The 127416-nt window shown below is 39.7% G+C and overlaps 5 protein-coding genes across 10 annotated transcripts in view; all 5 read left to right on the top strand.

Annotated features, from left to right (window-relative positions):
* The first annotated feature begins 28791 nt into the window (after positions 1-28791).
* itk (IL2 inducible T cell kinase) lies at positions 28792-39374 on the top strand. The gene is made up of 17 exons (XM_056258570.1): positions 28792-29013; positions 29168-29272; positions 29457-29538; positions 29653-29775; positions 29925-29956; positions 30434-30585; positions 30990-31055; positions 31169-31223; positions 31741-31820; positions 31944-32089; positions 32305-32376; positions 32986-33154; positions 33260-33476; positions 33570-33634; positions 33713-33831; positions 33989-34146; positions 39033-39374. The coding sequence occupies exons 1-17, from the start codon at positions 28876-28878 to the stop codon at positions 39099-39101; spliced, it is 1848 nt and encodes a 615-aa protein (XP_056114545.1). The 5' UTR covers positions 28792-28875; the 3' UTR covers positions 39102-39374.
* Positions 39375-41433: 2059 nt separating this feature from the next.
* On the top strand, positions 41434-94719 carry cyfip2 (cytoplasmic FMR1 interacting protein 2). 4 transcript variants are annotated; one of them, XM_056258568.1, is made up of 29 exons: positions 41435-41594; positions 56371-56520; positions 56644-56733; positions 66570-66647; positions 67090-67191; positions 67517-67698; positions 67907-68003; positions 68598-68726; positions 68810-68914; positions 69002-69084; positions 70933-71170; positions 71253-71545; positions 71615-71762; positions 71870-72023; positions 72146-72302; positions 74245-74341; positions 74439-74515; positions 74644-74752; positions 74956-75075; positions 76241-76440; positions 76521-76608; positions 76725-76868; positions 78302-78392; positions 79747-79880; positions 86149-86221; positions 86340-86434; positions 87211-87449; positions 87546-87693; positions 93022-94719. In XM_056258568.1, the coding sequence occupies exons 2-29, from the start codon at positions 56404-56406 to the stop codon at positions 93187-93189; spliced, it is 3756 nt and encodes a 1251-aa protein (XP_056114543.1). In that variant the 5' UTR covers positions 41435-41594; positions 56371-56403; the 3' UTR covers positions 93190-94719. The 4 variants fall into 4 exon arrangements, with proteins under 4 accessions (XP_056114544.1, XP_056114543.1, XP_056114542.1 ...); XM_056258567.1 differs by having other exon boundaries at positions 68996-69084; positions 79747-79877; XM_056258566.1 differs by having other exon boundaries at positions 68996-69084.
* A 3652-nt stretch (positions 94720-98371) lies between these two features.
* Positions 98372-101841, top strand: foxa (forkhead box A sequence). The gene is made up of 2 exons (XM_056258565.1): positions 98372-98578; positions 100286-101841. Exons 1-2 carry the CDS (start codon positions 98519-98521, stop codon positions 101351-101353), a joined length of 1128 nt encoding a protein of 375 aa, XP_056114540.1. The 5' UTR covers positions 98372-98518; the 3' UTR covers positions 101354-101841.
* An 8643-nt stretch (positions 101842-110484) lies between these two features.
* zdhhc24 (zinc finger DHHC-type containing 24) lies at positions 110485-111234 on the top strand. Its single transcript, XM_056258535.1, has 2 exons — positions 110485-110777; positions 110916-111234. Exons 1-2 carry the CDS (start codon positions 110485-110487, stop codon positions 111232-111234), a joined length of 612 nt encoding a protein of 203 aa, XP_056114510.1.
* Positions 111235-111992: 758 nt separating this feature from the next.
* slc24a6a (solute carrier family 24 member 6a) overlaps positions 111993-127416 on the top strand; it is a 19064-nt gene continuing 3640 nt past the window's right edge. Inside the window, exons 1-11 of one of the 3 annotated variants that reach the window (XM_056258563.1) lie at positions 111993-112216; positions 117246-117341; positions 122316-122392; positions 125660-125734; positions 125822-125906; positions 125987-126090; positions 126183-126257; positions 126342-126367; positions 126467-126520; positions 126709-126851; positions 126937-127103. In XM_056258563.1, coding sequence (XP_056114538.1) covers positions 112135-112216; positions 117246-117341; positions 122316-122392; positions 125660-125734; positions 125822-125906; positions 125987-126090; positions 126183-126257; positions 126342-126367; positions 126467-126520; positions 126709-126851; positions 126937-127103 — 984 coding nt within the window. In that variant the 5' untranslated portion in view covers positions 111993-112134. Of the gene's footprint in view, positions 112217-113308; positions 113853-117245; positions 117342-122315; positions 122393-125659; positions 125735-125821; positions 125907-125986; positions 126091-126182; positions 126258-126341; positions 126368-126466; positions 126521-126708; positions 126852-126936; positions 127104-127416 lie in introns of those variants that run through there. The other 2 variants (XM_056258562.1, XM_056258564.1) reach the window with 2 other exon arrangements.

The following is a 127416-nucleotide window of genomic DNA, read 5'->3' as shown; positions in this document are numbered from 1 at the left end:
CACACACATCACTCACCACCACTTCCACTCACTCACACACGTCCACTCACTCACTACCACCACTCACTCACATCTCACCTACACACTCACTCACTCACTCAGCTCACTCACTCACACACTCACTCACTCACTCACTACACGTCACTCACTCTCACTCAGCTCACTCACTCACTCACACACACACCGTCACTCGAATCAGTCAGTCTCAACTCACACACTCACTAGTCACTCACTCACTACACTCACAATGCAACTCACTCACTCACTCACTCACTCACTACACACACACACCATCACTCACATTCACAAATCACTCACTCACACTCACCACTCACTCACTCAGCACTCACACACTCACTCACACTCACTCACTCACACACAACACTCCATCACTCACTGCAACTCACTCACACACTCACAGTCATCACTCACTTCACTCACCATCACTCACTCAGCACACTCACTCACACTCACTCCACTCCACTCACTCACTCACACACCACTCACTCACTCACACACCACTCACTCACACTCACTCACTCACCACTCACTCACTCACTCACTCACTCACTCACTCACTCACTCACTCACTCACTCACTCACTCACTCACACTCACTCACTCACACACTCACTCACTCACTCACTCACTCACTCACTCACTCACTCACTCACTCACACACTCACTCACTCACTCACTCACTCACACACTCACTCACTCACTCAGTCACTCACTCACTCACTCACACACTCACTCACACACTCACTCACTCACTCACTCACTCACTCACTCACTCACTCACTCACTCACTCACACACTCACTCACTCACTCACTCACTCACTCACTCACTCACACACTCAGTCACTCACTCAGTCGCTCACTCACTCACTCACTCACTCACTCACTCACTCACTCACTCACTCACTCACTCACTCACACACTCACTCACTCACTCACACACTCACTCACTCACTCACTCACTCACACACACTCAGTCACTCACTCAGTCACTCACTCACACACTCACTCACTCACTCACTCACTCACTCACTCACTCACTCACTCACTCACTCACTCACTCACACACACACTCACTCACTCACTCAGTCACTCACACACTCACTCACTCACTCACTCAGTCACTCACTCACTCACACACTCACTCAGTCACTCACTCACACACTCACTCAGTCACTCACTCACACACTCACTCACTCACTCACTCACACACTCACTCACTCACTCACACACTCACTCACTCACTCACTCACTAACTCACTCACTCACTCACTCACTCACTCACTCACTCACTCACTCACTCACTCACTCACTCACTCACACACTCACTCACTCACTCACTCACTCACTCACTCACTCACTCAGTCACTCACTCACTCACTCACTCACTCACTCACTCACTCACTCACTCACTCACTCACTCACACACTCACTCACTCACTCACTCACTCACTCACTCACTCACTCACACACTCACTCACTCACTCACTCACTCAGTCACTCACTCACTCACTCACTCGCTCACACACTCGCTCGCTCGCTCGCTCGCTCGCTCACTCACTCACTCACTCACTCACTCACTCACTCACTCACTCACACACTCACTCACTCACTCACTCACTCACTCACTCACTCACTCACTCACTCACTCACACACTCACTCACTCACTCACTCACACACTCACTCACTCACTCACTCACTCACTCACTCACTCACTCACACACTCACTCACTCACTCACTAATGACTAACTAACTAACTAAAATATTTCTGTTTTTAGTTTTCCTTGTTGAACTGTCAATTTTTATTTTTTATTTATTTAATTCAATTACAAGCACAATGCAAAAAATACAAGACAAAAACAAGGCATTGTAATACAGTTCAGAGTGCGTAAAACAAAGAATAACAACAACTAAAATATAAAATCAATATGTAGAAATAAAAATTCTAACTAATAATAAAAGAAAAAATATATATTTAAAAAAAATACTGTGATAAAAGTGCTATATAATATTAGGGCAGATACATGATTTTGAAAAATTGTTTTTAGAAGCTGTTTTTTTTGTGATCTCATGTTTGAAAGAGTTTCAGAGTATATTGTGATATCTGTGTTATAAAAGGTATACATATATGAGGGTTTCTTTTGAGTTTTTTTTGTCTTATGAATATAAAACTTTGTCAAAATAATTAAGATTAAAAATATCATTTTGTTTTTCAGAAAAAAAATGTTTTAAAAACAAAGTAAAATGTCACGAAGTTCTAAATTAAGAGTTCTGTTGAATTTTTTTTGTCATGTCTATTTCAAAGTCAGTCCAAATAGAAATAGAAAAAGGGCAATACAAAAATAAATGTTCAAAATCTTCAAATGACTTTTTATGGTTATATTACATCCAGTGTTTCTCATCTTCATCACTCTTTGCCATGTTTGATATTTAGTACCTGTATCTTGAATGTAGGTAGTCGTGGGCTAATCGTGCATGCAAATATACAAGAGAAAAAACATTATGAGTTAATACAAATATAAAGTATATATTTAAAATAATATTAATAAAAGCAGAATACGATTTCTTGCAGCTAAAAAACCCAATTCAGTTTATTTGACATTGGTAATTTTAGACTGTGCCTTCGAGGGTTGATATTTGAAAGTATAAAGCATAGATGAGTATGAGTATGGACACATCTAAAAGGGTTTTCTGTTAGTAAAGCCTGCTGGTCCTGACGTGTGTGTGTGTGTGTGTGTGTGTGTGTTTGTTTATGTCCCTTTTGGGTACATTCACCAGGATACACACCAGTAAACTGAGGACCACCTCAAAAATTGAGGACATTTTGTATGTCCTCATTTGTTTGACTATATAATGGCATTCAGCATACTCTAAAATGGTGTCCAGACTTAAAATCTCACTTGTCCCAAAAAATCACTTTTAAGTGATTTGTGTATGTGAAGTGTGTATGCCCCCCCACTAAAGTGTGTATAACACAGCGCCCTCTAGGAGTACTGCACTTCCGGAAAAGATACACACTTCGGGGATTCTGACCAATCAGAGCGCAGGAAGCCACTATGAGAGCGGGACTTGATGATCTGACCAATCAGAGGCCATTACGTCATCAACAAAGATGGCGGAGGCAAAAAAAAATCATTATTATAAATAAATAAACAGATAATCCACATTCAATTATAGATAAATTGCCAATAATTATTATTTAAATAAAAAATTACTAATTTGCCCTGAGCAGCAGGAGCTCTCATGATGTATATGAGCATGTGTTTCAACTTTAATCCTCGCAGTTTTGCTCTCGCATCAGAGTCTGCTCTGTGTGTGTGTGAAGATCGCGCTGCTGCGCGTCACCGAGACTATACAGCACGTACAGTAACTTACATAGGAGTTTATTAATCATGTAGGAACGAGTTTGAAGCGGGGAAGGGACAGACACATTACGTCATGTGAATTTAAAAAGTACGTTACATATTTCCTTCCAAAAGCAGAGGAACAACTGATTAAATCTGTCAATATGGGTGTGATGATTTATTCATCCGAGTTTGTTTAATAAAAACAGACAAGCCACAAAAAGATGTGAAAACATGCTTAATCGCTTGCTTTTATGAGTAATCTTTTTTTAAAAAGTGTTTTCTCCTACTTTGCGTTCTGCCGTTCCCTCTCATATATCAGTGAGCGGGCGCCGCCCCGCCCCCACCCACCGCACAAGCGGGAGTCCGTTACCACAGCAACACATTCACTTAAAGCAAACAAGCAAACATTTCTCTTAATATTATATTATATTATATTATATTATATTATATTATATTATATTATATTATATTATATTATATTATATTATATAGAGGAGAGCAGTTACAGCAAACATTCTCTTTAAATTGTATTATATTATATATTGTATTGTATTATTTTATATTATATATCTAGGAGAGCAGTTACAGCAAACATTATCTTTATATTATATATTATATTGTATTATTTTATATATTATTTTATATTATATATCTAGGAGAGCACTTACATGCAACATTCTCTTTATATTATATTATATAGAGGAAAGCAGTTACAACATTCTAATTATATATTATATTATTATAATAATTATATTGAAGTTTTTTTCAGTCGCTTTGGTGCATTTCCCAGATCACAACTAAAATTCTTGTTTTAGACATCATCATCTAGTCACTGTTTAATCAACAGAAACATTTGAATAACCTGTTAAACATAAGTATTTCTATTTAAATATAAATAAAATGCACATCATAAAAGCAGTTTATCATTCTTTTGAACAAATTGCAAATGCTTTGGTACATTCATGCAATTTATATACAAGTGTCTGCTGTTTCTTACATTATTAATTGCTTATGTCATGTTTATCAAAATGTATTATACTGGTTCTCTGTTGAATAGTCTCAAAACATATAGGCAATAGACCCCTCAAAACATATAGGCATTAGTTCCATAAGTCATTAAATGCAGAATGGTTGAACTAGTTGTCATAAACTGTCAAACATATTTTCTATACAATTCTATTAGACTTTTTTTGTCCTGAATTGTTGAATTGCAGATGTGAATTCTGAATTTCACTAATGAAGGGGAATGTAAAGCATTAGATCAATCAATGATCACCAGTTCTCTATAATCGCTCAGAGTGCATCTCATGATCTTCCTCTGGCATATAGACAGAGCACAACACATACACACTCTGAGAACGGAAGAACAACAGGGTGAACAGCCGAGGAGGAGAAGAGGAGTAAGCATGTGTGGTGATACAGAGGTAAAACAGAGGAAGAGATAGAACAGGCCAAGAATGTAGGTTTCTGAAGAAATAAGGGCCACTATGTAGATCATGTTCAGTCATGACCTCATGGCCGAGGCGGGTTGAAAGGTGAGCCATGAGAACAAACGTGTGTGTCCTCAATCATTCAAGCGTTTGTAGACAGAACAGGTGTGTGATCAGACAGTGTTCACTAGGCTACTGTTCACCATAAGTTCATTATACAGTAAATATACGTGATAGAGACATAATGTAACACACACACACACACGTACATATGTGTGTAATAGTCTTTTTCTTTATTGCAATGACATTGTACTGTAATTTTTTAACAGACCAACAGTATATATGTGAGTCCAGTCTCAACTAGAGTAATGGGCCATGTGTGTTTATGGCTACGTTCACACTGCAGGCTAAAACGACCCAATTCCGATTTTTTTTGCCTCTATGCGACCTGTATCTGATCTTTTCATGACAGTCTGAACGACACAGATCCGATCTTTTCAAATGCGACCCAGGCCACTTGGGTATGTGGTCCAAATCCGATCTGTATTCGATCTTTTCAAATGCGACCTCAATCTGAACGGCCAAGTCACATGTATCCGACCCGCACGCCATTGATATGCGACAAACGTCATAATTCTGCGTTGAAGTAGGCGGGAATGAGAAGATAAACAAGTTAGCTATCGTACGATAGCACGCACCTGTAGCTAGCCACTACACTCCAACGCGTTGCACTGTTTGGTCCGCCGCAGACGTGTCTCTTCCCGTGACAGAGTTAATCGAAGGTGCTCAAACATAATCGAAGGTGGATCTGGTCATTCGGAAGTTACTGATGAATTCTGTATTAGTGAAGCCACTCACATCAGTATCCCACCACTCCTGGCTGCGACTCCGCATCCACACAAATAACTTTAATATTGCTAAACGAGCTCCACTGTTGACATTCATGTTTAGCTACTTCCGCAAACAAGTGACGTTGTTGACCGTTGAGTACTCTTCTGCGCATGCATATGTGTCATACAGATAAAGTGCAGTCTTTTGTATTTTCAATCATTGTCATCAAAATCGTAGCCATTGTTTACTTCTAAAAGTACTGATACAGTTATATTGACAACATGACTAAGCATTTTGACATTCTTGTTTGTGACACAAGGCACAGTCAAAGGCAGAGCTAGGGTTAGGGCTAGGGTTAGGGTTAGGGCTAGGGTTAGTGCAGATCCAATGGCTTTTAAAATCAAAGAAAGAACAAAATAATTCTGAAAACAAACATTTAAACATGTTAGCTTGATTCATGATTCTTTTAAACACTTTTTTTTCTTATATGACTATATGTAACTGCTCTGTCTCTCTCTCTCTCTCTCTATATATATATATATATATATAGAGAGAGAGAGAGAGAGATGTTTGCTGTAACTGCTCTCCTCTATAAACAGTTCTTATCAGTCGCTTTAGTACATTTCTTGAATCATTCTTAAGATTTGCAAATAAGGAAAGCGCATTTCGTACAAACAGCAGAACACAATAGATTACCATCAAAAGCCTGTAACTTGCTCAAAATCCTTAGTACATTATATATCAATGAACATCAGAGAAAGAACAAAATAATTCTGTAAACAAACATTTAAACGTGTCAGCTTGATTCTTTTAAACACTTTTTTTTCTTTTGTATGACTATGTAACTGCTCTGTATCTCTCTCTCTCTCTCTCTCTCTCTCTCTCTCTCTCTATCTATCTATCTCTCTATAGATATAGATAGATAGATAGATAGACAGAGCAGTTACATGTAGTCATACAAAAGAAATAGATAGATAGATAGATAGATAGACAGAGCAGTTACATGTAGTCATACAAAAGATAGATAGATAGATAGATAGATAGATAGATAGATAGATAGATAGATAGATAGATAGATAGATAGACAGACAGAGCAGTTACATGTAGTCATACAAAAGAAAACAAATTGTTTAAAAGAATCATGAATCAAGCTGACACGTTTAAATGTTTGTTTACAGAATTATTTTGTTCTTTCTTTGATTTGAAAAGCCATTGGATCTCCACTAACCCTAACCCTAACCCTGCCTGTGACTGTCAGTCTGACTGAGATCTGCTCACACTGTGATCAGCCGCCCTTCCCCCACAGCACTGAGACTGATCGCGCGCGCGCCCTTCCCCCACAGCACTGAGACTGACTGCAGACACAGCTGAACTAACAGGCAGACAGTGACAGACAGGTAGATAGCTAAGCAGAACAAGTGCTGCTCAAAAGATGACAATCTGTTGTGGCTATGCGTTTTTAAAGCACTTTTACCAGGTCTAGCTTCTCCGCCCTTTAATGTAAAGTACCATTAATTTATGAAAGAAATAAAAAGAAGATATGCTGTTAAAGTACTGGTTAAAGTTTAATTTAGAGCCTCGAAATAATCCACATCCCTCCCCCATCTTAACTCAAATAAATTGACAACAACACAGACTCGTGCAAAACTGGATACATATATACCAGCTTGAATATCAGCCCTGCTGTGTATTTGCAGACATCAATTTACTATTTTGATTAATAAATGCTATTAGTAGAAAATAAGATGTCTGTTCAAGAGATCTAGGTTGCTCATTTAGGCATTATATGCTCTTTTAAACTTGTGCTTGTACGGACATGCGCACTGGTTCCTAGTTCGAGTCCTCTGGGTTCGTTTAAAAGTGATCATGTGCTCTGTCCACTAGAAAGACTTACTACTTACTCCACCAGTTTTTTTTTTTTTTGTGTGTGTGTGTGTGTGTGTGTTTGAAGAAACACTATTGTGATTAAAACAAAGATTCTTGTCATCAGAGAGTTTTTTATTCGGTCAAATAAATATAATCACAATTTCAACGTGAAATCCAAATACGTAACTACGTCATTGACGCAAGTCTGCGACAGTCGATGTATTTTCCCGGGAAATGCAGACACGTGACAATGGGACGCGAAACAGATGACAACCCCCCACCACGCAGGAAAGGTGAGATCAAGTCTTGTCCTGAAAATGCATGATAACTAAATACATTGTGAAATATGAAAGTAAGTAAGTGGTTTATTTGAGTGGTTTAATTATTTTTTGCGTAAGGTTTTATTTACTTCTTGATTGTATTGAATTTGCTTCTAATTTGATGATTTGTTGCAATAAGGAAAAAAGTTTATTGCCTACTGTAGGCATTGCCCAGTAAATATAATTTTGTTATTTTTATATAATAGTACTTTAGATTCTACAAATTAATCAAAACAACCGAGTCAGTGATAGCCTACTATATCATTGTTTTTCTCAAAAGTGTTGTCAAATAGCAACTGTAATTTGAAATAATTAAATTATATATTTTTTATATCATTATTATTTGATATATTTATTATTTTATGTAATACATTATTACATTATTTGCCCAAAAATATTTTTTTCAGTGGAATGTTTTATTTATTTATTTATTATTATTTATCTTCACAAAGCTTTTTTTGCCCAATGATGGTACATAGACACTTATAGTATTTTTATTGTGTGTTTCAAAGTCCAAAGCAGACAAAAAGCACATTAAAAATAGTCCCTATGAATCTAGCTGGTTATTGACTGAAAATCTCCTGTATGCTGTAGCTCTTAATTCAGATATGAATATACAGTAGATTGATGTCAATTATATCTATATCACAAGACACACAAGAACCAATGTTTTTTGGCACGTTGCCTTTTTAATTTAAATTCCTGTTGTACGTGGAATTGTACAACTGTTGTGACTGGTCACACATGCTGTCATTGAATAGAGCTCTGTGATGTGATATAGGCTAATATAAATATATACTTTAGTGTTGAACAGAAAAAACACAACACAGGTTTGGAACAACATGAGGCTCAATTGGAACAACAATTAACATAATTGTATGTTAATTACATATGTTTTTGGGTGAACAATTCCAGTAAGATCAACAAGATTTTTTAAATATGCTTGTTTATTTCATTCACATTATATTTAATTTAATTTTTCCACTCATTTCAAGAAAGAAAGTCGCCATGCTGGGAAATAAAAGACGTATAAAACCTCTGCAGGACGCTGAGCATCACATCACTGTGAAACCGACAAGCCTGAGCTTCAAGAGCAGTTCATCAGCAAATATAAAGGCAAGTATTTATGACTAAGCAGTTTAGTAATAACGTTAACCTACAAAACTGAGAATTTAATGTGAGGCGAGTCATATGGTTGTTAGGCCAACTAATATCCATGTTTCACAAGTTAAACAGTACTTTATATTTTATTTTTTTGTGCAGTCAAGATTCCTGAATAGAGGCATTCTGCAGGCATTAGCCCGAAAACAAAAACAGTTGCATTTCTGCACTTCTGGTTCCATCAACCCAAAGTCAATGTTTACTTGCACATTCTTAACCCAATTATGCACAAGAAGCAGACAGTGCGTGTGGTCATGTAAACGCAGACTAAGGTCATCATAAACGGCATAAGCATAAACCAATTGACACAGCTAGATTTTTGCCCCTTATTCCATATTTGCCCGGCATGTAAACACATTAACCTGCGTTCTGTGGCTTATTGAAGTGAGCATGTGTGATGTGTGACAGGAAAGTGTCCTTATTGTGGATTTAAGCACATCCAGTCAGAGCGAGCGTTTTCTTGACCCAAGAACATCTTAAAAAGTGTTCTCATCTCATGCAGAAGTGGTACAGTCGAAATCCTGCATCCGATACTGCATGAGAGGAGAATATGAGTCTGTAAGTTTCCCGCTGAAATTCTGGAATACTCTTGGACTTTATTTAACATCACAACTGACATGACATGAAATACACAGTCAGATACTCGCAGTGTTGGGCATGTTACTTAAAAAAAGTAATTAGTTATAGTTACTAGTTACTTCTCACAAATAGTAACTGAGTTAAATCAATATATAAGAGACTAATTACCAACTAATTACCAGGGAAAGTAACTATTACGTTACTTTTGAAAAAAAAAAGTCAAATAACTTGCCCTCAATATTAAATATGTTAAATTAATGAAATGGACACTATAGAATAAATTATTATTATAAAACATTGTAAACTAATCTACACTATTGTAATGTTGCTGTGGGACAATGCAATATATTGTTTAAAATATTATCATTACTATAGAACAATAAAACATAATAGATGGTTTAGAACTTTTAATATTTAATATTGCACAGACCACAGCTGGCCAAAAAATAAGTCTAAAAATAAATTATGCTTCTTAAGAAATGTACCAAAAATGAATAAATAATAATACTTTGTAGTGCAAGTTAAAATGATAAACAGTTTAACAAGAAGTGCTCCCAGAACCTTCCCAGAACATTACCTGCCAGCTATTTTTTAGATTTTATTTCTATAACCATGTAAATTAATTAAAACGTTGCAGATGATACCAATAGGCTACAGAGATTATTCTAATGCTGAAATTTGTAATTTATTTATAAACAAACTATATAATGCTCGGACACCCTCGGCCTTTCTCGCGCACTGTCGAGCGCGCTCGTGGACACACTCGGTCTCTCTCGCACTGTCGAGCGCGCTCGCGGACACACTCGGTCTCTCTCGCACTGTCGAGCGCGCTCGCGGACACACTCGGTCTCTCTCGCGCAGTCGAGCGCGCGCTCGCGGACACACTCGGTCTCTCTCGCGCAGTCGAGCGCGCGCTCGCGGACACACTCGGTCTCTCTCGCGCAGTCGAGCGCGCGCTCGCGGACACACTCGGTCTCTCTCGCACTGTCGAGCGCGCTCGCGGACACACTCGGTCTCTCTCGCACTGTCGAGCGCGCTCGCGGACACACTCGGTCTCTCTCGCGCAGTCGAGCGCGCGCTCGGACACACTCGGTCTCTCTCGCACTGTCGAGCGCGCTCGCGGACACACTCGGTCTCTCTCGCGCAGTCGAGCGCGCGCTCGCGGACACACTCGGTCTCTCTCGCGCAGTCGAGCGCGCGCTCGCGGACACACTCGGTCTCTCTCGCGCAGTCGAGCGCGCGCTCGGACACACTCGGTCTCTCTCGCACTGTCGAGCGCGCGCTCGGACACACTCGGTCTCTCGCACTGTCAAGCGCGCTCGCGGACACACTCGTCTCGCGCAGTCGAGCGCGCTCGCGGACACACTCGGTCTCTCTCGCACTGTCGAGCGCGCGCTCGGACACACTCGGTCTCTCTCGCACTGTCGAGCGCGCGCTCGGACACACTCGGTGTCTCTCGCACTGTCGAGCGCGCGCTCGGACACACTCGGTCTCTCTCGCACTGTCGAGCGCGCGCTCGGACACACTCGGTCTGTCGAGCGCGCGCTCGGACACACTCGGTCTCTCTCGCACTGTCGAGCGCGCTCGCGGACACACTCGTCTCGCGCAGTCGAGCGCGCTCGCGGACACACTCGGTCTCTCTCGCACTGTCGAGCGCGCGCTCGGACACACTCGGTCTCTCTCGCACTGTCGAGCGCGCGCTCGGGCACACTCGGTCTCTCTCGCACTGTCGAGCGCGCTCGGACACACTCGGTCTCTCTCGCACTGTCGAGCGCGCGCTCGGACACACTCGGTCTCTCTCGCACTGTCGGGCGCGCGCTCGGGCACACTCGGTCTCTCTCGCACTGTCGAGCGCGCGCTCGGACACACTCGGTCTGTCGAGCGCGCGCTCGGACACACTCGGTCTCTCTCGCACTGTCGAGCGCGCTCGCGGACACACTCGTCTCGCACTGTCCAGCGCGCGCTCGGACACACTCGGTCTGTCGAGCGCGCGCTCGGACACACTCGATCTCTCTCGCGCAGTCGAGCGCGCGCTCGGACACACTCGGTCTCTCTCGCACTGTCGAGCGCGCTCGCGGACACACTCGGTCTCTCTCGCGCAGTCGAGCGCGCGCTCGGACACACTCGGTCTTTCTCGCGCACTGTCGAGCGCGCTCGCGGCGTTCGCTTCGCTTTTGTCCAGTCCGGCGCCTCATAAACACACACACACACCAGAGAAAAAACTTTGCAGGTCCTATGGCGGAGAGAGAGCCTACTCGGATGAAAACCGCTTCAGTGGTACCATAGCTTAATTAGGCTATGGTAACGCCGCATTTTATTGTCAGTAACGGTAACGGCGTTGTAACGGGGGAAACAGTAATTTGTTTGATTACGAAGCGAAGCGAGCCGAACCGGATCGAGTCGTACCACGCAGTGGAAAAGCGAAGCGAGCCGAACCGTATCGAGTCGTACCACGCAGTGGAAAAGCGAAGCGAGCCGAACCGTATTGAGTCGTACCACGCAGTGGAAAAGTGAAGCGAGCCGAACCGGATCGAGTCGTAACACACAGTGGAAAAGCGAAGCGAGCCGAACCGGATCGAGTCGTACCACGCAGTGGAAAAGCGAAGCGAGCCGAACCGGATCGAGTCGTACCACGCAGTGGAAAAGCGAAGCGAGCCGAACCGGATCGAGTCGTACCACGCAGTGGAAAAGCGAAGCGAGCCGAACCGGATCGAGTCGTACCACGCAGTGGAAAAGCGAAGCGAGCCGAACCGGATCGAGTCGTACCACGCAGTGTAAAAGCGAAGCGAGCCGAACCGGATCGAGTCGTACCACGCAGTGGAAAAGCGAAGCGAGCCGAACCGGATCGAGTCGTACCACGCAGTGGAAAAGCGAAGCGAGCCGAACCGTATCGAGTCGTACCACGCAGTGGAAAAGCGAAGCGAGCCGAACCGGATCGAGTCGTACCACGCAGTGGAAAAGCGAAGCGAGCCGAACCGGATCGAGTCGTACCACGCAGTGGAAAAGCGAAGCGAGCCGAACCGTATCGAGTCGTACCACGCAGTGGAAAAGCGAAGCGAGCCGAACCGTATCGAGTCGTACCACGCAGTGGAAAAGCGAAGCGAGCCGAACCGGATCGAGTCGTACCACGCAGTGGAAAAGCGAAGCGAGCCGAACCGGATCGAGTCGTACCACGCAGTGGAAAAGCGAAGCGAGCCGAACCAGATCGAGTCGTACCACGCAGTGGAAAAGCGAAGCGAGCCGAACCGGATCGAGTCGTACCACGCAGTGGAAAAGCGAAGCGAGCCGAACCGGATCGAGTCGTACCACGCAGTGGAAAAGCGAAGCGAGCCGAACCGGATCGAGTCGTACCACGCAGTGGAAAAGCGAAGCGAGCCGAACCGGATCGAGTCGTACCACGCAGTGGAAAAGCGAAGCGAGCTGAGCCGAACCGTGCTGCGCTGCGCAGCACTTTGTTCTTAACAATATATAGACATGATAATAATGTTGGTGTAAGAAAATGAATGAAATTTTAACTGTATAATTTTAAGACTTGAAAGTATAATGTAAAGTATAAGCAAAGCATACTTCGAGATTAGCCTGGCTATTGACTATTTTCCTACACTAATTTCCCTTTTACATCATATAATGTACATCGTATTGTTGAGAACTTTCAGTAATAATCAAAATAAAAGTGGACATTAAAGAAGCTGCAGCTAATATATTTCTCCTCTTCAGGGCGTGGAGTTTTCACCACTGGAGCTTTCTTCACAGGGGATTTTGTTCTTGAATACAGAGGTGAACTTCTGAGTTCAGAGGAGAGTCTTGACCGATCTGAACACTACACTGAAGCTGAGAACACGTTCCTGTTTGATTTTCAGTGGCATGGCAGAAATTGGTGGTGAGTAAAGAACTGTTGGATTGATGTAGTAGGGATGCTAAAATATCTGGACCTGTAAAATACTCAGGGTGTGTTCATGCCTGTAGTTCTGTTCGCTTGGTTCGTTTGGTCCGGGTCTGCTTATTGTTCAGGGGCCGTATTCACAAAGAATTTTAAGGCTAAAAGTAGCTCCTAACTGGCGAATTTAGGAGCAACTCCTAAAAATAATGGGCGTGTCACTCGTAACTTTAGGACTCCTAATTTTTTTCACTAAGAGTAATTCACGAAGCATTTTAGCCCTAAAAGTAGCACCTAAGTCTAGGACAGCTTAAAAGAAGTCGAGAGGACTCCTAACTCACTAAGACCAATTCACAAAGGATTGTAGCGCACACCACCGCCTCTCGCAGTCGTCCGGGGTCCGCGACACAAGCGGGAATGCTGCATTGATCTGCAAACACTCTCCCATTCTCACGCTTAGTTTTGCTTCATATCCCAGTGCCGAATTTCACTTTTTTTATGTTTTTTTTTTCTAGCACTAACTGGGCCAGCAGCAGTTACTGATCATGCGTCCAGTTTGGCTTTCTTTTCCGTTTTGGCGAGTTCATAATCCACCGTCATTCAAAGTTACATTACTTCAATAGGAGCAACATTTCCTTGTTTTAAGTTTATTTTTCTATTTAGGCTAATATGATGTCAATTAACCAAGCAAGTGTTAATGCAAGTGTCGTTTTTCATTATTAGGCAAGTGACGGTTTTCATTGGGGTATTAGGCTACATTGATTTAATTTAATTCACCACTTTTCTCTCTCTCTCTGCCTTTTTAGAATTGCACTTCACTGGAGCCTGCACAAACATGTCATTATATATGCATTTCGATGACATTACTATTATTATTTTGTGTAGGACACAGACATATTTAGATATCGTAATTCCATGATTTGTTGCGTCTGCGTTATGTTCCGCATGATGGCCCTGTCATCTAACAACCAATCACCGTGATCACTGCGAGGAAGCTCGTGCATGAGAAGTGACGTCATCTATAGCAACGATGACTCACTCTTAGTTTAGGAGTTGTCATTTTTCTTTACTAAGAGTAGGTCTGAAAGGCGTTGTGAATAACTTTTAAGAGAAAACTCCTAGCTAAAATATTTTAGTGCGATTTAGGAGTACTCCTAGTGGTAAGATAAAATTCTTTGTGAATACGGCCCCAGATTGGCATTTCTATCGTTGAACCTGTTATGCTTGACCAGTTTGCCCTTTTTAGGGTCACATCTTCGTGTTTTTGGTTCGTTTACATGTCTCTGGTCCATGTTACGTTCATATTTCATTCGAACCGCACCAGAGTTCGTTTGGAAGCCAACTGATACCCATTTTTTCAGCATCTCGGTCCGCTTGTTTGGTGGCACCAGGTTTCAGATGGCAGCGTTCACACTTATTCAAATAAACCGCACTAACAGTCTAAACAAACATCCCAGGTGTGAACACACCCTAATACTTAAAATTCACCATGAACTGACAAGAGTACTGAGTGCAGTTTCCTTGAGTCATCAGTATTTGTTTTCCCTGTATTCCCTAAAGAGAACAAAATGGTTAATTTGAGATGCCGTTATCTGAGAGCTGAGAGGATGTTGCAGTACACTATCATATAGATCAGTGGTTCTCAGACCCTCTCTGCAGATTCTGTATGTCTCCTTCACCTGACACACTCGGTTGAGTTCATAGAGTTGTGTTCTGATGATGATCAGGTGGATTAAAACACGAGACATACAGCATATGCAGAAACGTGGGTTCCCAGGACTGGGGTTCAGAACCACTTCTAGAAAATAACTGTACATTTCTAATATATATTCTAAGATTACAAGTATTGAGTGATAATTGTATGTCTTTATAGCATGGATGCATCTAAAGAAGACGGGTTCTCTTTGGGAAGACTTGTTAACGGTCAGACCAGAAATCCTACTTGCAAAATGAGAACCGTTGAAGTGAGCAGAAAACCTCACCTGTGTCTCTTTGCTGTACGAGACATTCTACCAGGAGAAGAAATCACTTACAATTATGGAGACTCAGATTGGCCATGGCGAGTCAAGGTACTATCAAGAAAATGCTAAAGAGATTGATCAGTAATTCATTCATGATAATCTTTTACTGTCATTCTGATTATTTACCATGTGATTGTGGTCTCATATTTCTGAAGCCTTTAAATCAAGCATCAGCAGAATCTACTGATAAAAAGCCAGCCAGCAGTTTGGGCCCGCAGAAATCGGTAAGTCCACTTTAAAACATCTGTATCATTATATTATTGACTATTTCAGCATAGAGATGTGTGTGAAAGAAATGATAGATAAAGTGTAGGATAGCTAGAGGAATTATCGTGAACACGTTTTTCTGTCCTTCACAAATATTTCTGATTTTGTTATTCCCTGGTTTCTTTTCTGACATCCAGCCCCATTGTGCAGCTTCTGTTCCCTCTCCTGGATTGGACAAGGTGAACAGCAACGGTCCACATAAGCACTCAGGCAAAGCAAGAACATCAATGAATAAAACGGTAACCATCTCATACATGCAGAGCTATCTACTGATGTTTACTGCCAGCTAGTTAAAGGTGCAGTAGGTGATTCCTCAGAAACACTGTTGATATTTGAAATCGACACCTAAACAAACACACGCCTCCCTTCATTGCTCCGCCCACAGTATAATGAACACGCAACACAGGCAACCACTAACAGCTGGTGCTCAGGTGTTCAACTAGAAAAGATTTTTATTGCTGGCAAACCATAGGATGCATTTGAAGGTTTGGTTTTAGTTGATTGTACGTGCATATCCACTTCATCCAGCACATGTGTGTAAACGCTTCAAATGATACAAAATAAAAAACAATTGTCATTAGAAATGCAATTAAAATGTACCCACAATTGACCCTTCGCTAAGCCTTGCCCGAAAACCGCCACTGGCCAATCGTGGCTTAGCAACCGTAACTAGGCACGGGAGGTCTGTCAAGCTTTCGAGCGAGGGAAACATGCCGACGCGTTGTGCGTATGGATTGTGCAAATCTGATACCCGGTATTATAAAAGTTTGGACGGTGGGGTGGCATTTTTTCTCTTCCCGAAACCTAAAAGCCAAAGGGGAGAAATCCCGGGCGTGGATCAAGCAGTGTGGAGACCCATTCACAACTAAATGACGACAGGATTAACAAAAAAAAAAAAACGCCTATTGCTTGGAAATAATGGCGGTTCTTTGTTCATAATGCATATATTTGAAAGTAAAATAAGACGATTAAAGGCAAGACGGAGGCTCACTGACATACTTTAAAATATATTTCAGCATTTTGTTAATCGACGGCCTACTAACGTTACCCCTGTAACTTTACCCCAATCCGATCGCGGCTCTCCCGGTGTTAGATTGATGGATAAGCAGTTTGATTTGTAATTATTAGATTATTTTCACATTGCACTTACTCTGCTGTGCATGAACATAGCTGTTCCGCCATTTGTGTGTTTCCCATGTGAATGGTCTGCTAAGGAGGCGACTGCTGCTTGCGCTGGGACCTAACATTATAGGCTTTAGCTTCAATTTTGATGAAATTATTCTCTAATCTGTTGCATATTATGTCGCGGATATATCCCTCGAATGCATACTGCTGTCCCTTTTGTCTTGCTCTCTCAGATATTTCACCTGTTCTCCAAAAATGACTAATTATCTCCTTGGGAATGTCTGACACCGGTGCATTCACACTGTAATAGACGTGGCAGCCGCGAAAGCTTGACAGGCGTAGCAACAGTAACTAAGGAGAGCGGGGCTTAGCGAAGGGTCAATTAAACCTACTCTAAAACAAACAAACTAACATAAATACTTAAATGGTATGGAGTAAATGTAGCACGTTACTACCCACCTCTGCTTGTAAAAGGATTAGTTCACTTCAGAAATAGTATTTCCTGATAATTTACTCTCCCCATGTCATCCAAGATGTTCATACATTTCTTTCTTCGGTCGAAAAGAAATTAAGGCTTTGAGGAAAACATTCCAGGATTTTTCTCATTATAATGACTTCAATAGGGTCCAACGGGTTAAGGTCCAAATGTCAGTTTCAGTATTCTAAAAAAAATTTTTTATATACTTTTTAACCACAAATGCTGGTCTTGCACTAGCTGTGATGATCCACACATTATGTAATCAGGTTGAAAGGTCACGCGTGTTCCGGTTCAGAAATGTAGGGTGAAAAACTCATTTACTCCTCCAACTTCAAAATCGTCCGACATCGTTGTTTTACCTTTTATTTACGTTGTCCTTGCACGTTCAACTTGTAAACTGGTTTTACTTCTGAAGTGAAACTAGTTATAGTTTATACGAGTTTTAATGTCTGAACCAATGTAACTATTATTGTGACTATTGTCACAATTTGTACGTAAAGTTTGTATAAATGTTTGGTTAGGGTGTCAAATGTTGATATAAAATAATTTTTATTAATGATCTTTACTTTGAAATGTACAAAACATGTTTGTTTATTTTTTGTTCACCCCTAGAGTGTGTTTGTGTTTGTTCTTGTCTTATTTTCTTTGGGTGCCACAGTTTTCAATATTGTCAATGTACATTTTATTCTTGTTTAAGCTAAATACCTCTTTATATATCTGCAGAAGCGGTTTCAATCAAGATTGGCAAAATTAAGACAACATCATGAAGATTGCTATGAACGTTTTAACAGAGCAGAAATTGAAAAGGAACACATGATTGCCAAACAGCAATCACAAAAAGTTTGTTTGGTGAGTAATTTGTGAACATCATCACACTATTCTGTGATCAACGCCCATTAACAGTTAATTATTTTATTATTAATTCATTTGATCAATTAACAGTTTGCTTGGTCCTTTTGCTTTTAATTTAGACCTAATATTTTTATTCAAATTATATTTCAAGCTGTCCTCATCATCCTCATCCTCGCCTGTGCAGCCTTCATCATGCTCATCCTCGCCTGTGCAGCCTTCATCATCCTCATCCTCGCCTGTGCAGCCTTCATCATCCTCATCCTCGCCTGTGCAGCCTTCATCATCCTCATCCTCACCTGTGCAGCCTTCATCATCCTCTTCCTCGCCTGTGTAGCCTTCATCATCCTCATCCTCGCCTGTGCAGCCTTCATCATCCTCATCCTCGCCCTCGCAGCCTTCATCATCCTCATCCTCGCCTGTGCAGCCTTCATCATCCTCATCCTCACCTGTGCAGCCTTCATCATCCTCATCCTCGCAGCCTTCATCATCCTCATCCTCACCTGTGTAGCCTTCATCATCCTCATCCTCGCCTGTGCAGCCTTCATCATCCTCATCCTCGCCTGTGCAGCCTTCATCATCCTCATCCTCGCCTGTGCAGCCTTCATCATCCTCATCCTCACCTGTGCAGCCTTCATCATCCTCTTCCTCGCCTGTGTAGCCTTCATCATCCTCATCCTCGCCTGTGCAGCCTTCATCATCCTCATCCTCGCCCTCGCAGCCTTCATCATCCTCATCCTCGCCTGTGCAGCCTTCATCATCCTCATCCTCACCTGTGCAGCCTTCATCATCCTCATCCTCACCTGTGTAGCCTTCATCATCCTCATCCTCGCCTGTGCAGCCTTCATCATCCTCATCCTCACCTGTGCAGCCTTAATCATCCTCATCCTCGCCTGTGCAGCCTTAATCATCCTCATCCTCGCCTGTGCAGCCTTCATCATCCTCATCCTCACCTGTGCAGCCTTAATCATCCTCATCCTCGCCTGTGCAGCCTTAATCATCCTCATCCTCACCTGTGCAGCCTTAATCATCCTCATCCTCGCCTGTGCAGCCTTAATCATCCTCATCCTCGCCTGTGCAGCCTTAATCATCCTCATCCTCGCCTGTGCAGCCTTCATCATCCTCATCCTCACCTGTGCAGCCTTAATCATCCTCATCCTCGCCTGTGCAGCCTTCATCATCCTCATCCTCACCTGTGCAGCCTTAATCATCCTCATCCTCGCCCTCGCAGCCTTCATCATCCTCACCTGTGCAGCCTTAATCATCCTCATCCTCGCAGCCTTCATCGCCTACACCTTCTCCTGCTCCACCCTTATCTTCGCCCTGTGCTGCATCCACACCTGTGGTTCACTCATCACAGGTGTCTGAGACACACTCATTAAGGGAGGTGGGTAGAATCATTGGCTGAATTATTGGGATGGTCGGAGTATATTGCACTGGTAGAACTAGCGATAGATTTAATGAAATTATATATTATTAATATTTGTTTGTATTTCTCCTCTTCCAGATACCCTCTTTAAGGCCATCAAGAAAAAGATAGGTATGTGACTTGCCATGTAATACTTTATATGCTAATTTTTTTTTGTTGCATAATTAGGACTTTGCTTGCCAGTATCCACAATACGATGAAATTTAATGTTACAGGAACCACTGCCATGTACACTATGCCCACATACTCCCTGTTTTGTTAGATTCTGGCAGTGGTGTACTCGTGTGATCACTAAAAAATATAATAGAAAAAAATATTTTGTACTATTTGAGTAAGTGTTAAATTCTCTCATTCAGTATTCAGGAAGTGCTGTATGTGACACAGACTACAGCGATGTTGACTACATACCAAAAATCAGCTCAGAGGAATCTGATACATCCAACATCTCCCAAAGAGGCAGGTGATTCATCGGATCAATTTATAACATCACCAAAAAAGATTAAATGCCAAACTAAAGAGACAAGCACCTTTTCTGGTGACAAGACTTTTATTCAGTCAATGCCATCACCAAAGCAGGAACGGAAGGCGTACAACAAGAAGCGGTGTTGCCTTTATTGCTCTAAGCCATATTAAAAAAATGACAAGACACCTTGAATTTGTCCATCGCATCGAAGTGGGGGTTATAAAGGCAGTAGCATTTCCAAAACATTTCAGTTAAACCTCCTTAGAAAAAGGGGCAACTTTGCCCACAACACAGATGTGGTGAGACAAGGACATGGGGAGATGATTGCCTGCTACCGTCCAAAAAATAGACAAAGAGCCAAAGAATGTATTCACTGCATTTACTGCCAAGGGCTTTATAACAAGCGTAGCCTTTGGAAACATATCAAAAACTGTCCCCTGAAACCTAAAGAGGATGATGCCCTGGGCCGGAAAAGAGTTCGATCTCTGTGTGCTTTAAACACACCAGTCGGCTTAGAAGTGAGCAAAGGTTTCAAGAAAATACTGTCCTTTATGAACTATGAAGTTTCGCGTGTAGTTCATTCTGACAGATCCATCATGCAGCTGGGGGAGCACATGTTCAACAGGATGGGGTCTGATGTGACCAAACAGAGTTATCTGGCTACGATGAAGAGAAAAACTCCTACCACATTCCTTCTTTAGCTCTCAAACTTGGGCATTCTTTAATCAAGATCTGTAGCATTGTTGAGAGCAATGCCATGATGTATGGAGATCATGATCGTGCTGAGTGTGCCCGAGACTTCAGGAGAATACACCAGGCAAGGTGGAATGAGTACATTTCTGCTGGTGCTATAACTACATCGAAAGAAGCCAAGTGGAACACACCACAGATCATTCCTTTCACTCAGGATGTCAAAGTCCTGCACACACATCTTGAAAAGAAACACGATGGGCTCCTAAGTAAGCTCAGAACTTGCCCTTCTGCTGACAGCTACTCTGCTCTAGTCCCAGGTCATCCCGAGGCTACATTGTATCAGTTTTATTTTGATAAACATGACAATATAACATTGCGACTACATGAAAAGAGCTTTCACTGTTATAAAAAACAGATTTGTGAGCATTAGTGGAACTGAAGCTGTGAGAATAAACACATGATCGTTGTCATGCGGAGAATCCAGCCAATCGTGGATCAGTTGTGTTGTCATCAGAGCTTGTGAGTCGCTCTGGAGAAACTGCTCTGGCTGAGTCTTCCTGCTCTCCAATCGCTCTCAGCGGACTCTGATGTCATACGGCAGTCACACGGCTTCGCTGTCTGAAGTCGGACACGAGTTCTAACCATCATGCACTGCTTCAAGTCAGCCGCCGATCAGTCTGTGCAACGCTGCATGAAGTCCAACAAGCCTTTTCTCTCCTCTCCTCCCTCTTTACATTCTCTCCCTCTTTCCATCCCCTTTACATTCACTTCCTCTTTCCATCCCTCTTTACATTCTCTCCCTCTTTCCATCCCCTTTACATTCACTCCCTCTTTCCATCCCCTTTACATTCACTCCCTCTTTCCATCCCTCTTTACATTCACTCCCTCTTTCCATCCCCTTTACATTCACTCCCTCTTTCCATCCCCTTTACATTCACTCCCTCTTTCCATCCCTCTTTACATTCACTCCCTCTTTCCATACCCTTTACATTCAAGGGATGGAAAGAGGGAGTGAATGTAAAGAGGGATGGAAAGAGGGAGTGAATGTAAAGAGGGAGTGAATGTAAAGAGGGATGGAAAGAGGAAGTGAATGTAAAGGGTATGGAAAGAGGGAGAGAATGTAAAGAGGATGGAAAGAGGGAGAGAATGTAAAGAGGGATGGAAAGAGGGAGTGAATGTAAAGGGGATGGAAAGAGGAAGTGAATGTAAAGGGGATGGAAAGAGGGAGAGAATGTAAAGAGGGATGGAAAGAGGGAGTGAATGTAAAGGGGATGGAAAGAGGGAGAGAATGTAAAGAGGGATGGAAAGAGGAAGTGAATGTAAAGGGGATGGAAAGAGGAAGTGAATGTAAAGGGGATGGAAAGAGGAAGTGAATGTAAAGGGGATGGAAAGAGGGAGAGAATGTAAAGAGGGAGGAGAGGAGAGAAAAGGCTTGTTGGACTTCATGCAGCGTTGCACAGACTGATCGGCGGCTGACTTGAAGCAGTGCATGATGGTTAGAACTCGTGTCCGACTTCAGACAGCGAAGCCGTGTGACTGCCGTATGACATCAGAGTCCGCTGAGAGCGATTGGAGAGCAGGAAGACTCAGCCAGAGCAGTTTCTCCAGAGCGACTCACAAGCTCTGATGACAACACAACTGATCCACGATTGGCTGGATTCTCCGCATGACAACGATCATGTGTTTATTCTCACAGCTTCAGTTCCACTAATGCTCACAAATCTGTTTTTTATAACAGTGAAAGCTCTTTTCATGTAGTCGCAATGTTATATTGTCATGTTTATCAAAATAAAACTGATACAATGTAGCCTCGGGATGACCTGGGACTAGAGCAGAGTAGCTGTCAGCAGAAGGGCAAGTTCTGAGCTTACTTAGGAGCCCATCGTGTTTCTTTTCAAGATGTGTGTGCAGGACTTTGACATCCTGAGTGAAAGGAATGATCTGTGGTGTGTTCCACATGGCTTCTTTCGATGTAGTTATAGCACCAGCAGAAATGTACTCATTCCACCTTGCCTGGTGTATTCTCCTGAAGTCTCGGGCACACACAGCACGATCATGATCTCCATACATCATGGCATTGCTCTCAACAATGCTACAGATCTTGATTAAAGAATGCCCAAGTTTGAGAGCTAAAGAAGGAATGTGGTAGGAGTTTTTCTCTTCATCGTAGCCAGATACAACTTCATTGGTATTTAGGCTTATGTTGAACTTTATTCTTGTACAAACAGACGCTGTATTAAGCAGTACATGTATTGAATCAAAATGTCTCTAAAAAATATCTGTGTATTTGGCAAATAATGCATTTATTCCACTTCAGCTGTGGTAAAGTATGCAAACACAGCGCAAGCGTCACTACGGGAAGCAGAAAGTGTCAAACTCACGTCTCAGTTTTCAGCTCCTCCCGCCTCCACACGGCAACTCTCACCGATCGGTTACATCCAGCCACAGCCCATGTCCAACACAGCTAATCACTCTTCACTTTATCGTCTTTACATTCTCTCCTCCCTCTATAACAGAAATATCAAAAAGTTTAACATGGCATTCCATCCAACTTCTTTGCAACTGAACAAAGAAAACTGAATAATGAAAATTGATTATCTTACTATCCTCTCCTTCTTCATTAGCTTTCTTATACTCTAACTTTTCACTTTATATTCTGTTTCATTCCATCCTCAAAATATTTCTACACCTTTATCCTCATTTCTTTAATTTAGCTCCATTTCTTACAAAAAGAGCATAATATGCAAAGTGTTGAAGTGTTTATGGCTCTCTACAAACCACCCTTTCTTTTAAGAGTCGTGATCCTGTTCCGCACATAATTTTTCACACCAGTCCATGTTCGCTGCTTCAAAGCTTCTGGCTCTGCGTGAATGCATCTTTCACAGTCTTGCTTACCAGGAACTTTGCATGTCTTGATGAACTTCATCATGTGTCTCTCTACTGCTTTTACCTCACTGTCCTCCCATTTCTTTTTTGGAGCATTTGAAGAACCTACGAAATAGTTAGTTATATTACAGTAACTTTAAAGTCTCATTACACATTCTCATTACAACTAAATCAGTGAGTAAAGACCAAATCAAGATTGTGTCCAAATGTGTTGATTATTTGAATTTGGCTGGATATTGCTGCATGGAGCTAATTCATGTTTATTTGATTATTGTTGTTTGTGTAGTTTAGATATATTTCTTACCTTGATCCTCCTGTGAAACAGATTGATCAGATTGAACAGGTTGATCAGTCTCTGCTGGTGCTGTTGTCTGAGATAGGTCACTGTAGTCCTCCTCATCACTTGACATGGAATCACCTTGGGCCTCAACTAATTCATTGACAAAAAAAATAACACTTTATTGCTTATACTTAGCATCTGTGACATGATCACATACATTGTTTTTCAAATATGTACAGCAAAGATACACAGACAGTCAAAAAATACTCATACCATTTGGGTCGATTTCAATGTCATCAAGTTTCTTTCCTTTGTAGTCAGACAGTGTTCCTTTCTCCATGGCCATTAGGACTTTACTCATTTTTGCCAGCTGCAGTGTTCCCTCTGGTAACCGGTAATACTGTCTGTGGATTCTGATATCGTGACCAAGGAAATCAGCCAGTTGGTCTGCTTCATTCTCATCAAGGTTAAGAATTTTAGACATGGTTGCTATGTGTTTCCTGAGCCTAGTTGATGACAGTGCTTCAGGGTTCTTTATGCCACATTCGCAAGCAGCTTTGTTGATGCACTCTCCACCTCTGTAGGCTGACATTGCTCCACATCTGGCAAACATAAAGGGATTCTCTGCTGGAACACCACAAAGCTCCCGCGTTTCAACGAGCAGCTCCATGGCAGAAACCATGGAAGGCTTGAGGAGCACAGGAACCTTTCTGCCTCGTTTACCCCGGATCTCAACTCTTGTGAAGTGCAGACACAGCTTCCTCTCAAACTCAGACAGACAGATGGCAATATCTTCATGTAGCTCAGAAGAATCCCTGCTTTTAAAAGCTGACAAAAGCACACGGGATACCTCACCTTCTCTCCTTCGGTTGAACAGGATGACCTGGGACAGTGTGACCTTGGCTAGAGCAGAGTAGCTGTCAGCAGAAGGGCAAGTTCTGAGCTTACTTAGGAGCCCATCGTGTTTCTTTTCAAGATGTGTGTGCAGGACTTTGACATCCTGAGTGAAAGGAATGATCTGTGGTGTGTTCCACTTGGCTTCTTTCGATGTAGTTATAGCACCAGCAGAAATGTACTCATTCCACCTTGCCTGGTGTATTCTCCTGAAGTCTCGGGCACACTCAGCACGATCATGATCTCCATACATCATGGCATTGCTCTCAACAATGCTACAGATCTTGATTAAAGAATGCCCAAGTTTGAGAGCTAAAGAAGGAATGTGGTAGGAGTTTTTCTCTTCATCGTAGCCAGATAACTCTGTTTGGTCACATCAGACCCCATCCTGTTGAACATGTGCTCCCCCAGCTGCATGATGGATCTGTCAGAATGAACTACACGCGAAACTTCATAGTTCATAAAGGACAGTATTTTCTTGAAACCTTTGCTCACTTCTAAGCCGACTGGTGTGTTTAAAGCACACAGAGATCGAACTCTTTTCCGGCCCAGGGCATCATCCTCTTTAGGTTTCAGGGGACAGTTTTTGATATGTTTCCAAAGGCTACGCTTGTTATAAAGCCCTTGGCAGTAAATGCAGTGAATACATTCTTTGGCTCTTTGTCTATTTTTTGGACGGTAGCAGGCAATCATCTCCCCATGTCCTTGTCTCACCACATCTGTGTTGTGGGCAAAGTTGCCCCTTTTTCTAAGGAGGTTTAAAGAACTTTGGAAAGAGGCTTTTCCAAAGAACTTTATTCTTGTTCAAACAGATGCTGTATTAAGCGGTTCATGTAGTGCATGAAAACGTCCCTGAAATATCTGTGTATTTGGCAAATAATGCATTTATTCCACTTCAGCTGTGCTAAAGTATGCAAACACATCGTGAGCGTCACTACGGGAAGCAGAAAGTGTCAGACTCACGTCTCAGTTTTCAGCTTCTCCCGGCTGCACACGGCAATGTCCAACACAGCTGATGTAAACGATGAAAAGAGGGAGTGAATGGAAAGAGGATGAAAAGGATGAGTAAATGTAAAGGAGATAGTAGAGAGATTTTGAAGAAGGGTGGATGGAGGAAGCACAGAGGATAGTTGGACACTGAGAATCATTCCCACCTCCAAGTTATTAGATTTGTCATTGTTCTTTTTTATTTTTTTATTTTATATCTTTTTGAATTTCTGTCATTAACTGCAATGTGTACTTTCAACACAATGTTTAATACTGTTAATATTAAAGAGTCATTAAATCGGAGTGTGTATCACTAGAGTCCCCAAAGAGTCATTTAATCGGAGTGTGTGTCATTAGAGTCCCCAAAGAGTCATTTAATCGGAGTGTGTGTGTCATTAGAGTCCCCAAAGAGTCATTTAATCGGAGTGTGTGTGTCATTAAAGTCCCCAAAGAGTCATTAAATCGGAGTGTGTATCACTAGAGTCCCCAAAGAGTCATTAAATCGGAGTGTGTGTGTGTCACTAGAGTCCCCAAAGAGTCATTTAATCGGAGTGTGTGTGTCATTAGAGTCCTCAAAGAGTCATTTAATCGGAGTGTGTGTGTCATTAGAGTCCTCAAAGAGTCATTTAATCGGAGTGTGTATCACTAGAGTCCCCAAAGAGTCATTAAATCGGAGTGTGTATCACTAGAGTCCCCAAAGAGTCATTAAATCGGAGTGTGTGTGTGTCACTAGAGTCCTCAAAGAGTCATTTAATCGGAGTGTGTATCACTAGAGTCCCCAAAGAGTCATTAAATCGGAGTGTGTATCACTAGAGTCCCCAAAGAGTCATTAAATCGGAGTGTGTGTGTGTCACTAGAGTCCTCAAAGAGTCATTTAATCGGAGTGTGTGTGTCATTAGAGTCCTTAAAGAGCCATTTAATCTGAGTGTGTGTGTCATTAGAGTCCTTAAAGAGCCATTTAATCTGAGTGTGTGTGTCACTAGAGTCCTTAAAGAGCCATTTAATCTGAGTGTGTGTGTCACTAGAGTCCCCAAAGAGTCATTTAATCGGAGTGTGTGTGTCATTAGAGTCCCCAAAGAGTCATTTAATCGGAGTGTGTGTGTCATTAGAGTCCCCAAAGAGTCATTTAATCGGAGTGTGTGTGTCATTAGAGTCCCCAAAGAGTCATTTAATCGGAGTGTGTGTGTCATTAGAGTCCCCAAAGAGTCATTTAATCGGAGTGTGTGTGTCATTAGAGTCCCCAAAGAGTCATTTAATCAGAGTGTGTGTGTCATTAGAGTCCCCAAAGAGTCATTTAATCAGAGTGTGTGTGTCATTAGAGTCCTTAAAGAGCCATTTAATCTGAGTGTGTATCACTATTTTTATTTGTATAAAGTTTTTCTTTGACAGTTACTACACTTTACAGAAGAAATGCCTAATGTCATAAAGCCCCAGTGAGTAGCCAAAGATGACTCTGGTGAGGAAAACCCCTTAAGATGTTTTTGTGATGATGATTAGTTTGCAGTCGATGCTAAATTAACTAGAGGGATGCTGGCCGTGGCCAGTGAAGTGTTCTCTGCCATGAAGTGAAGTCAGTTTTATTTCTATAGCGCATTATACAATACAGATCGTTTTAAAGCAGCTTCACATACATAAAATAACTTGCAAATTTCAACAATTATGTTCATCTTTTGTTCTCTGATAGTCAATACAGTCAAATCAATAATATTTCTGAATGTTAATTGTCATTCCCCGACTGAGACAAAGGCACTTGATCTCAAGCTACAAATCAGACAAAAATGTAGACTACCCATTTACAGTGATCATGAAGAAATGAAAAACCCAGTTTACTCTCTCACACCTGTATCTCTGCACTAGCTTGATTTCAGTGTCCAGTATTGGAACTTTGAATTGTAATATTCTACTTCTGTCTTCTTAGGATAAATAATATAACATCTCAACAAAGTCCTGAAAGTATACATTAACCAGAGTTTGTGTATCACCATGGTCCTCAAAGTATGACTTAACCAGAGTTTGTGTATCACCATGGTCCTCAAAGTATGACTTAACCAGAGTTTGTGTATCACCATGGTCCTCAAAGTATGACTTAACCAGAGTTTGTGTATCACCATGGTCCTCAAAGTATGACTTGACCAGAGTTTGTGTTTAATGTCCCCAAAATGGACATAAAAAATACTGTCCCTAAAGTGAAGGCAAAATGTCAGGTCTTTAAGGAAGGCTTTTATTGATAAAATCAAGTGATAAGTGTGATGACAGCTTCTCCAGAAGTGCAGTCATGTCTTTCTTTTGTCTCTAGACCCTTCAGAAAGGGGTGTCCCTAAAGGTAGGGTTCCCAGTCATACGTCCTCACATTGTGGTTAAGTAGGTATGTGTGTGTGTGTGTGTGTGTGTGTGTGTGTGCTTGTTTATATGATATATGAGGACTCAAATTTGTATAATGACATTGGTATTACGCACTGTAAATATGGTGTATGGGGACATTTCCTGAGTCCTTATCATTAAAATGGCTCAGAAAACATACTAAACAATGTTTTATTAAAACTGCAAAAATGCAGAAAGTTTTCTTTGATGGGTAGGTTTAGGGGTAGGCTTAGTGTAGGGGGATAGAATATACAGTTTACAGTGTGTGTGTGTGTGTGTGTGTGTGTGTGTGTGTGTGTGTGTGTGTGTGTGTGTGTGTGTGTGTGTGTGTGTGTGTGTGTGTGTGTGTGTGTGTGTGTGTGTGTGTGTGTGTGTGTGTGTGTGTGTGTGTGTGTGTGTGTGTGTGTGTGTGTGTGTGTGTGCGCGCGTGCGTGTGTGTGTGTGTGTGTGTGTGTGTGTGTGTGCGTGTGTGTGTCTGTGTGTGTGTGTCTGTGTCTGTGTCTGTGTGTTGTGTCTGCATATGCATGTGATTGCTTGAGAGTTTGTCTTGTGCAGTCTACCTCAGGAAGTGGTTTACCTTTATCGACTCCGGAAACCTATGCTTTATACACAAGTAGGCTATAAGCTCTACAACTGTATAACTAGTGATTGGCACACACCATTCGCCATGAGTCAACCTTCCATGCGGTAGTTAAATATCCGAATTTCACCATGTACCCAAGGGTCATCCTAAAGGAAACACTGTACAAGAAATCACAGCAAAAGAGAAGAACTTCACCGTGCAATTACAAAGAGAGGGTTTTTGTGTTAAACACAGAGGATCTGACGTACTTCGAACATCGTCTTGGGGTATGTAGCCTATTCACACAGTTTTCTGGAGTCGTTATTGTAACTGTCAATATTTTAATGTAAAAGTTACTTTTTCACTTTTTAAAATAAGTTAAGACAATGTCTGTGATGAGATGACTATAGTGACATATTCCTTTTTATATATATTCCTTAGAAAAAGCCAACTCAAAAAGGCTGCATCGAACTGTCTCATATCAAGTGTGTGGAGATTGTACGCAGTGATGTTCCCATTCCCTGTGATTACAAGTACCCTTTCCAGGTGAGAATTAAGTGGATTGTTGCTTATATGTCATATAGAAGACAGTTCCTGTAAATATTGTCTATGTCTAGTATGTCTCTACAAGTGTTTTTCATAGAAGTCCAAAATGAACTTTTTGCATTGGTTTTTGTTTACATTACTTAAATGCTTTGTTGTTTATTCGTTTGTTAATGTTTGTTGACAGATCGCCCATGACAGTTACTATCTGTATGTGTTTGCTCCAGACAACGACTGCAGGTTAAAATGGGTCAACGCTCTGAAAGAAGGTGAGCAGCAGCTGTTACAGAAAGTGATTCACAAAGAAACAAGTGTTTTCATTGTAGAGTGAAATATTTAAACATTATATTTTGTATTTTCTGTTATTTCTTCCACTTCTAAAGCGACGCAAAATAACAACTTGTTTCTGAAGTACCATCCTGACTTCTGGGGAGAAGGGAAATGGAGGTGTTGTCATCAGGCAGAGAAGCTGGCGACGGGATGCAGTGAATACTATCCCAATGGAGGTGCAAGCTCATTTACGTTTTGCACATAAAACAGCTGCTCATTTGAAATCACTTTATTGTCATTCCACCATATATGAATTTGAATGTTGAGTATGACGACCCTGAGTCCTTTTCCATTGTTTTCATAGTTGTTTCATTTCATCCCACAGCCAAACCTCTTCCCCCAACTCCAGATCCAACGGTTTGTCATTCAATCTCTGTTTACTGTTTCTGACTTTCATGCTTATATATGTATGGCATATTTTAGACTTAATTGCCCGGTTTCACAGACAAGGCCTTGACTTTAGTCCCAAACTAAAATGCATATTTGAGCTGTCTTAACTGAAAGCAACTTGCACTGACATTTCTTAAAATATGTCAATGCCATTGTTTTGTCTCAATATGCACATCAGTAAGGTTTTTTTTAAGGCACGTTTATAAAAGCTACTTAAATGTCCTAATTGACCGTCCTAAGGCCTAATCCTGGCTTAATCTAAGCCCTGTCTGTGAAACCAGGCCAATATGTTTTATTTATCTTTACCGGTAGGTTTTAAAATTGTATCTTTAAACGTTTGCGATTATTAAAATATTTCTGTTACATTCGCTGTTGAAATGCTTATAATCAGGACAGTGTTTGAATGAGATGATGTGAATTGAGCTGTCTGTATTTATCCTCTAGCGACGATCTTCAGATCCAGAGGACAGGATTGTTGTGGCTTTGAGGAATTTCAGCCCTGTAGAAAATACAGACCTGCCTCTACATAAAGATGAAGAATATTTTATCGTTGACTGTTCTGAACCGAACTGGTGGACTGTGAGGGACAAAGACGGGTTAATATCTAATAGAATTGTTGCAGTCTCATAAGTTAGATTTAGCATAATGCCTTGTAAAAGAATCCCTCCACTGTGAATTCAGAAGTTTGACACATTACATAAACATATAAATGAATAAAAGTTTGACATTTGCCAAATGTAACAAAATGCCACTCATGAGATAGATAGATAGATCGATAGATAAACATGGTGTTTTAGTTCTATTTTATGTTTATTAACTAAAGCAATGACAACAATAGCCATTTATAGAGCACCTTTAATATAAAGCTGATTACATTTTAAATTTGCAAAAAATCCAGTTAAGAAGAACAGAATTGTGAAAAAACAAAGGAAGGAAATGTAGCAGGCTTTTAAAACATCTACAAGTAAATATTTTTGTGCTCTTTTCTCTCCTGTTACAGAAATGTTGGCTCTGTGCCGTGCGTATATATTGCGGAAAAAAAAACTAACAACATTGAGAAATTTGAGTAAGTTCCGTATGTTACAGAATAAAACTTTTTATGTAATTAAAAAAAAAAAAGGTCTTAAGTTCATAATCAAAGCTTGATTTAACGCATATTAATGCTTTGTGGTTTGATAGATGGTACAATAAGGACGTAACTCGGACAGAGGCAGAGGAGTTACTCATGAGAGAGGTAAGGCAACCAACAACAGTCAAATGACATTTTATAAAATCAGTTAATGTTTCCATGAAGTCACACGACAGTAAGCTTTAACTGTGTTAAACACTTAGTCAAAATCTGTACATCACCTCAGTACAATTTCACAGTTTTTGGGCATTGCAGAAAGTTGGGGTTCTTTGCAAACGTGCAAGAGCAACATCTGCAGACGGTGCAGGCAAAAGCGTGCAGAGTTCAAACAGCCCTTAAACCAGAATGTGGCTGCGCTGTGTTTCCTGTCATGACACTTATTTGTTATGTTTTAAATATGAGGGTAGATTCAGACATACATGTGAGGTGAAACAGTTCATGTATGTCCTAATTATTATCAGTAATAGAAACTGTTTCCATGGCAGGCCACAGCATTAGTACAACACGAACACTATACCACTTTGTCATAATGAAACAAAAATCATATTTCTATGTAGATTCATATTGGTCAGCATTTACATGAATATGAATTTATGGTTAACATTATACATTTCATTTACAGAACAAGGACGGGGGTTACATAGTCCGTGACTCTAAACATGCAGGTGTATACACCGTGTCAATATTTTCCAGAGTTTCGGGGTAAACACTTACTTTGCAATGAAGTGAATGTTATTGCAATCACTTACAAAAAAAAAAATCTTACTTTTTTGTCCAATCAATATTTGATCTTCATGTTTTTTGATGAATGTCACTGGTCTGCAGGTCTGATGGAGAGAAGTATCCACTAGTTAAGCACTACCAGATCAAAGTACAGAAAGAAGGTGAAAATGTCATGTATTTCTTAGCTGAGAAATACCTGTTCTCGAGCATTCCGGAGCTCATCCGCTATCACCAACACAATCCGGCAGGTGAGTTAAGAAAAAACTTCAGTTGCTCTTTTATTGCATTCCATTCTGTTGAATAGTGTCCATTACATGCTATAGCTACCTCTTGCTGTCAGAGGCAATGTTTTAATGTCTCTTTAATGTCTCAATGTCTCTTCAAATCTGCAAGTTGCTTTAGATTTTAATGTGAATGTTAATTCTCTCATTAAGCTGAAAAAATCTGCTTGTTTTTGTGACAGGTTTAATAACCAGATTGAGGCATTGTGTGTCTAATGTTCCAAAATCGTCAAGGATTAAGGAGTTGTCTTCAGGTAAAATTCCAGCTGTCAAGTAAAATGAATTGAATGAATTGAATTGTCGTTCATTGTTAAAATTGTTAAAATTTCATAATATGAATACAGTATCAGTACAGTATTTTTTTTTAAAGAAATTAATACTTTTAAAGAAATTAACTTTTATTCAGCAGGACACATTAAATTGATCAAAATGACAGCAAAGACATTTATAGTATCTTAAAATAATTATATTTCAAATAAATGCTGTTCCTTTGAACTTTCTATTCATTTCTATCCTGAAAAAACAATGTAGCACAGTTTCTGCGGTTTTCAACATTGATAATAATAACAAATGTTTCTTGAGCACCAAATCCGCAATGATTTCTGAAGGATCGCGACACTGAAAACTGGATGCTGAAAATATATTAGAGTTTAAAATGTGTTATTAATATTATAATATTTGTACATATAATAAGTTATAATAATACTTTTTTTTATTATTACAGTTTTTACTCTATTTTTAATCAAATCAAATAAATGTTGCCTTGGTGAGGATAAGAGACATCTTTCAAAAACATGTTTCCGACCCCAAACTTTTGAACTGTAGTGTGTGTTTATATTTATGTAAGCCTTTCTCTTTTACAGATAAATGGGAGATTCACCCTGATGAACTGATATTAAGGGAGGAACTGGGGAGCGGGCAGTTTGGTTTGGTCTTGAAGGGAAGCTGGCATGACCGTCAGGTGGCAGTTAAGACTGTCCGTGAGGGTTTCATGTCAGAGGAAGAATTTAAAGAGGAAGCACAAGTTATGATGTGAGTAACACATGCTGTATGTTTCAAAGGACATGACTATGGATGTGAAGCATTCCGTGAGAAAATGTCATGAATTTATTGCTCCCTCATTGTCTGCCTTCACAGGAAACTGTCCCACGAGAAGCTGGTCACGTTGTGTGGTGTGGTCACTCAGCGCTCACCCATCTATCTGGTATTTGAATTCATGGAGAATGGCTGCCTAACAGACTTCTTACGTGCCAAAAAAGGCTGTCTTTCCCAGGAGGTCCTGCTAGAGATGTGTTTGGATGTAAGTGAGGGGATGGCCTACCTGGAGAGCTCCAACTTCATCCACAGAGATTTGGTAGGTGTAGACAGAATGTTTAATGAGTCAATTTCTTCCTTTATTGAGACAAACTTTTGTGCATTTGTTCCAAAATCTTGCCTTTTTTAACAGGCTGCAAGAAACTGTTTGGTTTCTGACGATAATGTGGTGAAGATAGCAGATTTTGGAATGACAAGGTGAGTAGCAGTGCCTCAATATTTCAGAGATCCATGTCACTGCTCAGTGTAATGGAACATTCCCATCTGTATCGGCAGGTTTGTCCTAGATGATCAATACACCAGTTCTCATGGGTCCAAATTTCCAGTCAGGTGGTCCTCTCCAGAGGTGATCAAATTCGGGAAATACAGCAGCAAATCAGATGTGTGGTCATTTGGTGAGTCCATATTGAGCCACTAAGACTATCAGACGATCCAATATTAATCAGAAGAAAAAAAAATCTGGTAGTTGCAAATGTCGGATTTTAAATGAATCACTCACCTCTATCCTCATATCTTAGGTTATCTAAATATGCACTGACGTTCCCTTTGCAGGTGTGCTCATGTGGGAGGTGTACAGTGAGGGACGTGTGCCCTATGATAACCGTAGTAATGCAGAGGTAGTGGAGGCCCTAAATGCAAGACTACGGCTCCTGAGACCCCGTGTCTGTCCACAGAGTGTGTACGAGTTAATGCAGTGGAGCTGGAAAGAGGTGAATCCACCGCAAACATCATTAAAGCTTCCCAGTATAGCAAATGATCTCAACAAACTATCCTTGAAGTATTTAAATATTAAAGGTCCCCTGACATGAAATTTTCACTTTCTGAGGTTTTTTAACATTAATATGAGTTCCCCTAGCCTGTATATGGTCCCCCAGTGGCTAGAAATTTCAATCGGTGTAAACCGAGCGGTCAGTGTATCATCCGATCATTTGATTTCCAATTTGAAATGAAATAAAATGAGAAAACGGCACCTTTATTCTTTTTTCTTTTTTTTTTTTTTTTTCTTTTTTTTATTACGAAAAAACGAGATTTCAGCTTGATTTTTCGTTTTTTAGTTCACAGGCAAAAAACTAATACATGACTTCAAAATTCGTTTTTCACATGTGGGCGGTCATGAGACGCCCCCTTCCGCTGATTGGTCAAGTAAATCTGAGCATGTGACGTCATCAGTCGTCGCGCTCAGGTCTGTTCAACAAAATAATAGTCCTCAACGGTAATCTACCCATTAAGGATGTAATTTGTCTTTTTGAAAACCCAAACAAATATTTAGAATCTACTGTAACTTCCTTATCCTTGTGGCAAACCCTTACTTTCACAAACAAAGGTTTCTTAAGAAAATTCCTACTTTTAAAGATTTTTTATGTGAAGTAAATTATTTAATCAAATCACTAAGAATAATTGATAATAGAAAATGTACTTCTTTTTTGAAGAAATATAGAGATAGTTTATGTACCATGATTAATATCTGTTTGCTGTTTCTTTTTTTTTTCCTTTTTTTCTTTTTTGTTTAGCTCTTTCCATTTTTGTGCTATGATTGTGCACGAATGAGTTTCCTTGTACAGTCACAACTTTTCTTTTAGACAGTATAAGCTCCGTTTTGGACATGAGATGGTCATTGGAAATACTGTAATTATGGCAATCGGCTGAGTGTGGGTACCGATGATGGTGAAATAAAATTTTACTGAAACTGTAATCATAGGCGCGACCCCGCGAGAATGAGACAGATGATTGACAGGATGATAGCGGAGACAATTAAAGGGGCAAGATAACTTCTGTTAAAAAAAAGAAAAAAAGAAGTGTTTAATATAAGTGACTTTGTCTTTGTTTTATTGTTTTCAATAAAATAATAGTGAACGGTTGACCACAAACTGAGCCTTTGTTTTAAAGGGCAATTTCCAAATATATTTTATTTATTTGTTATAATATGGGTATTTTGGGTCACCTGTCTTATTAATAGTTTATTTGGTAATAAAAAGTTGGTGTTTTTTTTTTATTGTGTTTTCATTAAAAATAGGTCTATATCATAACAACTTATAAAGATCAAAATCTACAGAAGACATTAACAAATAACACTGGTGTTGTAATAAGTTAATCAGTGGGAAAATGTCCTCACCGGCATAACCCTATAGGCCTACTTAATGTTGGCTACATGTTACAGTAAATTAAATTAAGTTGGCCCAACTCAATAATTAATATTTAGAATAAAAAATTAACAAAATTGAGTTAGCCCAACTAAATTTAAATTGTTCAAAATTAAGTTGGCTCAACTCAATAGTTAATATTCAGAATTAAAAATACCTAAATTAAGTTGGCCCAACTCAATTAAATTAAGTTGGCCCAACTCAATTTAAATTGTTCAAAATTAAGCTGGCCCAACTCAATAAATAATATTTAGAATTTAAATTTTCTAAAATTAATTTGCCCAACTCAATCTAAATTGTTCAAAATTAAGTTAGCTCAACTCAATAATTAATATTTAGAATTAAAATTGTCCAAAATTGAGTTGGCCCAACTCAATAATTAATATTTAGAATTAAAATTTTCCAAAATTGAGTTGGCCCAACTCAATTTAAATTTTCCAAAATTAAGTTGACCCAACTCAATAATTAATATGTAGAATTAAAATTTTCCAAAATTAAGTTGACCCAACTCAATAATTAATATTTAGAATTAAAAATTTCTAAAAAAAATTAAGTTGGCCCAACTCAATTAAATTAAGTTGACCCAACTCAATAATTAATATTTAGAATTAAATTTTTCCAAAATTGAGTTGGCCCAACTCAATTTAAATTTTCCTAAATTAAGTTGACCCAACTCAATAATTAATATGTAGAATTAAAAAAAAAATACCAAAATTGAGTCAGCCCAACTCAATTTAAATTGTTCAAAATTAAGTTGGCTCAACTCAATAATTAATATTTAGAATTAAAATGTTCCAAAATTAAGTTGGCCCAACTCAATAATTAATATTTAGAATAAAAAAATATACCAAAATTGAGTTAGCCCAACTCAATTTAAATTTCCCAAAATTAAGTTGACCCAACTCAATAATTAATATTTAGAATGAACATTTTCCAAAATTGAGTTGGCCCAAATTGTTCAAAATGTCAAACATCTATGTCTACATAGTTTAACATCAAAATGTTAATGTCTTCTGTAGATTTTGATCTTTATAAGTTGTTCTGATAGGCCTATATTTTTAATGAAAACACAATAAAAAAAACAACAACTTTTTATTACCAAATATACTATTAATAAGACAGGTGACTCAAAATACCCATATTATAACAAATAAATAAAATATATTTGGAAATTGCCCTTTAAAACGAAGGCTCAGTTTTTGGTCAACCGTTCACTATTATTTTATTGAAAACAACAAAACAAAGACAAAGTCACTTATATTAAACACTTATTTATATTATATATACTTATTTATATTATATATAAATATTTCTGTGAAACGCGTTAAGTTGCAGAGAAGAAAGCCCAATCTAGGACCTGCCTTGTACAGTTTAAGAAGCAGTAGTAGAGGACTGTTATTATTTATTTATTTATTAATTTTTATTCCAAAAAAATTACAATAGTGCAAACACACATCTTTTAGAAATCTAAAACATTTCCAACAATGTATATATTAAACAAGTAAACTCATTCGTGCACAATCAGCACAAAAATGGAAAGAGCTAAACAAAGAAGAAGAAAAAAAAAAAAAAAGATATTAATCATTGTACATAAACTATCTCTATATTTCTTCAAAAAAGAAGCACATTTTCTATTATCAATTATTCTTAGTGATTTGATTAAATATTTTACTTCTCATAAGAAATCTTAGGAATTTTCTTAAGAAACCTTTGTTTGTGAAAGTAAGAGTTTGCCACAAGGATAAGGAAGTTACCAGTAGATTCTAAAGATTTGTTTGGGTTTTCAAAAAGACATTTGAAAACCCAAACACATTTTGACACATTTTGCCGTTTTCTCATTTCTGCTTATTTCATTTCAAATTGGAAATCAAATGATCGGATAATACACGGACCCCGAGCTTTGGCTATCTTTCTCTGCCTTTGAGAAAATGAAAGCTCAGACGGGCTGATCTTGAATCTCCTCCGTATGACCTCATACGGAGGAAAGGTAACCTCCCCTTTCTCTGCTTTGCCCGCCCAGAGAATATGGCTCGCCCATGACAAAATGAGCTAGGAAGTACGAACGTGCGAGCGCGTTTTGAGTTTTTCCTCGAGAGATATCATGGCTTGCAAACGAGCGAAGCATGGCAGTTGATCAGTGTTCGGATGTACAAATGAACACAAAAGTATTTTTTAGTTCCTTCATCCGAGCCTCTGAAGAAACAATGGGTTAATTTTATTTTCTCTGGAAATGCGCCGACACAACTTCCCAAAGTTTTGTATGGTCCAAACATTTCACCGACGACTGTTTCCTCAACTTGGGCCAATACAGAGCTGGCCTCGATGAACGTCTGAAAATAAATCGATCGAGCTACCAAGCAGCAATTTCTGATGTGTAGCCTAATTGTTCAAGTTCAGACAGGTAATCTTTCTCTCAAAATTGTTCAATACTGTTTATGCATCAGTAAGTCAAGCCAGTCAGTGACTAAAATATCAACTTCACATTGTTTCTTTTAGTAGGATGAAAATAATCTTATTTAAATTGTGAACAAATTATATACAGAAAGCGATCAAAGAACAATCTTTCCACACAGCGCGAGTTTATCTGGACAACTCATTATGAAATCAATGATGCACGTTACACTGCACAACGAAGCTCTTACTGTGTGTACATCATCGTGTTTGCATTGGTGAAAGCAGAGAGAGTGCAGAAACTGCGTTGCAAAGTTAAGATCTTCAGTCTCGCGATCAACAGACTGTCCTCTGCTTGCTCAATGTTCATCACGGCAACATTTTATGTGATGGGAATAGATCTCTAAATACTTTAAAAACTTCTCACGGTTCGTTAATTTGGATAGCTGTAATAGTAAAAACGTATAATAGCTGTAGTAAAAGTAGGCCTATTCGAGAGAGTTTCACATGTAATACGTAGCTATTTCATTTGCAAGCATGTCAGCCAATCACAGCAGTGGCCGGTTACACTGAATCCCACAGCAGACACGCCCCTTCAAACAGAGCGTTCAAATCAGAGGCTAAAATCAGGCTAGGAAAAATGCCTTTTATTTCTAAATTATGACTATTTTTGATCTAAAAAACATCAAACATTATAATGGCAACCCAGGAAACATTATAAAATAATAAAATAACCCCATGTCAGGGGACCTTTAATAAAATATAACGTCACGCGTTTTACTGAGAAATCCTGTTCTCATGAATTGGGCCCTCTGTGGAAGTTAGCCATGTTCCCGTTTTCCTTTAACATTTGTTTTTTCTTTCACAGTTTTAAAATGTGTATTATAGGGTATTTTTTACACTCAATTAATGTAAACCTTCTTATGTGTTTCTTTTGTTGCTCGTATAATTCGCAGCAGCTGTCATTTCTGTGTCCTAATCTGTTTATTCAGTTATTTGCGTATGAGTCTCGTTACTGTCATTATTGCTATGGCAACATAAACACAACAATGTTTGTTCAACAGAAACCTGAGGATCGACCGTCGTTTGCTCTGCTCCTGCATGAACTGGCCTGCCTTGAGCAGGAACCTTGATCCTGATCACACCTTTCCTTTTGAATTAATGTGAAAGTTCACTCAAAAATTAACATTTTGTGATTTGAACCACTTTTGTATCATTTCAAACCTGTATACAGTTTTTTTTTTTGAAGATATAAAAAGGTTAATTTTCAAGAATCTTTGGTCAATCATATTGACCAGATAGGCAAAAGGGCACTATAAAAGAACCATATAGAGATGGTCCATATGACTTGTGAGGTATGTTTGGGGAGTTCTGAAGCAATATGATATCTTTGTGTGAGAAAAAGATCAAAATTTAAATTATTAATAAATGTGCTCGACAGCTTGACAGATTATGAACTGTTGTTATGGAAATAAGCTGCTTCAAAAAAAATATTTAGTGTTCAACAGGTTTAGAAGTTGAACGGCATGAGTAAATATTTTATTGGGTGAATTATCCCTGTAAATGAAAATACTGTATATTGTACAAATCACATATTGTATTTATTTGTATATTTTATTTATTTTTTGTTAACTTTTTTTCATCATTTATTTCACATTATGTAACTGAATTGTATATTTCCTGTGTTTATATACATGCATTACTTCTGCAAACACAATTATGTCCCTTAGAAGGCACACATGAGCCATGTTTTTTTTTTCATCCACCAATAATAAATATTGCTTATTTGTTTATTGCTGTTGCATATTCAATCATCTTCATACTGATTCAGTCAGTGGTGCTTTCCTTGGTTTGCATAAAGTTTTGTGCACAATAAACTCATAATTTCCTAAATTATGTAAAAGTTAGTAATACTCTATTTAAACTGAATTGTCACAAATGCCTTCACTGGTTACTGTGACAACAGCACTAGAAACACTCCAGCATGCCAATGCTCACTATATGCAGCCTGGGGCCATAGGCATCAAATAAGTACATATTTATTTAATGTGCTTCTAGAATAATCTTCCAGAAGAAGTAAGACTTGCCGAAAAATAGTTTTAAGTCTAAATTAAAAACATATCTTTTTAGTCTGGCCTTCCTATAATATTTTACAATCTTTGTAATTTAATGTTATTTTATCATTTTAATAAATCCTTCATACTTTTTTAAAAAAAATCTTGTATTTTACCTGTATTTTGTATTTGCTTTTAATTTTTGTGCCTGTAAAGCACTTTGAACTGCATTCATTTGTTTGGAAAAGTGCTATATAAATAAAATTCGCTTGCTTGCTTGCTAGAGTGAAACCATTTTTTTACTCAATGAAACAGAAATGCAATCACTAAACTTCACAAGACTCACTGCTCCCATACTTTACCGTAGAGCATTCGAGCATTTGTCGTAGAGCGTAGGTTTTCAATATTTTAGATGGCACCAATCATACAATTTTAAAGCATCTTTCTTGTATAAAGACCCAATTTATACTGTGAAAAAATTATATTATAAAAATATGTCTTAAATATTATTTGGAAAATATTAATAATAATATTTAATATTATTAAGTAGTTTATATTATTACTATACTGTACTGTTAAATGTATTATTTATTTACTTACAATTTATTTAATTTATTTACTTTTTTTAATCTATGTTTTATTCATTTATTAATTTTAATCTTTATGAACATTATATATTTTTATTCTGACATTCTTTACACAGTTTTTCTCTAAACCAGGGGTTCTCATCCTTTTTGACTCGTATAGGCTCCCCGTAGTCCAAAACAAAATCTGAAGCCCCCCCACCCCCTTCATATTCGCTGATATTTCTGGTACTTCTGTGATTATGACAAAGCTGCTTGTGTTCAAACTTTTTTATTAATATATTCAATTAATTTGTTTGCTGTTGATTTAACGTATAAAATGAATTAACCACTATTTATTTTGTTATTTGCTGAGGCCCCCTAGTGGGCCCCGGACCTCTGTTTTTTCCACGGACCCCCAGCACTTTCTTGCGGCCCCCTGGGTCCACAGATCCCAGTTTGAAAACCCCTGCCGTAAAAATCTTAGTTAGATCAATTCCAGAAGGCATATATTGCCTATTAAAATCAGTGAATAGACCTATTTCTATATTATTTGGCTCTTTATAATCCTATAAACTTAAAAATTGTTCGTGACATAATATAGTAAATCGACCACAGTGACAGAGTGCTAAGTGGGTCGGAACTCAGCACTGCAGTCAATGCAAATTTATGACAATGCTCATAGAAAATTATCTAAAATTTGCACTTGTTTTAACCATCTTTGTTCATTATCATACTAAAATTAATAGGCCAACATAAATCGAACAATTCTAAAAATCGAGAATGTAAACTGATGACTCACACCAGAGATGCTGTTTTAAATGGGTGCCTGTCTCTTTAAGAGCATGCACTTGCAGCCATTTTCTGCTCTTTGTGTGGGGTGGATTAGCGGATAGAGACCGAACCCAGAGCATCAATTCTACTACACCGAGCAAACGCTATTTCACTCTGTTTCTCCCCGCTTTGCACTAACCGCCCGTTAGTTTGAGAGCGGACATGCAATTAGCAGGTAAGTTAGGTTCATGTGATTATTTTAAATGAATTACAGAGATGAGAGCGTTCACTCGACGAAGCGCGCAAGAGAGATGATGACACCAACCTGCGCGTGTAACGTTATTCCCCGAGCATGATGCTCAGTCATAATTTTACAGCAAAAAGGCTTGTATGTTTTTTTTGTTTGTTTGTTTGCTTTACATCAACAGCTATTATGTTCGCGTTTGTGGGCGTATTACACTAATTTGGTGAAGGTTTATTATGATGGAGGTGGTGATAGCATCTCTCCGCTATATGGGTGGGGTGAGGGGGGTGCGCGCACGTACTCACACATCTCATATGTGATCTAACGCGCGTTATCTTTATTTGTTTACATTAGTGAAAAATTAGATTACTTAACTGTCAGTGGAGTTTCATTCCATTAATAGCACATTTTGGGTGTTTTCATCCATTCTTTCCGCGAGCTGTCGAGCGTGCTTCTGGTGTCCAGTGACAGGGGGCTGTTGCTAGGATATAGCCTAGCCAACCGAACCGTTATTTTGACGCCTTTGATGATTAAGAATTGCTTTGTATGACATTATGACTGATTCTAGTCTATCCTTTCCTTGCATGGATGGTTTTTGCTCATGTTATTATTAAGGCCGCATATTTGGAGTTTTTATGCTGTAATTAATATGAGGTTTAGTGAACATGATGACCAATCTGTAATGTAATTTATAAGGGATCATTTACAGCCTCCCGGGCAAAATAAATGATATTGTGTGTTACATTATCCTGCTTAGTACACTGCTAGTTATGAAGTACAAAAACAAAAAAAACATGGGCATGAAATACTGATCTGATTTGAAAATATTTCGGTATTAGTTTGAACCTTCCGCTAAGAAAAATAGTCCATTACAACGTAACGTTAGACTACAATTGGCCAAGCAACAAGACGAACATTGCAGCAGTATTATAATAATACTTTATGTATTAATCAGCCATCCAAGTTAATATTCTCCATGTAGGCTACATATGCAGCTACAATGATCAGTTTCTCTCTCATCCTGCTGTTTATGTCTTTTACCGGATTCTGTTATTTGGCTTTCTTTAAAGATATCAGAGCTTCTAGCCATCTATCAAAGTTTTATTTGAAAAAAAAATTAAAACTGAACTCTTTCAAGGCCATTTTTACTACAGTCTGACCTGGTAATAATAACTATATTGAATCGCAAGAGGGCGCTGCGCTAGGCCGTGGAGTGATGCGAGAGATATGAATATAGCACCAGTATATTGCATGGTCAAATGTATTACAGAGAGAGCTGTGTAAAATCAGAAATACAATTTTGTCCAAATCTTAAAGCTGCAGTCCGGCGTTTTTCCTCTTTGTCGCCATCTCTGTTCGAAATCTCCAATTGCAGTCATTCGCGGAATTATCAACTTTACGTGAGTTGTACTTCAACGCCCTTCACACGGCACAGTGCGGATGAACACAATGTTTGAGGAGACTGTGAGGCTGTCAGTCACCGCGCCGGTGTGGATACTGCCATTCAGAATCACAGATTATGCTTTTTGGAATTATGACCAACATAAGAATTTTCACTGGAAAATGTCATCTGAACTAGTAAGAAACATCCACTTTTGTTCTGGTTCTGACATTGCAGTAAATCGCGCTGATTAAATCTAACAATCGCTTAGAAGTTATCATATCACGCAAAACCGTGCAAATTAGGGCTGTGTTGAAAAAATAGATTCACCAATTCTGAATCGATTTTCATATTAATTTCTAAAGATCGATCCGTAACTCAGAGGATCGATTTAATAATAGGCTTACATTTTCCCCGTGAACTTTAACTTGCCGCGACTGGGAGATCCCTGTATGCGCATTGAAAGCAGTAAGGGTAAAATCTTTCCGTGGCAGGGACAGCTGCCACCGAGACCTGTCACTCCACCCGTCACCGCTATTGGCAGCTGTCACTCCACCCGTCACCGCTATGTGCGCCTGCCACTCGACCTGTCACCGCTATGTGCGCCTGCCACTCGACCTGTCACCGCTATGTGCGCCTGCCACTCGACCTGTCACTGCTATTGGCAGCTGTCACTCCACCCGTCACCGCTATGTGCGCTTGCCACTCGACCTGTCACTGCTATGTGCGCCTGTCACTCCACCCGTCACCGCTATATGCGCCTGTCCCGCATGCCGTCACCGCTATATGCGCCTGTCCCGCGTCCAGTCACGGGTATGCACGCCCGTCCCGGCGTCCGCCACCGCTATATGCGCCTGTCCCGCGTTCTGTCACGGCTATACACGCCTGTCCCGCGGTCCGTCACCGCTATATGCGCCTGTCCCGCCTTCCGTCACCGCTACATGCGCCTTTCCCGCGCCCTGTCATGGGTATACACGCCTGTACCGCGACCCGTCACCGCTATATGCGCCTGTCCCGCGCACTGTCACGGCTACGTCCCGCTTTCCGTCAGGTCTATACGAGCCTGTCCCGCGACCCGTCACGGCTATACGCGCCTGTCCTGCGAGCCGTCACGGCTAAATGCACCTGTCATTCCACCCGTCACGGCTATACGAGCCTGTCCCTCGACCCGTCAGGTCTATACGAGCCTGTCCCGCGACTCGTCAGGTCTATATGCGCTTGTCCCGCGACCCGTCAGGTCTATACGAGCCTGTCCCGCGACCCGTCACGGGCACGGCTATGGTGTCTTTTTGTCATTAAATCTAACAATGTTTAGGCTAGATTTTTTTTTTAAACATGAATGTTAATGATAAACAGTTAGGCTATTATATTGCATTAAAGAGGCCATATTTGTCTAAAATACACAGTGATGTAGTTGCTTTGCAACCGAGTTATAACAGTAACCTAAAATGCTGCAAAAAATGCAATATATGTATAAATACAAAGAATGTTTATTAGTTTTTCACCTACAATTTCTTGTAATAAAACTTCAAAAAAGTCCCCTATTGAAATTTGCATGCGTATAAGAAATATTTTATTTACATACATTTTTATAAATATATTTGTAAATATATATAAACATGTATTTAAATTAATATATCAATAACAATCTTTACATAAATATGGATCTTCTTTACAAAAACATAATTTGGAAACAGGGCATGAAACAGATTTTGTACGTTTGAAAGGTCCAAGGTAGTGCGCACGCACTGTAAATCTCTTGGGTAGGATTTGGGGTGTGGAGTGCGTGCGTATTACACGCCAAAAAGTGCGTATCATATGCACGCGAAAACTGCGTATCATATACACGCAAAAACTGCGTATCATATAGGCCTACGCAAAAACTATTTTTGGCTTATAAATGGCACGAGAAATTAAATTCGTGGTATAGATACGCACTTTCATAGTGCAACATTAGTGCAAGTTTACCTTAAGATAGCATGCAGTGAGGTTGGCTTGACATAGCCTATAATAATTATTATAATAATATAAATAATTATTAATAATTATAGCAATAACTAGCCCATAGCATAGATTTATTTAACCGTGAGTGACAGGCGCGTATAGCCGTGACAGGTAGCGGGACAGGCGCATATATCCGTGACGGGTCGCGGGACAGGCGCGTATGGCAGTGACAGGTCGAGAGACAGGCCCATAGCCGTGATGGCTCGCGGGACAGGCGCGTATAGTGGTGACGGGTCGGGGGACAGGTGTATTTAGCCGTGACGGAACGCGGTACAGGCGCGTATAGCCGTGACAGGTCGCGGGACAGGCGCGTATAGCCGTGACAGGTCGCGGGACAGGCGCGTATAGCCGTGACAGGAAGCGGGACAGGCGCATTTAGCCGTGACGGGTCGTGGGACAGGCGCGTATAGCCGTGACAGAACGCGGGACAGGCGCATTTTGCCGTGACGAACCGCGGGACAGGCGCGTATAGCCGTGACAGAATGCGGGACAGGCGCGTATAGCCGTGACAGGTCGAGAGACAGGCGCATATAGCGGTGACGGGTCGAGTGGCAGGCGCACATAGCGGTGACAGGTCGAGTGGCAGGCGCACCTAGCGGTGACAGGTCGAGAGACAGCTGCCAATAGCGGTGACGGGTGGAGTGACAGGTCTCGGTGGCAGCTGTCCCTGCCACGGAAAGATTTTACTCCCTCTCATTGAAAGGCTTTCACTCAGCGCGCACACTGTTACAACAACAGGGCTTTGAGTGAGCCATTCGTTCATTCAACGAACACGTTCAAAAAAGCTGATTCATTAAAAGAGATGTAATGAAACAAGGTGTTAATTATTTTTAACTTTGAGTTCCACTTTTCAAGGCTCAGCTGAGCAGCAATGCGTCGCATGGGTAACGCTGAAGCTGATGCTTCACTTATTAGAGACCAATATGGCATTGATTCAATGCGTGACTCGCTGATTTTATTTCCCAGCGGCTTCCTCGCGCTGTGGAATGCTGACCAGCGCTGCTCCTGACGCGCATTTATGGTAAATACCCGTGACGTGAACGTTAAAAGGATGATACGACAAATATTTCGCTTCCCTTTGACACGGCAACCTTTTTCACGAATACATATGACTTCAAAGACAGCCGCAGGTAATCCGCACGCGCTCTGCCGATCTCTCTCATTCACTGTCTGTGCGAAGCCTCTGTAGGCTACACATCACCACGATAAACAGTCTTGTTTGTTATCATTATGAACTTGTTTAACATTCAATACACATGCATGAAGTTCAAAACAAGCAGTTAAATGTATATAATTGCCTAATAGTATCAATATGTTGCATAACTACAGTCCTGTAATTCAGGTAACAACTGGAAAAAACAAAAACACTTATCTAAATCTCGAAAATCGGATCAGATCGGATCGGATCGAATCGAATAATGATAATCGATTCAAGATCTTGAGAATCGGAATCGAATCGATTCTTGAAATTTGAATCGAAACCCAGCTCTAGTGCAAATTATACTTTGTTCTCAAATTGTTAATGTTAACAACGTAAGCATTGCGTGACTACATGTAATGTCCTTCCGATATGTATCCTTGTTTTCGCATGGGTCCGGTTGCAGTCTCTTTTTTTTCTGTAGTCACTCCGAAGTCCGAACGAAGTCTTTTGCATTTTACAGCGGGTGAATCAGTTGTCACTGGTGATTGTCGTTTGAACCTTTCTGGATCCGCCATCAAATTGATAAGTTTAATTGTATCAAGTGCTGTGAGAAAAGGCTATATAAATCTCCACCTCCAACATCCTCACACGCAATATAGCCTACTAGCCGAGACTCCTTCTTTATGTGTACAGATGTGACGTAATGACGCAAAGACATGCTCGAATCTCCCGCGGAAATCCACCAGTACCACTGGAATTAAAAACATTATTACAAGCTTACCGCTTTGAATCGAGCTAAGGCAAGCAGATAGTTTTGAACACTGGCTGGTTATGTATTTTCTCAAATATCTATTTTGGATCATTTTGAACCCCAAAAAAGCTACGGACTGCAGCTTTAAGGTCATCATGAAATCAAAATTGACCCTATTTACTTTGTTAGCGCATATTACTACTAGTCTTGTGGCGAACAATTAATCCGTGGTATTCAATTATATCGTGGTAATCTTTAATCAAAATTTGAAAATGTGCTTCCGCTCTGGAATGGCGTTCCTTCTCTGATGACCTCAGTTTGACGGCTTGGGTTGAATATTCTTAACCACTCCCCTCCAATCCTCAGTCTTCTGTGAGCGAGGGATGGACAGGACAGGAGGTGCGCTAAAATAAAACCCGCCCTCTATTCAATATTCCGTTTCACTTGGAAATACCTCAACACTGAAGTAAAGTCGGTTGCAACTTCCGGTTCACGGGGACTTTAAAGTCGCAATGAATCGAAAATAGCAAAAGATTATTTTCTTCTGTATTGTGGCATATCCGAGTGAAGCCGATTAGCGAAAAGAGAACAATCTAGGACAGAGACGTTGTACCATCCATTGGTTGTTGATTGGATTGAGGCTGATCTGAATGCGAGCTTGCAGTCGATTGTTAGAAAGGCAAGTAGACAAAAGGATTGGAGAAGTCCGGCATATGTCACCAGAGAGAAGTCTGTTGTTTCAGTGCAAGGTGGAGTTATGATATTTTGATGAAAAATGAAAAATTACGAGCTAAAAAAAGAAAAGAAACGTGCACTGATAATTCATTCACAATAAGATCAATAGCATGCATTTAGAAAGTAGATGGGGTGAATTTTCATCTCATGCCGACTTTAACTGGGCAACATCCTGCAAAATCCTGTCGTGCATTGACATATTAAACCACCTCATGTATCACTTCAGCTACACATTGTATATTAGGCCCATGTGCCTTTTGAAGGGAACTAGGAACCACTAGATTCCTGAATACTAATGAAAATCCATTCGTATGTTTTTTTTCTTGCAAATGTATTCAGTGTTAAAATACATGGTGTTACAGCACTCATCATAATGAGTCACTTCAGCTGCTGACAGAAATGATGCATGCCTAACTACATCAGCAACCACATTTGCCTTTTTTTCTTCTTTTTCAAATTATGACTGAATGATGCAACCATGACCAGTCTAGGCAGAGTATGCAGAGGGGTTGTCTCTGTGTGTCCTGTCTGTACATAAGGGAGATTCTTTCTTTCAGTCAGCAATCAATTACATGTCCCGCCTGCCTGCCTAGTAATTGTAGCTCAAGGCTTGCAGTGAGGGCGGGAGTATCGTGACATGTCCCACCCAGTAGTGTGACCCAAATGTGACACTCGTTCAGTGGTGGAAGCTTTTATGTGACCTATGTGATGTCTAGTCCTTATTTATGATGCTAGACCAGTGGTTCTCAACTTGCGGTGCCGGGGCCCACTGGGGGGCCTCAAGATGACTTAAAATGATTTTTATTCTGTTCTGTACAGCACTTTGGTCAGCCTTGGTTGTTTTTAAATGTGCTTTATAAATAAATATTTTATTGTATCGATTCAAAATAAAGACAAAAGCATTAAAATAACATAAAACAACTAAACATCAAGTATTTGAATTCACCCCCTCAAAAAACGGTTTTTCATTTTATTTGAAGAATTATAAAAGGTTGGGGTTAGGACCGCGCCGTTAGGAGCTCAACACATCTGTCTCGCATGCACGCTCGCTCTAGATTACAGGATATTTTAACTAGTTTGCGGTAAAACTAGTCGATCACGAATGGCTCAACTGGTAGATCTATAGATAAACTTATCTTTCAGGCATTTGACCGACCGGGTTGACACTTCAGCGTGAGAAATTGGGGGTGTGGTGTGAGAGCGTGAGAATTGGCTCAATTGCGTGAGTCTCACGCTGAATGCGTGAGAGTTGGCAGCCCTGAAGTGTGAACGCCGAACCCTGCCTTTTCAGGGGGTCTTGCTCCGCTTCCAAACAAACTCTAGTGCAGTTCAACTGAAATATGAACACAACACGAACCAGATACATCTAAAACGAACCAAAAAACTGGATGTGATGTGATGTCACAAGATGGACCTAAAAAAAGGACAGAATGCTCAAGCACACCAGGTTCTTCTCATCATAGGAGTTGAGGTTGTAATTACCGCAATTACTTGTAAAAAGCATTCAAATCCTCCTAGAGCTCTTAATTTCAGTTTGTAAGATGGGAATTGTCTGAGAGCTCATGAAGTTTTTACAACGTGACTGCTATGCTGTTACAAATGACTGCTGCAAATTCATTTAGGCGTTGATAGTGGTGCTATAGAAACGCATAAATCCCAGTCCGAGGAACATCTCCGAATATAACGCCGCGTGTTGTCATCTTGAGTCTGGTAATTACAACATGGCGTGAATGCAGCATGTTGTTGCCTATTACATTTCGGTATGGCTTGAGAACCATGGTCTCCTTGCAGCAGATCTCGGTTTGTGTGTGTGTGTGCAACAGAGGAATTCCTGGCACTGTTATGATGACTCCTTTACAAAATCTCTTATGCCAAATTTGGAGTTCACAGTTTGTAAAAACACTATCATATGTACACGCGCACATACAACGAGCGCATTTAGCCCAGCAGTCTGAACCAAAAAGAGAATCAAACTACAAGTGTGAACACACCCTCAGTAAAAAAGGTGTGTGTGTGGCCCATGCATTTGTCAGTGGTGGTCAGATTTTTTGCATTTTGTCATGCTCGCATAACGTATAGGAATGTGGACCATTTACCCCACCGTACAATGGGAATCAGCCATTGTGGGAAAGTTTATTCTAGTATTTCAGCATCCATTCCCACAGGCACAGTCTCTCTCTCTCTCTTTTCGCTCTCTCGCTGTCAGATCACTTCCTCCTGGAACGTGTTGGTGTCATGGATGTTTTTTTTCCAAGAGTCCCTTTTTGAATGACAATGATTCAGCTCTGAGGTTGTTATCAGTCTGAACATGTCTCACGCCACCTCACGTGATCCTTTTCAACAGATTAAAATGTGCAGAAACCCCCAGGGCTCAAAGTACATCCGCTTTTTCTTTTTTTCTTTTTGTTTTGGTGCAGACCATATCTGTGTAATGAATATGACACAATTAGATGCAATCACACGCATGAGGTGTGAATTAAAGATATTTTTTAATTAGATCATCAAAAAGTAGTTCAGACCATTTTAATGAAGACCGATTTTGGAAGTAGCTGATTTCTTATAACATTGGCTCACTAGGATTTGGAGCAAAACTTTATTTTTCTTTTAGGGCAGAGATAAGCTTTACAGAATTAGTTAAGCACAAAAGCAGCTTCATACTTGTGTAAGATTTGCTTCGGTTGTCTAAATGAAAAATCTTCTTGTACATAGTTGCATGACATTGTGAGATACACAAATGCTGAAAGGAAACCCCACCCTTTTATAGACGCAATGGATGGATCAGTATTGTTAAAGTGCTGTAGAGCGTATCAGCATGCATTTCTTAGTGTACTCCAAGAAAAATGGCAAGTGACATATTAACCATGGGCTTTTCTTTGGAAGATGTTCCTTGTAGCTCGCAGTAACATGCCTTTTATTGATTTGCTATACATCCCTTGACTAGATTGTGCTTAAGAGCCATTAAGGCCAGTTGCATAAACTTAGGCTCTAGGTTGTGTCTTAAAGGGATACTCCACTTTTTTTGGAAATAGACCAAAGAGTTTAGATATTTTTCCTATTTAGAAACTTTACTGTCGTACCATGAATGCAGCTGGCATAATGATATGACGCAGCGCCTGAAAATAGTTCCGTTGTGTTGACGGAAGGTAGCCTATTTTCAGGCGCTGTGTCATATCATTACGCCTGCTGCTCTCATGGTACGGCAGTAAAGTTTCTTGATTATTACGCAGGAATGAGAGTATAGTTCCTAGCCATATCAGCCTAGAAAATCGCAACTTTACATCTTCCGTCGGTCTTAGTGCACGATGTAACTACAGAAGAGTCAAGTTTTAAATAGGAAAAATATCGAAACTCTTTAGTAATTTTTTTTTTTTGAAATACTAATGGTCTTGTCCACTTCAATAAAGTATGCTAAGCTATGCTAAAAGTGGTACCGCCAGAACCGGAGATCGGCTGAATGGATTCAAAAACGGTACAACTCAACAGTTTAACTCTGGGGGAGTTGTAAAATGAGCCTACTGTATTTCCAAAAAAAGTGGAGTATCCCTTTTAGAACTAGTTTGACCAACTAGCAGTTAGAAAAGGTAATCAATCTTATTTTTCCAATTCAAATTAGACCAATCTACCTTTTTAAAATTTTGGAAAAAAATGAGATGACTTTTAATTCTAGTTTAAGCAGTTTTTTAAACCGGTGGCCACCGATGTTGCCTCTTCTGTGGCCTAGAGCATTTGGCTCAAGTGTTTTTTCCACCCTGAGCTACTCAGAGAGATTTGAGACAGTTATTCCATCATGTGATTCTGATGTGACCTCCAACAATCTGACACCAACATCGGTCTCAGCCCACAGACCTGTTGAGAATGCAGTTTAAAGCCAACGTGTGACATTTTTATGTTAAAATACTTTTATCCCAGCTTAATGTGGAGAAACAACTATTAGTAAGCCATCTGTAGTTCCCCCAAAATCCATTGGAAAAGTCACATTTTTTTATTATAATTATTTTTGGTCATTTTGCTTGAATGTTTCTGTTTGCACATTCTTCGTTCTGTGTGTTGTTGCTATGATGTGTCATTTTTTTTTTATCTCTTATGTTGTTCACGCTTCATAAGTTCCACACTTGGTTCCTGTTTGTTTCTGTTAATCATAAGAGAACCCTTGTTGTACTGTTCAACATAGGCTCCATATTTTATACCACAGTGACCTCAGGCAATCTCTCTTCCTGGCATTAAACAAAAAATATCTGTAGCCATTTGAAATTAGAGGCAACCACTGCATTTTAATCACAATCCAAACTAAGAGGCTACACACATGTAGCATGAGCAGTTAGTTTTGTATTGTATAATTTTAAGATCTAAAGCACAAACAGAATGGTCTGACTTTAGATTTGTGAAATTATGATAAGACATCTGCCTAAAACAAAAACAGCAGATGGACTGAATGAAAATGCAAATTCCCTCTCTGACAGTAGGTGGCGCTTATTTAACAGCATCTGTTTCTTTGGGTACCGCTGAACACAAAGCTGTGCTGTACTTATAAACGCTACTTTATACGGAGGTAGAGGAAAAGAAAATTCTGAAGACACAGTCAGTTCCCTTCAGAGATACATATAAACCCCCTCCCCCAATTCTATATTTCTATTTTTCTTCCTATATTTCGAGTATTGTGAACGGTGAGCTTGCTGTGCCTGGTACAATATTTGCTCTGTTGGCGTGTCTGTGTTCTCTTCTTTGCATCCGTCTTCAGCGTGTCCCGTCTCTGGCCTGTGTTAACATCTTGTTTGCAGACTTTGTAATATTTCCACACAAATGACGTTTTGGGAAATGATTGCAATGCAGTTTGTGTGCAAGTCCAGAATAGAGATTGGCCAAAATAAAACTAGAAACCGATTTATGGCTACAAAGCATTATTTTTGCAGGTCACTGTCAAGCAAACCCGGGTCTAATACGGGGAATACACCTCACTTCACCAAACCACACTTCCTGAGAATGCACACTTCCTGAGGTCTTGAGATGCATTTTTAAAAATATTTAAACTATTTTTGTTTTGACACTGCATTTTAGAAATGTTGTTCATGGTATTCTACTGAAAAAAACATGCAACATTTCACAACTCCTCTATAAAATACAATATTGTAATGTCTTTAAAATTATCATGTAATCTCAATTTAAATATTTATTGTAGTGGAAACTTGGCTAGTTTAACTAGCTGATTCTGTAAATGCTAACTTGCTAATTGGTAACACAATGTTTTGAAAGCATTTACATAGCATAGCAATTGCTAAATCAATGGCAATATAGAAAATGTAATATCTGTTCTCAAACTAAGCTCATGCTCCACTCGTCACCATGATGGCCCCCAAAAACCTTGCACAACAGAAACTCTTCTAAATTAGCATAGCAAAACATTAAACACTACTAAATCTCACACTTAACATTAATCTGGCACAAAAATAAAACATTATATAGGCTAACACTTAATTTTAGCATTTACTCTCTTTCAAGTGCCATGACAAAGCATGCTGGGACAAAGCATGGAAATCCCGGTCCAGTTTAAGTTAAAAATCTAAATTAAATGAAACGAGTTCATTAAACTCAAACAATTAAACAATTTACTAGATTTCTTAAATGTCAGTTTTGTGAACTCAAAAAATTCGAAATACTCAAGTTCATTTAATTGAACTACTTTAATTTAAGTTTACCACACTTTTATATACCGGTACTTCAATTCATTATTTTGAGCATTAGGGTTTACAGTGTTGAAATTTTGGATTATCACCTCTGTTGTTGTTACACGGTGATATTGCAGTGCTGTGCCATCATGAAAGTTTATCATTTGCATGCGTGTTTAAGCCTTGCCAGTTTAAATGTTGAAGCAATTTTAAGCGCAATAAGCAGCGCAGTAATGACTGTCTTGGCTTATTCCTGTAAACACAGTAGGTTAAAGGGTTAGTTAACCCAAAAATGAAATTTATGTCATTAATTACTCGCCCTGATGTCGTTCCAAATACGTAAGACCTTAGTTCATCTTTGGAGCACAAATTAGGATTTTTTTATGAAATCCGAGAGCTTTATGTTGTTGCTTTATGACATTGTTAAAATAGTCCTATTTTGTAATATATAGCCTATCATTATCGTGAAATAAAATTACTCCTTGTGAATACGATTTGGGTCATATCGACAGTGGCGGAACTAGAGTTTTATACATGGGGTGGCCACTGCTACTTTCGGGGGTACACAGTACACACACAGTGGAAAAGCTTGTGGAAGGAATTGGGTCACTCTGTTTGTGTCTATAAGTGTTGAACATCCAAAATATTTGCAGAAAACAAAGCTGAAGCACCAAGTAGATAAGATACCGCATGTGTCTGTTATGAACTGCTGTATTTATTTACAAAAAATATATATATATATAATATTTTTTTTATTTTTTTTTGGATCTTTTATTAGATATAGCAGGCATCAAGCAGACATGTCCTTGAAAAAGTTAAACAATTTTATTGCCCATCAATATAAAATCTTATCCTGGGAAGATTAAATCCAACATAATTCTTTCTTTATAATAATTTATAATAATTCTAATTCTAATTATTTAATTTATAATAAAAAAATTGTGTTCATTTTTGGGTGAACTATCCTTTTAATCTGGCAAAATCATCTCAACTTAAATTCCTGAATTGGGTATGTGATTGACTGCCTGTATGTGGTAGATGCTCTGACCTGTTGCTGGTTCTGAAGTCTGACCACACTGACTCTGACTAGCCAGTGGTGATGCAAGGGCTGGGGGGTCTGTTTGCACCTGATCTGCCTGTTAGTCCAGTCATTTTAAGCCAAAAAGGGGGTTAACCTTGAACAAATTGCAACAAGCAAACTCAACTGATTTTGTATCCTCAATATGTCCTGACCTGAGTAAGGCAAAAAAAAGTGCCAAAGAATCCCATTAGGGAAAGTTTAGAAAAAAAAAATATATATATAGCCTATTCATACGCCTATTCATTCTTTTTCTTACGAGAATAGGATAAAAAGTTTAACCTTTAGATATCACCATGAAAATTACTGAGTTGATTACTTTCATCAAGACAAACAAAAAATGTATTCCAAGTTTTTTAAAATTGTTTGTTAAGATGGACAAATTGTGCATAATCTAATTACGTATGTGCTAATTTGCATAAATACCACAACAGATCTAAACATTGGGTCTAGCCAGGTGAAAATGTCTTGTTGAATCTTGTTGACACATAACAGTAAAATACTTCATGTTAAGGTCTGAATGGAACCCATTTAGGCTACCCATGAACATTAATACATAGAGGCAGGAAGAAGTACTTTAGAAACCAGCCTTTTTTAATTATTAAGAGATGGGGTTTGGGGCTGGGTCTGTGCGACTGTTTCTGGGGGACGAGTCTAAGGGAAGAACAGGAGACAAGGGTAAGGAGAATGCAGAAGACAAAAGGTACGGTAAGTAAAATAAAAAGTGAATCCCCAGAAACAGATTTCGAAACTTCCCCTAATGGGATTCTTAGGGACTTTGTTTCCTTACTCAGGACATAATGAGGATAGACAATTATTTGAGTTTGCTTCTGTTGCAATTTGTTCAACCTTTTTTTCATAAAATGACTGGACTATGTTTGTGCTTATTTTAAAATAACTCTGATATCTCTCCCTTTCTTTTCATGTTTAATTGACCCTGTTCAAAAATATGACAAATTTAAAATATGATGCCAATCATATTCATATTCTAATCATCATCCAATTACCAACATTTAACACTTTCTCGCCAGTATAAAAAAAATGTGGATTTGGCAATTTTCACAATTTCATGGCACCCCAGAATATTTTGTTGTATGAATATCTGAACATACCAAAAGAAAGAACAAACCCTGTGCTTTTAAAACAGAAACAAAAAAATAATGTTATTCTAGCTTCGTGCGTCTTTTTTTTTTTAATCAACACTTGAATGTTGGCAAGTTTCATAAAAAGCAACATGAGCAAAAAGCAGAGAAAATCGCATTTTTATCAAAGACTACATCTAGATAAGATTCATAATGATGATCAAAACACAGTAGATCGAGTCCATCAACAACCTACACCCATAAAGCTTCATAGTCCTATAGTGATCGCATTATGATATCGCTTGTTTCTGCTCTTTGCCTGCGTTTTGATCTCCTATCCTCACATTAGAACAATTGTATACTGTAACGTACACACGGCAAGGTAGGCTACTGTATATGCGTGTATTAGGCCTAATGTAGGCTATTGGGAGCAAACCACCCTCATGCTAAACCTTAAAAGCTTACTTCAAATATGATGTTTTCTTATTCGGTGAAGTTCGGTATCTTGCAACCATCTCTCGTCCTCGCTCGTCTGTTTGAAACTGCGCGCGCCGCGCTGCCGCGAACGTAATTTTTTTAAAAAATCAGCATCAGCAACTGCCAGTAGCAAATAAAAACACCCCGGACCCCCCTCTGGCTCCGCCACTGCATATCGACTACCCCTTTATCATATTAGTTTCATTTATTGAAAAAATCGGTCGCAGCCCTGATTAATAAAGTCTTGGCAGCCACAGCAGCACTTGTGTTTTGAGACTTGTGCAGTGAAACCAGTGAAAGACTTTAACTAGAGGGATTTCTTGAAAGTCATGACATTTCCCTTTTCAAATGCCAGTGTTTTGTAGACTGCGTTTCACTTAAATATAGAGTTGAAGTGCTGAGTGCAGCACCTTCTGTATGATGATGATGAAGCTCATGGTCTATTCTTGTTTCAGATTGGGCTGTTTTGTGAGTGAACCTGTGTCGCCATGACAACCCACGTGACCCTGGAGGATGCGCTGTCCAATGTGGACCTGCTGGAGGAGCTTCCCCTCCCAGACCAGCAGCCATGCATCGAACCCCCACCATCCTCCATCATGTACCAGGTACAGGCCCTTATGCATTTAACACAACAAGTATACATAACACAAATGCATTTCAATATTTGAAGTAGGATATTAAATTCACACTTCACAGTAAAATTTTACTGGCCTTCTGTTTGTTTCTAGGCAAACTTTGACACCAACTTTGAGGACAGAAATGCGTTTGTCACTGGTATTGCCCGCTACATTGAACAGGCCACTGTGCACTCCAGCATGGTAAGTAGAAGGACACTTTGTGAAACAGCACATTAGGATGGCTGGTCATGTGACCAGGGCAGCAATAACAAAAGGATGTTGCATTACAACAAAGCTGCTCTTTATGGTTCTTACTGAAATCTTTATCAGAAGGGCACTGAGAAGCAGAAACAGTCATTCAGTTTATCTAATGTAGGCTTTTCTTTGCCACAGTGATATTTAAATCAGCCCTGAGCAGTGCAGTTCACCAAGACATTAACATATTTTTAGGTTCTGTGATAAATAAATAAATAAAAATCAACATGTAAACTGTCAATACCATTACATTCTGTGAAATACCACAGTACCAAATGGAGCGTAGCGATTCTTCCAATTCATATACAATACATTAAAATATCACTTTTAAAACACGAATCAGCATTTGTGTTGGCCAATAATAAGTTATGTTGTATGTTGTTAAAACATACAACCGTTCAAAAGTTTGTAGATGGAAAAATGTTTTTTAAAAGAAAGTAATACTTTCTTTTTTATTCAGCAAGGTTGCGCTAAATTAAACACATTTATAATGTTACAAAAGATTTTTTTCAAATAAATGCTATGCTTTTTAACTTTCTATTCATCGAAGGATCCTGAAAAAATGTATCACACAAAAATATTAAACTGTTTTCAGCATTGATAATAATAGGAAATGTTTCTTGAGCAATTATGCGTTCAGTGATTATAGTGCAATCTACTACAAAAAACAACTCCGTTTTCTATGTATAATTGTATGTCAAATCAGTGTAAATTTGAACTTGGTTTTCAAGAACTTAAAAAGAAGGAATTTCATAATGCTAAACTTGTGCGGATTGTACGGAGCCCTGCACATGACATGCAGGAAAATATAAATATATAGTGGCCATGAATTAAGAATGCGTTCTTTCGTTTTAGTAAATTGTGGCCACGATTTACTAATTCGTTCACTCGTTTTAAGTAAATCGTGCACACAATGTAATCATTTGTTCCCTCGTTTTAAAACGAACATCCATTTTTCAGAACAACTCAAAAAGCATTAACAGATTTGCAACAGTGATGACTATTTAAGGGTCAGCATGTGAAATCTGGGCAAGGTGGTTTGTGCCATATCAAAACCCCATCAGTTTCAATTCTGTTTTAGCAGGACATACACCGTTTCACAAAGCCACCCTTGTCTAGTTTATGATTGCTGTTTTGTTTGTGTGGGGGTTTGGGCTTTATGCAGGATTGAATTGAGATTGATGCAGCTAGTCCACCTCTTCCTCACACAGCTCAGTGGCTCGTGGATGTGCTTGGACTGTCAAACAGTAGCTCATGTTAGTCAGAGAAATAGAGAAGTCCTCAAGGACTGGAGGTACTGTTTGCTTCAGCTACCTTCTGCTAAAGCTCTAATGAGCGCAGAGTTGTAGGCCTGGATGAATGCCGTGGCATCTCTAAACTTGGATTTAGGACTATATATAGTTTTTTTAAGATGAACAATGCAGGCCTATGAAAATCACACCCTTATACTTACTGATATAATTAGGGCTGTCGACTAATCGGTCGATGCCGTCTTGGTCGACTGACATACTTATTGGTCGACTAGCTGCTTTTTTTTTTTTACCAATAGAAAGAAATGTTCAATGATTTACTCCTTGATATTTATTCCTTTATAAGCAGTTATATATTACTGTATTCTAAATATAATTAGCCTATGGTTTATCCCCAACTTTAAATGCTTTAATTTAGGCTATTTTGTAACAGCGCCACAGTTTAGCGCACACACATAGAACACTCGGTTCGCACCTGTGACTGGCTGCGCTGCTGCTTCGTGCTGCTCAGTAAGGGATATAGGTAGTTTAGCTGTATTCATTCAGTTAGAACGCTACTTGTTTTGGTTTTTATGTTTTTATACACTTTATGTTTTTATCTCGATGCGGCGTGGACGCACTTGGAAAAAAAAGAGCGCGTCGCACCGCGACCGCGTTGCTTCCATCATGAGCGCGCACACCGCGCGCCTACATTTGAAATCGAACTTGAGCGCGCAAAAGACGTGAGCAGTCCCTTTAACGGCTTTATCATGCTGACTCAATAGATTGTGTTCTCTTACGAGAGGTTCTCTCGTATTGCGTAAGCTAGCTTACGCTGCGGGAAAGATTCATCTTTGCTGAGAGTTTGAAGCCAAAAAATTATTTCATAATTTGTATCCATTGACAACGCAGTTCCTCTGCGGCAGACCTAGAGCAGGCTAGCTAGCAGCTCATTGGTTCGCTCAGAGAGAACTGCTTAAGCCTATGGGAGAGCGGGGCTGAACCCGCTGCCAATGAGAAGCGCCCGCGCGCTCATTGCATCATGGCCCGCCAGAATGGGCGTGGCTATGGTGTATATAACAGTCTCTCCCAGGCTTATATGTTGATTCATTTCATCTTCAGCAAGCTACACGCTTCTGCTGTCCTGAGAAAAGCCGTCGCCGTCGAGAAGGCATCACTCTAGCGAGCTCCCGGACCCTGAAGAAGCCGGCGGTCTTCGCCACCTTCAGCCGCCCTGCAAGCTAGCGCCATCCGACGACTGTATCCTTCTTTTCTCTATATCTAAAAGAGCCGAGCGTCTTTTTAAAGATGTCTCGTTTTTCCTGCGGCTCTTGCCGCGCTCCTCTCGAGGACGGAGACCGCCATGTCGTTTGCGCTCTCTGCCTGGGACTCGAGCACGCAGAACTCGCCCTCGCGGATGGAGGATGCGACTTCTGTGAGAGCCTGCCGTTGTCGTCCCTGCGGGCACGACTTCTGGCGGCAAAATCCGCTCCCGCGCCGCCTCTCTCTTCGCCGCGTAAAAAGAAACGCCGCTCCCAGAGGCCGCCGGAGCCCCCTGCGGAACCATGCGGGCCGCCGCCGCCGCTTCCCGCTTCCCGCTCTCCCTCCCCGCCCCAGCCGGACATTCAGTTGCCGCCGAGTGGCCGCTCTGTCGCTTCCGATGACGCCGCGGAGGAGAAGGATTCCTGTTCACTGCTCGCGTCAGACAGTGAGGAATGGTCATCTCTCGGATCCACGAGAGAGTCGGCGGGGATCCGCGCCGGGATAGAGGAGGAACTAATGCGCCTCCTCTCACAGGCCGTCGAACGCCTCGGTCTCGAGTGGTCTCCTCCACCCGAGCAGGCCCCGAACCGGATGGACGGCAGCTTTTTTCATCGGCGCTCGACCCCCGCGTGCAACCGGGCCGCCCCATTCCTGCCTGAACTTCACACAGAGCTGACGAAGTCCTGGAATGCCCCGCTCTCGGCTAGAAACCGCTCCGATATGACGGAGCCGCCGAAAAAGGTTATTCAGCCATGCCGCCCGTTGAGGACTTGGTCGCCGCACACCTCTGCCCGCCCTCTGCTAGATGGCGCTCTTCCCCCACGCTTCCTTCGAAAGCTTGCAGAGCGACCTCGAGCTTTCATGCTCGCGCCTACGCCGCCGCCGGTCAGGCCGCCGCAGCGCTGCATTCTATGTCTGTCCTCCAAGTGTTACAGAGCGATATTCTCCGTGAATGGGCCGAGAGCGGTAGAAACCCCTCCCCCGCTGTCACGGATCTGAGAAGTGCTACGGACCTCGCCCTTCGCGCCACTAAAGCCGCCGCACAAGCTCTGGGGAGATGCATGGCCTTTGTGTATCCGAGAGACACTTATGGCTCACGCTCGCCGACATGGGAGATTCTGAGCGCGCCGCGTTTCTTAACGCGCCCCTCTCCCCGACGGGCCTTTTTGGATCTGCTGTCACGGGAATCGTCGATCGCTTTTCCGAGGTCCAGAAAGCCACTCAGGCCATGAATTTGTTTCTGCCCCGCCGCGCTAGCTCTTCCGCAGGCCGCTCTCGCGAGCCTCCTGCCAGAGCTCCACCACAGCGCCCTCCTCCGCAGACTCAAACAGCCCAGCGCAGACAGGGCGGCCGCCCTCGCTCTCGCTCTGACAGCCGCCGCAGACCGCCGCCCCCACGGGGCCCGCGACCCAAGATCACGCTGAAGCCTGATCATCAGAAGTCTGCCTAGCAAAGTTAAGAAAACGACGGCGCTCTCCCGCTGCGGCCGGACCGCCGTCAAAGCTTCGCCCTCTGCCAGTCCCCGTTGTTTCGCCGACTGCTGTAGTGTTGACCGCCACAAACAAGCCGGTGTCCCAGCCCGCTTGCGAGCGACAAAAAGCCGTTTTCACGGCTACCCAGAGAAATCTCAAAAAGAGAAAATATGCCAGTTGTGTAGAAAATGTGCCCACAATCATGTGTTCACCCATACACACAAGCATAACATATCCCGTGTCTCTCTCAGAGCCCCATCACATGAAACGGGCACAGCCCGCTCTAATATCAGAGAACATAAACACGCCCACGAGCTCATGCGCGTGTCCCCTCTCTGCTCGCTCTGTTTCACGGCCCATAGACTCCTCTCTGAGTGCAAATCCCGTTGCCACACACATTCAAAGCGCGCCCACACACTGTGTCCAGCCCGCTATGTGCAGCAATCAGGGCGATATAGCCATTCGGCCACTAGCCGCATGCTCCAAAGCGTGGGAAGCCATTCCAGGCATTTCCCCGTGGGTGCTAAGCATTATAAAGAACGGCTATCTGCTACAGTTTCGCCGCCGCCCGCCTCGTGCGCGCGCTCGGCTCGAATCTACTGTCAGCCCGCTGGCCGCCGGCACGCTCCGCTCAGAAATTGCGACGCTGTTGCAAAAGGGCGCCATAGAGAGAGTCCCACCATCTATGACCGAGTCGGGGTTTTACGGCCGTTATTTTCTGGTTCCCAAGAAAGACGGCGGCCTCAGACCGATTTTAGATCTCAGGTTTTTGAACAAAGTGCTCATGAAGAGACCGTTCAAGATGCTCACTACCAGGAAACTCCTCGCGCAGGTGCGCCAGGGGGACTGGTTCGTCTCTCTAGACCTGAAAGACGCCTATTTTCAGATCCAGATAAATCCCCGTCACAGGCCATTCTTACGTTTCGCCTTCGAGGGTCATGTTTATCAATACGCCGTTCTCCCGTTCGGCTTATCCCTGGCGCCCCGTACATTCACGAAGTGCATGGATACGGCGCTTGCCCCCCTGCGGAGCCAGGGGCTGCGCATATTGAATTATCTGGACGACTGGCTGATTTTGGCCCAATCACAGACGGAGCTTCTGTCGCACCGCGCAGTTCTCCTCGACCATCTGAAAACGCTGGGCCTCTCTGTCAACTGGACAAAGAGCTCCCTTCAACCCAGTCAATCGATTTCCTTTCTAGGAATAGATTTGAACTCTGTCACGATGACGGCTCGCCTGTCCACACAGCGCGCGCGCAGTGTTCAGCGACTGGCCGCCTCGTTTCAGATGGGCACCCGCACACCTCTGAAAACTTTTCAGAGGATGCTGGGTTACATGGCCTCAGCCTCCGCTGTGCTTCAGCTGGGCCTTCTGCACATGCGCCCGCTTCAGCTTTGGTTAAACAGCCGTGTACCCCACCGCGCGTGGAACACGGGCCGCCAGCTGATCAGAGTTACGCAGACATGTCTCACGGCGCTGCAGCCATGGACAGTAGCAGAATGGTTTCGGCAGGGCGTCACGATGGGGACCTTTTCCCGCCGAAAAGTCATCTCGACAGATGCATCCAACACGGGTTGGGGTGCAGTCTGCGAGGGCTCACCGGCCTTCGGCCATTCTTACACATAAACTGTCTGGAAATGCTTGCGGTCGAGAACGCGCTCTCGCGCTTCCTCCCGCTCATTCGGGGACACCACGTCCTGATCCGTTCGGACAACATGGCTGTGGTCTCCTATCTCAACCGTCAGGGCGGTGTCAGATCCAGGAATCTCTTCCTACTGACACACCGCATTTTAGTTTGGTCTCAGAGCCGCCTGCTCTCGCTCAGAGCGACGCATGTGCCGGGCCATCTGAACGACGGTCCAGACATACTGTCCAGGAACCTCATCTCCTCAGGAGAATGGTCCCTGAACACACAAACGGTCCAAATACTGTGGCGGCTATTCGGCAGAGCAGAAGTGGACCTCTTCGCGTCAGAAGAGAACGCTCACTGCCCAATATTTTTTTCAAGGAGCGAGGACGCGCTAGCCCAGGAATGGCCTCGCCGCCCGCTCTATGCATTCCCTCCGATCGCTCTGCTACCACAGGTAATTCAGAGGATCAGGGACACACGCCACTCGGTGCTCCTCATAGCCCCGCGTTGGGAGAGTCAGAATTGGGTTCCGGAGCTCACTCAGCTGTCACAGACAGCCCCGTGGCCCATCCCAGTCAGAGCAGATCTCCTCTCTCAAGCTCGCGGCACGATCTGGCACCCCCATCCACGGCGCTGGGCGCTACATGCATGGGTGATCAACGACTATTCGTCGATTTGCCAGAGGGAGTAAGAAACACTATCATACAGGCTAGAGCACCTTCCACGAGAAGGCTCTATGCGTCTAAATGGTCTGTGTTCTCAAAATGGTGCACCGACAAACATCTGGACCCACGGTCACGCGAGGTGCCGTCTTTGCTTGTTTTCCTTCAAGAGATGCTGGACAAGGGCAGGTCCCCCTCCACTCTCAAGGTTTACGTGGCAGCCGTCGCGGCGTTCTCTGAACCCCGACGCGCTCAGTCCCTGGGCAAAGACGAGTTAGTCATCCGCTTCCTCAGGGGAGCTAAGAGGATGAACCCTCCGCGCCCCCCTTCGGTTCCTATCTGGGATCTTTCTATAGTTCTCGAAGCTATGAAAGCACCCCCGTTCGAACCGCTCGAGTCTGTGGACCTAAAATACCTCTCGCTCAAAACCGTTTTTCTGACGGCTCTGTCCTCAGTAAAACGCGTGGGGGATCTTCACGCGCTCTCATCCAGCGCCGCGTGTCTCGAGTTTGGACCGAATGATTCTGTTGTCATTCTCAAACCTAGGCATGGCTATGTCCCGAAGGCGATTGGTACCCCGTTCAGGGCTCAGATTATTTCCCTATCGGCTCTGCCTTCATCCGATAGTGAGCGCGACGCCAATCTCCTCTGCCCGGTGCGGGCTCTGAGATTGTACACTACGCCGCGTTCAGACGCGCTGAGCAGCTTTTCGTGTCGTTTGGGGGGCGCACCAAAGGTCTGGCCGCCTCTAAACAGACACTGTCTAGATGGATAGTAGACGCTATCGCCTCTGCTTACGCATCTAAATGCCTGCCCTGCCCTCTGGGCATCAGGGCGCACTCCACTAGAGGCATGGCCTCACCGTGGGCATGGTCCTGTGGAATTTCCATTCATGACATTTGTGTGGCCGCGGGATGGGCCTCCCCGTCCACTTTTGTCAGATTTTACAACTTGGAAGTTCCCGCCTTGCAGGCAAAATTACTAGCTGTCTAACGACCAGCTCCCTAAGAAGCTGCATTACTGGGAGTCCCTCACACAACCGGTTCGCCCCTTGTGCTCTCCTTAGATGCTTATGTATATACTTCATGTGCCCGCTCTGCCGGCCTCATATTACATTCACTCCACGTTAAAAATCCCCCGGTATCACCCTGGGATTCATGAGTGGATTCATAGCGCGCACTGCGTTGACCAGGTGTTCCCGCAGCGTAAGCTAGCTTACGCAATACGAGAGAACCTCTCGTAAGAGAACGAATCGGTTACCTAACGTAACCTCGGTTCTCTCTAGAAGAGGGAACGAGTATTGCGTTCCCGGCCGTGCTTGCGCTACTAGCGTTTCGCTTCACGCTGAAATAAATCAACATATAAGCCTGGGAGAGACTGTTATATACACCATAGCCACGCCCATTCTGGCGGGCCATGATGCAATGAGCGCGCGGGCGCTTCTCATTGGCAGCGGGTTCAGCCCCGCTCTCCCATAGGCTTAAGCAGTTCTCTCTGAGCGAACCAATGAGCTGCTAGCTAGCCTGCTCTAGGTCTGCCGCAGAGGAACTGCGTTGTCAATGGATACAAATTATGAAATAATTTTTTGGCTTCAAACTCTCAGCAAAGATGAATCTTTCCCGCAGCGTAAGCTAGCTTACGCAATACTCGTTCCCTCTTCTAGAGAGAACCGAGGTTACGTTAGGTAACCGATTCGTTTTCTTGATATGTTTTTGTTTTTATTTGTACACTTGACCCATTTGAAAATAGCCTAAATAATGTAACAAACCGAAAATAAACCTATATGAGGTCCTACAATACAACTTATTATTATTAGGATTGTTTTTTAGGCTCTTTGGGTTTTTTTGTGTGTTTGTTTTAAAACTCCTAGATCGGCTGGACAAAAGTTAACCCATAGCTTTGAAAGTAAAGAAGAATATACAGCCTGTATAAACGAGAGCTTTTGTTAGGATTTTTCATTGTGGCAGATAGCAGTTATATTTTTTGTAGCGTGTGGTGTGGTCAGGTGCGCGATTGTGACTCTTACTATATAGACCTAGGACAGTGCTCGTCACTTTTTGCAGTTAAAAAAAATCACTTAATTTTCAAAGAACTGTATTATTATTATAGTTTTATGTATTTTTGATGTTTTTTCGTTGTTGTTTTATAAATGCTCTATGACAATTGTTAAAAAATGTTCAATCAAAACATAGCGTCTTTTTTTCTTTTTTTTTAGTCGACTAATCGTTGCGCAGGACAAGACTTTGGTCGACTAAGGATTTCTTTGGTTGAATACAGCCCTAGATATTATTATCTTCTCACTTTTCCACATTTAAATCAACTTGCTTACTGTGCATACTCCATTCACGTTTCATAGGCCCTATTTCCTGGTATTAAAATGCATCTTGGTCAATCGTCCACAAGTGGACGACACTAAATACAGGTGTAAACAGGGTATGAAACTTTTTGAGCTTGTCCACTTTTGACCACTTCCAGAGGTAGTCGAAAACGCATTTAATTGGATTGCTTTCGTAGTGTAAACGCTCATGTGGTCGAATGTGTTCGAACAGCCACAAAAGACTCCGTCAACAGACCTAATGCTTAAACATTATGGGAGGCGCGCTAGCCAGATGGGATTTAAACTTGGCTGGAGACCCAAGTTTGGTTTGAAGATGGTAAACGTACCAAGCACAATGTTCTCTCACCATTCATGATTTCTAACACACACTCACAGCGGCTGGCAAATCAGAAACGAACACCCTTTTTCAAAAAAAGAATTGAAAACTTTTTATCCGTTTTGGTCATTCATTTACACAACAACGACGTCATCGTCTCCATGTAAACTACAAAAACGCAAATTTGTGAAAACTGTGACTTCATGCACATGCGTATTACGCCGTTCAGTCTATAGCCGTGTACTGTGTAGTGCTTCTTTACAAAGTGACATCGCCAACTTTTCAAAACTTTTCAAAAACGCAAAAGAAAAACTTTAATTTTTAATACAACGTTGTCGTGTAAACATACAGTACACTGATGACTACCGTAGTTGTTTAGGCAACCCACTGACTAGTCAGTTTTGCACATGCTTAGTTTTGCAAAGCCCTAATTGTAATACTTGCTGCATTGTGATTGGCAGAAATCCAGGTTACATGATTTATTAATGGAAAGTGGAGCATAATTAGGGACTCGGTCTACACTGAATGCATGTTACCACTCTAATCAACGAAACTGTCTAGACTACAAGTGCTCTGGTGATTATAATGGAGCAATCTAGTTTTGCCGTGTTGGTTTCTCTCTTTCTCCCTCTGTCTATAATTGGGTTTTAACTTGTAAGTGCTGGGAATTATTTCAGGAAATGTACATCTAGCTATACTACATAGTAATAATGGTGAATTCCAACAAATAAGTGCCTGATGGATTGTCGTTTCTAAGCATGAGGTCATAAAATGTATTAACCGCACATTTAAACTGAATTCACAGGAGTTTGTTTGTGGTTCCTATAGCTGTTGTTCTATTTCCTCTTTTTCAAACTGTTTTTCCTCTCAGAATGAAATGCTGGAGGAGGGTCATGAGTATGCGGTCATGCTGTACACCTGGAGGAGCTGCTCCAGAGCCATTCCTCAGGTACACACACACACACACACATGACATTAGAGGTGCATTCTCAGTACTCTAGTAAAATTCATGCACAGTTTACCCTACTAGCCCATATACACCTTTACTATCAGGAAGAAGAACTATGCTAGTTATTGAAAATGCTAGTTATTGTATCAATTTACGTATGCATAGATTTATTGAAGTATTTTTTTTATATATTTCTGCCAAGTGCCAGCATTCAAAAAGTGTTAAATCTTGTCTTTCGTGAATGGACTATTTTAAATGCTCTCCACCATTTTCTCTTTGTTTGAAGATAGTCTGAACCCCTTAACCCCTAAAAGATAAAATTGAAATGACCAAGTTCAACAACATGACTACCCTGCACTAACAAAATAAAATGGCTCATCATTATTCACATTCTCAGTTCTGAATCCAGCCATTTTAATGTCGGCCCTCTTGTGTATCTCAGGTGAAGTGCAACGAGCAGCCAAATCGGGTGGAGATCTATGAGAAGACTGTGGAGGTGCTGGAACCTGAGGTCACCAAACTCATGAAGTTCATGTACTTCCAGGTGAGAGAGGAATTAAACTCTTTGAACACTTTTCAATATTTATTCATTCTTAAATGTCATGTTCGTCAAACAACAATACTGACAAGAAAAAGAAACGCTCATTTCTCTTAATGTTATTGCTTGTGTATTTTAGGCTCTTAATTATTATTAAGTAAATTAAGAAATACTTGAAGATTACATGCAATTTAATTTATTTATATTTAACTTTTTAAATAAAGGACTGTAATAAATAGCATATTAGTTTTTTCCGTGCTAGCGAAATTGGGGTTGAGAATCATGACATTTCACCAGTACACAGCGTTAACATTGATATCCCTCCTTCTAGCGGAAGGCCATTGAACGTTTTTGCAGCGAGGTAAAGCGACTGTGTCACGCTGAAAGGAGGAAGGACTTTGTGTCCGAGGCCTACCTGCTCACTTTAGGAAAGTTCATCAACATGTTTGCTGTGCTGGACGAACTGAAGAACATGAAGTGCAGTGTGAAAAATGACCACTCTGCTTACAAAAGGTATTACAGGGTCATGCTTACGTTAAAGGGAAAGTGATTTTCCAGAACTCACACATTTGATGAATAGAAAGTATAGTGTATAAAGTGTGTGTGTGTGTGTGTGTGTGTGTGTGTGTGTGTGTGTGTGTGTGTGTGTGTGTGTGTGTGTGTGTGTGTATGTACGTATGTTCACAATCACAATATTTTTTTATCACAATTTTTTTTACAGAGCGGCTCAGTTCCTGAGAAAGATGGCTGACCCACAGTCCATCCAGGAGTCCCAAAACCTCTCTATGTTTTTAGCCAATCACAACAGAATTACACAGGTACATTTAACTTCAAATATGGTCATATTTACATATATAATTATGGTAAATGGACTGCATTTATATAGCGCTTTCACAGACCCAATGGCCACCAAAGCGCTTTACAATTTGCCTCACATTCACCCATTCACTCACTCATTCATACACCGACGGGCGAGTCCATTTACCATATATAATTATACAAATAATTATAAAATATTATAATTCTTAAATAATTCACCCAAAAATATACATTGTCTTTTTTTATATTCTCTATCAACTTTATTTGTTTTACATTTTTCATGTCATTCCACATTTGTGTGCTGTTCATTTTTAAGTAGTTCTTGCAATTCAATGACGGTTCATTCTGACTAAGGCTTTTAAACTCCAATAAAGGCTAAAAAAAAATACCAGAAAGGCAGCATAAAAGTGGTCCATACAGTTTCTATATAATTGTGTATATAACTCTATAAAAAGCTATAATTGTGTGGAACAGCCTGAAATGAACGTTTAAAAAAAAAATTTATGGATAACCTTGCCTTCCCCCAAAGCTTCTCTGTTCACCTTTCATTTGGACATTGACATTCAGTGTTGTTTTGTGTGATGTTTGTGCAGTGTCTGCACCAGCAGCTGGAGGTGATCCCAGGTTATGAGGAGCTGCTGGCTGATATTGTCAACATCTGTGTGGATTACTATGAGAACAAGATGTACTTGACCCCCAGTGAGAAACACATGCTGCTAAAGGTGAGCGCATCCATTCCTGCTGAAGTGTTTAAGACTTTGCTGAAAGAGGACTTCACAAATGAAGGCACGGCTCTATGTTTCAGGTCATGGGTTTTGGCCTGTACTTGATGGACGGAAATGTCAGCAACATCTATAAGCTGGATGCAAAGAAAAGGATAAACCTCAGCAAAATCGACAAGTTCTTTAAGGTGAAGACAAACTGTCTGGTTCTCATGATTTTGTTTGTTGTTGTCATAATCCTCAGAGTCTAATGTCTGTTTGCTTGAAAGCTCCAGGTTGTGCCCCTGTTTGGAGATATGCAGATCGAGCTGTCACGGTATATAGAAACAAGTGCCCACTATGAAGAGAACAAGTCCAAGTGAGTGACCATCTACTACTAAAGATCAGGGCCCGTATTTATCAAGCTTCTCAATGTGCCATTTTAGTCTTAAGTGCTGAGAATTCATGAAATTTCCAACTTAAGTATAAAAGCAAGTTATCAAATATCTTAAAGCTAAGAATCACTCTTACTCTCCCAGTTATTTAAGACAGCTCGAGAGGTCTCTCAAGTGGTTAGGAGTTGCCAGTAGGGGCTTGTGATGGCACTGAGGAGACAGAGACATGCGCAAATCTTTCAGGAGAGGAAGAATGTTTTGAATGTTTGACGATGAGCTGTTAATCAAACGGTATTGTTAGTTTAAATATCATGCAATTTATACGCGGAAATGTGATACGCACTTTATGGCGTGTAATACGCACGTATGCCACTAATCCTACCCAATGGGTTTACAGTACGTGTCATATGAATGTAAAAACTGATTTTCGTGTATAAATTGCATGATAAACACATTGCACGCTATAGAGACGCATTTCATGAGATCGGGTTGGTATATCATAATTTATTCTCTTGAAAATTGTTTATTGTCAAATGTTTGTGAACTCCTCTTAGGAATTTCACCATTCAATGTGAATTTATCTGAGAATATTGTTAAATAAGGAAATCTATTCAGTAATTGGTCCATGCCAATGTCGTCATCCAAAATCCTGTTTATGGCACAGCAAAGTGTTGTGAATCATCTCTAAGACTGACACTTAAGATTTAGTCCTACACTTTACTCAAATTATGAGTGAGATGCTTGATAACTAACTTTTAAGCGTATAGCTTTGAGCCTTTTTGAGCAATTCTTAGCAATGTTTTTGTGAGTAATTCTCAGAGGCTTGATAAATACAGGCCCAGATGAATAGATGTCCTGCATGATTTAAAAGCATTACGGTTGCTTTCTCTGTGATGCTAGTTCGCTTTTCAGCATTACTTGACTGGTTTATAAAAAGGAAACAGTTATTTTTGGGCTTGCATCATTAGCGTAACCTTTAGGGCCTTTAGCGTAAACCTTTAAAGTTTTTTTAATACTTGTACTCAGCAAGGACACATTTGATCATAAGTGATAAAGACATTTATAATGTTACAAAAAATGTTGGTAACACTTTATTTTACGGTGACGTAGTAGCACGTTACTACGTGTACTTACTATAGTAATAACAGTAAATTGTGCATAATTACAAATAACTAACCATAACTCAATAGTTAGTACATATTAATGAATATTACTCAGTACTTATTTTAGTAAGTACAATATAAGTATGTCACCTTAAAATAAAGTGTAACCAAGATTTCGGTTTCAAAAAATGCTGTTCTTTCCACAATTTTTTTTTTTAATCAATCAACATTGATATTAACAAATGTTTCTTGAGCAAGAAATCAGCATATTAGAATGATTTCTGAAGTATCATGTGTCTGAAGACTGGAGTAACGGCTACTCAAAATTCAGCTTTGCCATCACAGGAATAAATTACATTTGAAAATGTATTCAAATATATTACTTTAAATTGTAATAATATTACACAATATTACTGTTTTTAGTGATTTGATCAAATAAATGTAGCCTTACCTTCAAAAAAATAATCTTACAGACCCCAAGTGTTTGAATGGTAATGTACATCTCTTTCTCTCTCTCTCTCTCTCTCTCTCTCTCTCTCTCTCTCTCTCTCTCTCTCTCTCTCTCTCTCTCTCTCTCTCTCTCTCTCTCTCTCTCTCTCTCTCTCTCTCTCTCTCTCTCTCTCTCTCTCTCTCTCTCTCTCTCTCTCTCTCTCTCTCTCTCTCTCTCTCTCTCTCTCTCTCTCTCTCTCTCTCTCTCTCTCTCTCTCTCTCTCTCTCTCTCTCTCTCAGGTGGACCTGCACTCAGAGCAGCATCAGTCCGCAGTATAACCTGTGCGAGCAGATGGTGCAGATCAGAGAAGACCACATCCGCTTCATCTCTGAGCTGGCGCGCTACAGTAACAGTGAGGTGGTGACCGGCTCTGGACTGGACAGTCAGAAGTCTGATGAGGAATACAGGGAGCTCTTTGACCTGGCGCTCAGAGGACTGCAGCTCCTGTCCAAGTGGAGCACTCATGTCATGGAAGTGGTACGTCTGAGATCGTGCAAACAGTTTTCAGCATTTCACTTCTCCATTTGCCATGCATTTCAACCATCTTCTCTTCCTCTAGTACTCCTGGAAACTGGTCCACCCAACCGATAAATTCTGTAATAAGGACTGTCCGGGCACAGCTGAGGAGTATGAACGTGCTACTCGCTACAACTACACCAGTGAGGAGAAGTTTGCCTTGGTGGAGGTCATTGCTATGATCAAGGGTCTTCAGGTTCTGATGGGCCGGATGGAGAGCGTGTTTAACCAGGCCATCAGGCACACCATCTACTCTGCCCTCCAGGACTTTGCACAGGTTACCCTGAGAGAGCCACTCAGACAGGCTGTGCGCAAGAAGAAGAACGTCCTCATTAGGTAACAAGTTCACCACATAAAAAATGATATACTTTTTGAGGCATTACTTATCTTCTTGCTTCCCTGTAGTGTTCTTCAGGCTATTCGTAAAACCATCTGTGATTGGGAAGGGGCAAGAGAACCTCCTAATGACCCGTGTCTAAAGGGAGAGAAGGACCCCAAAGGAGGCTTTGATATCAAAGTTCCTCGTCGCGCTGTTGGCCCCTCAAGCACACAGGTCAGTCAAATCATTTTTGCAACATAGATGATATTTAATGATATTTGTTGTGTTGTCTGTAAAGCAAAGTTTGTTCTGAGTAGTATCTGATCCTTCCTGTCTTGCAGCTCTATATGGTACGCACCATGCTAGAGTCTCTCATCGCTGATAAAAGTGGCTCTAAGAAGACTCTCCGCAGCAGTCTGGATGGCCCCATCGTTCAGGCCATCGAGGACTTCCACAAGCAGTCTTTCTTCTTCACCCACCTCCTGAACTTTAGTGGTATTTTTCAAGTCTAACATCTTTAACTGCATATTCATGGTTTTCATGGTGAAAGAGAATAGACTGAGAGAAATGCTGTAATCTTTTAATGATGTTTTCATTCTCTCCTGATTGGCTGTTAGAGGCCCTACAGCAGTGCTGTGATCTTTCCCAACTCTGGTTCCGAGAGTTCTTCCTGGAGCTCACCATGGGCCGTCGCATCCAGTTCCCCATCGAGATGTCCATGCCCTGGATCCTCACCGATCACATTCTGGAGACCAAAGAGCCCTCCATGATGGAGTATGTGCCATACACATAAAGTTCATACTGGTTATTAAGTTACACTTCCATTCAAAAGGTTCGGGTCAATCAGGTTTTTTTTTTTTTTTTTTACAGAAATTGATATACGTTTAGCAAGCATGCAGTTAATTGATCAAAAGTGAAAAATACATGTATAATGTTTAGGGCTGTCAACTTTAGTCGTTTAGTCGACTAATCGGTCGATGCCGTCTTGGTCGACTGACATTCTTATTGGTCGACCAGTTGCATTTTTTTTTTTTTTTACCAATAAAAAGAAATTTTCCATGATTTACTCCTTGATAATTATTCCTTTATAAGCAGTTAAATATTACTGTATTCTAAATATAATTAGCCTATGGTTTATCCCCAACTTTAAATGCTTTAATTTAGGCTATTTTGTAACAGCGCCAGAGTTTAGCGCACACACATAGAACACTCGGTTCACACGGCTGGCTGAGCTGCTGCTTCGTGCTCAGTAAGGGATATAGGTAGTTCAGCTTTCATTCAGTTAGAACGCTACTTGTTTCGGTTTTTGTGTTTTTATACACTATATTTTTTTATCTCGATGCGGCGTGGACGCACTTGGAAAAAAAGAGCGCGTCGCACCCATAGACTGTATAAAGGTCTCACCGCGACCGCGTTGCTTCCATCATGAGCGCGCACACCGCACGCCTACATTTGAAATCGAACTTGAGCGCGCAAAAGACGTGAGCAGTCCCTTTAACGGCTTTATCATGCTGACTCAATAGATTGTGTTTTCTTGATATGTTTTTGTTTTTATTTGTACACTTTACGCATTTGAAAATAGCCTAAATAATGTAACAAAACGAAAATAAACCTAAATGCGGTCCTACAATACAACCTATTATTATTAGGATTGTTTTTTAGGCTCTTTGGGTTTTTGTGTGTGTTTGTTTTAAAACGCCTAAATCGGCTGGACAAAAGTTAACCCATAGCTTTGAAAGTAAAGAAGAACATACAGCCTGTATAAACGAGAGCTTTTGTTAGGATTTTTCATTGTGGCAGATAGCAGTTATATTTTTTGTAGCGTGTGGTGTTGTCAGTTGCGCGATTGTGACTGTTACTATAGACCTAGGACAGTGCTCATCACTTTTTGCAGTTAAAAGCAGTTAATTTTCAAAGAATTGTATTATTATTATTATAGTTTTATGTATTTTTGATGTTTTTTCGTTGTTGTTTTATAAATGCTCTATGACAATTGTTAAAAAATGTTCAATCAAAACATCGCATCTTTTTTTTTCTTTTTTTTTTTTTTGTCGACTAATCGTTGTGCAGGACAAGACTTTGGTCGACTAAGGATTTCTTTGGTTGACTACAGCCCTAATAATGTTACAAATAAATGCTGTTCTTTTGAAAATTCTATTTCTATTTCTATTCTAAGAATCCTGAAAAAATATACATTACAGTTCCCACAAAAATATTAGGCAGCACAACTCTTTTCAACATTGATAATAATAAGAAATGTTTTTTGAGCAACAAATCAGCATATTAGAATGATTTTTTAAGGATCATGTGACACTGAAGACTGGAGTAATACTGTCACAGGAATTAATTGCATTTTAAAATATATTCAAATAGAAAATTGTTCTTAGTTTTTTTAATTTGTATTATTATGCGCTCTCTGAAATGCTTAATTCCGATTGGTCAGTGCAACATTCCAGGTAATTTATTTCCAGATAATGGCTGTCGTCAATAGCAATGCTGCACAATGGAGGAGTTTATTTTGCACAACTGCTGGATGTACATTATTATCCTTTACATAATATTTTACAATATTAATACTGCATAAGTGACTTCTTTCAAAAACATTTAAAAAATCTTACCAACCCCAAACTTTTGAACAGTAGTGTATATGAACATTGATCAATTGTGTCTGTCTGAATGTATAATTTTTGACAGAAAACTGTTTTTTCCCTCTCAGATATGTGTTGTATCCGTTGGACCTTTATAATGACAGTGGTTATTATGCCCTCACTAAATTCAAGAAGCAGTTCCTCTATGATGAGATAGAGGCCGAGGTAGAGTGTCTCAGATGTATCTACCCTTTTATTAATATGTCTTCCATTCAAAAATATCTCTTAAGTAAAAACTAAAGCAAACTCTTTTTCTTTTTAGGTCAACCTGTGTTTCGATCAGTTTGTATACAAGTTAGCTGACCAGATATTTGCCTACTACAAAGCAATGGCTGGAAGGTAATCTTTCTTATTTCAAATGTTAATGATGTTTTTCATGCTAGTTAAGGTCAAAGTGAGGACATTAGTCTGCTAGATGGATTTTTCAATCTTTGAATGGATTTTATGGTTCTTTCTCTTCTTCACAGTGTCCTCCTAGACAAACGCTTCCGTGCGGAGTGTAAGAACTATGGTGTGATCATTCCATACCCGCCCTCAAACCGCTACGAGACACTGCTCAAACAGAGACATGTGCAGGTGTCACACAATTCTACCATTTGAATGGGCAACTCAAAATTGTTTTTCTATTTAATGAATTCTAAATGCATTCCCATCTCTGTTGTTATGATCTTCAAGTACAGTATGTATGTTGCAGTTTTTAATGAATAACAGATTTACATTCACTCTGGATCCTCTGGAAAGGTTAATTTACATAGCATATTTGTCTTTGTGTTTTATAGCTGCTGGGTCGTTCCATTGACCTGAACAGGTTGATAACCCAGAGGATCTCAGCAGCCATGTACAAATCACTGGATCAGGCTATCAGCCGCTTTGAGAGCGAGGACCTCACCTCCATAGTGGTGAGAAACTGATGCTCTCAGTTTTTGGTGTTTATAATCATAATCTGTTTATTCAGAGTGACAAACTTGCAGGCTATTTTCTTACCCATTTGGACATCTTAAAAGGATAGTTCATACAAAAATTAAAATCTTATCATCATTTACTCACCGTCAAGTTGGTCCAATTCGTATTGTATCTTTCTTCTGCTGAACACAAAAGAAGATATTTTGAAGAATGTCGGTAACCAAACAGTTGATCCCCCTCCTCCCTTACTATGGAAGTCAATAGTGCCCATCAACTGTTTACTTATCCATATTCTTTTGTGAAAAATATCTTCTTTTGTGTTCAGCAGAAGAAAGAAATTATGACCGAATTTTCATTTTTGGGTGAACTATCGCTTTAACCCTGTAAAGCCTGACATAAGAAATAGTTATATATATTTTTTTAAATAAAACAGTTTGTTAAAGTTTGCATATGTATTATTGTCGAGTATCATATTTGAAACATCAGGCTTTTATGGAGAATTTTGAGAATATGGAGCTCAAAAAGGGAAAAAATGCTTCAGTTTTATTCAGAGGCACAAACTGATCAATAATAATAATGTTTATATGACATTCATATTAATATCAGTTGTCTTTCTATATTTCCCAATAATGTTTTAGTAAGAGGATATGTAAAGGCTTAGTTTCATGACCAAAGCTCTGTAGTTTTTATTTTGGGGGGCAAAACGTATAGATCAATGTAACGGTGATTGAGAGATATACAAATAAACATCCTCGACCTCACAAGCCTGATGTATCATGTTTGATACTCACATTTTAACATGATATTTCTAAAAAAAAAAATGCTTTATTACCATATATACAATATAAAAGACAGATACTTTATAAAAACATTAAAGATTTCACAACTAAAAGATGCGAACCACAACCTGAAGAGGGATGTTTTTAGAATTAAACTAAAAGGCCTTTTACTTAAAAAATCAGTCAGACAAAAGAAGGCAAAGTTTTGATCATGTTGACAATTTAGAGGCCTTAGAAATGTGCGTATCAAATATGATACAGTAGTCTTTATAGGGTTAATATTAGAAGGACAAAAGTGTTATGATTTAGAAATGTAAAGACTCCAAACTCTAAGGACTTGTTATGTTTTATAAAAATTATGTTTTGGTCATGTGTGTTTCAGGAGCTTGAATGGCTGATGGAAATCAACCGGTTGACTCATCGTCTGCTCTCTAAGCACATGACCCTGGACAGTTTTGACGCCATGTTCCGTGAGGCCAACCACAACGTGTCTGCTCCATACGGGCGCATCACGCTGCATGTCTTCTGGGAACTCAACTTTGACTTCTTACCAAACTACTGTTACAATGGCTCCACCAACAGGTCAGTGAACAGAAGTTGTAGATGCATATCCATACTGATGCAGTTCATTATAGATGACAGTGTTGAATCTCATGGAACAGGTTTGTGCGGACAGCCATTCCATTCACCCAGGAGCCTCAGAGGGACAAGCCTGCCAATGTCCAGCCTTACTACTTGTATGGCTCCAAGGTCTGTAAGCAGCAAGATTAGTTCATGTGATACAAAACCAAAGACTTGAATCTGTTACATACAGTGTACTAGAGAACACTGATGTCTATTTATAAACATCTCGCTCTGTTTTTCAGCCTCTGAACATTGCTTACTCCCACATCTACAGTTCCTACAGGAACTTTGTGGGTCCTCCACACTTCAAAACAATCTGCCGTCTTCTTGGTTACCAGGGCATCGCTGTGGTGATGGAGGAGCTTCTCAAAATAGTCAAGAGCTTGGTATTTTGTCTCTCTGCTTAGTTTTCATGTATTTTCTCTTTCTCTTAGCCGCTGCACTCTAGGGCTGGGGCGGTATGGATTTTTTCTAACCGCGGTTGAAAAGCAAGATATTCCCGCGGTATAGCGGTAAACCGCTTTAAACCCCCGACAGACTTCCGCGCACTCACCAGAAGGCGTTTTTTCTAGACAGACTTTGTTAAATATTTTCACCTACATCCGAAAAAAAGTCCGATTTTCATTAAGCTGTAATTTGGCATGAACCAATCACTGAATAGATTTCCTAATTTAAGAATATTCTCAGATACATTCGCATTGAATTCATCATTTTCAGGAGAATTATGATGTTGAACGAAATGAAAGATGAACAGCTTTTCCAACATGTCTTAATTACAAAAATGATATTCCATATTTATGTTAACATAATATAATGTTATTTTTTATTTAATCTATGTCGATTATATGAAAAGTGAACACCATGAGTAAGATAGGATCATATGGGTCAGACATGATTTTGACCACTTTATTAAGTTTTGTTTTGTAGAAAGCCTTTCTTTAAATTAAATTTAGTTTTGTATAAATTGTATCTTAATTTTAATCACTGTTTCATTAACTAATTGCCTGGAATTATACAAATATAGCAGACATATAATCAGGACGATGTGGAAGCGACGGTGCGATCTCTTGCGCGTGAACTGGAGCTCGTCTCATAAATGAACCGAAACTTGTGCGCCCATCGGAGACGGAGTTCACTGCTGATATTCTGAGGATACAACATAGCCAATAGGCTATACTAGGGACTTTAGCCTTTAGATATCTTTGCTGCATGCGCAGTCTCCTTTCTAGAACAGCCAAGAGCTTTCTAGCCTCGCGGCAGCAGCGCCTTGCATCGGTCATAGACCTTAAAACTGATCAAAAAATTCAAAAAACGAAAATTGATCAAAAAACGTTGGTGCGGATGGATGGCGGACAGATGATGCGTTTTGTGCTGCAGTTCCGTTGCGGATGAAATAATAATAGCCCATCCGCGCATCTCTAATACGAATGTAATGCTATGTGTCATGGAACATTGCGCTCCCCAACTCGCGAAAGGGATTTGCTCCATCTTTTGATAAGTTTTGTTTAGAAAACCTTGAATCCATGTAAGACACACTATCATTAGAAATAATCCATGTCATTAGAATCAATGAATCCATATCATTAGACACAACGTGCACACATGTGCAGGCCAATGTTTTTTTTGTTTTTTTTTGCGGTGATGACGGTGACGAGCTCAGACCCGCGGTTGGAGTCACGTGACCGCGGTAATGCGGTAACCGTCCCAGCCCTACTGCACTCCCATAAAATCAAATTTATGTATTTTTTGGACTAAATATTTGCCACAATTAAGATAACTTCTTTTTTTTTCACTAGTCCTGTCCATCTGTCTTTTCCAGTTGCAAGGCACCGTCCTGCAGTATGTGAAGACCCTCATAGAGGTGATGCCCAAGATCTGCCGTCTACCTCGTCATGAGTACGGCTCGCCAGGTGAGACCAGTACGGTATGACTAGTAACACTCTAGTTATGCTTTCTTAGTCAATCTGACGTAATCAGTCGGATTATTACATTACATTACATTAAATTCATTCATTCATAAAAAGTGAAGCCATCGTGCTGCCAGATTGGTATTCCCTCACATTCTATTGAATTAGTAGTAAATCATCTGATCAGAAGTCTTGCTGTACATTCTTACAATGCAAACATCCTAAACATTTAAATGGTTATTTGTTTAAAGTTGGGAATTTCCCCTGCTTATTAAAAGTTACGTTCATCTTCATTACCGAAGTGAATATCAGATCAGTGGACAGATGAGACACCTCAGCATTTATATTACAAATGTCACAATATTTATTTTGAAATCTGAATACAGATTTATGCTTTGTAAGGCATGCGCATACAACTTAATTCGCCATGTTCAATGTAGTTATGTAATTATGTTGTTATATAATACTGTTTTAGTCGTACAACAACTGTAAATGATTCAACATTGTTTTCGCTAACAGCATGTATTTCGAAGCAGTAAAGATATCGACTAAATGTTGGTTGAATAAATAATTATACAAATAACACTTAATTCATATGCAAACTGTAATGCTATTAAAAAGTATAAGAAGTATAATATAAGTTTAATATATAGTACAATTTAGTAATAGGGGATTGTATGTATTGTAATATTACATGTATGTTCAAATCAATTTCTGATAATAATCCCAGATATACTGAATGTTTTTATGCTTAATATTTCCTGCATAATTGCGTAGATAAAGAAATTTATTTTGTTAGTTCAGATACCTGTGTTGGCAGTGTGCAGTAGAGAAACCCATCTTAAGGATTTCGATATTATAATAATAATAATAATAATTCATTACATTTTATATAGCGTTTTTTCTCTGCACATAAAGTGCTTTACATAGAAGGGGAGGAATCTCCTCAACCACCACCAATGTGCAGCATCCGCCTGGATGATGCGACGGCAGCCATATTGCGCCATCACACGCCAGCTTTATTGGTGGAGAGGAGACAGAGTGATGAAGCCAATCCTGCCCGAAAGACTATAAACATTACAGATAACATTCAAATGATCAATAAATGTACACACATGTATCTTAAAAACTACTAATGTGCAACTGATACACTGGGTGATTTTAGGTCAATGTTTTGGCTTTAAGTCAATGATGCCTTCTGTCGGTAGGGAATCATAAGACGGCCGCTCGAACACTTCCGGTGGCTTCACCGCATGCCGGCAGTTTAGAACGCAATGAGAAATCCAGTAATTTATATAGATCAGTGAATCTAGCCTGGATTGTTTTTTGATGTTATGTAATATGGAACATTTGTCAGGCATCCTGGAATTCTTCCACCATCAGCTGAAGGACATCATTGAATACGCTGAGCTCAAGACAGATGTGTTTCAGAGTCTAAGGGAGGTGGGCAATGCCATCCTTTTCTGTCTGCTCATCGAGCAAGCTCTGGTGAGACCCCCTCTGATTTCCTCTTACTCTTTGCATGACATAGTTTAGTTGCTTAGTTTATCTTTTATCACTTACTCTCCTAATCAATTGATCTAAAACCTCATCTCAAAGCTGATTTCTATTATAGCATTAGCCATTCAGACCTGCCAACCTGAATGCATTTTGCATAGCAGGTACTCATTTTGACCTCGAAGTACCCTGGTACGATTTGTGACTCTAAACTATGCAAAAAGCTGGAGACACCTTGTGTTCAATTGTGCACATGCAGTCCTTGAGTCCAGCAAGAGGCGGCAGCATCTAGTCTAACGAAAAACCACAAGAAAATAAATATTAGTATTGTGTTTTGACTGTTGTTCTGTAAAAATATTATTATATTTTTTCACAGTGAAGTAGTAGTATTACAGTTATATTGTTTAATTTTTAGAATTTAATAAAGATGTTATTGGTATTGGTAGTCATATGGAATGGATAACAACAAACAACAGTGTACATGTTGGCTGAGAAATAAAGTAGATAATGTTTTATTTACTCTATTTAAAAAAAAAACTATATAAAATCTAGGGTGAGTTTGACCCTATATTCTCATGCTAAAATTGACTGAATCCACAATTTAAAGCTGATATTTAAAAAAATATCTTCCCTGGGGGCATCCCTGGCTCGACAATATACAATTGTGTTGTTGTTTTTCATAGCTGTTTTATGTGTTGAATAAATGCCGTTAAATAGGGGGAAATGACTGTGTGCAAAGCAAAGTGGTGCGAAGGCATGTAAAGTATTACACTATTGTGGTACTCCAAATACTTTGTCAAGGTTGGCAGGTCTGGTCTTTCATAAAATGCTGTTTTCTTATGAATTTTTATGTTATTCTTTATGGAAATACTTATAATGTTAATCATGAAAGCGTCCTATCAAGGCACAATCCTTGACTTGACTCAGCCTGGCTTTGCTAATCAGCTGCATAAAGAAGCAGATTTGAATTTGTAGAAAGTGTGTGTTGTATGCTGATGTGTATGCATGTGTGTTTCTGGATGTGAATATTAATGAATAACTGTGTATGTTAACGAGTGTGTGGGTGAATGACAGTGCTGCCATCTGCCCCTAAAAAGCAACTTTATTTCTCATTACACGCTGGCAACAACTACAGGTGGTAAGGAATCAGGCCTCATTCATGTAACCGAATCACAAACTGACTTAACGCACACTCTTCCTGGTTTCTATACTTTTTTTCTTTAGTCACTTTTGTGCCGTGTTCTGCCATGGATTCAAGGATGTTAGCGTCGCCGAGACGAAAGAATAAAACTTGAAATGTAAAACGGAGCTGCGAACGTCTGGCCCTGTTGTGACGTTTGGACTCTACACGTGCCCACTGGGTTAATATTAAGAGGCTTCTTTAGGACCATTTCCTCCAAAGGAAGTCTTCCTTGCTTTCATGGCAGTCACGAATCCTCTCTGGCTGCCTGTGACGTCCTGTGCTGGTGCACATCTGCTTCCATACACTTCTCTTCACTTCTGATGCCTGTTTCTCTTGTGTTTCTGTTTGGGTCTCTCTCTCTCTGAAGCATAGTGAATGTGTCGAATGATCATTGCACGCTGATCTCTCATTAACATCGTTTCTGTCAGGGTGCTCTTCTAGTCGTCTCTCTGTTTTGGGTGTTGTTAGGTGCTTGTTTTATTATTGTGAATGAAGTGATTTTTGCTAAATTTGTGTACCTCATTGATTTGAAAGTCATTGCCATGAGACCTTTAAACTTTCACGTTGCATTTAATTTAGGGTTCCCACCAACTGCCACAATAATATTTTATTTGTCTAATTTTTTTTTTTATCTTTCTGGCATGGAAGCTTGTTTCCACCATGGAATAAAAAAAAGGTTATTTTTCCTCACAATTGCAAGTTCGTATTTCACAGTTTATATCTCACAATTCAGATTTTTAAGAAGTCAGATGCAAGATATTAAATGTTGAGATATAAACTCACGGTAGCGAATTATGAAGTCCAAATTGTGAGATATAAACCTTGATAAAAATAAAAAGATAAAAAGTTTTTATTTATGATTCTGTGGTAAAAACGAACTTCCATATTTTGGGCCCAATCATTTATTTTAATAAATGTTTTGATAACACTTTATAATAAGGTTTTATTTGTTAACATTAGTTAACTACATTAGTTAATATGAAATAACAATAAACAATACTTCTACCGCCTTTATTAATTTTAGCTAATGTTAATCTCAACATTTAGTAATGCATTTTTATCAAAATCTTGTATCTGTTAACATGAATTAAAGCATGTGAATGAATATGAGCATTTTGGTTAACTAACATTAACAAAGTTTAATAAATGCTGTAAGAAGATAGCTAATTCATGTTTGTGAATGCATTAACAAATATTAACAAATGAGACCTTATTGCAAAGTGTTGCCAATCTTTTTGATTTGGAAGTATAATGAAACTGAATTCACAATACATATTAATAGTTAGGGATGTGCAAAACTATGTTTTGTAATCTCTAAATAATGGACTGGGCATTAACATGACACGGAGGGATAATCAATTGCACGTGACAACAGCTAAGGAGGTGTATGTACTTAATTTAAAGGAGAACTCCGGCGCAAAATGAACCTTTGGTCTAATTACACATTGTTACCTAGTCAACCGTTATCTGAGATTTGTTTTCATGATTATCGAATGTAAATAGTTTTATCTCTAAAAACAGTTTAGCCTATAACGCTAGTATAACGCTAGTATATTGGGCATAGTGTAATGACAAATAAAAATCGCTTGTTAATACCACTAACAAGGCTCAAAATAGCCCCACACTAACACGGTAGCATAATGAGGGTCCCTACCTTCAAACCGAAGCATTGAGAACTTTGTCAGTGTCCACACAGTTTAATAAGAAGATATTTTATACATAGTCAACTTCACGTATACAGGCAGAAGCCATCTTTGAAAAACAGTCTCTACCAGTTGATCTACGAACGCCGATCCAAGCCTGCTGTTCGCGCTCACCTTATCACAACTTATAGCTCGTTCACATCTCACCAGCGCACTTGGATCGGCGTTCGTAGATCAACTGGTAGAGACTGTTTTTCAAAGATGGCTTCTGCCTGTATACGTGAAGTTGACTGTATGTATAAAATATCTTCTTATTAAACTGTCTGGACACTGACAAAGTTCTCAATGCTTCGGTTTGAAGGTAGGGACCCTCATTATGCTACCGTGCTAGTGTGGGGCTATTTTGAGCCTTGTTAGTGGTATTAACAAGCGATTTTTATTTGTCATTACTCTATGCCCTATATACTAGCGTTATACTAGCGTTATAGGCTAAACTGTTTTTAGAGATAAAACTATTTACATTCGATAATCATGAAAACAAATCTCAGATAACGGTTGACTAGGTAACAATGTGTAATTAGACCAAAGGTTCATTTTGCGCCGGAGTTCTCCTTTAAGTCCCTCAAACTTGCATATGGACATACATTTTGAGGTATTCATTCCTCATAGTCACAGAGTCTGTTTTATTAAGTTAGGTGCTATAAATGCTATTAAAGTATGGGATTTTAACATGCACTAGCGCATTCGCACGAACGGAGGTGCGCGCTTCTGTGATTATCCCTCCGCGTGCCATAAAGTTCCCGACCGCTGAACTAGATGGATTACAACAGACTGGAATGTAGAACACACAAGTCTCGAGACACCTTTTTTTTTAAAAGTTAAAGTTAGCCTTTAATTGTGTCGATTAAGTCACAAAATGCTGATGAAAAAAGTGAGCCATGTTGCAATGACCAAGGACAAAATGGTGTCAAATGCAAGAACACGCCACCCTTTAATAGGGTAACCAGCATATTCCACAAATATATGTAGAAACAATAAAATGTAGACTATGCATAATAATAGGAATACTGATCCAGCAGGTGATTTAAAGTCCGCTGGGAAATGTTTTGAAATTGTTTAAAAAAAAGTGAATTTATTATGCAAGTGGTATTGTGCTGGCTGTAGTGGAGATACTTTGAAGGGGATGAATTTAGAAATGCAATCCTGTCTCAAAAGTTGTGCCTCTTAATTCATGTGCTTTAAAGCACTGTGCTAAAATGATTAAAGCTTGAACAAATATGTATTTAAAAAATAGATAAACTAGGCCATCCTGACAAAATAATTTTTTATTATTAGGAGTAATTGGTTTTCCAATATATTTTTGTAGACCGTTTTAACAAACTTTCAAGTAGAAACAAATAATTGAGCCCAAAGTATACTTCGCCCGTCCGCGTTCCGCTACAGTCCACGCGACGTAATTTTTCTTAATCAGGAGGGTCTGCGTGCAGCCCAATTCTCCAAGTAGGTATAACCGGAGATCTCCAAAATGGGGCGTAAACTCCAAAAGTGGACAGAACCTCCAAAATGGGGCGGGGTTTCCACACGCAAAGACTTTCACCAGTGGCTCTGGCTTCAGCCAATTGTCACAGAGCTTATTGCCAGTTGCGTTCGGACTGGAGTTTAAACCTCCGTTCAATTTATATAAGTGTGAATCCCCCCCAAGCTTTAGCCGCGAGCCAGTCTTGGTCTTTGTTCTAAGCAACGGGCATCCCGGGGCTTGAGATTGGCAGGGTAGGAGGGGGTAGTGACACTGGGTGCAACTACATAAAAAGGTCCCATTGGCCGGTGAGGTCCGAATCGATAACGGAATTGCCCAGATGTCGATCTCATATCGCATAATCTTATTAACGGCAGCTTTCTTTACCACGCTATTCAGCACCAATTCTCCCATGCAGCCAATTTCACTGGTTAAGGTTAGGCTCAGGTGAAGGGTAGGTTTAGGGGTTAGCATTTGTTGTACCGTAACTTTTTTTTAGGAAATCAACACTTAGGAATCGGCTGTGGAGCAGAGTTTGCGCTGAACTAGATAAGGTGGGAAAATCACAAATGCGTGTCGTGCCTATCTACCAATGGGAGGAAGCCACGCCCTTTTTTGGAGCTCCCACCCCCATTTGGAGATCTCCAGGCTGCAGTTATACCTTTCTCCAAGTTTTTGTCTGCGCGGATAGTGCGTGTACAACAGCGCATGTGCAAGGTGAATGTTGAGACAGAAGAGTCCACTAGGTGGCAATATGTAGTTGCGATTATATTGTGCAGTAGTCGAAGAAGAGTGCGGAAAGAGCAAGCGGCACCCTTCCGGTCTCCCTCTTGAATCCAACACGGAAGTGACTTAAACTGCAATTCATCGACTGGCCGCTAGAGACAGTCTCCAAAAGAGTCAATTCCATAAACCCCCCCATGTTAATATGCCCAACTTTACAGCAGAAAAAAAAAATCACAGCCTGGTACAAAAAGTGGTTTTGGTCTATATAGCTAATTTTGCCCTTCATGACAACTGTAAGGGGAGTGAATTTTTTTTATAACTCATCCGTTTCAATTCTATTAAGCCTTAAAGTTCTGCATAATTAAGGGTGTGGCCACTTGAGTGACAGGTGTATTGCTGCTACTGTCACTACTAGCCGTTTGTCTGCTGTCTGTTAGCCGTCATGTCACCTCAACTAATCCCCTCTTTGCCCATTTTCTGTTATCCGGGAGTGACACGCGGTGATGCGCTGCCAAGATGGCGACGGCCGGGCTTCAAAAATGCTCTTCAGAAACCTATGGGTGATGTCACGGACACGATGTCCATATTTTTAAACAGTCTATGGGAAAGAGCAATACTAAACAACACGCTGTTCCTAAAACAGTAAACAAAGCAGAATATCATTCTTCATTCTTTTTGTTTTGGTTCTTTTTCCTAACTTTGCATGCAATGGCGGATCCGCTACTTTTTTCTTCTATCCTTCAGAGCGAATGTCCTGTAAATGAGACAACTCGTTGCTGCCTGCTGATGTCTTGTAGAGTATTAGAAAAGCAATTGTACTGCGCATGTTGAACTCGTTCATCCGAGGTTGAGTATACTTTGAAAGCTGTGCGCGGACACAACTGTGCGTGAGACAGAGCGGAACGCGGAAAATGAAGTATACCCGGGCCTTTAGGTGGGATCCTTTATCAATATTATATTTGGTATAATCATATCATTCAGACTGAGCTTATTCAATATAAATTCTACATAAATATCATCATATTTAGGGTCAAAATGTTACATTTTCACATTGTCATACATATTATGACTAACCCATTTTCACACTGATTTGTGTGTGGTGTTTGTGTTATGTAAAGCTTGATTCAGATTTCATTTAACGGAATCATTTCTCATTTGTTCCTTATGTTTCTGTGCTGTTTGTTTGTCATTCAGTCACAGGAAGAAGTTTGTGACTTACTTCATGCTGCACCGTTCCAGAACATCCTCCCAAGGGTCTACATCAAAGGTGAGAAATGATATTCAATGGCTCCAAAATCACGTTTCTCTTCAGTGCTTTCTAATTAAGACGTCTGATATATATATTTATATCTGCTGAAATCTTGCTTTAATGTTGAACTCTACAGAGGGAGAGCGACTGGAGGTGAGGATGAAGAGGCTGGAGGCAAAGTATGCTCCTCTTCACCTGGTGCCCCTCATTGAGAGACTTGGGACCCCACAGGTGAGGCGCTCAGTTCAGAGCCAACGTGCTCATCGCTAGTATTCTGATGATTTATGCCTGATGGTCCTAAATTATGATGAGCTCAGTGTCCCCACATGAATGTAAAATACAAAAAGAAAAATAATTATTAAAAAATAAATATTATTTAGTTTTTCCATGTTTTATTTCTAATTTCTGATCTGTTTACTTAAAAAACAAAACAAAAAACTTGACTGTTCAAAATTTTGGGGTCAGTAAGACTTTTATTAATGCTCTTGAAAGAAGTATTATGCTCACCAAGGCTGGTCATACATGCAGTAAAAACAGTAGTATTGTGAAATATTATTACAATTTAATGTATTTGAAAATGTAATTTGTTCCTGTGATGTCAAAGTTGAATTTACAGCATTATAGCTCCAGTCTTCAGTGTCGCATGATCCTTCAGAAATCATTCTAATATGATGATTTGCTCCTAAAAAATTATTTCTTCCTATTATCAATGTTGAAATCAGCTGGTCTTAATATTTTTGTGGAAATTTACATGTAAAAGAATAGCATTTATTTTTAAATGGAAATCTTTTGTAACATTGTAAATGTATTTACTGTCACTTTTGATGTTCTTTTTGCTTTATTTTTTTAAAAGAAATTGTCTCACTGACCCTAAACTTTTGAATGTTAGTGTAGGTTTGTGCATCTGTTTTTTAGATTGTTTATGGCTTCAGTGCAGTATGTGAATTGGTTGATTTGGTTTCCATTTAAACATTTTATTTTGTTTTGTTTTTAATAACTTTTTTCAGCAAATTGCAATAGCGCGGGAAGGAGACCTGCTGACGAAGGAGCGTCTGTGCTGTGGGCTGTCCATGTTTGAAGTCATCCTGACGCGTATTCGCAGCTTCCTGCAGGACAGTGTGTGGCGAGGCCCTCCCCCCACCAACGGCGTCATGCATGTGGACGAGTGCATGGAGTTCCACCGACTCTGGAGTGCCATGCAGTTTGTGTACTGCATCCCTGTGGGCACACACGAGTTCACTGCAGAGTATGCCAACATCACACACAAAAAAATTTAGCAAGTAAGCATTTGATTTACGTTTACGTCATAAAACTGAAATGTTTGGGGTATTTTTGTCTTTAGGCAGTGTTTCGGTGATGGTCTGAACTGGGCTGGCTGTGCCATCATTGTGCTATTAGGACAGCAACGTCGCTTTGACCTCTTCGATTTCTGCTACCATTTGCTGAAGGTCCAGAGGCAGGACGGCAAAGACGAGATCATTAAGAACGTGGTGGGTGTCTGATGTCGTAGACTATTAAAATGACATAACTCATTTCAGAAAACTTAACACAGCCAAAAATGATATATACTGTATAAACTAACATTAAAATGTTTAGGGTCAGTAAGATAAAAAAAAAAGAATACTTTTATTCAGTAACAGTGCATTAAAGTAACACCAGGTTACTTTTGCTCTCGGGGTGGGGTCCCCCTACAGTTGGGAAACAGTATTGTCCTCTAGAGCAGGGGTCCCCAACCCCCGGGCCGCGGACCGGTACCGGTCCGTGGGTCATTTGGTACCGGGCCGCACAGAAAGAATAAATAACTTACATTATTTCCGTTTTATTTGTTCACACATTTACCTGTTCACATATCGTGTCTTTTGCGCGCTCAAGTTTGTTATTTCAAATGTAGGCGCGCGGTATGCGCGCTCATAATGGAAGCGACGCGCCCGTTTTTTCCAAGCGCGTCCGTGCCGCATCGAGATAAAAACATCTCAACTTTTCAGAATGCCGCAAGCGCACTGTAGGTCACGTGACAAGAACATACCAATCATCTTCCACACTGTAAACTGCTGCACTAGTTACTAGTAAAAAATATTTTTACTAAAAATATTAATGCTCACAACTGATTCCTTGTTAAATCCATCATTGTTTATACAGAATTGTTCTATATTCTATATATAAATGTGTATGTGTTTGCTATTTCTGGTGTTTTATGACCACTTCAGTTATAGTCTAACCTCAGACAAATACAGAGCCGTTGCGCAGGAGAGATAAGTTAGTTTCACGGCAGAAGCTCCGTTTACTGATGCTTGGGCCAACTTTTCTTAAAATATAATCAAACTGGTCCTTGTCCACTCTGAAAAAGGCTTTGAACCTCCCATTGTCCAGGCGGAGCTCCTGAATCAGCTGGTGAAATTCCCCATGGTTTTGTGTTTTTGTAGTATCGGTTGCACGGTCTTGCACCCAAACACTGCAGCGTTTTTTTTTTTACTCTTCTTAGTAAATAAATCTTGTAACAGAGTTACAGCAAGGGTTTTTCGGTGGTGGAAATCCATTGCTGAAATTTCCTTGCTGTAACGGAGAGCGCAGCGGATGGTTGCTTAGCAACGACAGACGCCTCCGGAGTGCAACCTCGCGCCTAGCGTTTTCTACGCGTTTTTAGGAGCACCTTAAAGGCCGGTCCGTGAAAATATTGTCTGACATTAAACCGGTCCGTGGCGCAAAAAAGGTTGGGGACCGCTGCTCTAGAGCTCTACTACTGTCGCAAACTCTGTCATCCTACATGCACGTGCATCAATTGTTGACAACCATGATAGCCCTGAACACTGTAGGAGGAGGTCACATGCAGGTGTTCTGCTTGCGTCGCGTGTGAAATGTCTTCATCCCAGGTACAGTGGCATATATTTCAGCATGTCATATGAATATAATTTCATGGGTTTTATTTTTTTTTCTAACGACAAATGATCGCGATGATCACGTTTACAAGCCAGCGTCATTATAGTAGCCTAGTCTATTGGTTACCGTTTTACATATGATACTTCAATGCAATGTTTGAGTGGTAGATAATAACCATATATCGTCAATATTATAATATCAAGCTACCATAAATGAATCTGCAAATTTTACAAATCGATTTGCATTATAGCTTGAGGCAAGACAAATAAACAAATATCACAGACATGTTAGGTATCCTAAAATATGATTTTGTACATCTTATATATTTACTTGCAAGAATGTAGCCCCTACCAAACTTGTGCACGCCGTTTAGACACAGGCTTTCATTTGATTTTTGCCAAGTCCGCATCGGTCGGGCACCCCTCCTCCTCCTTCAGCTCACGCCAGCGAGAAAATGCTGGCCCAATGTTGATCCTCGTTCTGCCTTTAACGCGATCACTTTCTATTTTTCTCTTTTTGCTTTGCTCCGATAAAACCTTTGCTTTCTTGTTATTCTGTGCTGCTTCGGCCATGACTATAACATTTGGCTCGCACGTCCGATTTTAAGGAAGTGGGGGTGGTGGTGGTGGTGGAAGTGACGTATATGCCGTAAAGCAGTCGAATTTTGTAGTTCTCTTTGTTCGCCGGTTACTACCCGAAACCCGAAGTTTGAAAGTACGATTAAAAACGCTACAGACCCCGTCAGGCTATGGCAGACGTGTCATTCAACCTATTGTAAGTCGATGTACCATCACAAGAGACTTGGAAGTATATTATGAAGGTTGAAAAGTTACCTAGTGCTGCTTTAAATTGATCACAACTGACCATAAAGACATTTATAAAGATTTTGGTAACGCTTTATAATAAGTATCATTTGCAAACTAACAAAGTAATAATTTGCAAGCTATTAGTTTATTGTTAATTAATATTTTATAAACTGTATATTCTGTCCCCTAATCCTTACTGATGTATTTTAACAAGGTGACCTAATGAGTATTTGTATGTTTTTCATATTGGCAGCATCATTTTTTGAAGTGGTTATGTTTTGCTTTGAGAATAGGCTTGATGTATTTGTGAACATTTTAAGGAACTCTTAATACTAATATACTGAAAATTCAGCCTTGCCTTCACAGGAATAAATTACATATTAAAATAGATTTTAATAGAACACCATTGTTTTAACCCTCTGGTGCTCTTCGAGTGTTTGTTTTTTTCCGTTTGTTTTTTTAATGAAATGAATGTACTATATTTTAGTTCGATTATGTTTTTTATTTAATATTTTGTATTTTTAGGGTACATAGGGTAATTTTATGGTACTAAATTGTATTTACGATGCATTTATTCACTTTTTGAGCATAGACCTGAAAATTACATTTCCCACTTAAAGTGTCGTAAATCTTGAGTGCTGTAGAGCAGCGGCCCCCAACCTTTTTTGCGCCACGGACCGGTTTAATGTCAGACAATATTTTCACGGACCGGCCTTTAAGGTGCTCCTAAAAACGCGTAGAAAACGCTAGGTGCGAGGTTGCACTCCGGAGGCGTCTGTCGTTGCTAAGCAACCATCCGCTGCGCTCTCCGTTACAGCAAGGAAATTTCAGCAATGGATTTCCACCACCGAAAAACCCTTGCTGTAACTCTGTTACAAGATTTATTTACTAAGAAGAGTAAAAAAAAAACGCTGCAGTGTTTGGGTGCAAGACCGTGCAACCGATACTACAAAAACACAAAACCATGGGGAATTTCACCAGCTGATTCAGGAGCTCCGCCTGGACAATGGGAGGTTCAAAGCCTATTTCAGAGTGGACAAGGACCAGTTTGATTATATTTTAAGAAAAGTTGGCCCAAGCATCAGTAAACGGAGCTTCTGCCGTGAAACTAACTTATCTCTCCTGCGCAACGGCTCTGTATTTGTCTGAGGTTAGACTATAACTGAAGTGGTCATAAAACACCAGAAATAGCAAACACATACACATTTATATATAGAATATAGAACAATTCTGTATAAACAATGATGGATTTAACAAGGAATCAGTTGTGAGCATTAATATTTTTAGTAAAAATATTTTTTACTAGTAACTAGTGCAGCAGTTTACAGTGTGGAAGATGATTGGTTGGTTCTTGTCACGTGACCTACAGTGCGCTTGCGGCATTCTGAAAAGTTGAGATGTTTTTATCTCGATGCGGCACGGACGCGCTTGGAAAAAACGGGCGCGTCGCTTCCATTATGAGCGCGCATATCACGCGCCTACATTTGAAATAACAAACTTGAGCGCGCAAAAGACACGATATGTGAACAGGTAAATGTGTGAACAAATAAAACGGAAATAATGTAAGTTATTTATTCTTTCTGTGCGGCCCGGTACCAAATGACCCACGGACCGGTACCGGTCCGCGGCCCGGGGGTTGGGGACCCCTGCTGTAGAGCACGGACTTAGGTTTGATCTCTTTTGAAAGATGACACTTGGCAGAGTTTTGCTGAAGTGAAAAAAAGTAACCTTAAAGGGATACTTCAGGATTTAGCATTAAGCTTTGTATTAGTAGCAAACCTGTAGTATTTTCGAATTACCATGCTTTCCACCCTCATATCCCCCTGAGACGAGAGATTTATGTATTTTTTGTCTGGAAAAAATCCTCCGATGACGGAAAAATAGTCATTTTGCGTCATCGGAGGATTTTTTGGCCAGAGGCTAAAGACTACAGTCAGGGCTACAGTCAGTAGTAGGGGCTGTCCCGCATGTTCTCAAACCGCCCATAGAGGGTGGGATCTCACTCACAGAATGTACACATAGTGTCAGCCATCTTTTTTTGGAAGCTAAGCTAGCAGGCTCTTGTTCTGTGGGGAAAGCTGAGTAATAGGGGTTACCATCCTCTTTCCCGGACATGTCCGGGATTCAGCTTTTGCTTTCTGCAGTCGCCATTCATTGTTTACATGCACACCTTTTGTGCATCTAACTGAATTCATTCCGATTGGTGAATCTGAATGTAGTGTTTACATGAACGCTAAACAAGTGATCGGTTGATGTGCGTTTTAACATTGCTAAGAAAATTCCCGCTCCTCCGTGAGAGATACGAGACCGGTGCGTCTCACAGGTGTCGCTCATCGGTAATCACGCCACCGGCCTCGTGCCGTTCTCCCGCGGCCCTAGCCTCGTCCTGCTCGCCACAGTAAACATAATGAATGGCGACTGTAGAACGCAAAAGCCGAACCCCGGACATTTTGGGCGATCTCGAAACACATTTTCGGGCAGACTCATCACGGAGACTCACTAGTAGCCTAGACTTGTTGTTTAACTACTGCTCTCTGTTACCGGTAGGTGTGGCCTCCTAGGGCAGCGAAGCAAGTGCATTCTGGGAGTTGTTGTCTTTCATCCACATTCCACATAAGCCAAAAATACATTTTCTGGCTTTTCTCAGTCTAGAAAGCTCCAAATTCAAAAATAATTTCACATTTCTTCTACATAAATGACCCATTTTAAATACACATTCATCTTTCCAGAGGTGAAGTATCCCTTTAAAGTTACAGAATTTTATGTTTATTGTTGTGAAAAATGCACAAAAATACTATTATATGAAATATATATTTTCAAAAACACGTTTTGCTCTAAAACTGCAAGAAAATCAAAGCCATAAATCTAAACAAGTTGTGTTTCAAAAAAAATAAAAAAAATAAAGAGCTTTCAGTAAGATTTTGTTTGACCGCAGTACCAAAAGTTTTCACTAGATGATATTTTGTCTCCCATTCATTTCCAATGCGGCCATTTTTGACCACGAGGAGCACAAGTGTGACTATTTAGACCTAAGTGATCATAAGAGACTTCTTTCAAAAAAATCATACAGACCACAAACTTTTGAATGGTAGTGTAAATGTCTCCATTTAATGTTATTTGTCGTGTTACTTTCAGCCACTGAAGAAGATGGCAGACCGCATCAGAAAGTATCAGATTCTCAACAACGAGATCTTTGCCATCCTCAACAAGTACATGAAGGCTGTGGAGACAGACAGTTCTACTGTGGAGCATGTTCGCTGTTTCCAGCCTCCTATACATCAGTCTCTGGCCACCACATGTTAAACAAACTTTGACTTCCAGCTGTCCTATTCTTCCTCTGGTGTGACATTGCTCTCAAACGTAGTGTACAGGGCCTTTGAGCTTTCAAGATTGCCTCAGTTTTATTTAAATTAGAGACAAACCTCCAGTCTCGCCACATGGTTAAAAAACACAGTAGATTTCTCAGTCTGTCCCAGATGTCAACTAACTCGTATAAATATCAACACTCTGCATCCGTTTTACATTTGGAGGAGATTTGAAGTAAACAGGTTTGAGAGATTTAGGACTGGAGAAAATATTTCCAGGTCACCAGAGGAAGTTTTAACAAATGTTAACTTCTAGTTAAAAAAGAAAAAGACTAAATCTAGATGACTTTTGATTATAAATAACTATTAAGAGAAAACATGATTGATGTCAAGTTTAGGTTTTTTTTTTTATTCATGCCCATACAGATATGATTTCATTTATAATAGTATTTGCATGTACCTCACAAATCCCATATACTGTAATATAAAGACCTAAAAGCAAGAGTACATTGAAATCTATGGACACAAATGTCCAATAATTTCTCCCCCTTCAAATATTTTTTATGCCCAGAATTGTTTACAGAATTCTGTCCTCTTTATTGTATTACAGCACTGGTTTACAGATCTTTGCATTTGTAACATCCATCATTGTAAATGCTGTCGAGATTTGCTTGTAGTACTTGTTCTAATTTTATTGGTACTTCACTGGTATCAGTATTTGCCTCAACTATTGGAAAGTAACCTCACTTATCTTTTCTGTCAGTTTAATCGCAGTCTACGGACTGTTCGTTTGGGCTATTTTATACACGATAACCATGTGTAAACTAGTGAAGCAGTTCACCGTTCTAAAGTACTAATAACTGGATTTGTGCTGTGATGACATCTGTTTAATCACCTCTTAGTTATTACGGACTGCAGTAGTCTTACTGCATTACCTTGACCAATAACAGACAAACAGGGAAAATGTTGGAACATCCATTGTTTCAATATGGTTATTAAAACTTCCAGAAATATTTCAGTATTAACCTAATCACAGGCCCTTTGCTTCAGCAGTGTTAGACAGATTGGCAAGCGTTCTGTTCAATTTTGTAATTTATGTGGCTATTGTAAATGTAACCTCATGAATGCTCATCATATTCTGTTATTCACTTTTATTCAGGAGTTTTCAGATTGATTTAATTCTGTTTTTAAATAACTGTTGAATTACATGGGTATTTTCCAGTTATCTATTTATGCATAAAAGTTGATTTTTCTTGCTCTTGGAAGGGTTAATATGTGAATGATGATGGATAAATGTTTTGGAATTTAAGGAAGTGCTGTTTTAAAAACTCAAAGCATGACAGGTGTAATTTATTGTCATCATGGATCTATTTGTGACATGAGATTTTTGTTCATATTGTTGTACAAGTGATCATGTTTTGAAATACAAAAAAAGGAGAAAATAATACAATGTACAACAAATGGTTCTGAACAGGAATTATAATAATGTTGTTGTATTTCCATGAAATAAAAAAAGATCTAACTGAAACAGGCTGATTTATTTGAATTATTTTGATGTATTTATTATGATTTGCATTAAGCTTCAGTTAATTAGCATTTAGTGTCAATTCTTGAATTCCAGCAGTGCTTAATTTAGGCTTGAGCACAAGGTTACCACAATCAAACATTTTCCAGTTTAATTATAAAAAGTGAAATTATAAAATATTTATCTTAACTAAATCTTTAGCGAATTTTTTAGATGTTTTCTGAGGTGGAATCACAGTCCTTTGATATTTTTGGCACCAACATGTAGAGAACAGTGAAATGCTTAGCCTTAAACTTAATTTCATCTTTATTTAAGAAAGTTTAGAAAGCTTTACTTATTTAAGAAAGAGTCTTCCGATATCACCGTGTTAATGCCCAATTGGTGATTTAATCAGTAAGTTCCTGTGATTTTTCACACCTTGGGTAAGTCTGAATAGGATGTAATTGATTGCCTTGTTTTTAAGCACATTTCATATAATGCAGGAGACACTTAGCACTAGATCAACATTTCCTCCACATGGGGATGATGATGGCACAGCTGGAAATGTGAGGAATCCACAAAAGGTTTTTCCCTTTCAGAACTTTTATGGAAGTTTTAAGGATGTTATGAATATTTTGGTCCCTTTTCTTTTGACAATATGAATCCACAACTCATGAAGTCTGTTTTGTGAGAGCAGGAGTGTTTCTTGAGGCCTCTGATTGGCTGAGCTGAACGGGCAGGCAGAGGAGGGTGGTGCTTTTAAATGGCACACAGAGTAAATGTTTGCTTTTCATCAATAAAAATGACACCCAACACCCCCAGTCCGCCAAACAGCTGTCTCTCACAATAGAGAGGACGGAGATGTGGAGGGAGAGAAAGGGAGAAGGATGAGCTCTGACCACTGAATGAGACACAATGCCAACTTTACAGACTGAAAAAGAGATGCACATGAATATTATACATAGGCCTATATATATATAGGCAAGGCAAGTTTATTTATATAGCACATTTCATACACAATGGTAATTCAAAGTGCTTTACATAGAAGAAATTAAAATAGTCAAAATAAATAAGAATAATTAAAACAGTTTGGAATAAAAAATAAAATACAGTACAAACAGTCGGACAAATAGTGGCACAGTGTTCATTCAGTAAATGCACAGTTAAACAGATGTGTTTTGAGTCTGGATTTGAATGTGATTACTGAAGGAGCACATCTAATCTGATCTCTCTCTCTCTCTATATATATATATATATATATATATATATATATATACACACACAGAGATGCAGAGGTGGGTAGAGTATCCAAAAACTGTACTCAAGTAAAAGTACAAGTACTTATAGAAATATTTACTCAAAGTAAAAGTAAAAGTAATAATCTTAAAAGTTACTTGAGTAAGAGTAAAAAAGTATCCAATGAAAAAACTACTCAAGTAGTTAGTTACTAGTTACTTTACACATAGGCATATATATATATATATATATATATATATATATATATATATATATATATATATATATATATATAAATATATATATATATATATATATATATATACTGTATATGTAACATGATATTATTTAGATTTTTTTTTTTCATTTAAATGACTATTATTATCATAATTAGATAAGCTATCTTTGCAACAAAAACAGAAGAGACAAACATTATTTCTGTATATCTATAGCCTGAAAACCATTGGCTGTCCTTTGGTTTGTATAATAGTATAGTAACTTATACAACTACATTTGGATTATTAGACAATGTCGGAATAAAGTGACTCTATGGAGTTTTGCATTCAAGGGATGGGAACCATTGACAGATTAGAAAGTGTTAAAACTCTGCACATGTGCTCGCAGTCATGTCATGCCCAACATAAACAACGATCAAATGCACGGATCTTCTTCTGTCTGTTCTCCAAAATGTATTTAAATGTAGGCTATATTTATGAAAGCATCTTTAAACTGGTTAACTGAGTCTAATAAGGCAGGCAAAGGCATTCGTTTTCAAGTCGAGTTCGCACGCCACTGCGCAATACCGACACTACAACACCGAGAATACATTGTGTGTGTACACACATTCATAAACTGGACGATGATAGCTTATTTAATGTATAAAGTAATGTATATGTCCAAAAAAAGGGTAATGCCATACTTTGTAGTAGTGCTATATGGCGTAATAATGTGTTTGGTTGTAAAATGTATTACCTGAATGAAATCGAATGTATCGTCGTGTGGAATAATTCATTCACAGACAGCTTACGAAGTATACGAAGATGTTCAAGTTCAACTAATAAAGATCTTCATCGCTGGCAAAAAATATGATGCATTTGCAGATTTACTTTCTAGACTGTATGTAGACTATAGACCGCCACACAATGTTCTTGATGTTCTTAAATCTTCCTGTTACGACTCCGAGACGATTCAGTGCGTGCAGGAAACTGAACAGATCATTCAAACTGATTCGCGAACCGATTTAGACAGATCTGCCCAACTTGTTTGATGAAGTCTTTGAACAGAATCGACTCAAAAGAGTGATTCATTTGTGAATTGAGCATCGCTCATGCCCAGAAAAAAGAGAGAGCGCGCGCTTAGAATAAACTACGCTTTTAACAACATATTGCATTAAAATAAAGTAACGAGAGGAACGTCGCCAAACGTAACGAAGTAAAAGTACAGTTTTTTCATTAGAAATCTACTCGAGTTAAAGTAAAAGTACCCACAATTAAATCTACTCTTAAAAGTACAAATTTTCCAAAAAAATACTCAAGTAAATGTAACGAAGTAAATGTACTTCGTTACTACCCACCTCTGCAGAGATGTCTTTATAGTAGTGATCAGAGTCAGGAAATAATTGGGAGTCAATATTTGCCTCCTGAATTTCAGGAACAGTTTTCACCTTTTGAGGGCCAATTCTTTTCTAACCATCATCATTTTGGTTCACATATAGATTTGAGAATGTATTAGGCCTACCTATTAGCCATAAAACAACTCTTATTTAGGAGATTATATGTAGGCCTACAGTATAACTAGGTCTAGAATAGAATATTAAAATGATTAGTATAATAATATAATAATATTAATAGTATAATATCTTTAATATAGCCTATGTGTAGACAAACCTTCTTCAATTTCTGAAAGAAAGAAAGAAAGAAAGAAAGAAAGAAAGAAAGAAAGAAAGAAAGAAAGAAAGAAAGAAAGAAAGAAAGAAAGAAAGAAAGAAAGAAAGAAAGAAAGAAAGAAAGAAAGAAAGAAAGAAAGAAAGAGACCCTTTGAACAATGTAACTTTACATTATCAAGAGATAATCTGACCATTGTGTGTTATCTTGGACGTTTACTTTAAGTCGTTTGAACACAATGTTTTTGGGCTAGGCCTAAAACTGTCAGGCCATTTTGTGACAATAAAATTTCAGATGATCTGTTTATTGAAGGCGTGTAATTGCTGAATAAAATAAAGTGAGTACAGCAGTGTGTGTGTGTGTGTGTGTGTGTGTGTGTGTGTGTGTGTGTGTGTGTGTGTGTGTGTGTGTGTGTGTGTGTGTGTGTGTGTGTGTGTGTGTGTGTGTGTGTGTGTGTGTGTGTGTGTGTAGAGCAGAGGGCAGGCCGCTGGGCAGAGGGCGGGAGATCAGCAGCACTCATATAGGAGGAGCAGCACACTTCCAAACTTTCCTGACTGGACTCATCCAGCAGTTTACACACACAGTGTGGGATTTCCAGATGCTCTGAGATCCAAATTGAGATTGAAATATATTTTATTTCAATCTCACTCTGGAATTGTACTTTATTTTGCAATTAATCGTTATTTAGTTGAATAACAGAAGACATGATTGACGAAGTAAAACGTGAGCGAGGCGATCAATGGATGTCATATTACTCCAGCGAGGTATGTTCCCCATGGGAGAAAATATTTCATTCAATTCACCTGTAATTTTCAATCATAATAATTTATATTTTTTTAGGCTATATAATACGTAATTATTATTATGGTTGCTAACTTCAGTTGTTTTGGGAGGAAATATTTAAATCATTCATATGCATATTCCCCAGAACACAGAGTTAGGCTAGGCTAATTATTTTATTTATTTATTTTTACAAGTTACTAACTTTCCCTCTTTTCCATTTTAATGACGGTTTTATATGCCATAATATATGCCATTCTGCTATATAGCCTAACGTTAAGCCAAATTTGCCTTTTGTTTAAAATTAATCTAAAACTCATCAAACATGGCTTATTTTTTCTTTAAGAATTATTCTAATTTATTCAAACATATTTTTCAGTCAAAACAACCAAATAAATCCTTTTAAAATAATATAGTCAAAATCCCTTTCAGACTTTTCTGTATATAAAAGTCTTTGATATAGCCTTGTCTTGAACAGGTGACTTGAATCCGTTAGAAGCTTTTTGTCTAGGTATGACGCAGTCACATTAATGTTCCCATGGTTAATTGTGTGCTTTCATCGTGTCTGCGCCAGTGTGTGTGTGTGTGTGTGTGTCTGTGTGGTCTCGCAGCAGTTAATTGATTGACTCTGTGATTGTATTGAATGTCTCGCGCTTTGACACTCGTGTATGACTTACAATCGGCCAGCACGGGCTCATAACCAGAGGGGCGTTTTGGAATCCGAAACACGAAAGCGGGGTTCCAACTTGAAAGGGCCGAATTATTACGAACGGTGTCCATTTGGGGAAAAAGAACAACTGAGAACAGCAGTCGCGCCCCCAAATACCCCTCTGTCATGAGATAGAAAAAAGGCGGACGGTGAGTGACTTAAAAAGAGACAAAACAAGGGTGAGAAGAAAAGCCGGACTAGCTGGATAATGGGGTTATCGCCCGGGTGGGTGGTCAGAATACATTTACATGGCGTTACCCACGGCGCCAAGGTTTGGTTATGAAATAAAGGTTAGCCAAGGATCTATGGACGCCGACGTCAGCAATACAAGTCCAACTGATGCACACTCAATTTCCAATATTAATGAGTTTAAATTAGTTAATGAGACCCAAATAATGCATTGCCAAAATGGCCAAAGAGCAAGAAAATTTGTACTATAAACATATAAGTCCTGTAAGGCAGAACATTCAACTATCTACTGTAGGCTATTAGCAGATTTTTATTTTGATAGGCCATTTTAATGGGTGATATACCCCCATTAATGTAAAATAGTTTTTTAACAATATAAACTAGCCTATATATCCATTTATGCATAAAACTTTATTTGAAAACTAACTACAAGAAATGTAATGGCTGTTAATTATAAATAAAAATAATGCACAAGATCATAACAATAAGCATTTGAAATAAATGGTGAGTCTATTAAATTATAGGCTATTCTGTTTTTGACTTAATCACTGTTTTAATAGTTTTTGGTCAAAGTAAAGCCCATAATTGTATTGCCTTTGATTTATATATTTATAAACACATAAAATATTAGACAACAGATTTAAAAAAAATCAATGCAATTTTATGGGACATTTTTCACATTTTCAGCGTGATTTTTGCCACTAGGCCTTGGTTTATTTCTGACTCTGGCCCTCGCATAATAATTCATAATAATGTTCTTTTCGATTATAATGATCATTTCTCATCTTTACAGGTGTATTATGGAGCAGACAGTCTGCCGTTGGGCCCCAGAGGATATTCCCCCCCAGAGCATCACTACCAGAATTACGGCCCATCGTGTGATTCAGTGGCTGCGAGAAACACCGGGAGGCTTGAAAGCCCAGTGGGGATACTGCCTCCACAAAACCCCAAAGGATACGCTGAAAGCCACTCCAACGAACCTGAGTTTCCAGCACTGAAATCAGTTTACAGACGGACCTTAAGCCATGCCAAACCGCCGTATTCCTACATTTCTCTAATCAGCATGGCAATCCAGCAGTCGCCAGCCAAGAGACTGACTCTGAACGAGATCTACGACTGGATCCGACAACTCTTCCCGTATTACAGACAGAATCAACAGCGATGGCAAAACTCCATCCGCCATTCCCTGTCGTTCAACGACTGCTTCGTGCGCGTACCGAGATCGCCAGACTCGCCAGGGAAAGGCTCGTACTGGGCCCTGCACCCCGACTCCGGTAACATGTTCGAAAACGGCTGCTACATGCGTCGCCAAAAGCGCTTCAAGTGTCAGAAGGCGACGTCACCATCAGCAATGAAAAATTCGGATGGGGAAGCTGTGAAAGTTGAAGGGAAGAAAAAAAAGGTGGAGGTCAAAACAGTCATCTCTTCTTGCAAATCACCTGTACCTCCTTCGAGAGACGCCACAACACAGCATTCGGCCATATTACCAGTGTCCTATCCAACCACCAAAGCACCTTCTCCTTCCCATCTTCCTCAGCATCTTACTCACTCACACACTTTGTTTCCTACCCAGCCTCCAGAGATCTCAACACACTTGAGCGTGCCATTCCCAACAATGCCCTGCTCCAACCTGCAGTCTGTCCCGCCAGCCTCTATGGAAACCAGCTTGCACTGTGAACCAACATCCCAACACCCCATTTCTGTCCCGCGACTCATGGACTTCCAGTACTGTGAGACCCCTGTGAGCTACCCGGTTTACTGCCAGTCAAATTCCCATCCCAACTTCACCTCGTATGCTGGAGACTCAGTTTACTATCCTGGATTTAGCATGTGTTCTGCTCCTCTTTTGAGTTCTTCCTGATCATCCTTCTGTAGCGTATTAAGGGCTATTAAAAATGAATCCGTTTCTGTTTAGATACTTATAATTGCTGTATATATTAGTTAATGGACGCTCCATAGCTGGAGAAGTATCTTTTATCTGATGCTAAAGGATTTCTGTGATTCTCTGTGAATGTTTCGGATAAATTCAATTGAATTGAAGCTTTTTGAAGATGCATATCAACATGAATTCCATGCTGTAAATCTCAAGTAAAATTTTGAACATTCAAAAAGGTGTTAATTCTATTATTTGCGTGTCTGGTGTAAGGTGCAACAGTATAATCGCACTTTCAGGCTTTCACATTATTTTACTGCTGCATTTTTTGAATTCCTCAAGAGAGTGTTTTGGGGGAAGAATCAACTCAACGGAGGCATTGTCCTGCTCACATTGTAAAAGATAAACATCATTTCCTGCCCTGACATTCCTCACACTAACTAAGACAGCCACACTGAAAACTAGTAGCCTTTTAGTAGCTACCTTTAGAAACCAATAAAAATGATCAGCAGACTCTGAACAATAGTTTAAAATATTTATCCCAGTGCCACTAACAGGCAGAAAAACCTGCGCACTACACAAACTGATATACTGATGATATCAGTACTAGTACTAATGGTTAGTGTCCAGACATGGCTTGCGATTTTGACTGTGATGGCTGAATGCTAGCAGTAGAAAGGTTGCGACCCCCTCCATCCCCTCCTAGCCTAACCTTTGATTCCTGGGTAAGCAGGATTGTGTTTGAGTGTATGAGAACAAAAGGAAGACACTGGTCTTAATGGTGGACCTCCCCAAAGCAGTGTCTTCTCCACAATGGGACACAGGGACACCCACAGCGATCTGAGCAGAAGCCACAGACCCCTTAGTGTGTGTCCGAGATGCAGAGAGAGGGCAAGACGTGAGGAGTTCATGAGATTTCAGGACTGTGATCTGTTCCTGTGATGGTAATTGTCTTCTTTAGAAGTCAGCCCATCTTCAGATTCTGCTGCATGCTCATATGATGGATGACTGTGCTGTTGCTTTCTAAATATGTGTGTATTCAGTTCTAAGCAATATAAGGGTGTGAACTGTGGTTTCTAGAGTGTGAAGATGCTGTCTGTATGTTATCAGTGGGCCAGCTGTGGACCGGAGGATGGGGGTCTGCTGCCAAATTAAATGTCATTTATTTGAAATTATATGAATGAAAAACGACTTTGTTTTGATATTAATACAAATTAAGACTTTTATTCAGCACGTGTGCATTAAATTGACCAAAAGAGACAGTAAAGACATTTATAATGTTACAAAAAAAATTATATTTCAAATAAGTGCCGTTCTTTTGAACTCTATTCATCAAAGAACCCTGAAAATATTGCATCGCTGTCTCTACAAAAATATTAAGCAACTGTTTTCAACACTGATAATGATAAGAAATGCTACTTCGAGCAGCAAATCGGCATATTAATGATGCTGAAAATTCAGCTTTGCAATCACAGGAATAAATGACAGTAAACAGTTTTTCTTAAATTGTAATAATATTTCACAATATTATTATTTTACTGAATTTTTGATAGATAAAATAAACGCAGCATTTGTGAGCATAAGAATCTTCTTTAAAAAACATAAACAAATCTTACAGGCCCCAAACCTTTGAATGGTAGTAAATGGTAAATTTAGTAAATTTAAACTTTACACCATTCACAATCAGCTTTTTTTCACGTTGTAAATGGTCCTGTGTTGTGACAGTACAAAATTCATGTCATAAAAAAACTGCATCCACAATAATTATAAAAGAATTACAAAATACTGTTTAAAACAGTACAGCATGTCACAACGCAGGACATGTCACATCCAAAAAGTATCAACTACCCAAACGCAGAAGATAATATTTTATTTTATTAACATTTCGGCAATGGCTGCTTAAAACATCTGATGGGGTTTTTGTTCCACTTGTCAAAAAGCTGGCATGTGATTGGCTGAAGAGTGGAAGCCACCCTGTTGGCATGGCAGCGGCTGAACAGACTAGGCCATGTTGTTTACACAGTGGCCAGCTTTTTATTGCCTGTCTGTGCCTGCGCGTCTCCGTTAGAGTCCCTCCGTCTCCTTTCACAAGGGCTCGGGTAAATATGCCTGTTCAAATAGCCATCACTCAGAGGCAGTGACAGGCCTATGCTCCTTCCCTTCGCACCCCCTCTTCGTCCGAAACCCCCACTCATCCCCCTCGCTTCAGGCCACGCTCCCTATCTGAATGAGAAAGCGTTCAAACTCTGACTACATTTAAATGAATGCTGAAGAATTCAGGGCAAACACTTTGATTCCCAATAGGACATAGAGAAAAGAGATTAAAGAAACACTTTTCTGTTTTGTGAAAGTGACACCATTTTAGCTATGTGCTTAATAAAATCCATAATGTGGCTTATTTCATTTAACGTCATCCACTATTCATCTCCTCTATTATTCTCTCTTCATCTCTGGATCCACCTGTGTTTGCAGAGTGACAGTGGTGTGGTGCTTTCAGGACAGTCAGATAAGCTACCAGCAAATAACAAAAAAAAAAGAAGATGAGGGACACCCAGCATCTATTTATCCCTTTCTTCCTCTTTCATCCCTTTGTAATCTGATTCCTCTATTCATTGCTCGGCCTTGTGGCTCTCTGGTCGGTCTGAAGCTGCTGTTTAGGGTGTGCACCTTGCTCATTTTCTGAAAGCATCGCGTAATTGCAGCCTCTGTCTAATATATTCATCCATTGTTGTTTTCCTCTTCCCATTATTTCCCACCTTTATGTTCTAGTTTCTGGTTTAATCATAGAAGTGGTCAAACTCATCATCAGACTCCACTGACTCATTTGTGGCAGTAGGATGGTTCTTCTGTGGGAGATTGTCCTCCTCTGAACCAGAGTGTTGATCTGGATAAAAACAGATAAGATTAAAATGAGATTAAATGCAAATAACAAAATCTTACTAGTCAAATGTCACTGTTACGATAGATAGATAGATAGATAGATAGATAGATAGATAGATAGATAGATAGATAGATAGATAGATAGATAGATAGATAGATAGATAGATAGATAGATAGATAGATAGATAGATAGATAGATAGATAGATGGATGGATGGAAAGATGGATGGATGGATGGATGGATGTGCAAAATTAAACATACCAAGTGATTGGTCTGTCTCCTCCACGTAATCCTCCCTATAGGAATAAATACAGGTTAGAGAGAATCCTGATGAGCAAAACATATACAATACAATAATACAACAAAACTCACTTCTGTGGTTGGGAGTTGACAGGGTTGAGAAGGCCTTCAATATCGTCATCTTCATCATCAGGGCATTTTGTGTGATCATCAACCAGGGGTTGCCAGGGGTACGCTTTCTCAACCACAACCTCATCCTCTTCTTCAGCTTCTTCTATTAGATTGTAAGCCTCTTCCTCTTTAGTCTCATCTGCATACAACTCTTCAAGACTATGCAGAAAGTCAGTATTAGTCCAATGAGGAGAAGATTAATTCTAAAAATAGCTGTGATGAATATTTGCACAAATTTAAATCTACACCTTTTGTGAATGTCTTTTTCTGAAGTATTAACGTTTTTGTCGTCTTCTACACTTTCTTGACTTTTTCTGGACTCCTTCTCATCTTGAAAACTGTTTTCTCTCTCCTCTTCCTCTGTTGTCTCTCCTCCATCTTTACTATCTGGAATGTCCTCTGGAACATCTCCTTCCCCTTCTGGCTCTTCTCCATCACTGTGTCCAATCCCATCTCTCTTTCCCATTACTTTCTCGCTCCCTTCTTCATCGTCCAATCCTGCTACCTCCTCTCCACCTGTGCCTTCCTCATCCTCTTCTTCATCTTCAATTTCTCTGTCACATATTTTCTCTTCTGCAACATGACTGTCACCATTTCCTTCAAAATATTCTTCCTTTCTAATGTCGAGTCCTTCAGATCCATCTTTCTTTTCTGAGCTTACACTGCTTGGAAGTATTTCTTGTCTCCTGCTTTCTTCCCGTTCATCTTCCTCTTCATCTTGCATCCCTGCATCAGCGTTCTTCTTAGAGATGATAGCTTCTTTGCTGCTATACTTCTTAGATGTTTTTTGATGTATTTTGCTGATTTGTGTGTCCGAGTGGCTATCCGAAGCATCTTGTGGCAAAGTGGAAGAGCTACAACAGATAATTGTGGAAAGATGTTACAATAAGATATGAATGTTTTGATAATGTTTCCAATATCTTATAGAAGATCTATTAGATCTTCTCACTAGAATATCATCTTACTAATGATTATCTTGGCAATCAGATAATCGGTCGATTATGTTTGATCTTTTTTTTTTGTGATAATAAAAATAGACCTTAAGTGACCAATACCCTTTGATTAAATTATTTAAAATACAAATAATGACAATGAGGCAATAATAATTGCTATGAAACACAAAGCGTTATTGGAATCCTAAACAAACAGCCCATTCAGAGACTGAGTTCGTGTGGAGCAGCATTTACTGTGAACGGAGCCGCTCTGAAACACTGGAAGAAACACGTAACCTGCACGCGTGTAATTAATTAATAAAGCACGGCGCTTCACTCCGAAACCCACAGCGCATATTTATTTAATGGAATCGCAGTCATTAATTGTCATTTCACAATAGCACTGTGCTATATTGTGATTTTTAAATGGTTTTAATATATCGTGCAGCCTTTGAAAACCATCTAAAATTGTGGTTCATGGATTCTCGTCTGTGGAAAGAGCCACTTCTGGTATTTTCCTGGTTACACAACAGAAGTAAATTGCAATCGAGGATTTTTTTTTTTATTGTGCGCTTAAAAAGATCAATCTCTTACATGCATGGATTGATAAAAATATAAAATGTTTTGTTCATGTGGCTTACCCTTGAGAATTGTTATCATTTTCTGTGGAGCAAGATTTGGTCCCATTACTTTTTTTCTTTCCCCTTTTTTGCATCCCAGAAACTGTGACTTCAGAGGGTACAGCGCTGCCTTCACTACTTTCTTCTTTGTCAATTGATAGACGCACTTTAAGCATACAAAATATACACAGACTTATAAGGACAGTTTGTTTACATTAGACTAATATCATGTAGGCCTACTATTTATCCTAATAAGAAACAAATCAGTTACCAACATTTCACAACACTAACCTGGTCTACAGTCTAGCTCAGACCGATCACTTTCTTTCCCATTCTTCCTACGTTTCAGTCTCTGGCAACTCTCTTCATTTGGGTGCACTGTTTCTTTTGTCACCTTTTCCTTGTCTGTCTCTCTGCGTTGTATGCTTTCCTCACTGTGGTCTGGTACATCAATCATGCCCCACATCATGGGGCTCAACACAGGAAGTCGTGGCCAGGAAGCACCAGCAGGAGTGAAGTGAGCTGTAGGCATAAAGCCTGGCCTTGTACCTGCCCATAGATTGTCCATTGATGGTGGCTTCTGCTGGACTGGAGAATGTGATTGATGGAGTGAATCTCCAGGTAAAGAATAGTAGGACGGCAAGGGATGATTCAAGGCTTGAAAGTTCTGAAGGTTTTTATAATCCTTTGGGATATTGTTTTGGGTGAGTCCGTAAATAAAAGGTTGCGAGCCAGTTAACCAAGTGGGTGGAAAGTAAGGATGATGGCCATTTAAGTTGCATCTCTCAGCATTTTGCTTGATGTCTTAAGAAAGAGGTTAGCGTTAACAGTTTTCTTTAAAAGGGCTGATATGGGGAATGAGATGACATAACAGAAATTGCTAAGCATGTTACCTTTTGCTGTCTGAGTGTTTTGCATGGTGTGAGAAGTTTGAGATGGGTTTGGAGAATTGGAGGACAAAGGGTGGCCTCTAAAGTCAGACCTATGTGCAGTCTTCATACCTTCGTCCTCCTCCATCTGCTGAATAAAACTCTTTGAGTGCTGTTGGATAAAAAAACAGACATCACAATCAATACAAGTTTACACCTTTTAAAAGATTTTCCCTTTAAAAAAAGCACCTTGGACTTTTCAGTAACTCTTATGTCTTTCAGTCTTTTCTGCCATTGTGTGAAGTTCTCTTCCAGATACTGTTCATACTGAACCTTTTGAAGAGCAAATGTGAAGGTTAGTTCAACAATAACAAAATAATCATATACATGCAACGTCAAACTGCAATGAATCATTTTGTCTTTAAGAAAACGAAAGTGGGTCATGTGATTGATCCGTTTTTGCATTATAATACACTCTTTGAAAATAAAGTAAAAAATGTTTTACCTTTCGTGATACACAGCTTGTCACTGTGGCAGTACTGTTAAAGGGACATCTTCATACATTATTTATCCCTAAAAGTCGACATGAAATGGAAATTGGAACAGTCTTTTCTTCCTTATTGTGACATATCCAAGTGAAACGTTTTCTCAAATGAGAAATTTTTTTAGGATAGGACTTGATTTTGTCCTTTGTGAATTGATTGGAGAAAATGATGAAAATCAATGATGTGCACAAATAAATCATTTATAATAAACATCGCAATATTCCCTAAAACATAAGAATCATCAGTTTTGATTTCATGGTGACTTTAAAGGTACATTTGACTACTCTAAGGTAGCAACGTGCACCTTTTAATGTTAGATAAGGTACAATGCTGTCCCTTTAACTGCCCCAGTCACTGACAAGCCCCTAAAGGCACATTTTTTGTGTCAAAACAGGTGTATTCTACATTGTAAATCATGGAAGGGTACAGGTAAGTCCTGCGTGGTTGCTTACACGTATATTGTTCATGGCTTCGGTGTGGGCCAACATGTAATTGAGTGTGTCTTGTGCTCTCTGAAAGTCCTGCAGCAGCTTTTGGTTATGGATCTGAGCCCTGCGCTCCTGCTCACTGATCTCTACCCAGCGGCCCTGCAGCCAGGCAGCCCTGCTTCTATACAACAAAAACAAAATAATAATAATAATTAACTCATTCATTGATAATAAAGTCAAAACGAATGCCAGAGTCCAAAATCAAGACAAATTAAGTCAAATAGTTTCTTGACAACCAGAAAAAACTGTTAATCTAGTAGGATCTTAATGATTCTTATAGAATTATTGTTTGATTCTATTGGTTCCAAAATATGATAACGTTACTCTCATTAACATTTCTTTAGAATTTTTGACAGCAAAAATAGTGTGCCAGACATGCAAAATATTCCATTACATTACAGCGCAATAATACCACAGATAACACATTCCATTTATTCTAAAATTCTTAATTCAATAAATATTGATGTTTCTTACAGGCGATTATTCCGCTGCTGTGATTGAAAATCACTCTGGAGCTGCATCCTTCTTCGCTGACTGCAGACATTATATTAGAGATAATAATCATTCAGAAAAAGTTAGTAATGTTAAACACACATACCCAGACTACAGAATGATTTAAAAAGCAGTTGTCTTGTTGTTTCGAAAGTGTATGGCTTATGCTACTTCAGAGGAAAACAAAAGGAGATGTTAGGCATAATGACAGTCAGTCACCATGCACTTTCATTGCATTTTAATCTTAATCAATAAATTAATCTACATAACATATCATACAGGTAATGTTATTTGTTTCATAGGTTTCAAGTAGAAATTATGACAGAATAATCTTGGGGGAACTACACTTGTTGAAAAACAATAGCGCCCTCTCCTGGGATTAAACCATACGGGAGACCAATAACACAATAAAATCAGAATTCACTTAAATTTAACTCACAATATCGTGACAACGTGCACCACTTCGACATAACAAGCTAAACCAGGCCTATATAGAGAATTTCAGTAACAACGATCGGTAGAAACAGATCTGGGGCTGCCGCTGGGACAAAACCGTCTATGGACAAAACGAACAAAATAAAGTCACACGATCATTCGAGCGATTACTCACTTGTGTTGTATAGTCTCGTATAATTTCCTTTCATAATTGTCATGGCACTCCTCCTCACCCTTTGTAAACGGTGTCATGTTAAACTCGATCTGAATGGAAATCTGCTCTCTCAACAAGCAGTGCGGATTATGAGATTAGGGATTATTCTTTGCGAAAGGGGGTCAGAAAGGAAAGGGTGGTCAAAGGAAAATCGTGCTAGGCTTTGATTGATTGCTGTCAAACAGTGGAGTTATTGTTAAATTATAATACATTTTGTGAATCCTTTTCTTCAAACTAAATTTCCGCAATAATTATTTTCCCTTACTTATAAACCTTGGAAACTTGATAATAAAGCAATTTGACAAACCTGACGTGTTTGTCCCCAACACACACCACGTTTCAATGTAGATGTACCGTAATTATGAAGTTGACTTCTGTCTGTAATCTTACAGGGGACTAATTCAAATTCTTGAATTTGTATTATTTTCCATTGCTTATATTATATGTCTGTAAGAATTTGTGTTATTTCCCATTGCTTATATATATTATATATAATAACTATCATATAAGTTATTATACGAATTATATATGTTAATTTAAATAATAGCTAATAAATGTAGGCTCTATTTTATTTACTAATAAATGTGTTTTTTATTGTGTTAATTAAGATAAATTAGCACGACACGGTGGCAGTTTAAAAAAAAAAAAGTAACCTTTGCATTGACCATTTTCTGTGTGTGTGCGTGTGCGTGCGCGTGTATGTGTTTCCACGTTTCCCGCATAGACATCACAGTTTATGGTTTCCACGTGGAACTGTTGTAGAGTGCCGTTTAGTTCCGACGGACAGTTTCAGCTGCAACACAGACCTGTCATGTACGCCGAATGTTGTTAGCCTGCAGCAGCAGTAACTTAGTTCATTGAAACGATATTCTGAATACAATGAAAGGTCGGTATCAATTCATACAAATGTTTTTTATAGATGAGCATTTTATTGTTTCTAACCGATATATGTAGTGTTACTGGAACATTCAATGTAATATGCCAGAGTTAGCAGTGTCCTATTATTCACTACTAGTTTCAAAAGCTTCCTATTTGTTGCTGCAACTTTTATAAATGTCCTTTAGCCAACAGACTTTTGAAGGATTTTTAATGTCTCTCTCAACTGGCCATTTTTCTGTTTTTGTGATCAGATTCGAGCAAACGAGAATAGAGTGGCTTTACAGGTAGAAAACAGGTTGAGCAGGTAGTGTCTCACGCAGCGGATGATTTGAAGCTTAAAACATGGCTAGGTTCATGAGTAGACTATGGTGTAAGGTGGAGTCAACCGGTCGCCATCTGCCTATCATTCTGAACGCTTTTCTGGTGTTCTCCATCACTGCCGAGGTCAGCTATCTGGTGCTGGTGGAGGCTCCTCTTGAGCCAGCAGAGAAGAAGACAGAGTGGTGCACCATATGGAAGGCCATACATCTCTTCGCTCAGTACTTCATGCTGGGAAATATTACCTGGAATGCTTCGTTGTTTGTGAAAACTAACCCAAGTATCCGCGGAGTGTTTCTTGGAGGGGATGCATTGGGTCATGGGTGGAGGTAATTGGTTTGTTTTGATTGTGCGTTATTTATTTATCATTATGCTCTTGAATCCCTCTTTGAGCTTTTGTGGTATTCACCAATTTACTCAAAAGTCAGTAAACAATTATGATGTGATATTTTCCTCTTCTATGGCAGATACTGCTACAACTGTGAGACACACACTCCTCCACGATGCTCGCACTGCTACGATTGCAACGTGTGTGTGCTGCGCCGTGATCATCACTGTGTGTTTTTTGGCCAGTGTGTCGGTTTCCACAATTACCGGTATTTCCTGACCTGTTTGCTCTTCATGTGGGCAGGGCTGCTCTATGCAGTAGTCATGAATGCTGAGGTCTTCATCGTCATCCTAAAGGAGGGTGTCACTTTTCACAGTGTCATGCTTTTGCTGGTGCCCTGGATCATGCTCGTCTCGGGTGAGTATGAGATTACTAATGAGTGTCTGCTGCTGCTATGAGAAATCCACAATATCAGTAGAAATCAATGGTTCTACGATTTACTTAGGTTTATGATGCTTTTGGCAAATGCAGCCCAGAAGTTTGGGGTCTGTAAGATTTTTTTTTTCTTACTATTATTCAGCAGCAATCATGTGATAATTTGATATAGACAGCAAAGACATTTATAAAGTTACACATTCATTTCTGTTCTTTCTATTCATCAAAGAATCCTGATAATGTGTCATTGTTTCCACAAAAAAATATTAAGCAGCACAAATGTTTTCAACATTGATGATAAAAAATGATCGTTAAGCACCAGAATCAGCATATTTGAATGATTTCTGCAGGATCGTGTATCAGTGAAGACTGGAGTAATGATGCTGAAAATTCAGCTTTGCTTTCACAGGAATAAATTACTTTTTAAAATATATTAAATGGAGAACAGTTATTTTAAATTAATAATATTTCAAACTATGCTGATTTAATAATAAATAAATGCAGCCTTGGTTAGCATAAAATACTTAAAAACGCAAACTAAATGCTGTATAAAAGACTTTTGAACGTTAGCATAGGTGCAGCAAAAGTTTTTTTTTACTTCTAAGGTCCATGAAAGCTGTGGAAAATGGTAGTGCAAATTATTAGTTTTGCTCAAAAATAAAATTATACATAAATTTGTTATATTGACACCTTTTAAATTGTCAGAAAAATGCCATAAACGTCTGTTTTTCTCCAATCACAGGACAGGTGACGGCGCGAGCGTTTGCTTTTGCATTCATTGCTGACACTTGTGTTGTGGGCTTCCTACTGGTTGCTGCCTTCCTCTTCTTTCACGTGATTCTGATGCTGAGGGGACAGACCACACGTGAGTGGTACTCCACCCGGCAGCCTTACAGCCTGGGAGTGCTGGCCAATGTCAGGGAATGCCTGGGCAAGTACTGGTACATCTGCTGGCTCTGCCCATTGATACCTTCCCCGCTGCCAGGAGACGGCATAAACTTCAAGGTGACTGGTTCACTTGAGCCCGAGAAGTAGGGTGTGCACTTATAGCTATTTTCTCTTTGCAATTTCAATACATTGGCCCAGCTGATCCAGAAGGGCATGTTGTTGAGCCTGCGGCAGCAGTTGCATGCTGTTCTCACAACAAACAATTAGCAGCTCTTTTTTTTTATCTGAAGAACCAGCCCGAGATCCTGATTTCTAATTTCACTTTACAATTGTTTTTCTTCATTGCACCAGTGTTATTGGTTTTAATTGGTGTCAATTTGGTGGATGTCAAGTATGTAATTTTAAATATTTTATAATGCATTTTGGTTTTGGTTCTATTGTGCAATCTTTGCTTTTGTAAAGCAAACTTTTTTTTTGAAAAGGGAAATATTTTAATATCAAAATGGTATGCTCTTTTATTTTATTTGCTCTTTATGTTTTACTGTCATTGACGTGCCAAATAATCTGTTCAAACAGATGTGAATGTGCTGTATGCCAAGCTGTCTTTTTTTTTTTTTGTCCTGAATTATACAACAAATGTCATTTTTGTTTGTATGGCACTGAATATTGTTTACCTTAAGTTTAATGTTTATATATATATTTTTTGTTTTATCTTTCCATGGGCTTGTTATCTTTCCTTTAAAATAAATACCATTTCGTTTTATTTTTTTGCATTGGAGATATTCATAATTATTTGTCCAAGGCAACCCTGCTTCAAAACTGTACCAACATTATTGTTAGAAAACAAATATTTTACTGAAATATATATTTCCTATAAATGAATCAACTTCAAACCATTATTTCATCCCAGACTTGCAAGTCCCTGCTGGGTGAAATGGTGCCAAATTTAGCCTCAACTGAGCTACTACTTACAACCATGCTTAAAAGTTTTTTTTTATGTCAGTTTAATATTTATTTAATGTTGATTGAATATAAGGCAGAAAATTGCAGAGATACTAGTTATCCTACTAAATGTAGTTCGACCCCCTGTGGTTAAAAAAAAAAAAGGAAAAAATGACTTGATTTTTAAAAGTTTCTGGGCCTATTTTGTACCCTATTCGTGGAAAGTAACCCCAATACTTTGTGAGGACAGTATATCTAGTCTCAAAACACTCAAGAGAGCTCAATATTGGCTGGACAACGGTGTTGTTCTTGTGAACCCTGCATGAGGGCGCAGTTAGTTGTGAGTCTGGGAAACACCCTCGGTGACGGAGTCGAGCGCCGTGTGTGTGGAGGGAGGAGAGAGCGAGATGGAGGTGGATGTGATAAGAATGCTTATAAGCTGAGACAATACGTGAAAACATTTTTTTTTCTTGCTCAATGACAGCTTAAGATATTTTCGCTGTTTCGTTATATTACTAAACATCCGAAAGGGGCAAATATCGGTAAGTGAAAGATGTGTCTGGAAGCAGTAGGATGCTAGGGCGACAAACGTATGGCTGCATTTAAGCAAGCTAGCCCGCCGTATGTTGAAAAGAAAGGCCAATATAGGTGGTGTGAATGAAAGAAGAGGGCTTCTCTCTTGGGTGGACATGTTTTGAGAGGTGTGGTGGAGGGATGAAGGCGGTGTTGATATCGAGACGGCAGCGGCTCTTCATATGTGCTGTCGGGCTCATCGCCATCACCTGCTTCGCTCAAATTCTTCATGTAACAGGTGCGTTTATTCATTCATTAACACAAATATTTCCCTTGCTAATAATGATATTTTGTTAAATGTTTGGTTTGTCAGTATTTCCCGTCTAACCTTATCTTATTCATACACGCGCACACACACACACACACACACAATTGAGTATTTTTTATTGTCTTGCGAGATGTGGAACATGATTCATTAACAAGTTTCTGTCATAATGTGTTTCTGTGATGCAATGTGGCTGTGAATCAACCATATTATAATGGTCAAATCCAATAGGAATGAAGAACTGAGCATTGTGGGAGTGTGGTACTGCCATAAACAACCCTAAATTAAAAACAAAATGTTCAAGAGGTTCTTCTCAGAAATATGTAGACTTATTATTTTTGACATACATCAAGTGATGTCACAGTAAAACCCCAAAAGCAGTTGGGGAGAAGAGCAGCAGGGAATAACTGAACTGCAGGGGTGGCAGACCACAGCAGGCACATAATTGCCTTTCTCTAAAGTAGGGCCCTATGATTTCCGCGATCACGGAATCGCGGACGGAATTACGGAATTGGACAAATAACGCGGAATCTAGTGTTAACGCGGAATTTCGTGGAATTTTACATATTTGGATTGAAATTCTGTTTTTGTTTGGGAGAAGAACGTATGTCTGGTGAAAATGCAGACCGGGGGAAGCAAATCTGGGCGACACAACCCCTCCCGTCATTTCAGCTCCAATGACGGCATCAAAACAATGAAAGCATGGCGAAGCGGCTCTCCATGGCTCTGCTTTCCTCGGCGAAAAAGTTAAGAAACTCGACGCTATAAGCCCTCAGTACCGAGCCGAGCAGTTCGCACGTGACTTTTATGCAGTGTTTTTCACACACATAGACTAATTTGCGGCCACAAAATCAACTCCGGCCGCCACATATTGCGTTTCGTTCATTTTTTTACGTTATTTAAAACACGCGGCGTATTCTTTCCGTTGTATTTCCTTTCCCCGCTCTCCCTTCGTCTCTCTATCACTCACGCGTCTCTCTCACATACACACACACACCGCGTCTGTCTATGAGGCGCCGGAATGGACAAAAGCGAAGCGAACTCCGCGAGCGACACTGGGTGAGAGAGAGACAGAGTGTGACTTTTATTTAAACTTTAAACGAATATAATTTATTTTACTGAACAGTTTAAAGCTCATAACCATATTTTGTTGTTACTTGAAGAGTGCAGTGTCATTTGGCATCATGCAGTATTTGTCCTGAAAAGGCTACTGAGTAAATGTCTGTAATTTAAGGTCATTCCTATTTTATTTGTATACATTTTAATCATTAACTTTAAAAGCACACTCTTTTTATGACTAAAATAACAGTAAAGGGTAAAAAAAAAAGAATTCCCAAAAATTAAAACGGAAAAAACGGAATTTGGGAAAAAATAAAACGGAATTTGGGAAAAAATAAAACGGATTTCATAGGGCCCTACTAAAGGGCATCACTTGGACAGCTGCTTCAGCCTAACGTATTTCACAGTGACCTCTCCAGAATCTCTCGAGCATTGTTACCTGCACATCACACCTGTGTATTGGGCCTTCACTATCACTTTCATCGTCAGAGGTTGAAGGGTTGAATCAGCAGGGGTTTAGAAGTTCTTAGAAGATCAGTCCAGCTGTGTCCATTTAATCACATTCCATTTTTAGAGGTACCAACTTTCCGTTGAAATGTGGGTGCTTATATGGAGCAGATAAAAACTTTAAACAGCTGTTTTATGACAATTAAATTATTATGACAGAATGGTATAGGAACCAAATGTTTACATATGTATTAAAGGGATAGCTAATCCACCCCAAATGAAAATCATTTACTCACCCTGTTGTTGTTTCAATGCCAGCTGAGATTAGGCAAGCCGAATCCCTTAGTGTTTTTAAATCATCCCTTAAAACGTATTTATTTAGGGTAGCTTTTACATAATTGTTTATAATTGCCTTATTATTATAATTATTATTATTATTAATCGAACATTTCATAATGTTTTTATTTTGTATTTTATCAGGGGGTTTTTTGTCAGTAATGCATTGCTTGTTTAATTATGTTTTATCATGTTTCTATTCTTGTGAAGCGCTTTGAGATGCTTTTTAAAGGCGCTATAAAATAGTTTATTATTATTATTATTATTATGTGCTGGTTATCATTTCCTTTGATTTACTATGGTTACTGTGGTCTGACAAAAGTGATGAAAAAAATATTTTTTAAAGTACTCGCAATTAATCGACTTACAATGATCTGATAAAAGCTGGATATATATCATAAAAGTTTGAGAGAAAGCTGTTTATGAATGAGAATATAGCATGTCACACCTCAGGATATGTCAACATCCCCATGAGTTGTACCAGCGGTGACATTTCCACACCCAGTCGAAAAGCACAAACAGATGCTGACATAGATTAGGGGGGGGAATGTATAATGTGACCTGCTTCTGTGTCGTCATTCTTCTGTGTTGCTTATAATTTGATCTTTTCACAGTGCCTCTAACTTTTCCAGCTTTGTCTGTGCGAGTAATGAGTTCCTCTGGGAGGCTGAGTCTGAATGTTAAGCAGCTCCTAAAATGTGCCCTTGAAATTTACAGCTGAATGAAAGAGTGTGATTTTATTTTAGTAACTGAAGCTTCACTTTAATAATAGACCGGAACATTACCATGTCAATCACAATGAATGTTTAGACGTCGATCTATAGACATGTCAAAAACTAGAGAAACCATATAGCCTAGATGAATTAGATGTTAACATCTTAGCAATTGACAATAGACCATTCAATATTTGGTGATGACTTGAAAAAGTTAACAGTAAACTCATAATTGAAAAAAAAAAAATTGAAAATTTTCAAATAAATAGGTTTCTGTTATGTGTAAGTCATGCTCTCTTGAATCACTACTGTGCCAAAGTCTTAATATTGTGTACATACTTTCATATGCAGGCATTTAACCTATTGCAGTTATATTTGGAACTGATTAGTTTGCATATGCAAATGAGAACTATCTTTGTCATTTGGTTCTTGAGTAAACCACACCCTCTCTGGGCTCAAATCCAGTTCCACACCACTCATTAATCACTGCTTTTGGATCAGGTTTCCATGGGAACTTTAGAGGATGGGAGGAAGCATTCTGATTGCCTCAATCTTTTTCCTATTTTTAAATAAGTTGGAGTTTAAGTTAGATATAGCCTGTCCAAAAGCCTGAAAAAAATTATTATGCAATAGAATGCAGAATACAAGCATTTTTACTAGACTTTTGCACCCTGCACTGTCTCTTTGGTGTATATATATTGTCTTAAGAAGCTAAATTTGTGCCATTGCAATGGCTTTCATAAAAAAGGACATAGACTGATTAAACTGTAAAAGTAAAAAAGATAAAGGTATGTGTTATGCATTTTTACAGCCCATTCCAAAGAGGATTCAGACCTGACCAGGGCTGGGCGTAAACTAACCCAGCAAATCATCAAGGAGAACCAGACATCAAGCACACCCAGAGCTGGTGAGTGAAAGCCTGAGCAGTTCTCTCTCTCTCTCTCTCTCTCTCTCTCTCTCTCTCTCTCTCTCTCTCTCTCTCTCTCTCTCTCTCTCTCTCTCTCTCTCTCTCTCTCTCTCTCTCTCTCTCTCTCTCTCTCTTTATTCACCTGTCTTTCTGTATCACATCCAACCATATCTCGCTATCTTTCCCCCTGCTTCCTCATTCTGTGAACTGATGCAGACCGGTGCCCTCTTCATAGTCAAGCCCCCTTTGAGGCTTGTGTTACTAAGCAACAGAATCCCTAATTTCAGAACAGAGGATAGTCTGTTTTAAGCATTCAAAGTGTGCCACATTAGAGAGATTCGTCATATGCCCTTTTTTCCTTTTATCAACTCCACAAATCACTCATTGACTGAGGTTTCCTCTTTTCCACTTCTGATTAATTGATCTCATCTTTAGGCAAGGCAAGGCAAGGCAAGTTTATTTATATAGCACATTTCATACACAATGGCAATTCAAAGTGCTTTACATAGAAGAAATTAAAATAATCAAAACAAATAAGAATAATTAAAACAGTTTAGAATAAAAAATCAAATAAAGTAGTACTGGTCCACCCCTATCTGAGATGGAAGAGATTGAGCCGGTTTACGGTGCCACTGGACCTCTAGCCCAGGGACGTACTCTGCTGGGGTGGTGCTACACCAGTAATGCCCAGCGGGGCCCCCACAGAGCACGCTTCGTGTGCGCTGTCTGCTGCCGTTACCCTTAACGACGCTCTCAGCGACTTCTTATACAGCAGTATAACTTACTCCTTCACTCGCCTCATCGGAGTGAAGACTCTCCCGCTCTCCTTCAAAATCTCTTCCAGAGATTATAAAAATAAATAAATTAGAAATTAGAAAACAAACAAAGACAAAACCAGTACAGAAAAACAGTCGGACGGACAGTGGCACAGTGCTCATTCAGTAAATGCATAGCTAAACAGAAGTGTTTTGAGTCTGGATTTGAAAGTGACTACTGTAGGAGCACATCTGATCTCCTCTGGAAGCTGGTTCCAGCTGCGGCTGGCATAATAGCTAAAAGCAGACTCTCCATGCTTAGAGCGAACCCTTGGTATTTCTAGCTGATGTGATCCTAATGATCTGAGTGATCTGTTAGGTTTATATTTAGTGAGCATATCTGCAATATATTGAGGTCCTAGCCCATTGAATGATTTATATACCAGTAATAATACTTTAAAATCAATCCTAAATGTAACTGGGAGCCAGTGTAAAGACCTGAGGACTGGTGTGATATGTTCATATTTTCTGGTTCTGCTCAGAATCCTGGCAGCAGCGTTCTGTATGAGCTGCAACTGTCTTATGGTCTTTTTAGGAAGGCCAGTGAGGAGTCCATTACAATAATCCACCCTGCTGGTGATGAAAGCATGCACAAGTTTCTCTAAGTCTTGATTGGAAACAAAGCATCTAATTCTTGCAATATTTTTCAGATGATAGTATGCTGATTTAGTTATTGCTTTGACATGACTACTGAATATAAGGTCTGACTCTAGAGACACACCAAGATTCCTGACTTGATTTTTAGTTGTTAGACCCCTAGCGTCAAGGTATGCGTTCACCTTGAGAACTTCATCTTTGTTTCCAAACGCAATGACTTCAGTTTTGTCTTTGTTTAACTGAAGAAAGTTTTGGCACATCCAACCGTTGACTTCATCAATGCATTGGCACAGGGAGTCAATGGGGCTGTAGTCGTTAGGCAATAGGGCTAAGTAGATCTGTGTGTCGTCTGCATAGCTGTGGTAAGCAATTTTGTTCTTTCTCATTATTTGGCTCATTGGGAGCATATACAGGTTGAACATGAGTGGTGCAAGAATTGAGCCTTGAGGGACTCCGCAAGTCATGGATGTCCACTCAGACTTATGGTCTCCTATACTCACATAATAACCTCTCCCTTCTAAGTATGACCTGAACCATTTTAGGACTATCCCAGAAAGCCCCACCCAGTTTTCCAGCCTGTCAAGAAGTATGTCGTGATCGACAGTGTCAAATGCAGCACTGAGGTCGAGTAGTACCAGCACTGATAGTAACTCTTTAGAAACGAGATTGTGAGTGGGTTTTTTTTTTCACCAAATAAATGTTCAGTGCCTCGGGTATTAAAGCTTGTGACAGTTCTGATGTCCCACAACCCTGTCCTGGATCCTTGCACGGGGTTGCACCTTCTGAACTTTTATACATGATACTGTAGTCAGTGTCATGAATTACATTTCTATCATTTAAAGGGATAGTTCACCCTAAAATGAAAACAAAGTCATCATTTACTCACCCTGGTGTTGTCCTAATGCAGTATGCCTTTCTTTTGTTTTCAGACCACAAAAAATGAAATTATATACACTACCGTTCAAAAGTTTGGGGTCGGTACGATTTTAAATACTTTTAAAAGAATTCTCTTCTGCTAACCATGGCTGCGCTTATTTGGTTAAAAATACAACAAAAATCAGTTATAGTATTAAATATTATTCCAGTGTAAATCAGCTGTTTTCTGTGTGAATATATAGTAAAGTGTAATTTATTCCTGTGATCAAAGCTGAATTTTCAGCATCACCAGTGTCAGTGTCTTCAGTGTCAAATGATCCTTCACAAATCAGTATAATATGAGGATTTGATGCTCAAGAAACATTTATTATTATTATCAATGTTGAAACAGTTGTTGGTCTGTCAGTTGTACAGTTTTTTTTTTTTTTGGATTCTTTGATGAATAGGAAGTTCAAAAGAACAGCATTTGTTTAAAATAGAATCTTTTGTAACATTATAAATGTCTTTACTGTCCTTGATAAATAAAAGTATTGATTTCTTTCCTCCAAAAAATAAAAATACAATTCTCACTGACCCTAAACTTTTGAACGGTAGTGTATATATTTTTAAAATCCCCACTCGCAGACCATATAGCCCATTGTCCATATAATGGCAGTAAATAAATAGCGACCAGCATCAAGCTTAAAAAAAAATAAAAAGATGTAGAAGTATGTCAGAATGGTCCCATGCAACACATGTCGTATATTCCAAGTGTTCTGGGGGTATTTGTTAGGGTTTGTTGAAAAACAAAATGAAATTTAATGTATTACGAAAATCCTGACCTTGTCCGTTGGTGTTCGGTGCAGGGCACGCATTCATGACACTCTATTAGCGCTGCCGTTGACTCCGAGTTGATTAACAAAAATGCGACATAAAATACAATCCATGTACTTTCTTCTCTGAGGTGAATATATCCGTTCTGTTTGTCGTAAAAAGAAGCTATCGCGTTCACATCAACTGTCATTCTGACTGTCATCTAACAACTGAGATATTTAACTCGGTGAAGGAAGTACACAGATACTTTTTTGGGATTTCTAGGAGTTGTATTACATTTAGCTATACGTGTAATATATGACACCTGTAGCATGGGACCATTCTGTAAAAAAAAGCTTGATGCTGGTGGTTATTCACTGTCATTATATGGACGAGCGCAAATGGGACATTTTTTTAAATTATTATTCTCCTTTTGTGGTCCTAAAAAGAAAGAAGGGTATACGGCATTAGAACAACCCCAGGGTGAGTACATGAGGACTTCATTTTCATTTTAGGGTGAACTATCCCAAGGTGTTTCATTCACTGAATATAATTCACTTAAATAACATAAAAAACCACTGTTTTGCTAATGATTATTTGCTTGCATTGTTCACACATCACAAATGGATTGTATGAAGTTATTTAATTTTTGATGACATTTAATACTTCATGTCTATATATTATTATTCTTGCTTATATGTCATTACTATTTAGTGAAAGTTGTTTGCAAGGCTTATAAATATTTATAAACAGCTAACTAATGTATCAGTGGTAGTGTAGGCTGAGCAGATCACTTTTGGAGGACAAATGTAATAAAAAAAATATAATGCTTTAAAAGGCTTTAAAATCATTACACCTCTTCAATTATTCATAAATCCCTTTGATTTATGAAATTCAATAAGGGACTACTTGGTAAATTTAATCTTAGATGTAACTGATCACCTGTTGGTTCCAGCTACAGTATGCATTGTGATAACAGATTTGATATTATTGCTCAGAATAATCAAGACATATTCCCCATTACATTTGGCATATTATCTAGTGAAATGGCACTTAAAATAATTGATACATGTAGGAAATTAGAAAGTTTGTACGTTATAAAAAAAAAGAGAGAAATTAAAAAACTTAAAAGCTCTGATTGTTATTATTCTATGCATTTAAAGGGGGGTGATTTCCTCCCTCGTCTCTTTATTTCATGACTGTTTATTAGAAAGCTGGCCTCTTTAAGGCAGTCAGAGCAAGAACAGTCTTCACGCTGATTGCATCTCAAGAAGCTGTGGGCTAAAGTATTACCAGTCCTCTGATTTAACTAGGCCTTCTCTTCCTGGCCTCTCTGCACTATTACATATTAGCTTAAAGGCTGGTCAATTAAATTGCCACTTAGTTACAATAGACAAAAGCTTCTTAACAACCTGAAGTTAAATGCAGCACATTCTCTTGATAAAGGCTACAGTGCATCAATGAAGTGAGAAAGCACAGCACTAGATAGGTTAGTGTTTCCACAGATTAAATCAAACTTTCTTGGCCTTCTTTTGTTTTTGTTTTTTCCCCCATCTTTAATACTGTATATACATCTGAATATGCGTGGATATATATTCCCTTATCAGTCACAATTTTTAGGGCCAAACAAAACCTCTTAGTAACCCATAATAAGGTTTTATAGCCACTGTGCGCTCTCAGATGCAACCTTTAATGTAAACATTAATGTGCGAAATGTGATTAGCATCCGTTTCAGTTCAGACCAGAGCTGTCAAGATTGTTTCATAGTGAATGAAGGGGTTTCATAATATTGTAAGCCTTGCTTTATGGATTGCATAGTTTCTCTGTGCTACTGTATTCCTAATGGTCTTTTAACCCCATCTCCATTTAAAAAAATGTTCACTTTTCCACCCAGCTATTCATGAATTTCCAGAGGACATCTTCACTAAGGGACAGAGGAGGCATGGGGCAATTCTACTGCATGTGTTTTGTGTAAGTATGCCACTGTCCAGTTATAAATTTACAGAGAGCTGTTTGGTGCAATGATTGACCGTATCAAGTACACTACTGTTCAAAAGTTTAGGGTCTTAAAAAAAAAAAAAGACATTAATACTTTTATTTAGCAAGGATGCTAGCCTGGCTAACGCCAGACCCAATCTCGTTGAGAATTGGGTCTGGGAACCACATGTTCATTTTCTCGTATTTGAGGCGTGGTTTACGAATGCCCAGAGCCGTTTATTGGGTGCTAAGAATGTCTATCAAATGCGCCTGTACGTAGCTCATAGCCAATCGTTTCGATTATACCAGATGACGTATGTAGAGCGACAGAAATTAGACGAGGGAGACGACGATGGCCGATGGGTCAGAGATTTAAGCCCCGTTCACACTACACGCGACTTTGTCGCTGCAAGTCGCCAGGCGCTGGCGATGAGGTCGCTAGTGGGCATTCCCACTACTGGTTAACTAGTATGACATCCAAAAGACAGCGAATCAGCTTTCTTGCCATCCATCACTGCAGGCCCAGGGGCTGAGGAGAAGGATCACGTGCGCTCCACTCCTATTGGTTGTCGCTCGCGAAAATCGCTCTTCATTTGCATAAAGTTAAAAATTTCTCAACTTTGTCGCGTCGCTAGACACGCCCCATCTAGTCGCCAACGGTCGCTGTCGCCGGAAGTCGCCCGCTCACCATTGAAATGAATGGTATCGCGTCGCTTGGTCGCGTGTAGTGTGAACGGGGCTTTATGTGTAGCCTACACGATGGCGTGTATCTAACGGCCGTTTCACACCGCATGCGTGAGCGGCGCGTATTTTTTCGGCGTGCATGTTAAGCAATGAGTGCATTCACGGTGCAGATCCACTTGTCTGTGCGACACTTCTGTTGCGCCGTGCTCCACTTTATTCCTATGGGTGACGTCACGCGACTTTAACGCGCCCGCAAAGCATCCCGGGAAGGCGGCGCTTCATTTGAAAAAATGCTGCGCGTCAAAAAGCTGGCCGATGCCCATCTTTATGCAAATGAATTCCGTTGAACGCGACGCGACTATCCAATAGAAGCAGAGCATATGTAGACGGAGGGAAGTCTCTCGCAGGTCCTCTGTTCTAGACTGGCCGCTGGCTCAAAACCACACCCATAGCGGTAAACTTGAGGAACGCCCATCAAAGTACAAATGTGGGGAGGCGTCGCGACACCACGCTACAGTCGTGTCGCAAAAGTGGATCTCTACCGTCACACCGGGAGCAGCGCGTGAGCGTCGAGCAGGAGCGGTGCGTGAGCAGCAGTGAAGCGGGGGTTTCGAATCTGTTTTTTGCTGCATTGCTCACGCTAAATTAAAGTGAAAGCACACTTTTGATGGACAAAAATAAATGTGATTTCACACAAAAATTGCCCAAAATGCACAGAATTAGCATGTCTAGTGAGTTTTAACAAGAACTTGAGTAGGCAAATAAAATAAAATAAAGACTCTAAAATATTTATAGAAGATTTACCCGGTAAAAACTTGTTTTTAATTATTCAGTTTGGGTGAAAGTTGTGTATTATATAAATAAAAAAAACTAAAGTAAACTAGCCATAAAATATTATATATAAACGTTCTTTTAGTTCATGTAACGTTAACACACAGACAGCTACAGGCTAGCACAACCCAAATCAAAACCGAGTGTGTGGTTTATTTGTGTGTTTTGTTTTTTATCCGCGGAGTTGCGGTCTTGTAAACATCGAAAGTATGACTGAAACTAATAGATTGGAGCCATTTTCTGGGTTGTTTTGTTGTATTACATTTAACTTATATGCGAATGTTGTAACGTTACACCTCCCCATTACAAACTTTCAAGACTATCAATGTTATAAAATGACCAACTTCTAAAAACAAATGTATAGTTGTTTTTGTAAAGAATTGCTCGCTTATATATAATGCCGAAGTCATATTTCAATGTCTTTGGAAAACAAGAAAAAACACAAAATGACTTAAGCAATTATGCTATGAGGCTAACGATTTGTAGCTTTGGAGCCGCTGCTGTGACACTGTACAAACGCTTCCAGTGTGAATACTCTCGCGCGTCTGCAGCTGCAGTGACGATGTAGTTACGCTGACGCGCTGCTCAAATGCCGCTCACGCTTGCGGTGTGAAACCTATATGTGAAACGGCCGTAAGGCTGCATCGAAAGGTAACTTCGCGTCTACTGCCATGTTTGATCCATTGGTATAAACAAACTGCTTCGGTGTGTCGCATAGACGCGTCATCGTCTTGCTGCTCCCTCCCCGTTCTGTGATTGGTTCCCTAAATGAGGCGAAAAATCTGGCCATGGTATCCCTATGATGGTATCCAGACTGCCTTTCAGCGTGAATTGAATCGCGCTGCGGTAAGGCAGTATGGGGAAACCCAGGCTACAAGGATGCATTACATTGGTCAAATGTGACTGTAAAGACATTTATAATGTTACAAAAGATTTCTGTTTCAAATAAATGCTGTTCTTTTGAATGTTCTATTAATCAAAAAATCCTGAAAATATATACACAAAAATATTAAGCGGCTGTTTTCAACATTGCTAAGAAATGTTTCTTGAGCAGCAAATCTGCATATTATAATGATTTCTGAAGGATCATGTGACACTGAAGACTGGAGTAATGTTGAAAATTCAGCTTTGCCATCCCAGGAACGAATTCAATTACAAAATATATTCAAATAGTGATAATGCTTTAAAATAAGGATTTTATACTTTACATTAATTAACTGCAGTAGTTAATATGAACTATGACCAATACTTCTGCATCATTTATTAAACTTAATGTTTATTTAAACATTTACTAATGCATTTCTAAAATACATGTTTTAACATTATTAGAAATCTCATGTTCATGTTAGGTCACATGCATTAACTAAACTAACATCAACAAAGGTTAATAAATGCTGTAAAAAATATATTGCTCATTGTTAGTTAATACATTAAGTAAGGTTAACAAATGAGACCGTATTTGTAAAGTGTTACCGATATAATATAACTGATATGACCTGTTAATTTCCTACTTTTTGAGTTGTTTTTAACTTTGTAAGTTTTTTAGTACAAGTTTTAAATTTGACTTGAATTCTAGTTTGACTTGTAGAATTATAGTTTGTGATTTGACTTGTTTGCAATAATGATGCATAGCAAAATTGAAATAATGAAAGATTCATGCAGTACAGTCTTTGATACCACTGTGTTTGTGAAGGTTAAGTTATGGATCTCTGCTGACCTGTCTTCTGTGTGCTGTTGTGACCACAGGCAGTTTATATGTTCTATGCCCTTGCTATTGTCTGCGATGTCTACTTTGTCCCCTCTCTGGAAAAAATCTGTGCGGTGAGTGTAGTTTGTTACTACTAGCAGTAATCTCAATGTTACTGTGTAATAGCAGACCATATTCTGAGCTGGAGTTTGTATTTTCAGAATCTGCAGCTCAGTGAGGATGTTGCAGGTGCCACCTTCATGGCAGCGGGCAGCTCCGCACCCGAGCTTTTCACATCTTTGATCGGTCAGTATCAGTCAATGTTTTTTTGCCATGCGTTGTTACTGTAAATAAGTTGTCAATAAGTCGTTGTCTCTTCATATCAGGTGTGTTCATCACCAAGGGAGACCTGGGGGTGGGAACTATTGTGGGATCAGCTGTCTTCAACATCCTGGTCATCATCGGAGTTTGTGGAATATTTTCTGGACAGGTAGATTATGCTTGTTTTAATATATTAAATATAAAACTTTACAGATTCACTTTGTTTGTTTCTTGTGACTTTTCACCATTCCTGCTTCACAGACCATCATTCTGACCTGGTGGCCGCTCTTCCGCGACTCCACCTTCTACATCCTCTCTGTGCTGGCCTTGATTCTGGTAAGCAGCACTATATTTATCTGGCTGTATTTTGTAGTCACACTTAATTAAGGACATTTATGTATTTACTGTTGTGTATTTCAGATCATATATGATGACAAAGTAATCTGGTAAGTGTGCCAAATTCATTATAAAGAAGGAATAATAATCTTCATTGACATTTAAGTGAACCAAAGCTTATAGCATTATCATAAACATCACTGTTGTAGGTGGGAGACTATAATCCTCATATCAATGTATGGAGTTTACATCCTTATCATGAAGTGAGTATTTAACATTTTTACTTACCAGTCAAAATGTAACTTATAATAATAAAATAAAATATAATCTATAATATTATGGTAAATATGTTTGTAATATGTGTTTGTTTAACTTATTTACATACTTATATTTTTGGTCAGTGCATAATTTCCACAATATATAATATTAGATTGTGTGTGTCCATTTCAAGGTTTAACAGTCAGATTTTGGGCTGGGTGGAGCAGAGGTTTGGTATCCCAGGTCATCCGTGTTTGGTGAGCAGTCTGTGCAGAGATGTGTCGGTAGGAGAGGCAAGCCCCCACTGTGACACCTCCATGATCCTCTTGAAGAAAGGTGTGTGTGTGGGTGGAGGGTGGAGCTGTGTGGATCATACTGAGAGGTTGTGCATTATATAGTACCACGTCTCTCTTTCTCTCAGGTCAGAATGCGGGTGGCCAGGACTCCCCGGTGGTGATGGTGGATGAGTTGATGAGTCTACACCCTCACCAGTTCTCTTTTTCAGAGGCAAGCCTCCGTGTCATGATCACGCCCCACTTCTCCCCCCGCACTCGCCTCAGCATGGCCGGACGCATGCTCATCACTGAGGTACTGGCTGGATGCTTGCTCGCTTTTTGCATGTCTGGATGGGACAGCAGCACCTCAGTTGCGCAACCAAGAATATAAATTATCAGGCTAATTTCATGTATGGATTAAAGGACGCAATTAATAGAGTTCTCATGTATGTTTTATTTGTGTATCAAATTTATCTCAAAAGGTGGCTGCAAACAATTATTTTGTCTTGTTTTCCAGTAAAGATACAAGTGTGAAAAACTAAATTTTAATAGTTTTTTAAACGAATTTCTGGATTTTTTGATGAATAGAAATTTTAAAAGAACAACATTTATTTGAAACAGATACA

The sequence above is a fragment of the Rhinichthys klamathensis genome, unplaced genomic scaffold, assembly GCF_029890125.1.
Source record: "Rhinichthys klamathensis goyatoka isolate OS25496 unplaced genomic scaffold, OSU_Roscu_1.1 h1tg000153l_1, whole genome shotgun sequence".
In the NCBI taxonomy this organism is placed as follows: Eukaryota; Metazoa; Chordata; class Actinopteri; order Cypriniformes; family Leuciscidae; genus Rhinichthys; species Rhinichthys klamathensis.
The sequence above is the reverse complement of the archived record's forward strand: the minus strand, read 5'-3'. Positions and strand labels throughout refer to the sequence as shown.

Coding starts and splice junctions, on each gene's coding strand:
- foxa (XM_056258565.1), top strand. CDS start 98,519: ATGATTGACGAAGTAAAACGTGAGCGAGGCGATCAATGGATGTCATAT. Junction 98,579..100,285: donor TGTCATATTACTCCAGCGAG/GTATGTTCCCCA, acceptor TCATCTTTACAG/GTGTATTATGGAGCAGACAG.
- zdhhc24 (XM_056258535.1), top strand. CDS start 110,485: ATGAGTAGACTATGGTGTAAGGTGGAGTCAACCGGTCGCCATCTGCCT. Junction 110,778..110,915: donor GCATTGGGTCATGGGTGGAG/GTAATTGGTTTG, acceptor CTTCTATGGCAG/ATACTGCTACAACTGTGAGA.
- itk (XM_056258570.1), top strand. CDS start 28,876: ATGTACCCAAGGGTCATCCTAAAGGAAACACTGTACAAGAAATCACAG. Junction 32,090..32,304: donor TCACCAACACAATCCGGCAG/GTGAGTTAAGAA, acceptor TTTTTGTGACAG/GTTTAATAACCAGATTGAGG. Junction 32,377..32,985: donor GATTAAGGAGTTGTCTTCAG/GTAAAATTCCAG, acceptor TCTCTTTTACAG/ATAAATGGGAGATTCACCCT.
- cyfip2 (XM_056258566.1), top strand. CDS start 56,404: ATGACAACCCACGTGACCCTGGAGGATGCGCTGTCCAATGTGGACCTG. Junction 67,699..67,906: donor GACCACTCTGCTTACAAAAG/GTATTACAGGGT, acceptor TTTTTTTTACAG/AGCGGCTCAGTTCCTGAGAA. Junction 71,546..71,614: donor AAGAAGAACGTCCTCATTAG/GTAACAAGTTCA, acceptor GCTTCCCTGTAG/TGTTCTTCAGGCTATTCGTA.